The 140415-nt window shown below is 39.2% G+C and overlaps 7 protein-coding genes across 9 annotated transcripts; 1 reads left to right on the forward strand and 6 right to left on the reverse strand.

Moving 5' to 3' along the window:
• Window positions 1-12428: 12428 nt before the first annotated feature.
• On the reverse strand, window positions 12429-69836 carry LOC139118796 (sulfotransferase 1C4-like). Its single transcript, XM_070682258.1, has 7 exons — window positions 69724-69836; window positions 21382-21586; window positions 19806-20065; window positions 19046-19169; window positions 15576-15670; window positions 14737-14908; window positions 12429-13818 (listed from the first exon to the last, which is right to left on the reverse strand). Exons 2-7 carry the CDS (start codon window positions 21539-21541, stop codon window positions 13703-13705), a joined length of 927 nt encoding a protein of 308 aa, XP_070538359.1. The 5' UTR covers window positions 21542-21586; window positions 69724-69836; the 3' UTR covers window positions 12429-13702.
• On the reverse strand, window positions 57933-62000 carry LOC139118072 (uncharacterized). The gene is made up of 2 exons (XM_070681367.1): window positions 61956-62000; window positions 57933-58241 (listed from the first exon to the last, which is right to left on the reverse strand). Exons 1-2 carry the CDS (start codon window positions 61998-62000, stop codon window positions 57933-57935), a joined length of 354 nt encoding a protein of 117 aa, XP_070537468.1.
• A 4314-nt stretch (window positions 69837-74150) lies between the features above and the next one.
• On the forward strand, window positions 74151-87623 carry LOC139118797 (sulfotransferase 1B1-like). Of its 2 annotated transcripts, XM_070682261.1 has the most exons (7): window positions 74151-74294; window positions 78276-78453; window positions 81955-82214; window positions 83069-83192; window positions 83634-83728; window positions 84998-85169; window positions 86442-87623. In XM_070682261.1, exons 2-7 carry the CDS (start codon window positions 78285-78287, stop codon window positions 86549-86551), a joined length of 930 nt encoding a protein of 309 aa, XP_070538362.1. In that variant the 5' UTR covers window positions 74151-74294; window positions 78276-78284; the 3' UTR covers window positions 86552-87623. The 2 variants fall into 2 exon arrangements, with proteins under 2 accessions (XP_070538362.1, XP_070538360.1); XM_070682259.1 differs by lacking the exon at window positions 74151-74294 and having other exon boundaries at window positions 78016-78453.
• A 2089-nt stretch (window positions 87624-89712) lies between these two features.
• On the reverse strand, window positions 89713-97808 carry LOC139118798 (sulfotransferase 1C2-like). The gene is made up of 6 exons (XM_070682262.1): window positions 97557-97808; window positions 92711-92976; window positions 92403-92526; window positions 91857-91951; window positions 91348-91519; window positions 89713-90351 (listed from the first exon to the last, which is right to left on the reverse strand). The coding sequence occupies exons 1-6, from the start codon at window positions 97708-97710 to the stop codon at window positions 90242-90244; spliced, it is 921 nt and encodes a 306-aa protein (XP_070538363.1). The 5' UTR covers window positions 97711-97808; the 3' UTR covers window positions 89713-90241.
• Window positions 97809-102547: 4739 nt separating this feature from the next.
• On the reverse strand, window positions 102548-108056 carry LOC139118800 (sulfotransferase 1C2-like). Of its 2 annotated transcripts, none has more exons than XM_070682265.1 (6): window positions 107812-108056; window positions 106353-106618; window positions 105617-105740; window positions 105016-105107; window positions 103671-103842; window positions 102548-103291 (listed from the first exon to the last, which is right to left on the reverse strand). In XM_070682265.1, the coding sequence occupies exons 1-6, from the start codon at window positions 107969-107971 to the stop codon at window positions 103182-103184; spliced, it is 924 nt and encodes a 307-aa protein (XP_070538366.1). In that variant the 5' UTR covers window positions 107972-108056; the 3' UTR covers window positions 102548-103181. The 2 variants fall into 2 exon arrangements, with proteins under 2 accessions (XP_070538366.1, XP_070538365.1); XM_070682264.1 differs by having other exon boundaries at window positions 105016-105110.
• A 2481-nt stretch (window positions 108057-110537) lies between these two features.
• LOC139118799 (sulfotransferase 1C2-like) lies at window positions 110538-117906 on the reverse strand. Its single transcript, XM_070682263.1, has 6 exons — window positions 117430-117906; window positions 115489-115754; window positions 113189-113312; window positions 112685-112779; window positions 111739-111910; window positions 110538-111310 (listed from the first exon to the last, which is right to left on the reverse strand). The coding sequence occupies exons 1-6, from the start codon at window positions 117587-117589 to the stop codon at window positions 111201-111203; spliced, it is 927 nt and encodes a 308-aa protein (XP_070538364.1). The 5' UTR covers window positions 117590-117906; the 3' UTR covers window positions 110538-111200.
• A 9983-nt stretch (window positions 117907-127889) lies between these two features.
• On the reverse strand, window positions 127890-136408 carry LOC139118258 (sulfotransferase 1A1-like). Its single transcript, XM_070681533.1, has 6 exons — window positions 136153-136408; window positions 131649-131908; window positions 130624-130747; window positions 129592-129686; window positions 129077-129248; window positions 127890-128163 (listed from the first exon to the last, which is right to left on the reverse strand). The coding sequence occupies exons 1-6, from the start codon at window positions 136310-136312 to the stop codon at window positions 128054-128056; spliced, it is 921 nt and encodes a 306-aa protein (XP_070537634.1). The 5' UTR covers window positions 136313-136408; the 3' UTR covers window positions 127890-128053.
• Between the last annotated feature and the right edge of the window lie 4007 nt (window positions 136409-140415).

A 140415-nucleotide genomic window follows, 5' to 3' on the forward strand; every position in this document is an offset into this window, starting at 1 on the left:
AGCTTGTCACTTTCCCAACAAGTTCTAAGATTTTTCCAAATACTCCCCTTATTAAACTCACAATGTGTTCAAGGCCCATCATCTGACTTGCTTTCATTTAGAAGTCCCCCATCCTCACAGGAAGACCAATGTGGCCGATATAGTGCTTCGTCCAAAAATATCAAATCATAATACATGGGAGTCTATTGGGCAAACAATTATCATACTTTCCATAAAGACAAGCTATATCTCAACATTTACATGTATATGATAATTCATGTAAATGTATTTTGCTTGCAATGGCAGGTAAGCATGTACGAAAAGTTTCATTCTTGGATTTCATCAATATTGTTGAATCACTAAATTTGTAGTCTATGAGAAAACTATGAACGTGTATTTACCGATATGAAACTAGCAATATCCGTTCATATATAGACGTTTGATAACTGATATAAATGTAGTTGATTAGCATGGGGTGTTTACAAGTGCATATGTGTACAAGAAATTTAATTTTGGAATTTCGCAGAAAATGGTTATCCACCTTACATAGGACACAGACAAATAGAAAGACAGACTAGCGATGGGTATTGTTCAAGGTGAGAAGCGTTTACGTAACCCCTCCATGTACGCCTCACCCCGGGCAGCTCTCGACTCTCTTTTCTGGAGAGTACCGACCATGTGCTCTTCGGGAGTTTCCGGATTTTCGCTAATTTCTAAGTGAAAGTATGTTCGGCAAAGTTCGTATTGTTGCTGTCGTGTGGTGCTGAGCTGAATTGGCGAGCTGGCAAAAACGGGAACGTTTTGAGCTTCGGGGAGTTGAGTTTTACCATTTAAAAAAAATCCTTTCACATTTTTATGAATGAGTGTGTTCGAACTAGATTTGAAAATCTTTTATCGATACTGTCAGATTTTACTCAATGGTTTACGGTCAGTCATATCGTCTTTTACAAGTTCGTCATGGGAGTAAGTGTTTATGAAATTGCTGGCGTGTTATGTTTTGATCGGCGTGGAGCAGTGTTTCTACCCTGAGAGCACACAAAGTAAGTATGATTGCTACGCAACATGCAGCACGATGCCTCGTCCTACTTTTCGCAAAATCTCGTGCAATTACACAATTGTGCAACCACAAACGAGGTCTCCAGAACGGCTAACACATGTGAAGCTCATTTTAATATTAAAAGGCCTTAGTTTATCGACACGACCATGAATCAAACGGCGTGCTACGTTGCTAGTCTTCTTTCTATTTGTCTGCGCATAGGAGTCTATGTCAAACTGTGAATAATATTTCACAATAAAAAACTTGCAATATTTGTGCATATATGGAACCTGAATAATTGACATACTTGTACTTGATTAGAAGACGGTGGTTACATGCGTATATGTGTACAAGAAATTTGATTTTGGATTTTCGCAGAAAATGTTGACCCACCATACATCGTAGTCTATGAGGGAACTATGAATAATTATTTTACAATACAAAACTAGCTAAATATGGCATTTATAGACGTTTCATAAATGACATTAATGTTCTTGATTAGACTAAGGTGTTGCAAGTACATGTGATTGCAAGAAATTTGATTTTGGACTTTAACTTAACATGTTGATTCACTATACCTTGTAGTCTCTGAGGAAACTACGAATAACATATAAGGTTATTTTGTCTCAAATTGTTATTCAAACGTTGTTTGACCTGAAGCTTCCAGTTTTTATTGATGACACTATGCACTATTCTAGTTTGTATTCTGTCAAAGTCCTCAAAAAATAAAATGTGCATATGGCGACCTGAATGTTTGACACTGACCTAAACCCGATGTATTGTCAATTGGAGAATGTTATCAAAGAATTATCTCCCAAATTGCTATTGAAAGGTTAAGTTGAAACTTTTAGTCATTATAAAGGACTATTTTGCACAACAAAGAGTTGGGAAAGTCATTCTTGAATCATCCATGAATTGTTTAATATACCCTTAAACTTGCGCCTGAAGGGGACGCCGAAAATGGAAATGGTAGGAAATGAAAGCTAGTGCCAGAAGGTATTTCCAGCGGAATTTGATATTCAATAACTTTTCAAGTTCCCCTTTTGCAATGCCAATTTTTTCAGACCCAACTGGTATGTTGAACATTTTTCCATGCCCCCCTCCTGAAATCTCCCGCCTCTCACCCTAAAGAGGAGTTTGTGAATGCAGCCCAAATCTGCAAATAATCATTGTCGTCCTACGAAGGTACTCAAACATATTTAGGCACCTATGTGAAACCTTCATATATCTAGCCTTTTGCTATCGTTATCTATGATCCCTTCCTATGGAAATATTTCGCAAAACTGACCAAAGATGATTCCATATTTATTGTAATTTCTTTATTGTATATATATCTGTTGTCGTTAATGAAGTCGTATACTATGTGGAACACATGGTTAGTGTTAAGCCGGGTCCCTCTACTTCTGTAGATAAAGTTACAAAAAAACCCGAGCCGATGCACCTTCCTTTGCATCCATCATGTTGGAATATTTTATCGCATTTCACACTGCTAAGATCCTGTTCGATGTATTCGGTTAAAGTAAAAATCCAAAATCTCTACCAGTTCGTCCGTCCAACGAATTATTAGGTAACGATATCTATCTGAGTTGTTAATCATCAAGCAAATGGCGGCAATATGGTTGTTGTTCAGTCTCTTCCTACTCTTACGTCATCAGTTTTGGGTGTCTCAGCTCTAATCTTACCTGTCGACACATGAACGGAGCGGCACCCTTTGAAAAGCAAAGTTAACCTATGACAGGCATGGATTGCTGGTACAAAGTGGGTCGAACAAAGATAATGTAATTACAACGTACTTTGACAATGAAAGGTCTGAACAAGTGGGCTTTAGAGTGACCAGTACTTTCTCTGAGATCCTCAAAGTTAACGTAACCTTTTACTTAAGAGTTTACTTAAGAGAGCTGGTACTACTGTGACCTTTGGTGGGCAATCGATGAACTACTTCAGATGTTAATCACACCTATAGGTCCTATCGTCTCACCTTATCAGTGGGTATACTTGTGCGCGCACGGGCATACAACTGGAATTTTTGGCACATAAACCCCAGCTGTAACCCACATACCTGGGCCTCTGTTATCTCTTTATACATATGTAGGCGATAAGATATGATATGGCATATACTTGTTTCTCTTAGTACGCAAATGGATCGGGAGAGTTCGCACGGGATTTTTTTTATATCAGTCCATCATCCAACGGGCGTCAGCCAAATTACAGGATGGGGTACGCATAACCCACTATTTCCCCAATGGAGCACTGAGGAGTAAAGTGCCTTGCTTAAGGGCAAAACACCGTGCTAGAGTCGTGAACTCACCGTCCTCCGAGTAACTATATCATTGGCGTGCATATACTCTCGCTTTGTTGGTGTGAACTGGACAGAAAGAAATCAGGGGTGGGAAAATGGTAATTTGCTCGGGAGTTGCGTGTCGACAAAGTAAATGCGTCAGGCTTGTTTTGTAGAGATGAACTAGGATGTTACATTGTCAGCTTATAGTGGAGATCGTTCAGACACGTCTGTCATATGTCGTCCTCATGATAGCAAAGGATAGCATTCTAATAGAATATCCAGATGTTTTGCCTTGATCTCTGAACTGAAATATCATCCTATCGTTATTAGAAAATACACTCTCCATTTATACTAAAATAGGCTTGCTGACCAACACTTTAGCTTTATCAGATCAAAGAAAACCAGTTTAATGGCACTCATCACTAGGGTCTTCTGCAAAAAATATGTAATTTCAGTCGACCAATATGGCCACGGACTTTTCCTCACAGACTTGACCCATTCTAAAAGTGTGTCTACCTCTACATGCTCCCTTTTAGCCAATTTCCTGGCACATCCCTCAACAGAGTCCATAATGATCTTAAAATTATGCTTCCAGTTGATACTGCGAGGTTCTGTGAACTTTGGTCCTCAAAATAATATCTTGCAAAGGAGGTGATGTTCAGCCGAGTTCAGGTCATCAGAGATGAGATACCCAAGGAAAGGAGATATAGAGCAGTAACAGGATGTTGTTGTCTGAAGGAATTCATCAATTTTAAAGTGCCGCAATGCCTTATTGCAATTGAATATTTTATTAGAAATTGTCTTGGTGTACCGATATGACAAAATAGGTACAGTCTGGTTGTCACAGTATACAGGTATAGTGGATGTAACTTTTTTGTTGTGAAGTATATTGCTGATATTAATGGCATCAATGATTTTGTTTGTAAATGGAAGAATGAATTTCGACTGTGCATTTCTTCAAAACTTCTGGTATCATAGGAGAGAGAGAGAGAGAGAGAGAGAGAGAGAGAGAGAGAGAGAGAGAGAGAGAGAGAGAGAGTCGGGAAGAAGAGATAGCATATACCAACTCTAGCGACCTGTGCTGCACCTTGTGAAACCAGTCGAATGGTTATTAATTGCCAAGGAGCTAAAGTCAATATGTTTGGCAAAGCCTGATCTCTACTGTACATGATTGATGATAAAATTTAATGGATGTGACTATACTCACAAGATTTCATTGTCAATAATGCATATCTTGTGAGAAATACGCACTTGAAAGATGGCAAGGTCATATGCACTCACGCAATCTATAGTACGACCTCGAACTGGTTATAAGTAAAACATACTTTTAAATTTTGTTGTTGACCAAGCCAAACCATACATCTGTACATGTGATCGCACTCACTCAGTAGTGGCGTTTTCGAGCTATGTGGGACGTGATTTTCATTTGCATACAAACTAATCGCAAAAAATCTAAAATGCGACCCCGGGTTTACAACGAAATCCAGCTTCCTTTTCTTATATCATTCGGTCTCACGTGGGCTAGTCGTCTAACTAATCATTACATCACTGACATGAGTAAGAGCGTGTCATAGAGTCATGTTCCAGATAATATAATTCAGTAGAAAACTGGTCTTTAGCTGATATTCAGTGCAGTTAGTGTTGTCCTATGAAGGCACTTGAAAATATTGGGGCTTCTCGCAGACTTCTATTTCTTTTTTCTATCGTCAACTATGATTACTTCCCATGGCATCATTTTGCAAAACTGGCCATTGATGTATATACTTTATTGAATTTCACCCGGTTTGGTGCAAATTGACTTCATATCGGAACTGTAGAAATATGGCTTGTTCATGAACTCCATCACAACAACTACTGTAATAGTTTTTATTTTTCATTTATAGTAACTTCTTTAGACCTTTATTTGTTTTTGTTGGTGTTCATAAAGTCGTATGCTATGTTGAATGCTTGGTAAGTGTATAAGTGCAGTGATCTCAGATTAGGGGAAAAGTTACCAAAAACATGGGCAGATGCAGCTTCCATCCTTTGCGTGTATATTGAAGTATGTTATAGTGCCTGACAATGTCAGGATATTTTTAATGTGTTCGATTAAATTACAACAAAATGTGCTCTGAAATCCAAACCAGTACATGCATCATCAAACAAAACTACGATATCGATCTGGTTTGTTAATGAACAAGGCGAAAAGTGATCGCGACAATGTGCTCGCTGTTTAATCTCCTCCTCCGTTTACGTATCAAATTTTGGTATCGCTAGGGGCCTTTAATCATAGGCAGTAGAGCAGAAGACTTCGACACTCGACTGTTTATGTTGTAATCGCATTCGGACGGGAGAGCACCAAGAGATGTATACGTTCTCTGTGATGGTGATGCATAAGCAAAGCGACGTTTGTTATTGAGAGTAAAAATGACATGGCCTGCAGGAAAGTTGAGATGAAATGCTGTGATTGGTGTGTTTTTAGGACATGGAACAGATCATTTTGGGTTGTGTTTTGTTGAAAGAGACAGAGACAAATACTTTTTCACAAGGATTTGGCAAATACGTAAAGGAAAAAAAAAACCAAACGAAATGAAGATATCCCAAAGTTGATAAAACCACCGAGATAAGTACCAGCTTCTAGTCAACCAAGGTACATTACAATAATGCATTACACAGAACATTCAAGCATAAGCACTCGAGCTGGCATCGCTGGAGCAGTTCACAAGTAACCTGTCGACACACGCACGGAGCTGCACCCTTTTAAGTGAATAATTAGCATATGGCGGGAAAAGGTTACTGATACAAAGTTGGTCGTCAAATATTTAGCAGTGAAAGGTCGATCTCCTCGTTTCAATGTATTAGAGTGATGACAACTTTGCCAAATATGCGGTCTGAGATCTAAGACAGGGTGGTGTAAAATAAGACGGCACAATGAAATCTAGCTGACCAAGGCAGCATGACTGCGACAACAGAATGTATTGAAAAGAGGAATGAAAATCATCATTTCTGAAATATGGCTATCTGATAAACAATGTTAGACACTGATGGCAGATCTTGTAAATGATTAGGAAACTAACTTTTAAAAAATGACTGGAAGATGTTAATGATCTCAGATAATTAAATCAGAACACTGTTTGATATTTTTGACAATAATCCAGCAAATAAATGTGCAAACTCCCTGAGCATTGCCAGGTTATTGCCTGATATCACACAAACATGAACAATTTGTCAGATGAATCACTTAATTGTCTTAAAATGATTTATGCTCGTTAACACAGCCTGAGTATGAATATGCAGCAGTGGAATTGGCATATAATATCATATATTGACATATCATTTTATGGCTAGACTAAAATGCAATTGCCAGCAATGTAAGTATACATCACACATAAGCTTATGCAGGTTGGCTCGATAAGCTGAATACTAGATATTTCAACAGAACAGGGTGCAAAAAAAAATATTGGAGTAGATACAAAAGAGCAAAAGTACTGTACTGGTACTACAGAAAAGATATCAAAATTGCAGTTCACGTTTGTTGGCTTTAAATGTTTGGCCATACGGTAGTGGAAGATTTGAAAATTTTTGATCATATAAAGGAGGCGTTGCAATGTTTTGAGGGCATTATGCATAATGCAGCCTTATCAAATCATGTACAGACGGTAGGCCTTACTGTCTATGATTAAATCATGTACTCAGAGATGTATATGTTGACGTACTTGAACAGAGGTGTGTTCAATTGAAGTTATTAAACGCCAGACACAAATAGACGGTACACATAGAGGTTAATATTGTTGTCGATAAGTGTGGCGTGTTTGCTGTTCTCTGTAAACATCTACTTTAAATTTGTAATGCTTTGACTCTAAATATGCAGCGAGTCTTCGTGGTTTCAGCGGATGTGGTTTTCAGATGCACAGTGGAGAGTGTTTTCGCAACATTCTTTGTGCGGATAAAAAACCTAACAGTCAGTTGATATTTCTATATTCAGTCATTTATGGGTCTTAGTCAGTTGTTACCACAGACCCAAACACAACTGCATCTTTCAGTCCATTGTATTTTGCACTGTGCAGGTCATCCATTCAAGAGACTTTCGCGGAAGCAGGATAACCGACGGAGTAACTTGCACCACATTGGGCCAGTGTACTCACGAGGTAGTCCATGAAGTTGTGGTCGAAGTGGACGAAAAACCTAGGGCTGAGTGTGCAGTTTTTTGAAAACCTTTTTCATGTCAGTCTGTCGACGCACAATTAAGGGCATAATATCGCGACGGCGCCCTGTAAATCAAGCTTTAGCGCCGAAATGTTAAAAGGTCACAATTTGTCGGTAGCAGCGCTTCACGAGTGTTACACGCTATTCAACAAGTACGGTCAATTTGGTTATCTGGGATGAATTTATTGCTTTCGACCTACAGGAGGGGCGAATCATGAGTCAGACGACAGAGCGTTTGTTGCACCTTTGCTGACATGTCAATCAACTTACCAATACGAGGCAACTTTGATCTACCAGTGAACACATCACACTTTCCGACCACTAGTGGCGCACCAAGTACAGTTGTACACAGACCCTTGTCTGTGGGTTGCATTGACAAATACTGGCTGGATGTGTGTGGAGGAATTCATGGGGATTTGAAAGTTGTTGGCGATGGAGGGGGATTCGAACAGTTTACACTTGTGATAGGGGAATCTGAAAATATTTTGGTTTCCTATCCCTGCCATCAGGACCTCAGAAATAAAAATATTGGTACTAGAAAAACAAATGATATAAAATTTAGCGATATCTGAAATTCAAAATGGCTGCCATCCCTGTGTAAACTGTATGGAGAAGACAGAATTTTTTCGATTTTCGAAAAACTAATAAAACTAAGACGATGAAGATTTTCATTGCACCAAGAGCTGTAAATTGAGCCCCGTCAAGTGGTAGATCAGAAGAGAAATTGTAAAGGTTTGAGAGTCTGAATATCTGTCTCCGTGGCCCATTCTACCGTCATATAATTATGCAGTAACAAAACTGTGCAAATAGCTATGCTGAGCAAAGTAATCATTAATTACTAGCTATTATCTCAAGATCAAAATCAAGAGATGATGAACCCCAATCACTTGCAGCTACAATGAAAAGATTGGAACTAATTCGGGATAATTGGATCTTTATAATTTTCAAATTTCTCAAAAGTTTTAGGTGCCGTATAGCTGAATGTTGCAATATTACAAACTATTCATAAAACAAGTGTGTAACTCAAAAAGAAAAGCAGATGAGGTTACATTTGCAGATTATATCGACATTACTTCACCATCCAATTATCCCAAATTAGTTCCAAACGAGTTCAATATAAATATTTTATCAAAGTTACCATTAATATGCATTTGCCTATTCGGCATATGTAGCTTTTCAGCGAGGTGTATCACTATAGTGAGAAACAAATCTGCCGGTCTGATAGCTGAAGGTAATTAACTCATTTCTGAAGTGGATTGTACCCAAACTAACGATTATTTTGGCAGGAATACTTGTGTGTACATGAGATCACGTAATTAATTCACATGTTGACTGAACAGATAGCATGGCATGGTTGATATCTGAGCAAATAAAAAAGATGAAAAAATATAATGTAATTTGAAAACTGCTTTAAACATTATGTGGTACTGAAGCAGAAATAGGTAATAAGTAACACTCGATTTAATCTAAAGATATGTAATCATGCAGTAATCACGAATAGACATGTAGTATTTGTTATCAATGCTGCTACTTTGTAACTTTGTTGCTTTGTCTTGTTCCAGAGGTGGGATACTAACATGTGTCCATTAGAAATATCACTCTATTTCACACATACAAACTTTCAAAGTAAAGATAAAATTATTTTGATCGTTCTGGTGCTTAATACTAACATTTGAATTCATCGTGTTGATTACACAAAGGGACTCTAGTCACGAAAAAGGCAAAGGAAGACTTTATGGCACTACTTTGAAGTTTTTGCATCAGCGAAATTATTTCAAAAGGCCTAAGTTGTCAAAGAAAAACAAATCCTAGTTGATTGATCTAATTGATTATTTGCTAACTCTGCAGTAACTGTTTGCCTAATAATAAAACTTGGGGACAATTCTTTCACACAGCCGTGTATGATGGTCAATCAGCAGAGGTATAATGAGAATAGATGCCTCAGGTCGTTGATGAATTTCCTCCATTTGCACTTTGCAGTAAACATCCCAAAACATCACTTAGCTGAAAAATTAAATATCATGCAGTGTTTCTTGTGTTTCACTTGACTTATCTAAGAGGAAAAATTTGAACTTCATAACGCATAGACTCATCAACCTCAACCTTTATTTTCTTTATTTCGAAATTTCCAATTTTAAAACATGAGGGAAAATGCCTAGAGGATTTAACCGGTTAAGAAGGGCTTGACTACGCAGTTTCTGCGTAGTGAAGCGTCATTACGTATTCATGGTGACCCCTGGCCAGCTGTCAATATCTTTGGGGGCTTTTGTCTTTCGGCCTGCTTTGCATATGCGTCGTTGGACACGACCTGCCAATCACCCAGGTAGTCAATTAAACTATTAATTGACTGTTTACCGACCCAATTAACACTATCCAGCAGTATCAGTCATATTTTAATCGCGTGGCCCGGGTGGGCACAACGTAGGAACACGTGTATTTCTATGTGTACGTTTCACTTGTGGTGTTGTATGTACCATCGTGCGTTTGAAGTCCTTGTTTCACCTACAGCATTACCTTCAAGGTGACAGGCTTACTATTAATGTTCAGTATCATTGCACCGAGTTCTGCCCACGGTGAAAACCACCTGTTTTGCCTACTAATTACTGCCCGTAGCTGCCCGTCCTGAATGTAGCCCATCATAGCTACAGTAATCAGTCAATATATAATACCCTGCGCCTTATACTTTTTATATAAACTTGTAAAATCATAGTCCGAGCCATAAAATTGTTGACTTTCGATCCTATATACAGGTTGATCGTTGAATCGCACCGGCGCATCCATGTTTACTTGCCCCATAAGCTTACTGCTCTGCAAAGGGTGGGTTGATGGAATTCCAAGGCCAAAAATGAAAACCGGGGCGAAACTTTTTGTGAATCCATGTGAAAACATAAATCATTTATCAGTTTTGATATATACTCCTCAATTGTAAGTTTGATCAAAACCGAGACCACATTCAAGGGCTATGCAGACTGTCCATGTACGCACACACAGGCAACCACCGGTGAATATCAGCGTCAGCGGCATAACTATCGGGTCGTAAATCGATCGGCGGTTTGGGGCCCTGGACTATGATTTTATAAGTTTATATCACAAGTAAATGTTGTGGAATATTAAGATATCGACCTATTACTGTATTGAAAAGGCCAATTTCGTGACGGGCAGTGCTAGAAGAATGACGGGCAGGGACGGCAGTAATTAGTAGGACCGTTTCTTTGAATACTGTTCGATATTAAGTGACGGTCAAACTTTTGGGTGGTGCGCGTGACCGGCGGCACTGACACAAACTGGGTTGACAAGCAGATAATTTAGGTTTTTGTTCAGTGTTGTTACCATTTGTCCATGGTGGAAAACATTGACGGAAAACCAGAGAAAACGGTCCCGCTCCGAGAACAGCCCCGAGACGGGGACGGTGTCTTTTGGCACGCGTATACGCCAGTCACCTAGGCGACGGTAATCCGCACCACTTATCACCAATGGGAAGGTAATCCTCCCCTATACCACTGGCGATCCGGCCCTCAAGGCACTACGTCATTCGACCAAGCATTGTTATTGTAATTTCCTGCATAAAATTAACAGCGAGGTCAACCGGTCAAATCGTCTTGGCATTTCCTGGCATGTATATTCTCTTTCTTTACAAAGCTTAGTCCACAATACATTTTAATAGACTCCTCATGCACTTCTCAACTTAAACATTAATCATCCACCATAGATTTCACCAAGTTTCATCAGTAACCTTCAACTCAATATGTCAGTCGTATTTCAGTTTCTGGCGCTATTTTCCAAGTTGTGACTTTAACACTATTGGAACTAATTTTGGATACTGGCTCTACATATTTTTTAAATTTCTCAAAAGTGCTAGGTGCCATATAGCTGAAAGTTACAAAATTACAATTGTTATTTATAAAAGGAAAAGCAGATTAGCTTACATTTGCAGATTAAAATACCTTACTTCATCATGAATTATCCAAAATTAGTTCCAATTGTGTTCTTTGGTTTAGGCCTTAACAGAATACCAACACTACCTGGAGTGTGTAAACATTCGCATTAAGTTCGACTAATCCCCTCATGGCTCGGTGAAATTCCACTTCCACCAATTTGGAATCTTTAGTGATGTGGATAATATAACATTTTATGACCTTTAGGAACATAAAATCCACGTCATATTTGTAAATGTATGTAAATTGTCTGATCAACAGGCAAAGACGTAATAGACACATCTGTCATAAAAGTTATTTTACGTTAGATTTGTGATCATTTCTGTTAAACGTCGGCATTGTACTCCATGACAACCAAAAGCCCAAAACCAACAAACCAACCAGCAAACAAACAAACAAACATTTGTCTTGAACATTTCAGGTTGTATGTAGAGGGCGTGTGTGTAAATATGTGAAATACTCGTCCGCTCAATGATAAACAATTGATCAATGTGCCAAAAGGATTGTCTTTTGCCAAAGGGAGGGTCATCGTTTTGCTCGTCGGATGTATTAGTAAAATTGTCGGAACAAGTATATACTGTACACGTAAAATTTAAGTGGCGGCAGGGTAATTTACTTATTTGGCCGAGTATTTTACTTGTAAATTGAACATAAGGAATTTCTACCTAGTTTTTGGAATAGAATATTACGCTATGGTTTACTGACAGAACAAAAGTAATGAAAAATCCATTGAAAGCAATTGCAAAAGGAGATGTAATTCCTAGAACAGATCTTCTAACATTTTACCACTTTAAGGTTTAAATACATATTTCTTGTTGCCTCATAGTAGTGAATGGTGAAGTATAGTTAAACTACTTGGGTGGGCGTTAATGGTTGGGATACGACCAAATCTGTGTTAGATTATTAAGACAATACGTAGAATGTTCAACCATCTGAGATCGTTACAAGTTTGGTATCGGCATTTGCCAGATACCGTACAGGAGATCTGAAAGAGTTGGACGCGGAGACCGGATATTTTATAAAGATGCCGTTTTTATTAAAAGTTTACAAAGCTTATGGTGTGAACAATTCAAATATAGACAATATCATGCACACAGTATAAAATGCGTTACACTGTTGTCTCAAAAGTAGAGGGATATGTCCCGCTCTGGCACTCCTAACCAGTTTGGACCAGTTTGAACCAGTTTAAGTCAAAGATTCAAAGCAGTCGGAACCGGTTCAGACCTATTCCCAAACAGGACGTATCCTTATGATGTCAAGTTCTTTGCGAAGAACACAGGCATCAAAGATCATTTAAGTGTACATTTTTTAATATTATTCATTTTCCTATAAAGTCTCCGCATGAAAATGAAAAATAAAAATTATAAACGTAAGGAAATAAGCCGGCAAGCGTACGAGCACTGTCATATAACACAAATTTTATTCAAGAGTATGTGAAATTTGATACAAACCAGTTTCACATAATCAGCACTGCAAACGAGTCGTGACAATCTTATGCAGAGTTGCTAAAATGGATGTAGTAAATTTATATGCCAGAATTCATAAATCAGCGGTGTGCCTAGGTTCTATCGACAGCAAGACAAATGAGAAGCCGATGCGCCTGAGCCATTTTCGTCATCTTCATTGTCGGAGTTTCCAGAAACTTTCTTCCTACAGTGCATTTCACCTAAGTACCGCAACTCAGCGTTTGAGACGGACACAATCCACGTACAAAACACACGATTAGCTTGGGTATCACGGACACATTTCAAAGTCACCGACTCGTCGATTAATGAAAGTAAACCAGCATGGGGCAGCCGTTGTCTGGACTGAGAGATAAACAGTTGACTAGACTTGATCTACAATGTAACTGCTTCTTTTACAATTTCAGCTAAGAGTTTAAGAGGTGAAGGTATTCTCAACAGAAACTAACTAAAAAAGCAATACAATGTAGATCAAGTGTATCTCTCAGTCTAGACAGAGCGGCTGCCCCATGCTGGTTTACTGTAATTAATCAATGAGCCGGTGGCTTTGAAATGTGTCGTGATACCCAAGCTTATCGTTTGTTTTGTACGTGGATTGTGTCCGTCTCATACGCAGAGTTGCGGTACCTAGGTGAAACGCACTGTATCAGTTTTAGATCCAGATTTGTTAGTTCATTTAGATTGGCAGATATACAGTATTTAATTGAGATAAGTATGGACTGTAAAAATACCTACAGTCATTTGACAAAAATAAGCCTGATGCAGCTCTGTCAGCCTAACCCTAGCGCTAACAATATCCACTACCACATTTTTATCTATATGTTCAAAATTTATATTTCAGGTGTTCGAGTCCGTACTCCTTCATGCGCTCATTGTACTGTTTCTCGAACGCCTCGTTCTGAGCGACGGTGAACCAGCCTTTCCAGCCTCCTACAACGCCTGATGGGAGGAAATGCAGAATGGAGGACATAAGTTTGTCTGTGTATTATGCATGATGAAGTGGTGATTTTATGTACTGGAACTTAATCATTGCAAGCAGTCAATTCGTAAAGACCTTAAACCCCTTAAGTGTCTATGAAAAGGAGCTTACAGCTAAAAAGGTTGTGAAAACTGCTTATATTTTACTGATGGAAACTTTAGTGCTCTCTCTCATAATCACGAAGTAAAATCAAGTTCACTGTGCAAATCTTGGATTTGTATGAGCCAATTATATATAAGTTTTACCGGTATACAATAAAAATTATATAATAATATAAAATTGCTGCCTAGGCATGCAAACTCGATGTGCCAATAACGCGAAAAAGTCACAATTCTATCCCCACAAAGACAGGAGGGTGAAAAGTTTATATTTTCTCGTAAAATTTGTTCTGCGAAAGCTGACAACAATCGACGAATTTTGTGATTTCGGGAGCCAAAATATATGTACCTTACATTGTGTTAAGGTACAGTATGCGCCTCGACAGAGAAAGACTTTAACTTTTGCCCGAATCTTTATATCTTTCTCTTTCAAAATTAACGGTAAAAATTATGGGTCACCCTGAAACACTTGGTACAAGAGAAACAAATTAAGTAACATGTACCGAATTTGGCCGCCATCTTTAGAGTTGACTCAGGACGAATAAATAATTTTCGATTTTTAAAAACCTAAAACGGTGAACATTTTTCTTACCCCATGAGCTATAAAACGAGTCCTCCACAAGTGTTAGAGCAGAAAAGTATTGAAAAAATGTTCGATTCTGGATATCTGCCCCCGAGGTGCATTCTATCTGACTAGGATGTTCCACAATAATTGCACACACTTTGACACAGCCGATCGCGGGGTCACAAGTGCAATTTCTGCAACCTTGTATCACTTACCTTTCCTCTGCCAAACTCCTTCTGGGCGCAGGATGAACTCTCGTCCCTTGACGTTCTCGTTTGCTTTCTTCATGTATTCAAAGCCGGTGATGCGAACAATTTCATTCAGCTGTTCTTCTGTCAGATTCTTACCTAAGAACTCGGCAATCTTCTTTATAGAGCCTTTTGGATCCTAGATGGAAAATCAATTCGATCTGTTACCGATATATGTCGTACCTCTGACCTGATTCAAATTCTTAAAATCTTTCTAAAATTCTGTGAAATTCTTTAAATTCTTGAAAATCGGGTTCATCGTAACCACTGTGTCATTTATCAAAGGAAAAAGTTTCTAAAGTTTCTGGCAGAAAAGAAGAGTGACGTCAGCAATAAGTGCATATTTACTTATAACTAACAACCTAAACTAAACCTAACAGAGCACGGCATTAAACACCTCTTATTAATGTTACACTCTCCGTTTGACACCAAGTATGTATGTATGTATGTATGTATGTATGTATGTATGTATGTATGTATGTATGTATGTATGTATGTATGTATGTATGTATGTATGTATGTATGTACGTACGTATGTACGTATGTACGTATGTATGTATGTATGTATGTATGTATGTATGTATGTATGTATCTGTCTTTCTATCTATCTATCTATCTATCTATCTATCTATCTATCTACATATCTATCCATCTATCTATCTATCTATCTATCTGTATCTATGTACGTATGTGTGTGTAGGCAGGCAGGCAGGCAGATAGGTAGGTAGGTACTCACAAAGACATATTGACATACATCACAAATATATTGACAGTTTTCACCGTTTGAAAAAAGCTAACGATTCTACCTTTTTCAATTCCTCATATCGAGTCCACAAAAACCAAGGTTCGTCCTTGTAAGGATACCATGCTTTTATGAATTCTGGGTATGGTCCGTATTCCGCTGTAAGTACAAAGGTCTTATCTTATGATATCTTTTTAATGTATGAAACGGAGTGAAACAAAAGAAACATATATGTAGAACAAGAAGTTGGTATAAACTTTTGTTAAACTTGACAAAACTTGGTGACTTGATTTATCCATTTCCAAAATTTGCAGATATTGCGAGACAACTGTATGCATACGCATGATTTAGCACATTACGGCCAAGTTTGAATTTACGGTTAGTCTTGTCAAATGTGCAAGATTTTAACTTTAATTTTATTCATATTATTCCATCTAGAATCTAGATGATAATGATGGCTCTTTTGTTGTTAAGTTCAGCCTCAGAAAATAAGTATTTTGGAGATCAACTGAATTGACTCTCAAACTAACCCCAAAAAAACATGAGAGAAAATGCCGAGAGAGTTTGACCGGTTGACCTCGCTGTTAATTTTATGCAGGAAATTACAATAACAATGCTTGGTCGAATGACGCAGTGCCTTGAGGGTGGGATCACCAGTGGTATATGGGGAGGAGTACCTTCCCGATGGTGATAAGTGGTGCAGATTACCGTCGCCTAGGTGACTGGCGTATACGCGTGCCAAAAGACACCTATGGTTGATTTCCTGTTGACCAGTCGGATGGCAGAGTTGCAAATACCTGGACTGAACCATTTGTTTTTTGTGGGTGTCGGTGGTACTTTGACAATATAAGTAAAGATGCACATATATTGAGTTTATTGTCTTGTTTATGAGCGGCCAGTATTTCAAACAGCATAAATTATGTGCATTTGCCCTTGAAGGAATAAATAATTTTCGAATAAAACATCGCGAATGTAACTACATTCCTTAAGCTCGACGTACACTTAAGTGCCCCAAAGAACCATGAAATCGCCCGACTTTCGATTGAAGAGATGAGTTTTGCCAAACCGCGTATACAGAAAAAGTGGCCGATGACTTTATTTTAGAATCATAGACAGTATAGCGAGATGTAAAAAATGTGAAACAGGCTCCCCACCTAACTATCCTAAATGTTTTTGTGTCGAGTTTGTGTTTGATTCGTTTCGAAAATGTGTTCCTACATTCTTATCCGATTGTTTGTGTTAATGAAATGTTTGTTTCGCTTTGGATATTTGTAGAGAAGTTTGGATTAGTGTGTACGGTAATGTTTTGTTTGTGTGGGGAAAGCTTATGGCGAGACGCAGCCGGACCTATGTTGTTACAAAAGTTGATAGAGTCGCCCTTTGACGCTTGCGTTTCGAAACCCGAGTGTGGTTTCTCATCAGTCGCAGTGTAGATTCTTTCCTTAGTTTGTGTTTGTGAAAATTTATTTTAATGCATTTTAGTGGTCTTGCTTTCGGATTAGCGAGGCAAGTATATTAATTTTGGTCACGTTGTGAGTCCGTTTGGTGGTTCGGTTTGTTTGTTCTATATTTCTTTACTTCGGTAAATTTTGTTTTGACTGGTGTGTCTTTTAGATTTTTGCGGAGGTTTGTGAATTTTTAGGCAATAAGTACCACTGCGGGGTACGGATTTTATGTTTATTGGATCAAGATACTTACAAGTATCCTGGTTGATGTGCTTGTTCTCGTACATTTTAATTAATAGTTCGTTTACTTTGTTTACTGTTTGTTCTGGCTTGTTGTGTATAATACTGAGTGTTACGTAATTGCCTTTCGCATTCGAGTACGTAATCGTTTGTGTTGACAATAACGAAAAACCGACCCTTGTCGAAGGGTTATTTTCCCAAAATTTGTCCAATGTTTGCAAGCTGGTTTATCGCGATTCTTTTGGCACGCGACATGTTTGGTTTCCTTGTTTGAAAGGGTATCTCTAGAAGTGCGAGTTTAGAAGCTTCAGGTAGCTTTCAAGTTTTTGTTTTTTTGTTGTTCGTGGAGTCCAATTTGACTTTTCTTTGAATTGGTGTTGTTGCGATTGTTTGTGTCTCACGATGTAGCGTAGTCATATTATACGACTTTATTTGTTGAAATCCTGAGGTGGTTTTATTCTGTTTGGTTTTGTTGGTGTCCGAATGAATTTTAAGGCTTTTGCCTAGTACTATTTTTCGGAGTTTCATAGTTTGAGCGATGATAGGTTGTTGTGAATTTCATTTTGTTGTCGGCTTTTCTTTGGAAATAGCTGATTTATTTCCACGGCCATGTTTTCTGTTACGTTACTGTGATTATTTATTTGTATTTAATGTTCTGTTTCAGTTGTTTGTTATGTGTACGATTTTGTTATTTCTTTTAAGTGTTTGTGTGTTCTATGTCATTTTATCGTATTTTTTGGTAGTTCCCTTTTTGGAGTATTTGTGGCCCTGAAAAGGGCCGCTTGGTATGGGTTTTTGTTAGCGCTTGGCGCGTTTGTTTTGGCGATAAGCCTAGCTTTTTATGCTTCTTTTCGCCGATTCGATGTGCTTGGTGAGTGGGTGCTTGCCGCCTTCTTGTCACTGTGTGTGCGTACATGGACAGTCTGCATAGCCCTTGAATGTGGTCTCGATTTTGATCAAACTTACAATTTAGGAGTATATATCAAAACTGATAAATGATTTATGTGATTACTGTAGCTATAGATAGGCTACATTCAGGACGGGCAGCGCCCGGGGGCAGCGACGGGCAGTAATTAGTAGGCAAAACAGGTGGTTTTCACCGTGGGCAGAACTCGGTGCAGTGATACTGAACTAAGCCTGTCACCTTGAAGGTGAAACAAGGACTTCAAACACACGACGGTACAAACAACACCACAAGTGAAACGTACACATAGAAATACACGCGTTCCTACGTTGTGCCCACCCGGGCCACGCGATTAAAATATGACTGATACTGCTGGATAGTGTTAATTGGGTCGGTAAACAGTCAATTAATAGTTTAATTGACTACCTGGGTGATTGGCAGGTCGTGTCCAACGACGCATATGCAAAGCAGGCCAAAAGACAAAAGCCCCCAAAGTTATTGACAGCTGGCCAGGGGTCACCATGAATACGTAATGAAGCTTCACTACGCAGAAACTGCGTAGTCAAGCCCTTCTTAACCGGTCAAACTCTCTCGGCATTTTCCGGCATGATCTACTACTCAATCGTAGAACAGAGCAAAATGTTTTGAACGATAATGGAAGGGCCATTTGGAATCACCTATGGCAGTTACTCCCTGTATAATTCTGTTTTGACTGGCGGCAAGTTGCATGCAATACCGAATATTCCAATAGTCAACACAATCATGCTATGTGATCATTGCCAACGGTTTCACTTTGTGTCAGGTATGTGCACTAAGTTTTGACAATTTATCAGCGCCATTTTGTCGGAAAGTCTTGCCGAATATTTGATATTTCGATTTTGTTCAGGAAGCACATTCAGATATTGAACTTGAAAAAGGAAACATTGTACATCAGCGTTAACTTACTGAGCCCTTTCAGGTACGCATCGAAGAAATGGTCCCACTCAACTCGTGCCAAGAAACGTGTCGACTCGTGCCAGCCGAAGAGCGAGACTATGCAATCTTTAGGGTTTCTGTCAACAAATATTGTCTGGAATGATAAAGAAGAGCTCTGTGAGTCAAGAGATATTATAGCTAAGCGGTGTGAACCGGTGTGTGAATTCAGAATGTCGTTCGTTCTTCAAATCAAAAGTTGACCACAGTCCTGTGAGTAATGGCGAACTTGTCCCTCATGTTCTGTTTGACCAATCCTCTCATTAAAGGTGATGATTTTTTCCAATAGTTTTGTTTCCAATGTCAAGTACAGTTTATTGTTCTGCTCCCCAAAGCATGTTAAGATATTGAAGTATTTTGCTTGTCAACTCAGCGTGTACATGTGTAGACTGCAGCATGGTTATTGTCGACAAGTGAATTCTGGCCGATTTAAAGTGCGCATCTCAACATGCTTCGGGGAGTTGGTATTCATAACAAAAATAATGAAAAATCATCAAATATTTCAGCTACTAGCCCTAACAGAGAGTCATCGATGCTGTGTCCTGGTTTCCAAATAATATCTTCACCAATGCAGCCCCTAAAATAGCGCATGCGCTTGTGCAAAATGATGCAATACAAATACATATGTCATATACTTTGCTTATTTCAGTCAGGTCCTACGATGACGAACGTTGTAAGGAGAATTTTTGTGAAATCAGCCAAGGGATTGGAAGAAAGACGACGTCTGACATACCTTTGGCTTTTTTGTGAATAGCTGGGGAGGAAGGAACTTGGGCAGGAGATGTGTTGGGAGCTTCCGAGGGGACGGTGATGGAGCATGGATCGCCTCTAAAATTGACGGTACGTCAGCAACACCTTCTGCGATTATCTCGGGATGGATACTCGGACCAAGTTCCATAAGTGGGGTTTTCTCAATCAGGGATCTTGTCTTGAGCACCTCCAGATTGTCGACGTGTTGGATGGCGTCGATGATCTCACAGGTCCAGTTTGTGCCTTGTGGGGGAAACAGATCTGGTCGTCAGGCATATTGGCGCTTGCAAAGACATTAAAACTTGTAAATGCTAAAATATTCTTTTTGGATTTATTGAACTGTTTATCGTTCGATGAAGATCAACGGAAGTACAATCCACCGATGTTGTCAAATTGAATTTTAGCCGTGGCCGACCAACGAATGTCGAGCCGGTCAGTGCGCCCTCTGGGGTCGAAGTCTCAACACGCACAACTGAAATGATCTGTATTGTATTGAGTGTAAAGATACGTGCATGACAATGTTCCATAAAACACGAGACAAGACATATTCTGCCTGTGCTTCCATCATCCTTGGAATACTAAATGAAATACTATAAAATGTTATGAAGAGCTTGCAGGAGATATTTTATCTCGGATATACCAGCCGGGATATCATGAAGCCACCTGTTATTTTGGTATGGAAAATGCTGGGAAATCGTCTCTCTCTGAGTACTCATATGCAATGGAACAAGAATATAACCAGACTTCATAGCCAGACTTAAATTCAGGACCGCTCTACGTGGCGATAAGTACAGTATCAACTGTATCGACAATTGCAAACCAAGAGACCAGAAATGTTCCAAATAATAAAGCGAGACTATCTTCGACGCGGACGTCAACTGATATAACCATAAATTAACGTCGCCTGAGAGAGAGTGACCATATCTCACTCCCTGTGACCTATTTTATATCATCTGCAGACGCGTTGAGTAAGGTAATATGTCCGCCAGTTGTAAATCGCAATATTAACGTTTTTGTACGGTTAATACCGAAATGGCGGTCATTTTGAATTTCAAATTTCAAGTTCTTGTGATACAATTTTCGTCCAGTACCTAAATTTGCAAGGGGATTCTTGATTTAGAAAGAGAATGGTTGAAAGTTTGCTGGGGTTAAGTTCGAGAAAAAGTTTAAATCTCTCAAATTCGAGGTGCGAACTTTAAAGTAGTACGCGCCTCGAAAGTGAAAGACTTGGAACTTTTGCTCAAACTTTCCTCGATGAAACTCGCAACTATTCTTTCCCAAAATCAAGAATAAAAATCAAGGATGCAATATTTTGACTTGGAGAAACAAATAACCTAACATTTACCGATAAGCTTACATGTATTTGAAATCCAAAATGGCCGCCATTCCTGTTTACTTTATGAAGAAATGTTAGATTTTCGAAAAACTAAGATGGTGAAGATTTTTCTTATTCCAAGAGCTTTAAAATGAACCTCCTACAAGTGGTAGATCAGAAAAGAATTGTAAACCTTTAAGAGTCCCCCGAGGCACATTCTACCTTAACTTATTTCACAACTTACCAGCTTTTGGGTAGGTTACTAAGAATACATCGTCGTCCCTCACTTCGAATTTCTGCATGGTGTTCTTCAGGTTGTCTTCACCCATGATTACGGGCAAGAGATAGCCCGGCTCAACAAAGTAGCTCAACCTCCAAGGTAGTTCCAGTTCGCCCTCGGACATGTTTGCAGATTTCTTGCAGCTGAGAAACGTGTATATTAACTGTGGCTGGCGGAAAAATAATAGGTAGCTGTTGAACGCTTGGCTTCAATGCTGTGCTTACGCTTATATTATATAGTAAACTGCTTGCAAAAGTACGGGTCTCATTAAGGCCACCAACGAATGTTTATCTTGTGAATCATGTTTTTCGTCTTCCAAAACAAAAAATGTATTCATTCGATGGAAAGATTGTATAGTACCCAACAACGTAAGGAATGAACATGCCGGAAAATGCCGAGAGAGTTTGACCGGTTAAGAAGGGCTTGACTACGCAGTTTCTGCGTAGTGAAGCTTCATTACGTATTCATGGTGACCCCTGGCCAGCTGTCAATAACTTTGGGGGCTTTTGTCTTTTGGCCTGCTTTGCATATGCGTCGTTGGACACGACCTGCCAATCACCCAGGTAGTCAATTAAACTATTAATTGACTGTTTACCGACCCAATTAACACTATCCAGCAGTATCAGTCATATTTTAATCGCGTGGCCCGGGTGGGCACAACGTAGGAACGCGTGTATTTCTATGTGTACGTTTCACTTGTGGTGTTGTTTGTACCGTCGTGTGTTTGAAGTCCTTGTTTCACCTTCAAGGTGACAGGCTTAGTTCAGTATCATTGCACCGAGTTCTGCCCACGGTGAAAACCACCTGTTTTGCCTACTAATTACTGCCCGTCGCTACCCCCGGGCGCTGCCCGTCCTGAATGTAGCCTATCTATAGCTACAGTAATCACATAAATCATTTATCAGTTTTGATATATACTCCTAAATTGTAAGTTTGATCAAAATCGAGACCACATTCAAGGGCTATGCAGACTGTCCATGTACGCACACACAGTGACAAGAAGGCGGCAAGCACCCACTCACCAAGCACATCGAATCGGCGAAAAGAAGCATAAAAAAGCTAGGCTCATCGCCAAAACAAACGCGCCAAGCGCTAACAAAAACCCATACCAAGCGGCCCTTTTCAGGGCCACCAAATACTCCAAAAGGGAACTACCAAAAATACGATAAATGACATAGAACATACAAACACTTAAAAGAAATAACAAAATCGTACACATAACAAACAACTGAAACACAACATTAAATACAAAATAAACAATCACAGTAACGTAACAGAAAACATGGCCGTGGAAATAAATCAGCTATTTCCAAAGAAAAGCCGACAACAACATGAAATTCACAACAACCTATCATCGCTCAAACTATGAAACTCCGAAAAATAGTACTAGGCAAAAGCCTTAAAATTCATTCGGACACCAACAAAACCAAACAGAATAAAACCACCTCAGGATTTCAACAAATAAAGTCGTATAATATGACTACGCTACATCGTGAGACACAAACAATCGCAACAACACCAATTCAAAGAAAAGTCAAATTGGACTCCACGAACAACAAAAAAACAAAAACTTGAAAGCTATCTGAAGCTTCTAAACTCGCACTTCTAGAGATACCCTTTCAAACAAGGAAACAAAACATGTCGCGTGCCAAAAGAATCGCGATAAACCAGCTTGCAAACATTGGACAAATTTTGGGAAAATAACTCTTCGAAAGGGTCGGTTTTTCGTTATTGTCAACACAAACGATTACGTACTCGAATGCGAAAGGCAATTACGTAACACTCAGTATTATACACAACAAGCCAGAACAAACAGTAAACAAAGTAAACGAACTATTAATTAAAATGTACGAGAACAAGCACATCAACCAGGATACTTGTAAGTATCTTGATCCAATAAACAAAATCCGTACCCCGCAGTGGTACTTATTGCCTAAAAATTCACAAACCTCCGCAAAAATCTAAAAGACACACCAGTCAAAACAAAATTTACCGAAGTAAGAAATATAGAACAAACAAACCGAACCACCAAACGGACTCACAACGTGACCAAAATTAATATACTTGCCCCGCTAATCCGAAAGCAAGACCACTAAAATGCATTAAAATAAATTTTCACAAACACAAACTAAGGAAAGAATCTACACTGCGACTGATGAGAAACCACACTCGGGTTTCGAAACGCAAGCGTCAAAGGGCGACTCTATCAACTTTTGTAACAACATAGGTCCGGCTGCGTCTCGCCATAAGCTTTCCCCACACAAACAAAACATTACCGTACACACTAATCCAAACTTCTCTACAAATATCCAAAGCGAAACAAACATTTCATTAACACAAACAATCGGATAAGAATGTAGGAACACATTTTCGAAACGAATCAAACACAAACTCGACACAAAAACATTTAGGATAGTTAGGTGGGGAGCCTGTTTCACATTTTTTACATCTCGCTATACTGTCTATGATCCTAAAAATAAAGTCATCGGCCACTTTTCTGTATACGCGGTTTGGCAAAACTCATCTCTTCAATCGAAAGTCGGGCGATTTCATGGTTCTTTGGGGCACTTAAGTGTACGTCGAGCTTAAGGAATGTAGTTACATTCGCGATGTTTTATTCGAAAATTATTTATTCCTTCAAGGGCAAATGCACATAATTTATGCTGTTTGAAATACTGGCCGCTCATAAACAAGACAATAAACTCAATATATGTGCATCTTTACTTATATTGTCAAAGTACCACCGACACCCACAAAAAAACAAATGGTTCAGTCCAGGTATTTGCAACTCTGCCATCCGACTGGTCAACAGGAAATCAACCATAGGTGTCTTTTGGCACGCGTATACGCCAGTCACCTAGGCGACGGTAATCTGCACCACTTATCACCATCGGGAAGGTACTCCTCCCCATATACCACTGGTGATCCCATCCTCAAGGCACTGCGTCATTCGACCAAGCATTGTTATTGTAATTTCCTGCATAAAATTAACAGCGAGGTCAACCGATCAAACTCTCTCGGCATTTTCTCTCATGAAAAAAGCGTGGACAGAGAGTTCACAATGATGTTAACGTTAATTGTGCTTCACCGGGCTAGCACTCTTTCCTAGTATTTCACGTGTGATGACAACCAATTATATGATCACAGTAAAGTCTAGTTCGTTCACACATTGCAGGTGCCATAACGTTGGTTTTACAACATATCATATCATGTTTATGTTCCTATCTTTCTCTTCAAAAATATGCAAATAAAATATTATTTTCTTCTGTCGAATATTTTTTCGTCCAATACTTTAATTTATTAAATTTCATGTTTACTTTTTATAACACAGTTATTTTTTGCGGACAGTTTTCTTGGCATGTTGCTTCTCGATGGCCGTAATGAGCTTCCGTACATGACAATTTCTGAAGTGAGCATTGGCATAGCATAATACCTGACCTGTGCACAATAACCAACTGACCTATGATGACCCTTAAACTGGTCTGCAGACAAGTACAAATTTTACTGTCGCGTACTACGCTTCTAGAAGTAGTAAAGTGCGTGCTTGAGGTGGCAAACAATAGAATGCGAAAAGTCAAATCGACATTGTCGCGGCGGAGAATAATACGACACATCTTTTGGTGTAGGTGTCACTTGGCCACACTTCTTTCTAGGAATCAGATAAATAAGTTATAAAGCTTTTGAGGAAAACATCAGTTCCACATAGATTGCATAATTGGAGAAAATAAATTATCTTTCAGAACGGTTTAAAGTTACCAAGTGGAGAAATGTTGACCTGATTTATCGTTTGTTAACGTCGACATAATTGGCTAACAGTTCAACAGTTTCAATCTAATAATCAGGTGTATATGCATTAATCTCTTTACCCCTTGCAGTAAGGGATAATGTGTTTTTCATTTTTTTCCCTACTGCTTGGTACGGTACAAGGACGGCGTGCTAATTAAATGATTTAGATGTTCACATCTGCTGGGTCAGACGGTGCGCTGAACGGAGGTGCACTATGCGGATGTTCATATAAGTTCTTCCGGTTACACTTAAAATAGCGAGGAATGCGCGCTATTGACTACAGTTTTTCGCTTGCCACGGCTAGCTCATCGCATCTTTCACAAATTGGTTATGTTGCTTCACATGGCGCTATAAAAATTTACCACATTCAAACATTCAACAACAATGTCCACTGTTAATACCTCGACCCGCAGCTGTATGTAGCTTTTTACATCTTTGATATGATACGCCTATGGTTTTCTTTGGTTTATCCTGATCAAAATGATGGAGTTTTTTAAAAAACCGCATATCGTGCATATCCTCAGGCTGCCTTACCTAAGAATAAACATCCCCTGAAATCTCAAGATGTGTGCTTTGGTAGAATTTCAGTGAGCTGTTTGTCAGGTAGTTTGAACTCAAAACGGTCGTTATCTCGCAAATGTCTGCATATGGCACAAAAGATTCGGTCGTCTTTTGCAATATGCAGTTCTTTCATTGTCTACCTTTCTCTAGGGTCTATATGCTTGAACCAATGTGATAGAAGGAAGAGTTGCAAGAAGCATGACTGTGTCGTTGCTAAAAGTTTTGTGAGTGTTAAGACTGGCTCCTCGCCCTTATGAACTGTTGACATCGTCAGGAGATTGGCATATTGTGCATCACCTCAATTGGGTTGAATGACGCAAGTGGTCACTCTATTTATTCTTTGAACACGAGGTCAGCCGTGCGGTCAACGGGTTCATATCGCACTTTTGATTTATGAGGTGGGTGAGGGCACAGGTACGGGCCAAGCGTAAACACACACCATTTGCGATCAATGCGGGTCGAAAAGTGTATCATCATCCCGTATTTAGGTATGTATAGAACGTTCTAGTCTGAAGGGCGCGTTCGCCTATATCACGCGTGGCTTAGATTTTGTCTGGCCAGATGCTATCATCTAGTACGCAGAATTCGATACTGCAAAGTGAAAGGCTCTTTAGTATGCCATTCGCACCTATCAACCCCTAGATTAGGGTCTTCTCCGACCAGCTTGCCCCCTAGAAAATCCTGATACATATGATACCTGGTATACTATGATGTTCATTTCCCCCTCAGCCACAGGGCGGAGGGAATGTGGTAATGTTGCAGCCGAGACCGGACAAAATCTCGTGGCCGTTTCTCTCATGCCGGCCGTACACTCGAGTCGGTATCTCACAGCTAAAATTGCCTACATCACATCCATGGTATTGACATAAATGAAGACAGGTCGGTTCATTTAATCTAACTCATCAACGGTCAAAGGGGAATGATTTTCGAGAACTATCTAACACTGACAGGTTGACAGATATATGCCGTGACTGTGAAAATGGTATCAAATACTAGTATTACAGCTACTCACATGCGAAGACGATTTATAGGACTCATGTGATTATATGGGCAAGATTCATAAATAACACCTCTGAATTTACATATAGTTAGAATGCCCAGACGGTTGTTTTCAAATTGAGCCAACAATAGCCATTCCTTAGAGGACCGAGATAAGACCTTGTCACCGGTCATGCTAAGTAATCTTTTTATATCATCCAAGTCGACATGTACGCCTGATAAATCAAACATTACAGCAGCACATCGTATTCTGTTAGGGGCTTCAATAATGCTATCTGACAAAAACAACGCCATTCTTCAAGCCTCGCACAATACGTCAATATTTGTAAATAAAGTATCCGAGTAAAGGTTTTCACATAAGACAATGCAAAAAAACTATTTAAACATTCAAAACGCAAAGTAGTCTTACAAATTGTAACTGGCAAATTTCAAATGATGTGTCTTTTAATATGACCCGATCGACTTAAAGGTATACTATCACCTGTTTTAATTTTGCCACAGTTACCATGGAAAGAGAAAATCTAACCAATCACAGATTTTAAGCGGGTGGCCGCTTTTGAAAAACAGCGCCCTCGCGTGGTCATTTTCAATACCAAGGAACGCCCCTTTGACCATATCTGGGCATATTTAGATTACAGGTGACTGTATACCTTTAACTGGAAATGTTTTTCCCCGTAGAGCTGTTAACGTACAGAAACGCGATCGAGGCTGTAAGCTCAGTTAGTCTTAACTTTTGATATGTAATCTGGTATTTTATGTTGTGTTTGGCGAATTAAATTGCATGTAGAAAAGTGTGACGTTTAACATTTCAATATAGCTTAAACGTGCTAATTGGTCATTGGTATTGCTGACAGCTGGATTGTAGTCCGGCCTAGAAGTTTTGTAAAAGACACCCCTGCATATTATACACTTTACAATAGAAAGATTAAGTTATGTATTTCTTAGCATACCTTACGAAGATAAATGAGAAAAAAAAGGTTTTCTACAACAAATCAGCCCGGTTGGATAATGTTAATGCTACATCTCATCATGGACGCAGAATGAGACTAAGTTTTGGGGTTTTTCCTCTCATGAAACACCTCAAGATGAACCATAACATAGAGGGCGTTGTTGAAGCATGATATGTATCAAATTAAACGCCATCGTTATTGGGGCGGGGGTAACAATAAGCTTACAGGGCTATGTATGCGCCTGACTGATACTAGAAACCATTCCTACATTTTCTTTCTCTATTCCGACAGTATGCACGCTTGAGGTTTTATTTTCGGCCACTCTTTCAGCTTATTTGAATATTTATATATAAGCCTTCGACAATGTACAGCATAAAGTCAATACGCCGTCTTTGCCCCTTTAACCCTTTCACCACCATGGTTTGGCCCAATCCCATTGTTATCAAAGGTGAGTGTGGACCTGTTTACAGGGAATTGGGGTGAACAGGTTAAGACAAGATTACACTCTATATTTAATGTGCTTTGGGTAATTTTGTGCCAAAAACATTTTCATCGTCCAAGCTGGAAAGAAGTTTTACATATGATAATTTCTGAATAGATGAATGTTCAGAAAAGTCACTTTAAGATATCAAAGCTATTCAGTCGTGAAATTGAGAGTGTTTCTTCAAGCATGTATTTTAGCTGTAGCATCTTGTTTATTACCTTTGGAAAGGATGGGGTGAATTTGCTCACAATTCGGACTGAGGGAGTGGAACGTATGCCGTGTTGTATAGATGATACGTAATTTATCAATTCATTGTAGTGATAATGTGCAAAAAGTTAATTTAGCGATTTGATAAGATTTTCGCTTTTTGTAGCGCACTTGCAAGCAAATGTTTCACCCTCGAAATCAATGGTTTACTTGTACATCGACAGTTCGTGGCATTAACAAAACTCTATACGTAAAATATATACGGAATGAAGAAGTGTGTGGGCGTGTGTGCAAATTCATTCCAATTTTAAAACCAGAATAGCACGCAAATCATAATGGTCTACTTTGTCTTTCAAGTCAACGGCGACAGCAGTTATTGGATAGAGCGGCACATAAGCGAGTTTTAACGAAAGTGCATATATATGGACTTTAAGTCTTCTCCACGAGATCGATTGAGTACTTAAAACAGGCGCAAAATATGGTAGATGGGAGAGAGAAAAGTCACTTTCTGTTCCTTACCGGTCACGATTGAGGTCACTTTATTGCGTCATATATTAAAGTATCAATGCTCCTCTCCGAAAGGGAGGCCTTGTGGGAGTAAAATTCGCGGTGTTGCAAAGCTACCTAGGGCCGCCAGGGTACGGAATTCAACGGTGATTTGATGACGTATTTGCACTAGATTTCGAACATCAATGGTGTTAATAGTCGATGGTCTGCAGCCACATAACGCATGTCAGGAAGTACTGCATTCTATACGTACCGGCCGTCGGTCACCGCCAAATTAATCATTTCTGGGGGTGACGGCAAGACGGAGTGCATACGAACAAGAGGCTTGACCGTTGTCCCGGACAAGCTGTAATCTTACATTCGAGGACATGGAGTGATAACTCTCCTGGATCCAAAGTCCACTTGGGGTTATCGAATCTCCAAATTATATCGGCCGCTCACACCTTGGCCGTGAATTTCATTTTGTAATCAAACACAATCCACCGATGATGAAGGTCGAGCACCGGATTAACCTAAACACAATGCTTTTCAATAGTAATAGCGCTGCATGGTAAATAGGTTGTTTTTTTGTTTCAGATGTACTAGTAGAGTACCTTTCTAAAGATTACACACACCTAAAAATGAAAGATTAAAGATTCTCTTATACTTAAGACATTAAACTATTTTCCTTCATGGCCGTAGAAAAGAGAATAAAAATCACGGGTAACAAATTGAATGATTTGTTTTTGCTTGAAAAAGCATGTTTTATCTACCTCATATTTACTAGTATTTGAAAATCCAAACTCGGGAAAGCAAAATCTCAGTTTTTGCAAAAGTAATATTGCGAAAATTAATCAATGATAGAGATCACTCCGTTAATGAAAGGGGAGAGGCAGATGGACAGACAAACAGTAACAGAGACTGAGCCGGATGAGCAGACTGAATGGCTGACAGACAGTCAAGCAATGATAACCTCAATGGAGAATCAATGCAGGAATAGAGTACAATCTGGACATAATGATCCTGACCGTATACGTCATTAAGGTGGAGCAAGCCTCGGGGACAAATATACGGACTCTCAACTATACAATTGTTTTCTGATCTACCACTTGTGGGGACTCATTTTAAAGCTCTTGGTGTAAGAAAAATTTCCAGTGTCCTACTTTTTTCTAAAATCGAAAACTGATTTTTCTCCATAGAGAGGGATTGCGGCCATTTTGAATTTCAAATATCGGTAAATCTTAGGTAATTTGTTTCTCTAGTACCAAAATTTGCATGGTGACCCCCCAATCTTATTCTTGATTTTTAAACAGAGTGGTTGAAAGATTCCTCGAGGAAAGTTTGAGTAAAAGTTTTAGTCTTTCACTTTCGTGGCGCATACTACCTAGGGCGTAGCCAAAAATGTGTATGTCCATTAACAAGCCGTCAGCAAATAGGGTGGGTCACTTGCAATGCAAACTTTTTAGTGTTTTTTTTTATTTCTATTAGAGTGTGACCTTTTTACAAATAGCAGATTTGCCTAAAGTATGCGTGATGTTTGAAAATGCGAGAAAACAGTTTAGAGTCGGAAGGTTTTAATACATATGGCGGGATAGATAGGATTACCGGAAAAACACATTTATTTATTTCGCCAAAGGTAAACAGTATCTTTATTCAGGACATTCCATTCACACAAATAAGTTTTGTGTAACGGTTGTTAAGACGCGATCTTTTATATGATTGTTAAAGCGAGCAAACCATCCATGTCACGTGATCCATACCGACCGTACTTTTTCTTTATTATGGTAATTAAGTTAATTTGAAAATAACCTAAATTCCGCAAAAATACAGGTAACTCGGTCAGCATATTTGCGACGGTACGCAACAATTAGCCGGCCTTGTTGGATTCAATTCAAGTTAATACCATTTGATTCGATGGTACCTGGTACAGTGCAGAGGCAATACCGGGGAACTTGTACTCTGTACTTGCTGAGCATGCGGTCAGAATTTTCGGCGGGAAAACAAAATTTTGAAACGGGCTTGGAAGATGTAGCCATACGCTTAAAGAATCAAGAACATGTCGCAGTCCAATTTATTTGAAAAGTAAAAAAGAAGTTTAAGAAACTCATATTCGTATCGGGAGCACTCCTTTGGGGAGCACGCAGCCTATGTGCTACCTCAATAACCTTAGAGTCCGTTTTTGCACGCTCTGATTCAACATCTTGTCGTTTTCTCAGTTTTGGCGGGAACTGATTCCAGTTCTTGGTTCCTGGTATGGATAGAATTTAAATGTCCTGAGTCCTTATCGTAATTTCAGAAGTGAAATTCTAAGAAGTGAAAAAGGTCACGACATTAACAGTACTCTTGTAAATATTTTATGATAATCATTTTTCAGCGGCAAATGCTATATACAGCAGCGTACAGTTTGGCCAACAACGCTAAGAAGAAATTAAATGTGTAGTAACGCCTAGATATTGCACCTGTCTTTATAATATTCACCGCCAAGGTTGAAATTTATAGCGTCACCCGTGAATACAGCAGAGAAACTAAAGCACAAGAGGATTTTTACTTTTTATGGAGCAGTCTGTACTTTGATACAGACTATTCGCTCAAAGCCATTAGAATTCTGTCCGATGTTTGTGAGCTGCAGTGACCAACTTTACTTCAAAAAGAAAATCATATAACGCTGATCGCAAATGACGTCATTTTTTCTCAATAATATGCATAAATAATTATTTGTCCGCATTTTCCGCATAAACGACGAAAATAAAACCTGCTAGTGTCACAATGGTTACTAAAAGTCACACTAATTCGTATGAATTATGGCTCAGACCACAAGCTGCAACAACAGCCACGCATGCAGCAATAAACTTTGTCGGAATTTTAGTAGGCAGCGTTGTCCGATGTCGCGCGCGTTCAGCGATATTTATTAACAAACCTTAAATCGCGATCAACGCAATTGCAGATACTGCTACAAGACTTTCCATGTCTCGGCTTATGGAAGATAGCCCGCCGGCGAAAGTCGCACGTGACCTTGCCAAAAGCTCTCTCGCTGCTCGGAGATTAGTCGAAGGCGAATATATGAATACTTTAACGTCATATTTTTCTGAATATAACAAATGGAGTTTTACGTCATCTTTTTTATCGAAGAAATTAGCTGAACGTTTGACAAGTAAATATTTATCATTAACTCCAGGGCGAGAACTCTGATAAACAGAAGTTTTACGAATGCAAAATAAATTGTCCCTGAAATGCTTATCAACATGTCACGTAGTAACACCAAAAAGGCAATATTTAGTACCCTGCCTCCCGACAGGTACTTTTTAGTATTATCACTCAAATGTCAAGCGAGCATGTCATCTTGGCTCGGACATTGCATCTCAGTGGGTACCCCGATGTTTTCGCGCAAAGTGTACGGTGTCCGATAGGTTCGGACACGGTGTCCGGGTAATCCAATGGGCTCAGCTGCACCCCAGTAAGCACTGACACAAATACAGACATGTCTCATTGCTAGTTTTGCGCTGCACGGACTTATGCGGAAGTACTACAGAAAGCAAACAGCCTCTGAAAAATGTGGACATACTGTGAGCCTGATGAAGATGCTGCAAATTTAATTTGGACACGATGCCAGATGTCACTGGGTACGAAAGAGTGACAGGTAAGGTTCTCAAATTGAAAGTCCCTGTTACATAATTTTTACACGACACCACCGTTTTGGCCGTGGAAAAAAATCGGATCGTACAGGATGTCGAATTCACTGCAACGAGTGTAATCCCCCCTCCCACTGAAGCTAGGAATAAGGTCGAAAATTTGTAAAGGGAACTATACCAATTAAAAAATCATTGTCTTATTTTTCTATCTATCTATCTGTCTATCTCTATCTAGAAAATTTGTATAGCGCCTAATATCCAAAGTTAAACAATGCTCAGTGGTGCTTAGAGTTACAATGAAAATGCTCTCTGGAAGATTGTCTCCTCGGTTGCTCTTGAAGTTAGCCGAGTGCAATTCACAATCCTAAAACTTTACTGATGCGTGACAGAAGAATGGTTTTTACATCAAAGGAAACCTCTTCTTTAATTTTTTGTTATGTGTTTTGTTATCTGTTCCGGCTTATTGAATTGATTTGTATGCAGTTGGTACAAATCAGCGGTTTACTTCAAATGCACTCATAAACACGGACGGATTTAATCGTCGACACAGTAAATGGCACACAAACCCGCCGCTTCCATTTAGTGAAGCATACGCAATGTACCATCTGGGACAAGACCAATTATGCCATGTCAATTACAACAAAACTGTGGTTTAACAGAAACAGTCATCATTTGGTGTAAACGAAGCCGTGAGAAACTCAACATTTAGCAAGGACAGAAGGTGGATATAACTTGTGGGCGGGTTCCGGTGCAAGAGTTTTGATGCAAAATGATGATTTCGTCTCGAAGTGAAGCAAAACGTATTGTATTAAGCAGAAACGGGGCACTGTAGTCTACAAAAACGGGAAAGTAAGGTTTGTTCTCAGAATTTTATCAAAGGTGTGGGGGCGATCCTGGCGACACACTTTCGGTGCCCTGCGCGCGGCTTAGTGTCACTCTATCCCCGTTTTAAGAGTTCACCATTACATGTGCGACTAACCAGGGCATTACACCACAGTTGCTTCTTTCCGTTTTGCCAATGTCAGAACAACATTCATCACGTATTCAGTTAATATTTCAATAAAAGGTGTAACCTTACGTCGTTCAAAAGTAGTTGATATCTGATCTTTCGACACGCACGATTCATAGTGACCCTTGGAGATATTTTTGTTACGGGTCAAAAGTTCTTCTTAAGTAGGTTTCTAGTTTTCCATATGCTAATTGTGTCAGTATCATTCGTACTTTTTAACAAATTTAAATATCTTATATATCATTTAAATATCTTATATATCATATATAATGTTCACTTCTTTTAAGTCGAGCAATTTTTATGTGAAGTAATGGAATCTAGAAGATCCGTTGAAGGGACAGGTAAATTTCCGTTTCACCTTTCATCAGAGTGGCCTCGATGACCTGCACCTTTCACGGGACGACATCGATGTCTCTCAGCTGAAGGAAGGTCAGTATTCAGACCTTGTTGATGCCGTGTCTTAAATTGCACGGGGGTTTAAATCCGATTCCGTCCCTTGCTACGATATACAGAACAAGTGGCAATAATCTGTCATTTTTCCAGCGATATACGTACGACTCGAATCGTGGCTCTCCGATCGCCGGCAACGCATTCCGACCGCCTCGCTGGAAACCGAGTGACAAAAATCGCGCTCTGATGAACGTACTCAAGACGGAATTATACATGTCCAAATTCTCATTATGTATGCCCTTGAAAAAAAAATCCCAAGTTGATCAAAAGGAGAACCCATTAGTGTATCCATAGTGTGATTGGATTGGCCTAGTTTTCACACCTAATCCGGTTTATCAACCGTAAACGGTGGCGGCGAGGTCAATGCTAATTTACACACTTTTGCGGGTGCGAAACAGCATTCCAGAAAATTCTAAATGCACGCCTGTCTGTCTGTCTGTCTTTTTTACTCATATTTGTTGACATATACACATACATGTATTTAAGGAATGGTACTTGAAAAATCTACGCAGGCACGTGCTGTTGACAAGTTGTCAATATTGCACAGTGCTCTGTCAAATAAAGAAGATCGGGAGAAGCAACCACTCTGAGATGAGATGGTTTTCGGACTAATTACACATTGCCTAAGGGGACTATACCATTTTTAGATGTCATTATATAATCAATGTGGTGAAAAAGTAGTCCGTTAACGTAAACTGAATGTCCATTTCTTCATCAATTAACTATTCGACGCCAGTAGTGTATAGATTCTTCGCTCGCTCTACTGCTGTGGTCACAGCTAAACCAGGAATTGAAATGATTCTAAACTCAATGTTGCGAGTTGGCGGGAATCGAACGACTATCATCCAATCGTCTGAGAAAGAAGCCAATATTGGACTCGATACTTTTTTACCGCTTCGATTGTTCGACCCCGCCGCCGGGCCAAATACCCTTAGGAGCAGACGACATCATGAGAACATGCATACAGCTAAGACCGCGCATTAAAGAAATCCGCATAACATACAAAGTAAGCAGGCACCTATGAAACGACACGTTTGCATCGTGCAAATTCAAATAGTGTCCGCTTTACTGGGACAACAAGTATTGACAAAGATAACACCTTTGAACGGGACGAGAACAAACTGTTTGCAATGACAGTTCTATTGTCCCAATAGCTAATGGTGTACTTCTGCGATCGTCTGCTACATATAGTGCTACAATTTTAACCTTACACTTTTCAAGATATTTAAAAGAAAGTAATAAAGTTTTACATATTGGTTACCGTTTGACAGTTAGTAATCTTTCGGGTTCCTTTTAGTCTTTCATATAGTTATTATTGTGAAATAATCTCAGTTAAACCAGTTGAACTAAACTAATACCGCACCTAGTACGCGTAGTGAATGATTTGAATCTTTATTTTTAGTCCCCACGGACACCGTCCGGGGGGACTTATAGGTTTGGTCATGTCCGTGCGTCCGTCCGTTCACGCAGATATCTCAGAGACGCCTGGAGCGATTTCGTTCAAACTTGGTACAAGGATAGTACCCTACCTCATACAGATGCACGTCGATTTGTTTCACAATGCGATCAAATTTGGCCGTGTTAGAGGACTTTTTAGTTTTCACCTCCATAGACTCCCATGTATAAGGCAGTCCATAGACTCCCATGTATAAGGCAGTCCATAGACTCCCATGTATAAGGCAGTCCATAGACTCCCATGTATAAGGAAATCCATAGACTCCCATGTATAAGGCAGTCCATAGACTCCCATGTATAAGGCAGTCCATAGACTCCCATGTATAAGGCCAAGAAAAATAAAAATTTTGTTTCTCATCGTATTCATATTGCAAAAAGGCGGCTGACTCGCAGCGTGTTTGCAAGGTTATATCTGATTGGTCGATTGTCACTATTCACAGCCACTTAGGGAGTCTATTTGTATTGTTTTCATTATATTGGTAAGATTCAGCCACCCAATTGGATAACAGCTTCGAAATCGCTGCGAGTCGGCCCCAAAAAGGATGCAGTGACACAGTTTTTAGTCCCCACAGATAAAGTCCAGGGCGCTTGTAGATTGGGTCATGCCCATCCGTGAGTCCATCCATGAGTCCATCCGTTCACGCAGATATCTCAGACACTTTGACAAAACGTCACGTGACCTTGGTGACCTTTGACCTCGAATATACATATTTGTCCATAACTCAGTAACCACAAGTCCTAAACCTTTCATATATGGTATGATGGGACACCCTATGATACCACATATTGTACCTCATTAATTATGCGCATATCTAATTTTGAGCTAGCCAATAGAGCTAGAGGTCTGATTTTTGGTATATATGGATAACTTAGCAATACAATTTTTTTGACAAAATGTCACGTGACCTCGGTGACCTTTGACCTCAAATATACATATTTGTCCATAACTCAGTAACCACAAGTGCTACAGCCTTCATATTTGGTATGATGGGACACCTTATGACGCCACACCTTGTACCTCATTAATTATGTGCATATCTAATTTTGAGCGAGCCAATAGAGCTAGAGGTCTGATTTTTGGTATGTAGGGATAACTTAGCAATACATTTTTTTGACAAAACGTCACATGACCTCAATGACCTTTGACCTCAAATATACATATTTGTGCATAGCTCAGTAACCACAAGTGCTACACCCTTCATATTTGGTATGATGGGACACCTTATGTCGCCACATATTGTACCTCATTAATTATGCGCATATCTAATTTTGAGTAAGCCAATAGAGCTAGAGGTCTGATTTTTGGTATATAGGGATAACTTATCAAAACAATATTTTTGACAAAATGTCATGCGACCTCGGTGACCTTTGACCTCAAATATACATATTTGTCCATAACTCAGGAACCACAAGTGCCACACCATTCATATTTGGTATGATGGTACACCTTATCACGCCACATATTTTACCTCATTAATTATGTGCATATCTAATTTTGAGCGAGCCAATAGAGCTAGATGTATGATTGGTATATAGGGATAGACTATAGGATAGAAATTTTTTGACAAAATGTCATGTGACCTTGATAACCTTTTACCTAAAATACACGATTATGTCAATAAATAAGTAACCACAAGTGCTATGTCCTTTATATTTAGTAGGATGGGAGACCTTATGACAGCACATGCTTTACCTCTATTAATTATGCACATATATAATTGTGGGCAAGCCAATAGAGCTAGAGGTCTGAATTTTGGCATATATGAATTAATTAGCATTACAATTTTTTTTCAAAATGTCACGTGACCTTGATGACCTTTGACCTTGATTAAGCGTATATATGCATAACTCAGTAACCACAAGTTCTATACGCTTTAATTTTGATAGAATAATAGACCTTAAGATGTCACATCTTGTACCTCATTTATTATGCCCATATGTTTTTCTTGGCTGGCCAATACAGCTAGAGGTCTGATCTTTTTTCCCGATTTAGAACCATAACTTAGACATGCCTCTTGTTGCAAATTGGGAACAATGACATAGACCTATGTGTCCATAGATTTGAACATATACACTCCAGTGATACTTCTTAATGACCACATTTCCCTGCCCCATCAAGACTAATACTCCTATTACAAGTGGGGACTATGTCATTGTCAATGACTTGTTATTCAAAATTTTCGGTTTTGAAAACACTGACTCCGACTTACACTAAGGAATCCCTTGCAACATTAAATATAGGCCACCAAGTTACCTTAATGTTATGGTTTGCTGCATGGGATTCTGATATGTCGAATCAAAGCGCAAGGGAAATTGTGTAGGAGCATTCTAGATCATCTGCAGATGTCATGTTTCGCTGATTTGAAACTAAACTCATCGATACAGCTCATAGGCACCCAATTTAGACCGTCTACAGTCACGACCACTTTATACGTTGTGCGTCCTCGAGACCTTGACATGCTCACCTTTTATCGAACGACCAAAAAGAGCTTTTACAAGTATAGAATACACATGCGCGCGCGACAATGGTGGATCAAATTTAACACGTTATTAGAATGCGTAATGATATCTGCCAACTCCACCGAGCTGTTTATGCCAAGACAAACATGGAAAACTCGCTAAGGTCAGAACCCCGAGATGTAAGACATTAAAATGCTACTAATACCCCCACAATTTCTGTTGTATGAGAGTCTAAAATGGGGTCACGTTTCCGACTGGTCCCAGTTACCCGTTCTCTTGATCTACAAAGATAGAAAATCGCTCCGTTACTCACAGTGTCCTGAGGTACTTTGTATTTTGCCAGGGAACAAGACGAACTTATATATGCTCGGCGACTCGGGGCTTGAAACTGTGTTCGACGAGGAGTGTTCCGGCCTCGTGATGCGGGGTGAGTTGTCGTGGTGTAAGTCGAGGTGCAGTGCAGTTTAAGGGAAGTGTCTCCCCTCGTTTACCATAGTAAAACTTTACGACCGAAAAAGTTGGAACCAGACAACAGTTATTGCCTTAGGCCTTTCGAGATATTTTGAATGGTCACATGATCCGGCATGATTGCTGTCAAACCGACGACCGATGTCGTGGTCAGGCTAAATATATGTTTCATCATTTGCTGGTTTCTCCGTTCTGACAGCCATTCTGGGATATTTTGAAGATTTGGGATGATGGCTTGCTCGAACAAGACACGTGTCAAAGTTTCGATGTGAACGAAATTCACCTCTGACAGCCTATATGTGTGTCCTGCATAGGCGAATACTCATGATGGTTATCACTTGAAATGTCCGAGCTAAGTCGAAATTTGGTGGCGTACCTGACCTTTGCAGGTGGTTCCATATTCTAAGTATCATGGCCGATTTTCATCTTACTTTGGTATTGATAAGCGTTTACGAACCAACCACTGTGCTCTCCTCCTTCAGACAAAATTATGAAAACGATTCTATACGAGTACTTGCAATGGATTGGGAGAACCTGACATCACCCACGGTTTTATTCACGACGGACCGACATTCAATTAAACTCGAAGACAACTGTTCAATAATTGACGTTTAATTTTGTCACAAAATCTTAAAGGAACTATCATTCGATTGATTTTGGCTCGTTGTTCAGAGTTTACGACAGTTCTCCTTTGTGCCTTGGATTTTCTAGTTTTGTATGTGGCACTGAGTTTGAAGTCGTACAGAATCAAAATTTACACTCGTATATCAGCTGTATATATCGGTAGTGTCCCTGGAACGGTGTCACTAAGTGTCGAGTGGCCTAAATGTGTCCACGGAGCGCTGCTTGGATAGTCGATAGAAGGCCCGGGATCGAAGTGTGAGACCGAAAGCCGAACCTCGACACTATTCTTTAAACTACTACCGAGGTTCGGCCTTCTGCCTCACACTTCGATCTCGGGCCTCCGATCGACTATCCAAGCAACGCTGCGCGTACCTGTGTCCGAGGAGGACCCCATTGACGTGCCTTAAAACTCTCGGAACGAAACAGCTAGCACAAACTATACCGCTTCCTTTGACGAGCAGCATGTCAGCTTCACACCATGAGACATTTAATGTACCAAACGTTTTGATCAGCGATGTCTGCAAATCGTGTGCCATGAAAATCAGCTGCTCACATGTATACATGTACCTACCTACTTATGCGAATTTGACCTTATGGGGCGGCGAGCACCTCTGCGTCGTCACAAGTTCGGACTCGATTCGGCAAACAACACTAGTACCACTTTTGGTCCTATTTTGGATCGAACTGATTGTTTTCCCTATCCACTAGTCTTATATAGCTACTCACGACCCGAAGGTGTATCTAGTGCCCCGGATGTTCGACCCTTGAAGTTCGTATATTTGATGAAGCCAACGCGCATTACGATAAGACACAAAGGCAATTGTTTGTACCTGTGAAAAGTACGCGTGTATAGCATGTTATATTAAAAGACTTCACTTTGTTTTAAATTGGTGCGTATGGTGCGACATGGATTTGGAAGCAGAAGAAAACTTACCTCACAGACAGAACAACTAATACTTGAAAATACATCAAAACTCACAGATAGTCATAGTAGGGATGTCACCCGAAATATTTGCCTTCCATATTTCGCCCACAAATCGTAAATTTATTCCACAATAATAATATGCTACATCTTGCTAGTTATTTCACTTTTATTTTATACCGTTATTCTGTATTTTTATTGAATTTAGATTTTCATTTATTTAATGTCTTTCTCTTCTTACTTCCACCCCCAAAAATTGTTTTAATCGGGTAAGACGGACATTTTCATTTCAAGCCATCGGTGCGTATTTCAGATAATGCCCCTTACACGTTTTAAATCGAAGGTTAAAACTACCGTGGGAGTGAAAGAGGGAAAAACTGGTGGTATGATAGGGGAAATTTTCTAAAAAGAAGTAGGACAGATGAGAGCAGTTTTGATTTTTCGCTCTTAATTTTTTAACTTGTTAGAGATGACTTATTTGAAAATTATCTCTTAATAAAAATAAGCTCAAACCGGCTATAGATTGGTGCGTCTACATACACTTCCTAAAAAACAATTAGAATGGACTGCAGTATGAACATGAATGAGAGAAGCATGTGAACTCGTAACTCTTGGTTACGATAAGCATCAAGATGCAACCTTTGACGATAATGAATCCGAGCTGAGCTTGTCAAACTTAAGTTTGCATAAGAAACTCCCTGTCGTCGAATATGACAGTCAAAAATGCGCATTCTCTTTTAGATGTCGTCTGGTTATAAAATCGATTTGTCAGACAAAATCTATTCCGGGTCAGAACTCCTACCCAAAATTAAATTACAGGAATTATTATGCTTTTACCCGAAACTGAACTTTTGACTTTGTCACTAAAATCGTTTTACAATAATACAGTATCAAACCTTTGTTAAGATTTATATGATCGCCTGAAATGCGATTGTCGATCAGCTTTCAGCCAATCACAGTGTACGAGTCCTTCGTTAGTGCGGTGATACAACTTCGCGTGTGGTCGCTACCCTTTATATAACAGAGATCTTCATACTTTGGACCAATGGTATTTTTATTGGTTCTTATGTTAGAATTGGCTGGGCTACTTAGACGTCATGGGGGCCTAAATAGTTCGGGGTTAGGGACATTCGCGATCCTGGCAACTTCAGCAGGGGTATGTTACACGGCAATCAATCTTTCGTAAGATTTAACGAGTGAGTTGTCACATTATCTATGCAAAATTAAGCGTGCTGAGCTGAAACTTTTAGATTGCATAGTTTGCAAGAATTTTTTTTCTTCTACGTTTCCAGTGATATAGATCGGCCAAGACTATAGAGCCAGTCGGGCCTATTCCATGTTTCTTAGCAAACATTTCATGTAGTATCAAAGTTGAAAATATATGCGTCATCTCAGTCGTTGTAAACGCGAGGTACCAGGAGGGTTACCCTCCGTCTATTCATCACCCAGGAATATTTGAACAACAGTTTGGGGGGTCAGTGATAAAGTTTGGCTAGGTCTCCACTGGGTCCATGGGTATATGGTTGCCAGGGCCGAGAGGAAACGGGAAAAAGTGTACATTCACTACGACGCGCTGTTGTTTTTTCGAAAACGCGGGAAAACCTGTGAGAATTGGGATGTACAGTACATATGGTATGTCAGGTTACTGGTAATAACGCAATCATTACCAAGCTTCTAGGAGTTTGTTCTAATTATACACTTTTCTGTTACACTTTAGCGATAACAATGACAGGGACAAGTGTCTGACAAACAACAGAGTGGTGCAAAAAACTAGTATGATTTCCTTCAAGCTTGCATAAGTCGAGATGTCTGGCAAAAGGACTTGTGTCCAATGGCGACGCGAACAAAGCACGGGGTTCTCAGATTCGAAATTAAATTGCCCTTCAAAAGTTGGCCTAGGCCTGTAGTATGGACATTTTTGCTCAAAGGACAGTGACTCTTAATCTGTAAGTATGCATCTTTGTCCTCAGCTAATCTAATCATTTGTTGGCATTACCTGACACTAAGGTCAACGATATAATCGCCTGTGTACAGTTTAAACGGCGTGGGTGCTAACGACGGAGCACAAGGGTTTTAGGTGTACATTCATCGTTTTTCGGAATTTCCAAGTCGAAGGGTGCACTTACAGGCTACATGAAAGGTAAACAAATAACTCTGGTCGATTTGATTTGTCGCCTGGGTTTAAAGGTCATTACCTTGCGTTCCCCAAGTGATCGATATGATAACAGATCAGAGTGACCAGAAATTAATATATGTAGGTTAGGTTTCGGAAATATCTAGGCAATGGGGTTCTAAATGTGGCTACGTCATCCCTGTGTACATAAAAGAATGGCGATGATATCAGATATGAACGATGAACTGCTCATTTTCTTTAATTACTGATACATCTTTCATAAATTTGGAGGGAAATGGTATTTTGAGCGAGATACGTAAGTCTCGAAGTAACATTTTGCAAGAGGTTGGAGTGTTCCCGATTAAATATTAAGAGAGGGAGCGGAGAGCTTTACGGACATCGGACAATTTGCTCCATTGAAGCAGACTGGAGGCGTCCACATATTTTCCACTATCAGTGAGTTTCTGTCTGTAAGGGGCTCGAGATACTTTATAACATATCTCTTTGTACTACATGGCTAACCTTCGGGGTCGATGGCCAGGTACAGTACTGTAAGGTACTTTAATGCAAAATCGGCAAAGGCTGTAAACGGTTAGTTGTACCAATAAGGTATTGTCCGGCTTGGGATGACTGCGGCAGGCTTGTTAAGCTGAGTAGATGGAATACGATGATTGAGGGCGCACCTCAGGCTGCTTACTAATTTAGTTTTTTTGCTATTTTTGTATGTGATAAAAATGTACGCAACTAACCATTGAAGCCTTGATGTGCTTTTTCCGTCATTTTTTGGAAATGAAAAACATAATATGAGGTTATTACGAAAATACTGCAAAGGATGCAGTCGGACATCATTGGCGCCGCCCATCGCCCTCCGCTTCGCGTCGGGCGATACGCGGCGCCAATGTCCTCGTGCATCTTTTGCGGTATTTTCGTAATAACCTTATTATTATACATCATTACATTCGTGACTTGGGCATCAAAATGTCAGGGTAGTTACCGTTTTCGTGCAATGTCAACAATTTTTCTTCCGATTTTATCGCGCCAGTGTGGAACGCTATCTCGGACGCGCTTCTGCAAGTTTTGGAGTCTGTGCACTACCCGTTCAACAGTGTACGCGCAGAAAACCGTACGTATTACGGAACGGGCGTTCCGTACGCCTTTTTAGCGCACGAAAAATTCTATTGTTCTCGATGGTAGATGTATAACAATGTTAAATATCGTCGTATGTACAAATCCACGATATGTATCAGCCTGCTATGACTCAACTAACATCAACACACTTTTGGTAAGCCTGCGTCTAACAACTGCTCAGAAGATTTAGGAAATTGCATTTAAGACTATCTTACTTTTTGCTCCTTTTTAGCAAATGCCTGAAACGACATTTATTTAATTTTTCCCAACCAAAATTTTAGTGTAACATTTTACCTCTTGTTATGAATTTTTCTGTATTATTTTGATAGTTTTTGACCAAATGGACACCACATTTCATTGGCGACAATTTTTTATCAAAATTTTGCCAAAAGTCTGAAAAACATTATTGGAGTAATTGACTTTGGCGTTCAAGGGGTTAAGGAGGGGAGAGAGTTGGATGCCCAGTATGATACATCGCAGAAAATTTTCAGAATTTTCACCGTGAGAACAGATCAGCTTGACCGGTTATTGGCCTATGACCTGACCAACCGACTGATTGGTTGTATGCAAATGACTTGTGCTACAGATATTTAAGTTTTGATAAAATTACAAAGTTACTAATCAAGAACGGACGATGACTGCTTGGGAATGAATCACATGTACAGTCGTTCCCCCCAGCAAGAGGTTAGACGTATAAAGATTGCCCACTCTGTATAACCTTGGAGTGTAATGTGATATTTATTACATGCCTTGATGTGAGTGCATATCATTACATTGATTTGAATAGGAACATCCGGGAAGGTAGCGGGCCGGTGAACGATGTACTGACCGGTTTCCATGGTTACCCGGTCCAGTGAAGCCTTGTCGACGTTTTCGACGTCAAAGTAGACGCTTAACGCTAGACGTAAAATATCCATGCGCGCACTGTATTTTGACTTTCGTTAAAATCTGTTTGATGCTGGTCGATAATGGTAAAATTGTTTGAAAATGCCCTGCATGTAACTAAATGTCATATAGCATTAACTGTGAAGAGGCATTCAATAAAAATATTATTGCCTGAATACATGGGTTTATGTGCCCTCGCAGTAGGAGACAATTTGCCCTCCTGGCGTTGGGCAAATTGTCACCTGCTCTTGGGCACATTAACCCATGTATTCAGGCAATAATATATAATCCCGTAACATTATTGCACGGAGTTGTGCCAGAGTAGGGCCGATTTTAATCTACATTTTCGATCTAGTGGTGCATGGTGTCGTTGTGCGAAATTTACTGTGCCCACGCACTCGCTGGACTTCGAGCCAAGAGGTCAAAAGTTGCCCATTGTCGTTTACAAAAAACCGCTATTTAATGGAATGCATGCCGCATAATGTTGTAATTTAATCAAGATTTAATATTCATCTTAAATCAGTCAAGAGGCGTTATTTTCATTAATAATGGTATTAATGCAGTAGGGTGACAAATATGATATACAACGGGTCGTACCTGTACTAGCTGTGTTCAGGTGGCGTGAGTTCGCATGACATGTATTGAACACCGTCATAAGCCCGTCGTTTAACTAGGTCGAGTATATTAAGGTAGAATGCGCCTCGGGGACAGATATTCGGACTTTCAAACTTTTACTGTTTTTTTCTTATTTACCATTTGCTGGGGTTCATTTTAAAGCTCTTGGTGTAAGCAAACTTTTCACCGGCTTAGTTTTTCGGAAATTTTAATTTTCTCCAACACAGGGATGGCGGCCATTTTGAATTTCAAACATTGATATAGATATTAGGTAATTTGTTCCAAAATTTGCACGTAGGTGACTCCCGATTTCTATTCTTGATTTTGGAAAAAAGAATGGTTGAAATATTATTTGAGGGAAGTTTGAGCAAAAGTTTAAGTCCTTCATTTTCGAGGTACATGCTACCTTATATCAGCCTCCAATAGAAGAGGTTGTCGTCGGGTTCAACTGAGTAATCATGGCGGCATCCCCGTACGAGGTGCGGAGTTCCCGCGACTCCACCGGTACCTCAACCTTTCTTATTAAGAGGGCGTGAAGTACCGTGACTTTAGAGCTGATATCTAGTAAATCATACCTAATTTGCAGACATTTTAAGAGGCAAATATTAATCATTGCCAACACTCTTAAAGAATTACAACCTTTTTATAAGTACGGTCAAGTGGGTTACCTATTCAAAATAGAGCAACATTCCTTGAGACACGAGTTTGACTTATTAACTTTTCTCTTCAAGGACATGATATTCATGTTCGTGATATTCATGGCTTTAACTGTTTGGATTTTTTTCACTGTTTTTATCTCTTATGTCAATCGCCAGTTCTTGTTCTACTCCAGCTATTTACCTAGTCGACGCAGTATCTATACGTGTAAAATGCACTGCTGTTGTTGACGTTTTAACTCTAGCCAGGACCAGAATTCGCTCGTCAACAAAATGAATGCAGTCTACACAGGTACAGGCTGAGTTTGCAAGCTGAATACTATGTGTCTCAACATGATTTGGGGTGTAGAACAAGAAACTTTGGAGATGAATTAAATAATACAAGACACAAATATTGAAAAGAGTTTTGGCGAGTTACAGCTACCGGCCCCGGTAACTTTGACTGCGAATGAAAGCAGGCATAAACATGTCCGAGTCGGTACGTGTATCCCACTTCGCCAAATTAAAAAGCTGTGATGTTTGTGATATTCATTAGCTTGTGATATTCATTATTCTGAACCCATAAAGGTCGTTCTAGATCTGTTTCGAAAAATGTTATAATATACTTACATGTACTATCAGGGTCACAAATTACACAATTCACGATACAAAGTTCGTCATTTCCCGTCAAATAATGACATTGTATAATGTCAGTGTGTCAGGTACGCCAATGCGTCGTCATGATCAGATGTTGGCTGTACAAAAAAGGTAATATGCTAAAAGGGGCCCCTCAGCTAGCATAGACTGCTGAAACGGAAGGTGTTCGGACAACAGGACTGAAAAAATGGGTCAGGAAAAATAATCAAGTAAAAACATGGAGTTTATTAAAAAGCTCTGTAACCTGTTGAAAATGTGTTCTTAAAAGTTCCCTTCTTGCAATATTTGCCATTCATTCGTCGCTATGTTGTAGCTTTCATTCCATCGCCTGCTTCACGTTTCTGTCGTAGCCAAGGATAGTAACTATTCCACGAGTTTGTCAACTCCAACATGTTACAATGCTCGGTGCCGGGCTCCGTATTTTAGTTCAACGACGTCGACGCTTTTTCAATTTCGTAATCTGTTTTTCTCTTTTCAGGACTGGTGCTTAAACTACGGAGAGAACTACTTCACAATGTGATAAATGCATGTGTTGTTGTCATGTTGTTATTGCAGTTACCCTCAGACCGCCATGGGAGTGCCGTGTGGTACCCATTTCGACATGGGTACGTATACACTGAATTGGCTCGGCGCAGCGCTCCCATTGCGGCCCGTGCATCATGTCTCGCATTGTACCAAAACTTCGTTTACCCGCCTTGCAACGACGAGAGTTATTGCTGAATTCGAACATGACCAACACCGTAAATTTCGGCAATTTGACTTCTCGTAAAATCCGATGGCCACTGAAGGTCTACAACCGTAGGCACAGCTACAGATGGAGTCGCCTTTCTGAACACGATTCCCTGAACTTCAACTTGCCGGGTCACATGACATGGCTTTGTGACTGTGCAGTCTCAAAATTCACTCATTATGAAGCTTTCTATCAACGTCTAAGGCCATCTCGGTTTACCGTCTTTGTCGTCTGCTCTTCTGTACTCTGGACTCAAACCGCACATTTTGGTGGTAGTAAAAAGATGCGTTTTCCTCCATAATATTTCACTTGCAGTACGACGATATCAAACACATCTCCACAAAGTTGATAAAATAATAAAGGTTGTTATTGCTGACCCTTTGCGTCATAGGCGTTTCAAGAGTACATTTTCAATAAGGCTGCTTACAAGATACTCAATGTGCAAGTTTGTGATTCATTTCCTAAAGGGGACATGATAACGTTGAGCTGAACATTCCCTATTCGAATCAGAACTTTAAGAGATTTTAACGCCGTTGACAAGAACCAAGATTTCTCGCGGGCAAATTTTTGAGCTATCAAGCGCCCTCAACGTTAATTTTGAAAAAAAAATCAAATCTGAAACAAATAGAATTGACGTTGCAACTCAGCGGAGTCAAAAAGAATTACATTATATTCTGCTATACTATTAAAATTATACTGTTGTAAAGTCTTTAAAAAAGTAATTTGCGTTCCAACAAATAAACTTATGACTGACTTAATCATTAGCTGTCTCAAACCATCACCATTACTATTCGTTTCCAACAGCCAAACATGGCACTATTCAGAAAAAAGTCATACTGTGTGCTTCGACTTTCCAAACCCGGCTGACTGGTTGTCTAATTAAACCAACTACTGCTTGAGTAACAATCAATACTTCACGATGGAAAACCCATCAAACCAGCATGCAGCTAAAGAGGTAAAAAGCCAGTACATGATTCTACGGTCAAATGATGTGCGTAGACCTGGAAGATCCATGCGTCTGCTGACGTTGGGTGAAAAAACACACCATTATTGTAGTTTGATCGAGGCAAACTCAATCATGAGGGGCAGTGCTGAGACACTTAAGACTTTATATTTTTCAGATCGATTTGACATTGTATTTAGCTTGACTTCCATAGACGTACAGGATGTACGAACTTCCCCCTCTCTTGTGCAGCCCACACAACAGATAAAGCTTTTTTACTTGTTTGATGTCTGGAGGTAAATTGAAACTTATTCGAAAAAAAACAGGGAAAGTGGTCCCATCCTAGACGGATATGAGAGAGAGAGAGAGAGAGAGAGAGAGAGAGAGAGAGAGAGAGAGAGAGAGAGAGAGAGAGAGAGAGAGAGAGAGAGAGAGAGAGAGAGAGAGAGAGAGAGAGAGAGAGAGAGAGAGAGGCTGCCCTCTATGGTCATTTGCATGATTGTTGGTGATTATAATTTATCCATATATTTGATATTTTATGACCAACTGGTCAACGAATCGAGCAGGATTGGTTTTCATTCGTTTTCTTGTATACTTCACATCACTTAGTATAATTTCCGTCCGGACAAAAGTTCAATTGTCTTCGATACGAAGGGCAACTCGAACTCATACAGGTGTATTTCGAGATGCGTCGGGGCGTGTATCACGAGCGGGAAACGAAACAAATATCCAATAAATGTCAATACTGCTGTTACTGAACATTTTTAAAGAAATTATCACTGTTTTTAAAAGTTTACGAAAACACCACCTGTTGACATGATTATCGAGACAGCCTTTAGTGTCGTCTGTATCAGGCTGTCACTGAGTAGTCCCTGACAACTTAGACGTGTTGGCTTCTTATTAAACTGCTGTTGAAATAACTGCGATTCTTGTGTAACTGCGAGAGACAAGCACATGTATGTTTGTGCTTTGAAGGTAAATGCACAACTATAGTTTGGTATTGATGGGCACATTAACTGTCATGAGGACCTTTGACACGGAAATTACACGGATCGAAGCATCCTCGGTATTTGTTGGACCCGAAGAGGTCGTGTAGTAGCAGTATTGGGCGATCGTGGCATGTCAAGAGATAGCGACACAGGAGATATAATCGAGGCCTAAATACATATAAGCGACGCCGGTCAACGCGTACGTAGTTCCAGTCAATAAAATTCCATTCACCGAAGCTATGTTAGCGGTGGCAAATTGGCAAGTTACCAATACACGGTCCTAACCTAAGCTTCTTTGACCGTACTCGGACTCATAAATACCGAGGACACCTGAGCTGGGCCTCACGCACAAAGTGGGTCAGCAGGTACCTACGTCGGAAAGCGATAAGAAAGTTGGACTTTTCTCGCACTGTCGAACTATTGTCGTTTGTTGTGTCTCGATTATGATACCGGGTAATAGTTTTCCTCTAAAATAAGAAACATTGACGGGATGTTCGCTTATCTTGGCTGTACCTAAAAACCGTGCCTGCATTTATGCCGCCCCCTCGACCAGCCATACCAGAGCTTTATGAATGAACAATAAAAATGCATGTCAAAGTTTAGACCAGGGATGAACTATCTGAAGATTAGGGGTCCCGGAATGCGCTCTGATACATGATGTTCTGAGGTAGTAAAATGTCTACTAATTATGGGCACCTTTGTCTTCTACCTATTAAGTCTCCCTGTAACACTTATCGATGTCATCGTCAGTGTGTCAGGTGATTCCTTATCAAGGAAGAGACTTCGTCCTTGTGTACTATTTGTCAGTATGTGTGTTCCTCAGTGATTTCACATTTGTTATGTAGTTTTATTTTTGACTGGCGTAACTGGATAAAAAAGGTATAAAATAATAATTCAATTCCCGTGTTTTTAGTCCAAATCGATGTAAAATGTAAGAACAGGGGTACCATTGCGTCGCCATTGCGCACAATGATGATCAATTTGATAACAGGAGATGACAGAGAACTGATAATACAACAAGGTGCCTAGAATACCCTGTTTTTCATACTAGAATCATTCGTACATGAAATAGAAACATATTCAAAATTGAGAGGCGGGGGCGCAAAACGACACCTATATTGGCGTGTAAGAAGGAAAAGAAAGACATACAAAAATCTCAGTAACCTTCGAGAAATCCACTTCCCCGTCAGCGCTCGCCTCGCCGATGAATACCGATGAATCTGCCCTGTGAAATAATGCTATCGTTTAACCTTTCGCACGCTAACCTTCACAGCGAGTAATATCCGTGACGGTTTAATTTAAAACGATGTGTTGTCGCCAAAGTAGTGCGATTCCATCGAGACATCGTACCAAACGTTATACAATAACAGGTAGCCGGTTCGGGGAGGGCCGTGTTGATTGCGGCCCAGTTTCCGACGCCGCCTCCTGCCCCATGTCAATCGATCGACCGATCACAAAAACTTTACTCCACAGTTATATTTTGAAGAGGACACTACCATAGACAGTGCTATTTGTTCTGGGTTTGAAAACGCTATGCTCTGTGCACTTTTCTGAAGAGTCTCAGTAAATCTCCGTGTACTCATTAAAGTTACTACCACCTGACACCTGTTGACATATGCCGACGGTAGAAGGGCATGATGAATAGATTAAAAAAGCACTCGGTCGCTTGAAAAACCACATGATTAGTTCACATAATACACACACACACACACACACATAGATATGTATGTATATACATATATACATATACATGAATGTATATGTATGTATGTATGTATGTATGTATGTATGTATGTATGTATGTATGTATGTATGTATGTATGTATGTATGTATGTATGTATGTATGTATGTATGTATGTATGTATGTATGTATGTATGTATGTATGTATGTATGTATGTATGTATGTATGTATGTATGTATGTATGTATGTATGTATGTATGTATGTATGTATGTATGTATGTATGTATGTATGTCTTTCAAGTTGAATAGGGTCACTATTATAACTGGCACCATATTTGCAAAGTGTCCCACCTGCTTTGTGTTACAGGCAGAGCAGCGGTCCTGAGCAAAGTACGAATTTTGTTGGTCAACGATTTTGCGTTATTTTCAGTAAACGTTATAAGTCGGTCTGTACTTGGTATATTTAAGTAAACACACCTCACCTAATACCCGCAACAATGTTAAAAATTAACTTTCATGAAAATGCGACGAAAATGCGAATTCGATGCACATGAAGGGCGCCCTCATCAGACTCGCCACCAGCCTATGGATTTTCTTTGTCATCAGCAAACGACACAGGGAGAGGCATGAGATTACTTAGTTTTCACATTCATTGAAATGTGGTGTACATGTTCATTTTGCAGACTATCAAAGGTCGAGACTTTGGCTCAAGAATAACTCACAGCAAACCCCTTTTTGCTTGATTTCTTTTCTCGAGATCTCATTTGGAAATAGATACCGCAATGCCTGTGTGTACTTCTTCCACACGTGCAGGCTTGGTTCCCAGGTCTGATCGACGTCCTGACCTCCGTGATTAGAGAGCTTAGGCGGGTTGTGTGGTGCGCATGTACCAGTTTTCCGTCCACAATCAATTAGTTCAGTCAAGGCTATCAATGGTTTCTATGCAAAATTAGCATGGTAGCAAAATTTGACCTCGGCGAAATTGAACTTGCCCTATACTGACTGTTGATCACCATGTCGAACAGTCAACTTCAAGTTCCTTCAATGATAAGGGAGTTTGTGTGAACAGAATACATGCCTATACATGTACATGTACTAAATCTGTCGAACGTGTAAGGAAACGCCTTTCAGCATATTTTAATCTATATTAATTTTTAATAATAAAATGTTGTTGGCCAACACTACATCATGCAAGGATATGTGTATCAAAGACTTAAATCTCGCAAAAGTTAAAGCCCATCAGTGATTTGTGTAATTGGCCATCCTTGTACTGGTCTCACGAGATCATCTATCATATAGCGTTGTCTAACAATCTTAGCATTTTGTTTATTTATGTTTTGAAATGGAATAATATTGTGCTTTGCTCGTCAACAGGAGCACTTTCATCGGTCAATCAGGGCCACATCGCCGTTGACCATCGCCGTTGACCATTGATACTCGATGTATTTAAAGTCCGTAAACGTGACAATGCATGGTCGGAACGTCGCCCTTTATTCCTTTGTCGGTAGTTACATCAATCATCGATGCATCAGTGTACTTCGGCGTATTATAAAATGACACAAGATCGTCACAAATTTCAGTGACATTACCAAAAAAGATCAACTTCAACATTCTCTCTCCTCCCTGTGATACTAAAGACCAATGCACTTTTGCTGTCGAATGTCTTCATTTGTTGTGCCGAATATATTGTTCCAGACTAAATGCAACATGCGAATACCAAAGGATAACTTGGCAGGATATTAAATGGAAGCAATCTGCAAGGAGATCTTTGGTTTTGGCACGGCTTCATTCATTCATTTGCCTAGCCACCCACGCAAGTTTGTGCATTTGACTCGTGAGGTATTTTTTAAAGTTTGAAGGCCTTGAAAACATAGTGGCGTCTTTATGTTTTACCGTTTGCAGACTTCGTGTACATCAGTCTGTTTCGACACTCTAAGGCATACGGTGTGGTATAGGAATTCGGGGTCATATTTTTGCGAAGCATCGGCGAAAGTACATGTACAATGCGCAGTTTACGATTGTAGTACCTGAGGCTCGCAAACAATACTGTACGATTTAAAAGTGTCGACCAGCAAACAGAGAATTTAATAGGAAAACGGGCCAGGTACGCGGACAATAATGAAAGAAGGGTGTACTTTACACACCTACGAGCTATTCACTTTTCCGATACAACACAGACGACGAAAATTCTCACTTGTCAGCTCCTGTGGTCCGTAAAACTTGCTTGTCTTTGTGTTCGGTGTATGGGTCAGTAGTGGGTGAAAATGTGTTCCAGAAATAGTCCTAGGGTCAAGGCTTGCTAGCTCTTAACAGAATATCCTTCTTTAAGACTTGCACTGCAAAGTAACTCTGCCTTAGCAGCGGCAGAAGAGGCACTGGTGTCTTGCGCCTTAAATGTGCAACGTGAAACCATCAAAAAGAATTACCCCGGGCGCGCGCGCGCTCTCTCTCTCTCTCTCTCTCTCTCTCTCTCTCTCTCTCTCTCTCTCTCTCTCTCTCTCTCTCTCTCTCTCTCTCTCTCTCTCTCTCTGTTGTCTTAATGTGTCTGCGTGTAGCCAAAGACAGCAGAGGTGGGGAGAGACCACTCTGTTGTCTATTTATTGTGTAGCGTGACTCGACGTGACCTTGAAGCTGTTCTTTGTCAGTGCCGACCAAGACTAATACATGTAGTATTGTCACGGGGCAAATGCCATCGGATCCGAGCACGTTAATGCTAGAGAAGTTGTCACTGAGAATTAGCAATGCTTTGAGAGGACTAACACTCGTTTCGTCAATTCGAATGTAGAAATCTAGGATTCCAGTGAACATATTGTGGCCTATAGACCTGTATTTACGTTATTTTGCGGACAGCACAGGAAGCGGGACAAAACTTTCAACCCGCGATTGATATGGTGAATCAGATATGGAGTTTGTATTGCAAAGGTTCAGTGTCGTAAAGCTACTTTTAACCTTCGAGCCAACTTCGCTGCAGAAAACAATCGTGTGACGACGCGGCGAGTCGACATTTGACATGGTCGTGGTACAAGTATCAATCATTACATTTGCTTCGTCCGCAGAATGGGCAATTAACTCATCAACACCGTGGCTTTAATCACGCTCTTCACCGGTGCCTTTGACAAATCCCCCTGCGCTGTCCCACGCCTTTTTGACCGTACCTGTCTCCCCTTAATCAAAACAATCATCCCCCGGTGTCAGAACAAGTAGAATGACCCTAACGCCAACTTGAAAACGAAAATATTTGTTCGTGAATTTTGCCTACTGAGGCAAGAAAAATATGCCATCCTAGCTTTTTTCTGTTTTCTCAATATCCCAAAAGCTGACCCACACCCTCCTCTAGAATCGTGAAATTGGGGACGGAATACGGTGTTCGGACAATGGCATGGTTTTTTACAACTCATGAAATCGACGCATTGATGGTCTGCATTTTTATGATTACATTTTCAAGGAGACCAATAACTATCATTTATATTTCAATAAATCCGATATTATGATCGTACCGCGGTCCCGACAGAACGGACAGCTGTCTCTCTATCGAAATTTCTTGTGTCTATATCAGGGCCACTCTGTGATTGATCATATTGTGCCCTTTTTCGATCATAATAAGTTTATGACTCACCTAATAGATGATATTCTCAAGGATTTTGCCTTCTTTCAAGCCTGCACAATTGGAGTTTTTTGGCTTCATTACCGTATGTCATCGATCGTTTGCATGTCAAGGCGAGCACGTTCCCGGACTGTCCCATGTATATTTCATGCGTGTAACTGCGCGTGTTCGCGACGAATTTTTCTTTTTGAAAACGTTTAGCGATAAACATGACTCGTTATGAAGTTTTGAATTTTTAATTGCAATTTCAGCCAACCCTATCCTTCAAAGAATATACGGAAGGTCATCATAAATCGACTGTTACCCATCACCAGAGTCATAACACGACAGATCGGATGCAGGGAGGCCTATTTGGGTTCAAAATAACTGTATATACATGTCTTTAAACTTTCGCAAGGTAACCTCCTCCCCAACTTTCCTGAAAGTATATCACTAGCGTGCAAGTCATCACAACTCTGCTTTTGTATTAGGGTTCAAAATAACTTGAATATACATGTCTTTCACCTTTTGCAAGGTAACCGCCTCCCAAACTTTCCTGAAAGTATTATGCAAGTCATCTCCTGATCCGACCCATATACGACTCGTGACAGACCGTATCCAGGACGACGGTCGCTCTTATAGAGTGTTTGATCTAGACCTACAAAAACCGACCACTGTACTATTTGAATTCAACGCAGGTGTGTCACAGAGGTTAGATGTGCATGTTCGTTATCATTACGGCATTAGATATTTGCTTGCTCAGATCGTTCTACAACAACGCTTACACGCATGCCTGATAAGATAGGCGAATGTCCAAAATTATAGTCCGTCTTCACGTTCACATGAATGACCCCAAAGTCACACATACAAAAGTTCTTCAAAAGTTTTGCTAGTCGCTCGCTGCTGAAGCAGAGCTTTCACTTTGACATCAATCCCAGGAGAAAACCAGGTCAGCAGAACCCACAAGTGAAATCTGACGTGTAGGTATGCAGTCAAAATTGTGCGCTCCTTGACGAACTTTGCACCGGTTCTGCTTATCCATCACCGTAATGGGTCCCAACTTATTCGTCCATTTATTTATCCATGTGTGACACTGCGGTTTGGCAGGCAGTTTTGATAATTTCTAAATCAAGTCCTGTTCTAAAGAAAAAACATTATGTCTATTTTGATTTCCTTTGCCTTTATATCAGTCGACTATCAGCAGCCTTGTGTCTGCAAATATTAAAAACACGTATGTCCACTCAGACCGTTAAACACGCGGATAGATCTCGAGATAACCCTTGACCTCGCGATGTCGCGTGACAGTTCGTTGCATGCATGGCCTGCATGTCACTGAGAAGAAACTCCAGTAGTCTGAGTAGTCTAACTTGCTAGGCACACCATCCAGATACAAACAAAAAGTGCAAACACTCTATCTATACAGTGCAGTAACTCGTGCTGAAAAGAAGGGTGTCAACCAGTATGTGCCTTTGCGTTCAACGTTGTTGCCGGTCAGGTTTCGGAATAAGTTAACTTGGCGTACAGAGTAAATCGAAAAAAAACAACAACAGACGATGAAGATAGTGGTTGCCAGTTCTCTTGAATATATAGTTGAACCGACCGAATCAGACTATAACGACAATCGCCTTACAATTGCATATTATTTTCAAATGAAGTTAGTCTACACCTTCAAATTTAAGTTGATCTAAATCACCTGCTTGGTATTTTTGAAATGAATTGCCAAGCTGGATTAGAGGGATTAGACTGTGATAGTTATATCCGTTGCGATCAACGATTTTCCACTCTCAGAGCGGTCATCGACACTTTTTGAGCATTAACGAAAATATGATATAATACAGCATCTTGAATTCACTATATTCACTATATCTGTATTCACAGTATCTTAAGAAAACTATGATTTCAAAAAACTTCATGATCGAATTGGTGTGATGCATCTCATCTCATTCAAATGCCCACAATTACATTAATTTCAATTATTTGTATGTGGGGTATGCAGATGAATAAGTATGCGACTAATTAACATAATGTGATACTATGGAGGATGGTCGAGGATCATTATTCTGAAATTTCAAAAGGCAACGTCATTTTTGCATATAAATCGTAAATATATCAGGGTTATGATATGTACCGTGATGGGCAACATTAAAATGTGGTTTTAAATGTGGTTTCCAATATGAAAGAAGGTTTTCGATCAAAAATAGACAAATCTAGGCACGATTATTGAGATTGTACACGGAGGTAAGCTCCATGGGCAGTCCATCGATTGGGAGAGTCTATCGATCGACGCTACAGGCACAACGTCATTCCGGGCAGGGTCGCAGAACACGTCTGTCGACCACAAAATGAATGATTGAATCGTTGGTTAAACTAGAAACAAACTCTCCGATTCTTAGTTTCTTGCTCTTTGCTCCTGGTCGATAAATAATGCAGCGAACGGATTTTAATCTCCCAAATTGCCCGAGCATGTTGTTAGAACGGATAACCCAATTGACCGTACTTGTTGAACACTTTAGAACTTTAGAACACTTTAGAAACGTTACTGATAACGACCGGCCTCCTCGCGTTTCGACGCTTTCTTGTTGATTTACAACGAACACCGATTCGCTTTGTTAGTCACATCAAAAGGTGGTGAGAGACGGATCAGCTGGGTAATCCAACCCCCGCACTCAGCTGCGTCCTTTTGCCGAACTCGAACAACCACTACGGCCGCCCCGAGTGAAAAATGTATGGCGCTTACTTTCAAAACTGGGCCACGCCGAACAATTTACTCAGTGTAGGACTTCAGATTATCAGAACACGCTAAAACGAAGCGTTATCAACCGTGTGTATTTAGCGTGCCCTCCCTCTTCGGCTGAGCAGCGTTTGATACATGTGCACGTATCTCTTGACATCGGTGAGATACATGTAACTTGGCAAATAAAACGCCTCAATATCAGTCAGCTAAGAGGAAAATGACAACAAGGCAAAACAATCAACCTCCCCCACACAAGCCATGCACTGCTTGAGTCAAACTTTTTTCAAAATGAAGTATTTATGGCTGTGAATCTTCTTGATGAACAGCGTACGAATGAGTAGGTGCCTTCGGAGAGGATTGTACTTCTTCTCTCTCTCTCTCTCTCTCTCTCTCTCTCTCTCTCTCTCTCTCTCTCTCTCTCTCTCTCTCTTTCTCTCTCTCTCTCTCTGCGCATGCGTCAGTGATCTTTAGAGGCCCGGTAGCTGTAACATTACTTTTAATTATTTTTTAAATCATTTTTGTTCTGAATGTCAATGGCAAGTTCTTGTTCTCCTCCCCAGAGCATGTTGGAACACCAGCTGTAGCCTGTCAGCATATTATATAATAATCGCAATCATACCAATCCATAATCCAATAACACTAGGTCAGAATTCGTAAGACAATAGTTGTAAACATTGACACAAAACAGCACAGAATAGACAGTAAATAGACGGTACACAAACAAAGTCAAATTCATGAAAGAAAGATATATGGACCTCTGGCCACAAGACTAAGAAGTGATGTCAGGTGTTTCGAAAATAGTAAGCGCATCCTGCCCCACATGTGGCACCCGCCATATATCAATCTATAAGTCAGATAGGTAGTGGTCACTAACTAAGGCCCCATGTCACCGATGCCAACAGCGATCATTTGTCGGAGAGAGATATTGTAGTTATCTACCAGCTTGCGATACCTGCCAAAAAAGCGTTTGAATGTAGAGACAAGTCTTGCTCTGGTGTAATAACCTTGATTTAACAGTTTCTAAGAGAGATGGCCATGTCTCTCTACAAAATCACCATATGAACTGCATGCTCTTGCATATCGAATAAGCTGGGAAATGTATACCCCATAAGCTGGTGAGAGTGGAACATTACCAATGAGCTGTGGAAAATTGATTATACTAAGTTGAAATCATCTGTCTTGTCATATAGCCTAGTAGAAAGGTGACCATTAGAGTCAAATTCTAGTAAAATGTCCAGATATGAAGCAGAAAAGGCCGTTTCTGTAGTTTCTTTAATCTCCAATTCTGGAGGATAAATCATAGCGAGATAGTCAATGAATTCAGAGTTATTCATTGAAAAGCTACATCGTCGTCGTCGTCATCATCATCATCATCATCATCATCATCTTCATCTTCATCATAACCATGATCACCACCACAACCACCACCATCCTCCTGCTCCTGCTCATGCTCCTCATGCTCCTCCTCCTCCTGCTCCTCCTCCTCGTCGTCATCATCATCATCATCATCATCATCATCATCATCATCATCATCATCGTCGTCATCATCGTCGTCTTCTTTATCACCACCACCACCACCACCATCATCATGCTCCTCCTCCTCTTCATCACCATCATTACTACCACCACTACCATAATCCTCATTAAAAGGGTGTATATTCGTTGATTTTGTTGCAGAATATTGCCTTCGGTGCCCATGATAAACAGACTACACACACTCGCAATATTATACGTACTGGTATCGTTCATAAAATATATGGTCAGGTATCCTCGTTCGATGTTGTTATTTTCCTGAATAACTTAATAACAACAACACCACCAAGTTATGCAATCTCCATACCTTGGCTGTTCCCTTGTTCGGAAAATTTACATAAATTTACATATTTACAGTCTAGAAAATTCCTTGGAGGGCACCGTGCCCCTTCCTCGAAACCAGCAGGCTACGGCCTTGGTAACTCTTAAAACGCTATAACAGCTGAGTTAATATCCATCTTTTCTGACAAGTTCAGTGGAATGTAAAGTAATCGCTGGAAAGAAATACAATGATGCCCTGGTCACCAAATGAGATGGAACGGTCATGATCTAGACAGTCTGATCCCAAAAACTTTAAAATAGATATACTCTGTGATTTATCTCATAACTACATCTTGCAAACGTTTTTGACGATCGCAATTGTAAGGGACTGGTCAGTTTTTTTCAGCCTAGGGGGCGGGCGGTGGATTCATGGGGGTCACCTTGTTTTTGACTTTGGTGATAGGGGGGTCACCATGTTTTTGAAATGCCCATAGGGGGGGGGGGTCAGTGTGTTTTTGAATTTTGACACAGGCTCATCATTGCCTAAAATGCTAGTGTCAGCCACAAATTTCGTAATTCAGTTGTATCTTTCAGCGCGCCCTTCGGGCGAGTAACTAACGTTAATAATTAGTCATATTTTTAGCCGCCCAACTTTAACATATCAAGCATACATACATCAGAGATATCTGTATGTTCAATATTTTTCAGCGTGCTCTTCAAGCTCATTACTTTAATATATCAGACATTTTTCAGCATGCCCTTCTGGTGCATGACTTTAATATACAAGGCATATATATCAGAGATATCAGGATGTTTCATATTTTTCGGCGCGCCCTTCGGGCGCCATACTTTAATAAATCAGAGATATCTTGATGTTTGCTAAGTGAAAGTGAACCATTATGAAATCTGCATTTCATATGAAAAGGATGACAAATTCCTGATACTGTTCTGTTCTCTCTATGAGAATTCAGTATGAGAAAGCAACATGCACAAATATTTCACAATATATATTTGATACAGTGACTTATTTTAGAGATAGAAAAATGACAAGATATCTTTCCTTCTCATTGATGCAATTATGTTCCTTTGTTTCACAGGTTTTCTGTAGAAAGATGCTTTTTATGAACAAAATAACAGTTAAAAAGGCAGTTTTTGTCATTATTAGCTGTGCTTTTATGGTTTCAATGTTACAAGAAAAGGTCCTCTCAGACACTGTACACATCAGATTTGGCTAAAAAAGCTCTCTATGGCTCCTCAGGAGATTTAATTGGATGGTTGGCAAGTCTTAGGTACCGTTCAGTTTTTACGGCCGGGGGGGCCCGGCAAAATCCAGGGGGGGGGTCATCAAAATTTTGGAAATCCGCAAAGGGGGGGGTCATCGCTTTTTCACTGGTAGGAAAGGGGGGGGTCACCACCATTTTCAAAAACATAATACCAACAATAAAGTTCACTTTATGCCATTGCCATGATCGACCCTCTTTACCGGCGGGCCGCCTTCGGCGGCCCACTACACTAAATATACATTATGTATTACCCATGACCCTCTTAACGGGCAGACGCCTTTGGCGGCCCACTCCAATAAGGTTTACTTCATGCAATGGCCATGATCGACCCTCTTTACCGGCGGGCCGCCTTGCGGCGGCCCACTCCAATAAATTGACTTTATGTAATACCCCACGGCAATCTTAATGGCCGTGCGCCTTCAGCGGCCCTGTCCAGTAAAGTCTACTTTATGCAATAGCCATGATCGACCCTCTTTACCGGCGGGCCACCTTTGGTGGCCCACTAGAATAAAGTTGACTTTACGTAATGGCCGATGACCCTCTTAACCGGAGGGCTGCCTTTGGCGAACCACTCCAATAAAGTTCACTTTATACAATGTCCATGGACATGAGTTGTCTATGGAAATGAAGTTAAAAATTGCCTTACAGTCATCCTAATTAACAGACGTTTCAATGGATGTGGCTGAGAAGTTTGTGCACTGGCATCTCTGCTACACGAATAAAGTGCGCCGCGTACCGGAGTTCAAATCCAAACCATGCGGGTAAATTTGACATATGGGTTTTAGTTATTTTTAAGCGGGGGGGGGGGGGGGGGTCATCAATTTTTTTAGTCTGACAAAGGGGGGGGGTCATCTTTTTTTCACGAAAAATGCAGGGGGGTCTATATTTTTTTTGAAAACCGGCGACAAGATTTTGCCGGCCCCCCCAGCCGTAAAAACTGAACGGTCCCTTAACACCCATCAAAGTTTTTGATTCACTGCTTTTTCCTCTTTGATACTCAGGACATCTGGTTAAGCATAGAAAGTGTGAAATACATTCACAGCTCATTCAAAATACAGCTCATTCAAAATGTACTGTATTCAAACTTTAAGATTGACACTTTGAAATTCCTATCTTACAACTGACATGTCAACAATTTCATTAAAACATAGAATGACTATTTAAAATATGAATATATGTAAAATGTAAAATATAATATATATATACGTATATATATATATATATATATATATATATATATATATATATATATATATATATATATATATATAAAAATTTATGTCCACCTTTTGTTTTACCTATGTCGCGCCCCCTGGGGGGTCACCCTGTTTTCGAAATTTGGAATGGGGGGGGGGGAGGTCACCCTGTTTTCGAAATTAGGAATAGGGGGGAGGTCACCCTGTTTTCAAAATTTGGAATAGGGGGGGGGTCAGCCACTTTGGACGTCGGCAAAAAATAATCCACCGCCCCCCCCCCCAGGCCGAAGTAACTGACCAGTCCCTATGCGATCCGACGGGGTAGGCTTTGATATTTGTTCGTTTTGACTAAACAGGTGCGTGAGCTTTATAGTTATAAAAATGTCCAATAAAATGTTTTTTGACTTTGCACATTTGAAAGGGGAGACCTCCTGGCAGAGTCAGCAACGAAACATCCAAACATGTGATAATGGAAGACATACATAGTAAACATGAGCGTAACTATATCCCAGTTCCTTCATGTCCCTTAATTTGGGTCAGCTTAAGCAAAAAGTTTTCAGCTTTTACCTTCATTAATTCACTGACCGTTGAGAAAAGCCAGAATATGCTGACCTTCAACCTGTACTTTTGACCCCAACAATGGAACACTGATGAATTCCATCGAGAGAATGATCGACACAACAACGAACTGCAGATCTTATTAAAATACCTAATATCAAAACAATCTGCATGTTTTGGCTTGACGGGTTTCTGCTTCTTCAACTTCCCAGGGGAAAGTCTTTTGTTTGTGTGATCTCAGTGATCTAGTATACGCAGGGAGTAATCGGGAGACGTAGACCAAGATCCACGGCTGTTTTAAGACGCCTTTCACAAGTTTACATGGTCCATACACGTGATGTCATCAGCAAACATGTAAGAGCGCCCTCAGGACGTACTATAGGTTTGAGAGATCTGCCACCAACTCACGGCTCTTTCGAGTCTTTCGCACCAAGGTAATCGGCAAAATTGGACCAATCTGGGTCGTGTCCACATCTCAGACAAAGCGTCAGCAGAAAAAAAAAAATCAACCGATCAAGTTACGGTTGACAGCGGACACTCCCTGAGTTCCAGATAAAGGTCCCCCATGTTTATTTTACAAAACTTAACGGGGTGAGCTTTCTCGGTTTCATCAATCAATGACAGCAGAGAAACTGGTCGAGATTTGCCGCAAAAGATCGACCTAAATCCTTTCAAAGTCTTCCAACAGTTCAATTCATCAAGGGTCAGACTGAGGTGGCTATCCAAGTAAAAATGTGGGAACCGAAAATTTTATGCGTAAAGCGCCCTTACTAGCCTTCTGCTTCAATGTAATGTCGAATTATTTGGGTCAATATATATACGTCTTAAACGAGCAACAGGATATTTGCCTTAAGGCAATATCAGAATTTCAATATCGTGGGGGGGGGGGTTATCTTTAGGTGCTGTCAGTCTGAGCTTCTGCGTTTAATCTTTAATTTTGTTAGACAAGACACCAAAACATTCCCATGAGTTCGAAGCATTGCAATCGTACAACATGGTCAAGGTGGTCAAACATAATTACTCTTTATTAGACTGTTTTGAAGAAAAAATAAGAGCAGCAACTCTGTTATCGGAACATCATTACATATCTGACCTTTTGACCAATTATGCATCCTTGAGAGGTCATAGGGCGGTTTAGTAATGACCGCAGGGAGAGGACAGGTCATTTAATACATCATGTGAAATGCTTTATCTGAAATTCTCTTTACTTGATTTCAGCTCAGCATATATTTAAACTCTTCCACCAAGAAAGAAAAGATAAAAGCGGGAAGACCTGTTATCTGAAAATGTGCAAGAGTGACAATGCATAATGGCGGTTTCACCATTCTGTTATACACTGTGACCTACAAATAACTGTTTCTGCGGACACTGTGGAGTGAAAGGGCATGTTTTTTAATAAAAGATGTTTTTCTCGAAACCATAAGTTGTTGGAATAGATGGTTTCTCATCCAGGATCTGTCAACAGCCTCCTAGACAAGTCCATCAAGACATATGGGTTTGTTTGTGTGCTCAAGCTCGATCTCAAAACACGGGTTATATTCTCCGGCGGTTCCTGGGTCAGGGGTCAGATTTGACCGACAGCAGATGTCAGAGAAAAACCTTGCCAAGACAACATTAAATCAATTCTGACTGAAACCAAGTGGCGGTCAGCCACAACCGTTGCCAAAACGGACGAAATCCACACAACGTCGTTATCGCCCCAAGGTAAATAAATAAAATCCGAAATAAGTCAAATCTTTCATTGTCATGGACGTTGAATTGTACTTGCAAGGTTACAATTGAATGTTTGGGCTAGGAACTACTTGAATGTGACAAGTGCCTTTGCAATTTCAAAGATTCTGGGCTACATATTAAAATATCCAATGCTCTCATAAGTTGAGGGTATGTGCTGGTGTGTAGTCAAGGTGTGCTCTGAGAGTAATTGCTCGCCATCTGTTGCATTAGATCATCAGCATAGACTGATGACAGTCCGTTGACTGGGATCATCGCTTTGATAAAATTTGTGAGCGAGCGCTTGTGTGTGCTTCATGAACTCTACAGCGTGTGTGTGTGCGGGGGGGGGGGGGAGAGTTGTTATTAAAATATTTTAATAACAACTCTAATTCGGTTATTGGACCACTGTCTTTAAGGGTCGAGATATAGCCAAGTGGTTTTGACAGTGGTATCTTCGCTAGGTGACCGGGCGCTGTACGTTGTGAGTTCGAATCCAATCGAGAATTTACTGAATGGGTAAAATCATTCAGAATAGACAATGTAGTCAGACGGTAAACATACTTGTAACTGACGAACGTGCCGAATGACAAGATATAAACCACTAGTATTTTTCCGACAAACCTCAGCAGGATGTTTACCTTGGTGTTGTCTAAATCCATTCATGATGAAGCAAGACTACACGATGACGATTGTACGAATAAGCTTCTCAAGAGAAAGTGCGTGGTTTTTTTTTAAAATTCAGTATGTTTTCACCAAAAGTAAAAGTTAACGTCCACGGAAGCAATAAATGCCAACAGAAGGTTCTATCCACACCAAGGCGACAACTATGCATTCGCTAAGCGCACCGACTTGCTCCAGTTAGCCCGACCTCTTGTTCGCATGTCCTAATTGTGAGTCAGTCAACCAGAGCCATCGACCAGGGACTTTGCCCCAGAATGACCTGACCGGGTCATACTGTTTGAAAAAGTAAACCTACACTGCCCTGCGACCTACGTGAAACCCATTCGAATTATGTCTTTTTACAGGCGACGCTGTCATTATTTTTTGATGTTTACATTGTACTTTGCCGGGCCCTACCTTCTCAGATTGGCCATGAACTCGAACAGCGGCGACCATACATTGCGTAGGGGTTAACTGAACCCTGGGGCTTTCTTAGAGCTGACGTTTCTCATTAGCATACAATTCTGATGGATCTAAAGAAAGAGTCGTAGTTTCTTTTGTATCTGTTCTGTTTGTAAGCTGGTCTTAAAGTTATGTACTCTATTTGCCCATCTACAGCTATCACCATTTTCCAAGGTTCTCACAAGCTGGTCAAACGGTAATATATAAAAAGAACACCCTCAGGACGGCGAATTTGTTTCAATAGTCTAAGGCGCATTTATAAAAACGTCTCGCGATATGTCTGAGAATTTCCAGAAACCAGACACCTTTGTGCTTTTTATTCCTACCTACTGCGTCCCTTTAACTGGGTTCCTGTATAGATCAGTGACACTGACCCGAATATAATGTAATGGCGATAGTATTATGTCTGTACCGATGATGGCGATGGTATTATGTCTGTACCGATGACGGCGATAGTATTGTGTCTGTACCGATGATTCTGATATGTTGAATCACGAAGAAGTACTGTGTCAGGATATTTCACGTTACCACAAGTAATTCATTACTGTGGTGAGTCGTGCAGAATGTATTTTTACATCGACGTCTTCAGAAACATGTTGAGTATCGTTTTGATTCGTGCGACTGAGTTCTAACTGTAGGGTTGTTTAACATAACTGAGAGGTTGAAGCTACCTGTTTTCAGTCGTTTGTTGGACTCTTGCCATACTGTAACCGCTAGGCCGTAGCCAGTATGTCATTGAAATGACATTGCGAACGGGGAAAACTTTTTATGTGCAAGTGACAGTAGTATAGCGGCAGGTACAGTCAACCCTTCGTTGTTGTACAGGTTGTTCGTTGTTGTGCATGCATGCATGCATGCATGTATGCATGCATACATACATACATACATACATACATACATACATACATACATACATACATACATACATACATACATACATACATACATACATACATACATACTATATTATTTTTCCTTTCGACTTTCCCAATACATTTTGTTATAAAGAGTCACGCTTCAATGGTTACTCGACTTTATGACTAAAAGCAATTTTATGATTAAACCGCTCTGCGCTTTAAATCAAACTTCTCGTTAAGACACCTGAAAGTTTGTACATGGGGTTACGCTGCGGGTGGTTGACTTTGATAAATAGTTTGCTATATAACTTAAGACGTTACAAAAGCTACAAAAGATATTCCCCCGAAAATCTCGTGAGAAACCTTCCCGCTGTGCATCATGGGTGAGAGGCACCAGCTTTCAGTCTGCCAACATGATAAGACACCTTTAAACAATTTGGTGGGGGATGATCAATGTAAAAGTCACCAGTCAGACCAAACAAGCCATAAACATGTCGGAGATGAAGAATTCCCTAAACGAAGATGAATCTTCGACCTCTAACCACAAGATAACTGGTATAAATATACTGTTTTTCACACTCTCGGTGTTTTAGATTGGACATATACATTCACAGTACAACCGATTTCCTTTCTAGTTAGCCGTTAACATTTTCGATAAACGAATTAGAAAAAAAAGAGATTTGTTTGTATTCTGCACTTACCTCGGTGAAAAACAAAAAAGTGAAGACCTGATAAGGAGTTTATCTTAACGATGTAAAAAGATGACTTTTCGATGAAAATTAATATCAAACGGGAAAATACCGGCGCATCTATCTAAACATTCAGATGATTATGTCAGACAATACTCTTTTTCAGCTATATAAGTCACAAAAGGCATGGAAATATTTCTCCTGGATCCCAGACAAAACAAAATGCTTTTTATTATAATGTTTTCTTTACACCACTGCATGCAGGAAGCGTAAGGTGACACAGCTTGGTGTATAGATGCATCTGGAGTGATTTCCCAAGGCCCCAGATAACCCCATGACATGTATACGAACTAGGCGAGCCAGTGTGTAGTTTATGATCCTATCGACGTTCAGCGGTAGGAGCGTTGAAAAGGGAATGGTCCATGTTAAACATGGACCATTCCCTTTCGTAAGGAAAAAATAAAAGCAGAAGTCAGTTTACAACGTTTTGGTCTGAAAACGTTACCAATACCTCTATAGGGAAAATAGATCATCGATTTTCACAAATACAAAAAGTGAAAGCTTTAATCATTCTACAGGCACCAAAATTAGCCCACACGACAGCAGACAAACAAAGAATAATAAAAAGTTGAGAGCCCGTGTTCCCTTTCGCTTAGGCGAATTCTACCTTCGGCCTCAATACCAAAATGGTGTTTCTAATTTCGGATGAACAATTGTTGACCCTTGGGCGATGTAGACCACACCTGAAGTCATTCTCGAGTGCTGAATTGCTTGAAGCGTACTAAGAGTGGTCGTAAAAAAGATTATTCACCCTGCTATTCGAATTATTTTGTGCTACTCGGCTAAATTCTTTGAACATCTGTACGCATTTTATTTCTGATTTAATGGCCCCCTTCTGTGAGGAGGCCAGAAATGGTCAGCATTTGGTCTGTTGCCCTTTGAACCAGGATATTTAAGTTCGAGGCCGATGCGCTTGTCCGAATCTGTTCTTGTTCCTGCAAACAGATTAAGCCAAGGTTTACAAAGTCCAGAGATATCTTTAAAGAAATTTAATGACACTATGAAAATACTGCAAATATTACATACAGGTGATACATGTGACTGTATAGAAACTAAACAACTCGTTAACGTTTCAGGCGTGCCTTACCTTCATTCTGTGTTTTATTTATAAAATTAATAAAATTAGGCTTTTTATCCACTTGTATACACTGTGTTAATGAATATGAATAAGGAAAACGAATTCAAAACAATGCGCAAATGTTACGACAATTTCCTTTGAAATGGTATAACTTTTGCGATGGGTGAACGCATTAAGGTAGAACGCACCTTGGGGACAGATATTCGGACTCTCAAATTTCTACTTATTTTTCTGATCTACTACTTGTGGGGGCTCATTTTAAAGCTCTTGCAGAGAGAAAATCTTTCATCGTCTTAGTTTTTCGAAAATACAATATTTAATTTTTACCCCATAGAGTTAACACAGGAATGGCGGCCATTTTGAATTTCAAGTATCGGTAAATCTTAATGTTATTTGTTTCTCTTGTTCAAAAAATTGCATGGTGACCCTTGATTTTTTTTCTTGATTTTGAAAGAGAATGGAAGATTCCTTGAGGAAAGTTTGAGCAAAAGTTTCAGTCTTTCACTTTCGAGGTGCATACTACCTTAAGGTAGAATGCGCCTCGAGGACAGATATTCGGACTCTCAAATGTTTCCAATACTTTTTATTGCCTCCCGCTCGTAGGGGCTGACTTTAAAACTTTTGGAGTAAAAAAAAAATCACCTCATTTTTTTTGAAAATAAAAAAAATTCTCTTCGTAGAGTTAATACAGGGATAGCGGCCATTTTGAATTTCAAAAACCGGTATGTCAGGTATTTTCTCCAGTACAGAACTTTGCTCAGCGACCCCTGTATTTTAATTCTTGTTTTTAAAGGTATGATTGACAGCTTTATTGGGGAAAGTTTGGCAAAGGGTTACGTCTTGCACCTTCGAGGCGCATACTACATAATACTCTTTGTTCCTAGGCAGTGTGATCACAGCCAGTTTTTGACCGGCTGAATAACGCGGGCGCCGTTTTTCTTCAAATTTTGTCTTTTCTTTGAGCATAGACCCTTTTGAGAGTGGCTGCATGGGCTATTCTTCTTGTATTATTGGTACATGAAAACCTGGTCTATACCCAGGCCATACATGTGTCGTCATTCGGTGCACTCTCTTCACAGCGAGGCATTGTCTTCTAGTTGAAAATGTTATCTCAGGCCAGACAATGGCGTTACTAAACAACCCTAACAGCACTTTGATATTTCATTCTGACCCCCTTCGCCCACAGACACCCATTCAGACCCATCCGACTGGGCTGATTGTAAATTCGTGATAACATTTAAATTTATTAGAGTGGCTTGGGACAGGCGTTTGAACAAATAATTTAAGAGTCTAAAGAATCTGAACCGGTAGCCAAAGGCACTTGTATTTTAATCTGTCGAATTTCCGAAGAGAACTACACTCACGTCCTTTCAACATATTCTCCATCTTAGCACATTAGGCGATACACCATGGACAATAATCAGAGTGTACATGTATACCATGGAACATATCAAAATGACCACATTCCTAGTACACCGTTCATTCCTAATACACCGCTATCTGATCAACATTAAAACGCCTATATATCACATCCAGGGCACTTAATCCATTGAAGTATACGATACCATGCGTTCCGATGAAGATTACACGAAGGGTGTATCGTTTGCGTGTATTGTGTGCTGACTTCTAGCTACCGGCGACACAAGAAGACAGTTTCCGAAGTATTTATCTTTTGGAATTCACCATTGTCGACTGAATGTGGCTTTACCATTTGTAAAAGATGAACATATATGCACAGAATATGAGCTAATGTAGTTTACCTGAACGCACAGTGAATGTAAATAGTCGAATAAATAGTTAGCCCATATATTTCAATGCTGGACACTGGACACTCTTAGAAAATCGGAAACGGGAATTCCTGCACAAATAACGATTCTTCGATCGCTACACTGAAGCTTGAAATGGCCATCTCTGCTCAGAGGGTGGACATTGAGCGTGTCATTATCTAACAAAATCAAAATGTTTATGCGGAATAGAAGTAGGGGAGAGATATGTTTGTTTTGTAACATCACTCGGGATGGGATAAAACAAACAAAAGTTGTTAGCATGTGGCAGCGGCAGTTTAGGAAGACCACGCGCCCTAAAAGTAGTGTATTTGTGAGGTGTATGGTCTTATTAGGAAATCATGTGGGGTAAACAATGGAAAAATACCTTGATAATCACGCCAGGTACAAGTACGACGTACGTAATTGTCAATTTACAATGGAAAAAAGTGTGTCAGCTATTGTGTCAAGAAGAGAGTGGGATAAACCAATGCACATGACAATCAGCCTCACAACGAAGACCCTGATAAAAACAAAACCATTATGATTCGCATTCGGTTGAACGGAAACGAATTAATGGCAATTTGTGACGCCATACCCGGTTAAAGTGTAAGGTTTATGTCGCGTGCTGATTTCGAGAGAGGTCGCGACATCAAATGACAGATACAAAAATATTTCAGTGTTCACAACTTGCAAAACTTAGCAAACTTCCAACGAATTGGTAACAATAAACACCACCATTGTGTGTACACGTTCAAGGTTTCATAACATGATATGTATTACAGCACTCTCTACGTCGCGCGAGTTCGAATGATGTTTGCTTTCGCGCCATGGCAGAGGACAGGCTGGACTCTCAGAACGTCCCACTCGTGAACTGACGACAGTTTTAAAAAGGCCAGGTGATGAGTCCTCATTCAGAAAATTTACGAGCGTCCAGTAACCCGTTTCTGTGATGCCTCGGGGGACTGGAAAATAAGAAAATGTCACCAGGACTTTTCGTGCACTTACCCCAACCGGACAGTGAACGTAGCTACCCTTATGCGACGTCGAAGCGGAACACAGTTGTGCAACGCTTTTTGGTGAACAGCGTAAGATGTGCGTTCCTAAAGTGGAGGAGCCCGAACCCTATATTTTCAACGCACGTCGGCGTGATTTCATACACAATACGTGATTGTATCTCGATGTGTATCAGAAGGAAAACATGTCGTCCGTATGTTTGTCAAAATATGAAAGTTTTGTCAGTCATATATAGTAGGGCAGAAGTTGTCTACAGTAATGTTATGTGCATAGCGAGATCGCAGAAAAAACCAGAACAAAATCGACTAAAACATTGACCCAAGGTCCAGTTGAGAGAGAGAGAGAGAGAGAGAGAGAGAGAGAGAGAGAGAGAGAGAGAGAGAGAGAGGGAGAGAGAGAGAGCTATGTTACACGATTTCACATCTCTGCCAATCGTTAAGTATGCCAAGACCGATGCAAAAAGATAATACTAACACACAAAGATACCTCAACACAAATCGATAGAAAATTGTCAGTTAGCGGAACAACATTATCTCATACAGTATACAACGGATGTTATGTAAAAATTTGCTAACTGCCCGATAGCACACCGACTGGCACGACTGAGCTACAGGTTGATTAGCTGTAACCTGAGCACATGTTGATCCCGGAGACCTTGAAATCGTCCGACACAGCGATATGAACTGGCACACGGTATGCAATTACAGAAAGAATGTACGATCGTTACGCGCCAATCTCTTTATCGTGCTTTGGTTGAAAGAACGTGACTCGCAGGTTGAACTAAATCACGAAATATCGAAAATTATTTATCAAGACTAATAGCGACTGTAATAGGAAGATGTCAGCTTTGGTTCAATCCTCTGTCTTGTGTCTACTTTCTCTATTGTGCTGAACATTTTCTATGTCTACGTCAGGATTTTGATGAAAACTCGGGCATCAGCATGACACTTTGGTCAACGTGTACAACATTGAATTTTATAAGGGAGCCTACAGGGGGGTGGGCCGGGGGAATTTCGCGAACTCCTGTACCGTAAAATGTGACCCTCCCCCTTATCCTCCTGTCTAAAATGTGATTCTCCCCCTTGCCCGACATTCTAAAACTTGACCCTCCCCCCACCACTGCGGTATTCTCCCGGGAATAACTAAAACAGAATCAGCTAATTTACATAACAATTGGTTCAATTGTTATGTTTGGGACAAATTACAGAGGGGAGGGCTGGTGTTTTTGGAGGGACAGTCGCAATTTATCACGCAAGAATTTTTGAAGAGATATGGTATTTCATTCAGTTTAGGGAGGGTCACCATATTTTGTGCAACTATAAGAAGGCAAGATGTAGCTGATTTAGTGCTTCATCCAAAAATATCAAATCATAATACATGGAGTCTATCAGGCAAATTATTGACAATTTGCCCCCACAAAACATGCTATATCTGTATTTTATATATGTTTGATAATGTATTTAAATGTACTTTGCTTGAATAGGGAAGTAAAATGAACATTTGTGTACAAGAAATTGATTTCTGAATTTCATCTAAAAAGTTGGTTCACTATCCATGGTGTTTATGATGAAATTATGAATAGTTTTTTTCCAATACAAAAATAGGTAAATCTTTGCATTTGTGTACTCTTGATTATTGATATTAATTTTCTTGATTAGACTAGAGTGGTTACAAGTCTATGGTTGTGCAAGAAATATGATTTCGGAATTTCACCAAAATGTCCATACACTATGCATTGGGGTCTGTGATGAAACTATGAATAATTTATTTTCAGTACAAAATTAGATAAATCTGTGCATTTATGTATGCTTGATTATTCACATTATTGTTCTTGATAAGACTAGAGTGGTTGCAAGTCCATGGTTGTGCAAGAAATTTGATTTTGAAATTTCACCAAAATGTCGATTCACTATGCATTGGGGTCTATGATGAAACAATGAGTAATTTTTTTTCAGTACAAAATTAGATAAATCTGTGCATTTATGTATGCTTGATTATTCACATTATTGTTCTTGATTAGACTAGAGTGGTTACAAGTCTATGGTTGTGTAAGAAATTTGATTTTGGAATTTCACCAAATGTCAATTCACTATGCATGGCGGTTTATAAGTGTGTGCGTATTTTGTTGGTGATTTCTTATTCAGGAAATATCACACGGACAATCAAAGTTTTGGCCGTAATATTAGCTTCTGTCTAAACTGACCCTCCCCCCAAGATAGGTTTATAAAAAGTGACCCTCCCCCTTGAACTGTTTTCTAAAAAGTGACCCTCCCCCCAATTCCCCCGGCCCACCCCAACCTGTAATTACTGAAAGCTCCCTAATACATTTAACAGGAAAAGCACACCCAGCAATGGGTGAAAGCAAGTCTCTCTCTCTCTCTCTCTCTCTCTCTCTCTCTCTCTCTCTCTCTCTCTCACTCTCCTCTCTCTCTCTCTCTCTCTCTCTCCTCTCTCTCTCTCTCTCTTCTCTCTCTCTCTCTCTCTCTCTCTCTCTCTCTCTCTCTCTCTCTCTCTCTCTCAGAGACAAACAAAGACAGAGCTGGCAACCTGAAATCAAATGGAATATTTATGACAAACACAGGATTTGAAATGCAACTGACGCTTTCTAAGTTTGATATAATGGCTTTTGATGAACATTTCTGTGAAAGACGTTGCCTTCAAATACACGTGATGAGCAAAATCTAAAACGTTTCGTTTCCATACTATAATACCTTAGGATAGAGTGAGAAATGTTGGAGATTCTCTATCGTTCTCGGACATGAACTTCGACTTCTTAGCATTTAAAATACCATTCTCAACAGCCAAACTGTTCCTCCACTCTACAAGTGTTGAAGACTTTAGCAGAAACACACACGGTATTGTATGCATGCATTACAATATCTGACAATAAAACACACAAACTAAACGGTGTCCTGTCGATTACTTGCGTTGTAAAGTCTACATTTAAAAGGGTGCTAATGTGCCTAACCACAATTACAAGTATAAGTGTCAGTTGGAAATCCTTGATGCCTGTGAAAGTTGAGTGAAAGCCCATCAACGCATTTTTTTAAAAAGACGGACTGTTTACAGAATAAGTTACAACACTCAAACTATCGTTGTTTGTAGCACTTGACTTGCAAAAGCGCTCGAGTTTGGTCACAGTAATGGTCTGCAGATCACGCAAAGTATCGTACAGGGAAGAATTGTGTACTCCAAGCACAGTAACTGAAGACTAATCAATATTTCAAGTATCTACCCAAAGGCCAAGGAAAGGCAAAACGATACTTTCACATATGGCAGACAGACAGACACTGATAGACAGACAGATAGACAGATAGACAGGCAATAAAATAGACATGTGGCGACAGAGGATGGCTGTACATGTATGTACGGAAGTGATTGTAATATACGTAGGCATAGACCAGACCATTGTTGTTTACAACACACCATGTACGACCTGACATTATAACAAGCACCATTTACAATCCAATGATCGATGAAAAGTGTTTACTTTATCCCGGCCAGCAGAATGTCAAGGCTATTTGATAGCATGGGCCAGACAGCCGCACAATTACCCCAAAAAACTAATGGAAGACAATTAGGTTGACTCGACAGAGACACATGATTCCATTGAAGGGGAATTCCAATTTCATTCTATTTACAATCAGAGTTTGTCGTCTTAGTGTGCTATGTCAAGATCAACTTGTCCACTGTAAACTAAATTTGAGTCTTTTTGACGTGTCTTTGTATACATTTTTTTCATCCCCTACATCGTTTTTGCTCCCTAGTGTTGTGACGTCATCTTTGGAAATCGAGGTAACCCGCCTCTTTTATCTAGATGTGGACCAGAGACTACGTAAAAAAAATTGATGGGCCACTGACTGAGTCAAGGGTCTAAAAGTAGGGCAGTCTGGGGTTAACTTGATATGTTGATGCGTTTCAGCTGTTAAGAGCATTTCAATTGTGTTCAACTATAACAAACATCTCAGTGAGACGAAAACTTTTGGGGAGTAAGTGGCATTCAAACTTACTGTCGTTATCTGAGGTCACTACAAAGGTGTAAACCAACTCTCTCTCTCTCTCTCTCTCTCTCTCTCTCTCTCTCTCTCTCTCTCTCTCTCTCTCTCTCTCTCTCTCTCTCTCTCTCTAAATATATATATATGTGTGTGTGTGTGTGTGTGTGTGTATATCCCTCTCTCTCTCTCTCTCTCTCTCTCTCTCTCTCTCTCTCTCTCTCTCTCTCTCTCTCTCTCTCTCTCTCTCTTTCTCTCTCTTATTTTTTTTTTAAAGCCGACTCTATATTTTAAGAACCCTGCACCATAGTTACTTGCAAAGTCGAGCTAACCGGGAACCCATAAACTATATAAAGGGAAACTAACGTGTGTATAGCGCATGCGTTAATACTTGTTAAAGGTGGACAATAAAAAGATCACAGACTAATACTAGTATAACAGTCGACTGCATCGCTATTGCGTGTCTCAGTGTTGCTACTTCTCTTGTCCTTTTTTTGCGTTCCACGGTGTTTATTTGTCAAGTCGTGAAACCACAGCTTTTAACTATCATCGCTGATTAAAGCTATTCAGGTGAGTTAAACGTGACTTTGAAATTTCCACGCCCTGCTGTTGACACGTCTCTTACTGAAATTAGAGACCCGCTGTAAATTTTACGAAAAATTGTTGACATTATTGACTATCAAGAGCAGAACATCTCAATTTCCACAAAATTGCATTGCATTTAACCAACTTTCGTTCGCCAAACAGCCATTTTCACCTTTAAAAATGCATACTTGACGACAACATAATCGTTACAAGAGCATCTTAATTCTGTTTTTTCGCCTATCTCAATAATTTGAAAGCCAAGCATAGGAAGACGCTGTTAAGATTTATGTAGGTCAGTAGTAGGCGTTGTTGCTCGATCAAAGTCTGAGAGGCAAGAGGTTTTAATTGACCATAAGAGGTTCAAAATCTGTGCCTGTTCGTTACCTAGACACACATTTTGACATTCGATTTACTTTGCCCTAGAAAAAAGGACTGACGTGTCATTACGTGACTTCGTCCTCTCCACCACGTCATGATAATTATCATGGTCGGGAATCTAGGATCAGTCAGCGATTTTTTGCGAGCTATTTTCTTACAAGATTGTTTATACTTGTCAATAACCCCATTAAGTCGAAACGAAATGTTCATCATGAGTCAGGCACGCAATGCCATTACTGAGCTCGGTAATATTTAGAAATGGACTGAGTAGACGAAAATACCTGAAATTGTACCCTATCTCTCTCTGTATGGTCTTGAAAGGGATACAACATGTTTGTCTCAGCGCCCTCATTACAGATTATGAGGTCACGTTTCAAGTTTCCAACCACCAGTGAAATCGGAACCAGAACAAGTCAAAAGAAATCAAGTCCCTTCAAACGGGTCCATAGAAATGTGGCGTTTTATGACTGGTTCAATAATCGTTGTTTTCGGCATGTTGTTAGGTTTCATAACTCGAATGCACACCTTACAAGTGCAGTAATCGACTGTTTGACATTGAAAACCCGCAAACGCAAACCTATGCGGTCGAAAGGCACTTGAGGGGTAATTACGCGTGTTTTTGTATTCAGCCTGTCAAAATACATTACCACTAGTCTTCAATCACCTGACTCTGTCAAAGTGTCCAAAACAACCTAACCCTCTGAGCGCCAAAGTCAATTTTGGTCACTTTTATAAAATATACCCTAGTCAATTTTTTTTCTAGTTTTTGCCAAAATTTTGATTAAAAACTGTAGCCAAAGAAATGTGATGTTCATTAGGTCCAAAGTTATCAAAAAAAATTCACTAAAGTTCATAAAAATTAGCAAAATGTTGCATTTAAATTTTGGTGGGAAAATCACAGCACTCATGGGGTTAATTTCGTGCAAGAGGGGATAAGAAGACTTTCTTAGGTACTGAATTTGTAGATATGAATGGTCACATGATTTCGCACTACCTAACAGAAATGATCATACCAACAAAGTTTACCAAAACAGCCGTCCTATTGCCAAGATTCACCAACATACCAACCAGCATGATCGCCATTTAAGATCAATTCATCGATTGATTAATGACGCGAAAATGCCTTTACATATGTGTGTACCCTCCGTTTGCTGAAAAAAGACGTATAGAGAACGGGACAGACACGACCGATGTCAACAGCTCGACTCAAAGTGCCTCGGTAAAATGCGTTAGGTTGTCGTAAGAGCGATAATTGTTGCATCACAGATAATCGGTGACTTCACAAACATTGCAACAGCCGTCATCGGCGTTAACCACCAGACAAGTTGGTTATACTATTACTTTACGACAAATCGCCACTGTATGCATACATGGATATCATTCGCCACCACCATCATCATCATCAGCAGCAGCAGCAGCCTACAAAATTTTATTAAAACAAAGCCAGCGCATCGACTCTGTCGCAACTAACGGCCATTATTGCTACCATTGTCACTATCGGATACAGCAACCGCCACAAATCACAACGCCGCATAACTACAGATTGTTAATTGTCTGATATACTACATTCTGAACTGTTCAGGACTTATTGTACTTAAGAAATTAGCTTTGTTAGCTTTGGAGACTAGGGCGGCGTGTTAGTCCCTTAGTGCCCTGCTTTTTTTTTAAACCCACGTGAATTCGGACCTTTTACGATGACTTGTGAATGGGACAGATTCAATCCCCCGATGCCATTGCCAATGATCGATTTTTGGACCGTACCTCCTCGTACCTTGGTGGGAAGACTGATTATTTTGGTAACAATGCATCGCTTTCCGCCCAATTAATGCCTTGATTAATAGTACTATATCAATCATTGAAATCAGATCAATCATTCTGTACCAAGACTTGCCTGGCGTTCACACAAAATATCTCAAACGTCTGAACAGAAGCGATCACAATCAGAAGCGTTTTGACGACCAGGTGCATGTATAGATGTATATAATCCGTATTTTACAATGTCTCATAAAACGGAGCGACGTTGACTTGGATACTAGGCACCAGCCCTGATAACGGTCCTATTAACACGGCAACTTTAAAGGGCTATATTAACGAGGCCGAACACCAATATTGTGCGTAAAATTTCGTACGCTTGAAATTTTAGAAAAGGTGGAGAATGCTATATGGAAAAAATTGCGTTTTTAACGCAAATCCTATGCCGTCAGACCGGCATGTGCTTACCTGTTACACGTATTTGAACAAGGGCTGTAGATTGATTTAGAGCGCACGACATTTTAATAACCGACCAACATTGAGCTCCCGTTCTAACTTCTTAGGCAAAGAAAGAGTCAAGGAGATTACATGGGTCGCCAATTTGACATTGTTATCGGTCCAAGTGACACCTTCTATAAGTCACAAGATAAAAACAGAGGTATTTTTAGTAGTTTGACAGGAATAAGCTTGAGTGGCTATCGCTAATGCACTCTTCATGTGTCGTTAGAACCGCCATCTTTAATAGCAACATGATGCATCAAGTTTGTAAAGCAAATAATGTTTGTATAGGAAGTGTTAAAGGGATGACTGTAATGATTTGTGTAGGCACAAAATATTATATTTCAAAAAAATTCTTTGTATATTTTGGTCAGTATAGAAAAGGCGAAATTCCTAAGTGTAGACAGCCAAGTTCCGAAATTTGTTAAAGTTAACTTGTCGTCTACGTAGCAAATACAGACGGCAAGTAAAAGTGAAATTTCTGAACGCAACTTTCTAATTTGAATAGATATGGTCAGTGTATTCATTCCTTGTGTTTCATTCACAACAGTGGTAAACACTTTATTTCGGCATGCTTTGTCATCGGATATGCCTGCACCATTGCCTTCGGTTACCCACAGTACGTCCCAGAAAAAAGTACATTCTGTGTTTTTCTCTCGTGACGTCACACAAGCTGATCATGGACTTCGTTGTCTGAAATCAGACATTTATTTTAACGTTGCGCGAATAGCGGAGACAACAGCATTACAGGTGTGCTATGAAAAAATATTTTGTTGCACCAAGTGGAGTTTTTGTTTAACACTCGTCGCGAAGTTCGAAATAGGCACAAATTCGTTTAAGGAGATAATAAGAGTTACCGTGTCAGAGAAAGAAAGACTTTATCTTTTTAATGGCGCTGCTCGACTACCCAACATGAAGTGCTCAAAAAATAAATTATCGTCCTACCTCATCATATTCATTTTTGGATGCATTTAGTGTATTGACGAGTGACACTTTGCATTATCAGTAACGTTACAATTGCTCAGCTGTCGCGTTGCAGGTTTCCTCAAAAAACGGGCGTGAAAACTTCTAGCTAGTCAGTCAATGCTAATGAGGCACACTGGCCAACAGCCAGACAACATGCACTTTCTACTTGCCTCTTCTGAGATTAAACCAGCGAGACGATCAGCTGAATAGGCTTTCACAAAGCAAGCGAAAGTGGGTCATGGTACGGCACTCTATTCTTTGGCCATATAAGAGAGTGTTTTACAGGTAGCCTGCCCATTATATCGACTTACAACGCCGCTGCACTGACCTCTGAGCGCAGGCTACCCTGTTAATTTTTTAAACGACTTTCAGCTGACAAAGATGGACAAACTGGACGAAGAAACAATGGCTAGGGTGATGAAGAAGTGCTATTTCATGAGGCCTGACCTGGTGATGCCCGGAATCATGGAGAAGAACAACGTCCTGACGAACGTGAAGACTATGAAAGTTCGCGACGATGACGTGTATCTAGTCACGTATCCAAAGGCAGGTAAGTTAAGGGTTCTCTGTCAAAGTTACCGCAGAGGGTCATTGTGCACTTTGTAACACTGCATTCCTTCAGAATCTGGAAATGCGGGAAGTGGTTTCAGAGTGAGTCCTGAAAAATTTTACAGGTAGTATGTGTCTGATGTGACAAAGGTTCATCAATCTCAAGCACCCTTCAAAACTTTCATGAGACATGCGTTTACTATACTTAAAACAATTTAATTAAAATTTACGGTCGCCACTTCTGAACAAATGACCAGCTCCCTGTCGTTAGGGTACTATCAGTAAGTTTATTCATTATTGTGACCGGCAAGTTTTTTCACTTGCACTGCCAAAACGATTTATAAGACACCACTTCTGATAACTTGAATAAACACAGCAGATGAAAAGCGCATTTCGCACTGACATTTTGAAAAGTCAGGCATGCCAGAGCCGCAGGGAATTTAGCTTAGGAAAGCCTTCTGTAGTTACGGTGAGGGTGGGGTTGGAAAGGCAGGGGGGAATGAAAGCGAGGGTCACATTTAAAAAAAACTCCAGGCGGAGAGTAAAGTTTTAGAAAACTGCCTTGGGGTCACAGTTTAAAGAAGCTAGTTTAATGGTTATAAACCTGTGAAAAATTACCGAGAAAATACAATTGAAAATAAAATTATATTCTTCAATCCAGACTAAATGATTTACAAAATCCTGTAACACCCATGACTGACTAACTATATTATTTTTGTGATAATAATTTCTTTGATAAGTTTGACTGTTTGCGAAAGGCGAAGAATAGAAATCGATCATGCCAAAATGCTCATTCTAGTGTCAATAGCTGGTGTTGTGTACAGGCCTTTATGTTCTTCCATTGTACCGGTAACCATAGTGTATGACTAGACGCAGATCATATGTCTGCCCCTCGCACCTAGCTGCCCGTCAAAATGGTTGCACTGAATTCACTTATTGTCAAATCCATTCCTTGCCTTAGGCTTGTGAGCACCTTTGACCTATGAAGGCAACTTTGACCTCAGCAGTCAAATTTGACCTTATAAGAATCACGCATACGGAGCCCGTGTAATGCTGGGTCACAGGGACTTACACGCAGAAATCGAAGCATAACTTTAGTTCTAGAATCTTGTGGCAGAGCATACAAAAAAACAAACAAACTTCTGTAATATAACAAATCGGTGCCTCTTTTCAATTTGATTGAATTCAGCAACAGATGACCGGCAGACGAGCCTTATCTTTATGGTCATCGCGCATGTACATAATTCCATGTTCTTTAGACATTACAAAATTAACGAGACATCAACGTATAAACAGGAACAGCAAGATCTCTTTAAATCCAAAACAACACTTTCGCTTAAAATATTAGTCATTCAAATTCTGCCTAATTTTGTCACCCAAAGCCACCAAACACTACTTAATCTCAGGTTTCTACCAATAAAATCTCCTACGCATAATCTGCATTGGGCAAATCAGTTTGGTTTGGTTACTATACAAACAAATTCGTCTTCAGACGCAAGCCGCACACTTGATACACGGAAAAACACAAGTGAGTCGAGTTGTCCTAAAAGACAGCATTTGTACTTCTGGTGGACTTTGTTAAAAAATATCATCTGCCCAATCAAAATGGATCTTTTCAATTCTGTGAGAAATAAATTTAAATTGAATTACGTGTATCCAGTGATACACAAACGCACAAGTGCAAGTATACCCCTTAAAACTCCCCAAGAGCAGTCATAAAAGTGTCAACAGTTTGGAAATGTGTCCAGCCAGACGACAAGATAGTAAGTGTGGAAATCGTTCATTCGTCGCGTCGTGCCTCCCATGGCGGGTCTCCCGTGTATCGCCCTAGTATCTGTATTTAGTCAGAATGGTGCAGATTTCTTATGCAGTGTGATACCACTCAAATATTTTTGAAGTAACTAAATTACACGATCTGTTTTCCTTCTCGTCACAGTAAATTTCGGTCCGCTGCCGAAGTATAATGGTCTGACCCCAGAGTCATCGTAGCGCTGGCGCCCTTTTAAACCTCAGATGTGATTGCTGTCAGTTGTTTTCTTGTTGTGGTCAGCCCAAGAGAGTCAAACACTTTTCAGCTTTAAGTTATTTCGAACTCTACTGCTTGTTTTCTTTGTCTGTCACCAGTTTTGACGAAAGTGCTGATTGAAATTGAGCTTTAAAATTTGCGATCCACAAAAGGAAGTAAGAGCTGTTAAACATTAAAATGTTATTACAGACGTTTCGAAAGGGTTATTTCAGGGCATAAAACAGAATCTTGTACAAATACAATTGCTTGAACGTCGTCCGAGTTGGTAAAGCTCGGCTATATACGCACGTGCTCGGGAGGGTATAACTGACTTGGCCGAACGTCGATCATAATCCGCGAACCATTTGACTTCTACCTTTCAAGATGTTTCGCATAATTAGCCTTTATGCTGTTTTAAACTTCGGCCATTGAAATAAAATTCTTTGTTTGCTGTCCTCGGATTTTTTGAAAAACCTACCAACCAGCAAGGGTAAAAACAAACACAGACAAAAGCACAAAGTGCATTAATATAAGTTCATTTTTTTTGGTTTCTTTTGAAAAAATAATATTTTTATTTGCAATAGTGTTAACATTGTGTTTGGTTTTTTTTCAAATTTTCTCTGAAACCTACCGGTACGCGGACGGCAAACAAACAATTTTACTTAAAGCGCCTTAGACATTAAACCACATTGATGAAAAGGCAAGCCCGAGGCAATAAAACTGACCAGTACTTATATGCGAGTTGATAACATTTTACTTGATTCGGAAATGTCGGGTTTATGATTTTAGTTGTAACAGTTGTGTTCAAGTTTATACAGTAACTTCTGAATGCGCCTTTGGGGCAGATATTTGGACTCTTTAAAGGTATACAGTCACCAGTAATCTAAATATGCCCATATATGGTCAAAGGGGCGTTCCTTGGTATTCAAAATGCCCTGTGAGGGCGCTGTTTTTAAAAAGCGGCCACCCGATTAAATCTGTGATTGGTTAGATTTTCTCTTTCCATGGTAACCCTGGCAAAGTTATAACAGGTGACAGTATACCTTTAACTTTTACATTGCCAATACTTATTTGGCCCAGAATTTGAATAGGGTCATTTTGAAGTTCCTGGAGTAAGTTTCACCTAGGGGATTTGTTTTTTGTAAAAAAATGAATATTAATTTTTCTCCTGGTGTAACACAGGGTTGGCGGACATTTTGAATTTCAAATATCGATAAATATTGGGCAAGTTGCTTTTGTAGTGCCAAAGTTTGCATTTTGACTCTTTATTTTTATTCTTGATCTCGACAAGAAATGGTTTCAAGTTTCGTTTCGAAAAGTACAAGCAAAAGTTTATACATTAAGTCTTTCAATATCGAGGTACATACTACATATTAAAAAGTTGCATAAAGAGGTACATAAAGAAAAAGACCTAAAGTGGTGAGGGTGCGCCTTTGTGAATCGCCAGACCACTTGCCAAAAGTGAAAACCCAATGGATGTTTTTCTCCACATTTCAGGTACAAACTGGGCATGTGAAATTCTGGATGCCATGCTGAACATCGACAACCTGGAAGTCCTGAAGACGAGGTCGCTGTTCGAGAAGATACCGATCCTGGAATTCGGCCCCTCCATCCATCCGGATCTGGTGGAGGATGGCATAGAGCATCTTCCTTCCAATGTGAAAGCCGTAATCGATCCAATGCCTTCTCCGAGAAGGATACCGACTCATCTGCTACCCGAGTACATGCCCGAGGAGTGGCATCAGAAGAAACCAAAAGTAAGTTCTGTGATGTCGGGCACAAATATAACAGCGATATACATTGTAAGAACATGGCGGCAATATATGTAACCTTTGATAAGATTTTCAATATCGTTGATGTAGTAAACAAACGCTCTGTCTTTGTCCTTTCCCTAAAATGTGTTGAAATACTAAGTATTTGCCATGTCAACACAATGCGTTGCGTATAGGATGAAAAAGGTTTGTTGAAAAATGAGTTCATGCCTGGACTGAAATTCAGTTTTCAACAGCGAGACTGGACTTTGCGCAGGTTATTTGTACTACAGTTGTACACCAAGCGTTTCGACAGGTTTTTGGAGTGAGACAAGAAAGTATATTCAGAACAACAAAGATACTGAAGTATACATCAAAATTGCAGCAAATAGAACCTCAGACAGTTACTACTACCCGTGGTACAGTGATACTCTAACAATATAACAAAGTGTTCTGTGCTGTAACGACTGTACTAGGTTCGCAAGACAGTATGTTCGTGAACATTCTTACAAGTTTTTACACTGGTAGTCGGATGATAATTATTGATATACCCACTGTCTAATTGATTTGCTGACTGATAACTATAGATGGACGGTTGGTTGATTGATTGGTTGGTTGGACGAATGGTAGGGCGGATTGATCTATGGATTTATGTATTGGTATGTCGTGTCATACATCGGGTGTTCATCATGAGTTTATAGGTATCTCTACTATGGGTACTCGGATAAACATATTCCATTTTTTTTCTCTTTTCTGTCACTTTCTCTTTTCTGCCTGTAATAATTGTCTTCTTTCACTCTTTCTGTCTCTCTGTCTGTCCATCTAAATTTTTTCCATCATCCGTCGTTTTGCCTGTGAAGACTATCGTCTGTGACAGGAACCCAAAGGACTGTCTAATTTCTCTGCTTGGATGGCATAGATCAACACGCTTCCTTTCTCCCTTGGAATGGAACGAACTCTTTGAGGCCTACATGCAAGGATTGAGTAAGTCTATCCATTTACCATTTACTAAGTTTCCTCATTTAGTTTTCTCATTGACAAGTTTTTATCATATGGACGTATCCAATATATACAGGAGTCGTGACGTCTCATCTTGTCCACGTTAGTTGCCACATCATGTCTTTTAGGCTCAAATGATACCTACCTACCTACCTACCTACCTACCTACCTACCTACCTACCTACCTACCTACCTACATTTTGTACATGTTGACTTTCTCAACACGTTACAATATAAGATTCACGCTTCAATTGTCATACATTCGTATATGGATGGATTAATTTGAATGTATTGCACTTTTTGAGAATACATAATATTTATGTGTACATAACTGTACCATTTCATGTCATCTTAATCATTATTAGCTTGATATTTGTAACATGACTGTGGATTCAAATTCTGCTATTTTTTGTTTCTAAAATCCAGCGGTATACGGTCCATACCCTGATTTCACTAAAGCCTGGGCCAAGTACGAGAACGAACCATGGTTGATGTGGATACGGTACGAGGACCTCAGACTGGTAAGATGAAAGTTTCATATCGATAAAAAAACAAACCAGCAGATGTAAATCATTTGAAAGAAAACTTATCTGTTATGAATAGATCGACGATATTTTTCATGAGACGGCCGTCATATTGGTTAATAGTACAAGCCATCAAGACACAAATGCGAACAACTATTTATCATATCATATCATATCATATCATATCATATCATATCATATCATATCATATCATATCTTATCATATCATATCATATCATATCATATCATATCATATCATATCATATCAAAGCATATCTTATCACATCATATCATGTCATATCATACATGTCATATCATATCATATCATATCATATCATATCATATCATATCTTATCATATCATATCATATCAAAGCATATCTTATCACATCATATCATGTCATATCATATCATGTCATATCATGTCATGTCATATCATATCATATCATATTGGTTTGTGTCATATCATTTCGTATCATATGTCATATCATATCTCATGTCATATCCCATGATACTATGTCATATCAAGCCATACAATACCACTCTTTGCCATTCGTCAGACTGCATCACACTACAACACACCACACCGCATCACATCACATCACATCACATCACATCACATCACATCACATCACACCACCCCACCCCACCCCAGACCACACCTAACCACACCACATCTCATCACATCACATCACATCACATCACATCACATCACATCACATCACATCACATCACATCACATCACATCACATCACATCACATCACATCACATCACATCACATCACATCACATCACATCACATCACATCACATAAAACACATCACAGCACAACATACCAAACCACATAACATCTCTTATCACATTACGTCATTTCACGTAATGTCACATCATTTCATCACACGTCATAGCATATTACATCATCCCATCGCATCAGGTCGACAAGGTCATATGTCGTTCTTTTGATTTCAACCTTCCTAAATCTCTGATAAGATAATTTATGATTGTCAACAACAAATATTTTTATTCATGTGAGTCAGTTTCCTTATCTCAGAAAGAGAAGAGATTATACTACATGTAAAAGGGCCTAGGTCCAGTTTCTGTCCTTAAAAATTACATGCATTAATTATACAGTCAATATGATAAGATTCAGATATATTCACGTCATGATCTGATAATTTGAAGTGCGCCGGCCATGTTCAAGTATACATATAGACTCATCTTGACTGACAATGACGACATATTTCTTTCCAATTGCAACTTTCCATAGAATCCAAAGGAGTCGTTTCGAAAGGTAGCGGAGTTTCTTGGTAAAGATCTGACCGCTGAGCAGATTGATCAAGTCATTCACGTTACAAGTTTTGACTACATGAAGAAAGCAATGGAGACTGTGAAAGACAGGGATATCTTCTTGAATAAAAAAGGAGTTTGGCAAAGAAAAGGTAAGGTTGCAGTCGAAAAATAACCAGTCTTCTAAAAGTTGAACTAGTCACTGTTGGGTGAAAATAATATTTCTACAGAACAGAGGGGCGAGACTGGTCATCTTGCATAATGTAGCTGGAAGGATTTTTTGATCAGGAGATGTCCGACCTAAAAATATACTGGTAACATGTTCTGTTTGATCAAAGCAGCGATTACCGATAAGTATTATGAAATGATAATTTTACTGAGATTTTGAGGCTTCATGTTCGTGGATGGAAAATACAGTCAGTTCTTCGACTTTAGATATCTTATATTATTTTGCCGTCCGTAGCTCATGAATTTTTCGTATGTATGTATGTATGTATGTATGTATGTATGTATGTATGTATGTATGTATGTATGTATGTATGTATGTATGTATGTATGTATGTATGTATGTATGTATGTATGTATGTATGTGTATGTATGTATGTATGTATGTATGTATGTATGTATGTATGTATGTATGTATGTATGTATGTATGTATGTATGTATGTATGTATGTATGTATGTATGTATGTATGTATGTATGTATGTATGTATGTATGTATGTATGTATGTATGTATGTATGTATGTATGTATGTATGTATGTATGTATGTATGTATGTAAGTATGTATGTATGTATGTATGTATGTATGTATGTATGTATGTATGTATGTATGTAAACTATGTATGTATGTATGTATGTATGTATGTATGTATGTATGTATGTATGTATGTATGTATGTATGTATGTATGTATGTATGTATGTATGTATGTATGTATGTATGTATGTATGTATGTATGTATGTATGTATGTATGTATGTATGTATGTATGTATGTATGTATGTATGTATGTATGTATGTATGTATGTATGTATGTATGTATGTATGTATGTATGTATGTATGTATGTATGTATGTATGTATGTATGTATGTATGTATGTATGTATGTATGTATGTATGTATGTATGTATACGTTCTTCGATTATTTATTTGTTACTTTACATTCATTGCTGCAAATACCATCCTTAAATGAACAGAACGTTTGCCACGTTAGGTGTGTTGAAACAGAACATGTCGACATGATTTGTGGATGAGAAAAAAGAGCTGTATTTTACAAACGGGTTAAAAAAAAACTGGAAAATTCATTAAAAGTTACATCGATTAGAATTTGAAGCGTCGGCTTGTGACGGTATATAAAGACTCATAAATGATTTTAAGAAATAATTTAAAATGACGTCATCTATTCCTCCTCTCTGTTGCTAGGTGTCGTTGGAAACTGGAAGGAAGCCTTCACCATCAGCCAAAACGAGACTTTCAACAAACATTACAAAGAAGGGATGAAGGGTTATGAACACCTTATGTACGACTGTTGAACTCTGACAAGCCTCGTCTACGCATATTTCTTTTATGCTACATTATCTTATTGTTCTAACAATATGTAATATTTCGGAGAAAACCATATTAGCTCTACAGAGATTGAGAATTCGCTGTCTATGGTCTAGTAGAATCAATCTGGCACACTAACTCACACTCTGACCAACTTTCGTCACGACGTATGCGAAAAATCTACTCTTTCCTAAGGAGGGGAAATGTAAATCTAATATGGCGTAATCACGCGTGTTCCAACAGGGTCGACAACATTATAGGCTTGCAGTGGTTCAAGTCGTATTTCTCATTGGGTTGAATAAGATGATAAATGCCCATAGTTGGAAAGGTATAACCGAACAAGCTTAGATTACATCATTAGCATAATTTTGGCGGCAAATCATAAGTAATAAATTTCAGCGTCTTGACTTGTACACAGTAATTGTAAGAAGAAATTGTGTGCCATATTCCGTAATGGAAGATGCACCTGTATCGACCAATGAAAGATCGATAAGCGAACGAAACCTTAGGTTCGTGGAAAATTTGAAATTGTACAACCTACGACAGCAAAAACTTGCAGATTGGTAACTTTTGGCTGGGAAACATGTCAGATTTTGTTTGCAAAAAATAGATTTTTCGACATCACCAACATAATCATGTACGCAATTTTTTGTAAATCACGTGACGCATGTCTTACCAAGGCTGCTTGACATAGCACTCTACTCTGGAATAATCTCATCTGTTTGTTTGTATTTAACCTAGATAACTTCGATATATATTTTCTTGTGTGATAATAAATACAGACGGATCGAAATAAATATCAGCACTATCAGCCTCTACATCAGGTCCATGGAAATATGACTCATCTCAATTAATTGAAAATAAGCCGGCTTAAATCTCATTTTTTCTGTGTCATTCAAAACAACATTACAATTCTGATACCGTGCAGTAGCGCTGATGGATTGACCAATATCTCAATGTATCGTCTGCCAACTTTTATCTCTTTTGTAATGAACGGAGTTACTATCATTATTTGTTTAAAATTCACTTCAATAAATTAATAAAATATAAAGAAACTAACGTGGCATGTCACTTGTCTTTTGTCCTACGTTTTTAATTTCTCCAGTTTTCGAGTCATTTTGGCCTCTTGTCTATGGTCTGTTCACTATTTAGTCTTTCTATCGTCTCAGCCACGAGCACAAGTACTTACTCACATTTGATCAGCTATTTATGAATACCCTTGAAAGCCTATAGCTTGTGCTTTTCTCCATAAACCTATCAGGTTCATGCTGTTGATATCAATCCATGTTCTATTGAATTTGACATAACGGCAGGGCTCGAAATTAGCGGTAGTCCCGCGTCCAAAGACTACCAACTCTTCCTTGGGGCTACCAAAATCTGGGAAATGGTAGCCCAAACGGACTACCAAAGCCTGGGACATGAAATTACTTAGTAGGTGACATGATGTTGAGCTCTGTGAGATGACCGACGCTCATACAGTCAACGCAGCAGGACACAGAAAGGACAGACTATGACCTTGTTATGCAAATTGAAAGGCGACAGTGCAGTCGAATTTTTTGCGACAAACTTTCAATAAAATATCATTATCTGAACTGATGTACTTGGATGACAGGCTCGGAAAATGATGGCCAATGTAAATTCATTTTCATAGTAGGCTAATTTAATCACAATGTATCAATCACAATAAAACACAAAATTATTCAAACTGCAAGAAAAAGCTGTCGGGCAATCCACAAATTACGCTTTCCGAAGTGTACGAGATCATCCAATGATAGTGTACTATGGTGGAGAAATATAGCCAAAATGATACAGTCATGTTCCTATTACGAAAGTATAAGGAGCATGACTGAATCATCCTGAAATTCATAGCCAATCTATTTTAGCTATGTTCTGTTTACGCTTGCTGAGTGGAAAGTCGTTGTCTAGCCGAACATCAAAATTTGCATATAAGCTCTGCGTAATGTGTGAATAGGTAGTCAAACTTTGAGGAGTTACCGTTGTCCACTACACATGCTACTAGAATACCCTTCTCCTAAGGCTATGATCTGCGGGTATCGATGTCAAATGAGTAGAAAATTCATTTCCTGGATAGAATAATGAAAAATAAATCTTTCAATGTCTAGATATAAATAAAATATCCTTTACAAAAAAATTCTTCATCCATGCATGGGGTACCAGACCTTGTCGTCGCTGGGCTACCAACTTCAGAAAATGGTAGTCCAATGGGACTACCAGGGAAAACAGTTAATTTCGACCCTGTAACGAATGCGTACAATACGCCACAGTAACAACCATGACATCTCTCCCTTTACTCCCTGTCTTCCCGTATCCACTCGAATTCAAAGTTCGTTAGCGAAATCCGAAAACTCTATGTATAAACTAAAACGATGGACAAATTTTACCTAGTAAAGATATTGTATTTGGACTCGAATATTGCAGAACCCCTACTGTCTACCGTGATTAACACTGTCTTTGAGGAACGGCTTGTTCATGTTCGGACATAATTTTGTTTTGATCTATTTCCCGCTCATGGCGAGACCTCGCAAGACTTCGGTATTCAATATACCAGCAGGTCGTGAACCAAATAAAGGACACACGTTTTGCGTGACATTTAGAAATCTGCATACTGTACATTATTGACTATTTGCCCTGTTCTCACGAGCTTCCATGTTATGAAGCAGCGTAACCCAGTGTCGAAAGACGATGCCCTGTCACAAATCATCACAGGGTTTCGTAAAATCTCGCGCTGCATCAAACATGGTCGAAAATGCATAGATAGATTTCTGTCTGACGTGTTGACTCTTGATGCAGCGACATCAATTTATCAGAGTTGGTTCTCAAAACACCACGCACTTCAAATTACTTTCAGCTTCGTTATAGGATGCTGTCACACTACTCTGAAATTTGCCGCATGACATTTTGCATGTCGGCCAATAGAGAATTTACATCACTTTGGTTTTTTTAACATTCTGCCTCTACACTTGTCAGTTTGAATCTCGATAACTGACCTTAGAAGTAGTTCAATACGATCATTCGTTTTCTTTATTCTACACTAATTAAAGTTATATTCACGCAAATCAAAGAACACAAATAATCGCTTTTGGAAGATTTGACTATCAATTTAAAAAAAAATAATCAGAGTCAGTGGTAGTATTACAGTTCATTTTTATTCAAAATAATTACAAAATTAAGTGCTATTTTCAAGTTTATCAGAGAAAGTTTAGTTTCATTTTTCTTAAAAACTGTTTAAAACGAGTCCATCAACTCTTTTTACATACTTCCTTTTGTCAATGAAAAGACGCATGCGCAGTGATACAATAACACTCATATCCTGATATAGCGCTAACAGAATGGTCACTCCTTTACCTACAAAAAATGAAAGTTTTGTATATTAAGTTTGGTATATTCTTCAACAACGTCATAAATGCATTGAATATAAATTCCTTATATCTTTAATCTGTTACAAAATATTTCAGGGTGTAGAAAGTATCTTAGCCGATACAGATATTGCTTTGTATTGGCAATTCATCGACCTGGTCCCTATTTGACATTTTGATATTACAGTTTCACACGGTGAAACAACATTTTTTCTAGACAAGCGGGAACGCTCGCTGGAGGAGTATATCTGAAGTCGCATTTTTCGATATTTCATAATAATATTGTCGCTCTTTCTGGCTTTAGAAGGAATATTTATGGCCCGGATAATCCTTCATCTCTTCATTGTAAATCTTGTCGAACGCCTCGCTCTGTGCCACAGTGAACGTGTTCTTCCAGCCACCGGATACACCTGAGGGGAAAACAATAGAAAAATGTGCCCCGGAGTTTATTAAGGGTAATCTCATAAATGAGATATAATGTATTGCTTTCTCGCGTATCGTAGGACAAAACTGAGAATTCTAGAAAACCTATTCCCATCGTATGCGTCGTCATTATCATAAAACTTTGCTCACAAGGTAGATTTGGATAAAGCAGTCAACGACCTCACGAAATTTCACCTTTCATATACACTACAGTCAATGTTTTCGCCAATACTAAAAACACCGTGAAAAAGTAACGTGGTGTTCCTTCATTTAACGTGCACGGTGATTCTCATGCTCCCCTGAGGATTTCGGTAACACTTCGAACAGAAATTTAGCATTATACATTGCGAGGAAACGACGTTTTTTGTCAACTTTACCACTCAGTCTGAGTGATAGTGTTAAAGATCTAGAGGTGAAAACCAAACTTCTATTTTCCTACAATGTGTCAAATCGATATATACCACGTTCACTAAGTTTATTGTCTTTGTTGAGAATGTAAAAAATCAGTCTTGATATGTTAGCGGGAAGGAGACAAATCGCATAAAATGGGTACAAATCCACAAGCAACAAGTCATGTAACTATTTCCAAACTTGTTTTATCATGTCATTTAGCACTTTATACTGCTATGTCATGTCTCACTTTAACCCTTTGAGCGCCAATGTCAATTTTGCCGCCTTTACAAATGTAAGCCGGGTAATTTTTTCAGACTTTTTTTCCAAAATTTTGATCAAAAACGGTAGCAAATGAAAATTGATGCCCAGTTGTTCCAAAGTGGCAAAAAGATCACAAAAATTATGAAAATGTTTAAAGTTTTGCACTAAGATTTGTGCGGGAACATTTCCAGCACTCAAAAGGTTAATTGACTCGGATAACATGTCAGAAATAGTTTATTTTCTATTTATTTGTTTATTTGTTTACTTGTTTGTTTCAATGATTTTGGTTACAAGGACAAAGGCACAATGGCAAGGTCAACGTTAATCACCTTTCCTCTGCCATACTCCCTCTGGTCTGAGTATGAATTCACGACCTTTGATTGTCTCATTGGCCTTCTTCATGTACAGGAAGTGCGTCACGCGGCATACTTCATCGAGTTGTGCGTCTGTCAATGACTTGCCCATGAACTCGGCGATTTTCTTGACAGAGCCTTTGTGGTCCTGAAACGAACAACGGGCAAAGACGACACTGAACTTCACTGTGTTTCGTTGTCTTTTTGCATAAATTAGCTCTCCTTTGTAAATGTACTTTCTTTTCTATAAATTTCTCTCATTCGGATACGTTTTACTCATTTTCTTCTGGGCATCGAATCGTTTGAAAAGTGACTGGATACTAAATTGAGATGCATTAATAACTTATAACACATTCTCTATAACCACCGTGACTGCAAGTTCAACGATAGAAAAATACGATGCCTAAGTTTGCAGATACATCGACAATCATCAGTCAAACACCTCTATCACATTATTAACGTGGTTTTCAGACTTCCGATCTTACCTTCTTCATGTCTTCGTATGTTATGTACAGCACCCAGGGCTCGTTTATGTATTTGCCCCACGCTTTCATGAACTTGCAGTAGTCACCGTATATGGCTGTAGAGAGATTGCAGAAACGGGTAAACTCCTTTTTTTGTACACTTATACAGATTAATGTAATGAGTTATAGGTGTTTTTGATCTTGACTCATAAGAAAGTTGTGGTTTTGACAGCACACTGAGATCAATTTACTGAAATTTTACCACACTCTCCTTCATTATACACTATCCAGATGTTGTCTTTGATACCTGATGCCGAATTTGTGCTACCAAAACTTCTGAAATGATTGTTTTTTCATGTCCCCCTTTCCTAGCCCCAGCTTTCATAGTTTAGTACCAGAGACTGGTTTCATTGCAGGACCTGCGTATTTCAAACAGCGGCAGTTGCCACAGTAGCATGCTATCTCCAAAGAGTTACATATGCCTTCTTGTGGAAAATGGACAAGTTGGGGACAAAAGCAGAGCATTGTACAAGTGAAGTGGGTCTACAAAAGATTGACTACACTTACTGTGACCCTTCAGGTAGGCTTCAAACATTTCGTCCCAGGTGCAGGGATCCAAGAAACGCACGGACTGATGCCAGTTGAACAGGGATATGAGACAATCCTTCGGGTTCCTGTCTACCATGACAGTCTACGGAGGGATGAGAATGAAAAACGTAAAGAATACCCATCAAAAGTAGGAGTGGCACATCAGACAAACAGTGCATCACAGTTCCTCTATCCACAGAGGGACTGTGAGTGTATACATCGAAAAAAAATCGCCGAGGCAATTCGTTCATTTTTAATTTGACCGCAAAGTTATATACCAAGCTCACCTTTGGCTTCTTTGTGAACAGCTGTGTTGGAGATATGTCTGGCAGCAGATGGGTCGGTATCCTTCTCGGGGTACCCTCAGGAACTGATCCTAAAACGGCTTTGCAAATCGGCGGGACGTCTTTGATACCTTCCTCGACCATTTCAGGGTGGGTGGATGGACCTAGTTCTATCAAGGGGACTTTTTCCATGAGAGACCTCTCCTTGAGTATGTCGATGTTGTCAATGTTTTGGATCGCGTCGATGATTTCCATCGTCCAGTTCGTTCCTGTGAAAACGAAAAAAGTAAGAGACACGGATTTCCTTTAGGACGAAAAAATAACCACTGGAAATAGAAAAGGCGGAATGAAACATTGCCTACGAAATGTCGTAGCTTGTCCAAATATGATTCCACTTTATTCGCTTTTTCTTGAACTTGATGTATATCCTATAATTTTTTTCAAATGTGAGTAATATAGTATATAAACCCTTCATTTTGACCTAAACTCTGATTTTCAGTATGTGAGAAGTGGCCGTGTCAATGGTTGGGCAGACACCTACATGTAGGACATAGCAACAATAACCGGTGATCGCTAGGGGTCAGAGGTCAACAATGTGTACACGAGAGTTTAGTTCATATACTTCGCAAGCTTTCGGTGTCGCGATAATATGCCAGATGAAGACCAAATATTCACGGTATATATGTTTCCGGTTTGATGTTTGCGAGGAGAATTCAATAGACGAAGTTTGATCAAGGTGTTTCCTCCTACCATACACCACTTCAAAAGCATAAATTGCTCGCGAGTGTATTTGGCTTGCCTTCTAGGTCGACTTCCCTCACGTATTGGCGATTGCAGACGATGTCCGGGCGTAGGTCATAGTTTACCTCTCGGGCAGAGGGGAGCTTATACGAGACCATTCCCGGGGTTTTACACTTGAACAAGAGAGTGGTTTTGTTCATGAAATGAGATACATGAACACTTGTGGTCGACACCCAATCACCGACTCACGTTCATGGTTTAAATCGTCTTCAATTGAATTTTTTGGCCTCTAACGTAACGCAATTCTGGATCATTCTTCACCAATCATGACACAGTGACAATTCATCGTCCTAGCCCTATCACAAGGTATACAGTCACCTTTATGTATTAGCCTCTTTTACCACCTATTCAGGTTTGCATCTTATAAATTTAAACATTGACATGCACATTCTCTCGTTATATCATCATAATACTCTCAAAACAAATAAATTTACACAAACAAGTTTGAATGCTAATCTTTACTATCTTTCAATCATGAAAATAAAGGCGTAATGCAACGACACCCCCCCCCTTCATTCACTGAAAATTCCACCAAAATTCAATAGTTTCGTTGGTTGAATAAATAAGACTCGATATAAGTCAATGTCTTTACCCAGAAACTGTCTCAATCTAACGTCTGAGAAGGAACGTCTGAGACCTTTGACACTCTTGACACACGGGTCAGGTAGCTGTAATTCTCGCTACGTTAAAGTGTATGTCTCGCATAAATTCAAAGTTAATTTTGCTTAAAATGAGCCATACTATATGATTTTGCCACCCCTACTTTATCAAATAAATGCATCACCCCAATGAAACGACGCGGTTAAATATTATTAAAATGCAATATGTTGTGCGACTTTGAAGTTAGCTGCCATTCGGGTCGTTTCGGAATTCGCGGACATTGCCACCGGAAATGACGTAACTAATAGAATGTACGAGTGATAGTGTTCACCTCCGCCATAGCGAATGCTTACCGCTGTGGCTTCAACATGGTGAGAAGTTACGCCTTTGGTGGCTGAAGTAACTGCAGCCATTGTCAGTTTATTGCATTGTAGGATGATGTATTAGCCGCATTTGACAAAATTACAAGAAAGGGTCGGAAAAGAGGCATTCAGACAAGCGTTTTCTGCGGTGCACATTTTCGAGTGCCGTGAATTAGAATACAAACGGTCCGGAAGCCAGATGTACGGTAAGATAGACTTTAATTCCTGGAGTTACTACATCGATTATGTAATCGCAATGCCGTACCAGTACGACCATTGTCACCAGAAAGCTTCGCGTGTATCATCATCAACTGTGGACAAGAGCGAGAACAGCAGCAAGACTGCGACAGGTTGCCCAAAACATGTCAAGGATGCGGGGGCCGCGGAGAAGTATGGCCGTGTTTACATCCCCCAAGACTGATCGCTGATTCAGATGCTTTACGAAAGTGATTGTAAATAAATAAATGAATACAGGTACTAGATCTCATGCATGTGTGACTCTATAATTAGTAACGTTAGGAGATATCTAATTTTATATTCCTAAAAAGTTTACCTAGTGATTGACTGACTCTTTGCGAGACTGAACGATAGGTTGTGTATAATATACAGCACGGCGCTGCCAGTAACAGTGACACAACGTGTAGCATGCAAAGAAGTTTATACTGTTGACGAAGCAGTCGCGTTGTCGTCATCTGTTCCCTTCTGCTCGACTAAGTCTCCCCTAAAATATTAGCTTCTTTGAGAATTTCGCAGTCATGAAACAATGAACACTGTGCTTTATATCGCTGACACTTAATCAAGAAAAACTGCATAAGCGTAGCTGATCACCCCGTCACAGAAATGGCCGGCTGAGCCGCCCGGCCTCGGGTGCCAGTGTGCCCGATATTTACATCATGTCAATTTTAATTTATCTCTTCCCGAGAATTTGGCTAGACATGTCTTTACGGTCACATAGTGCCCATGTTCATGTGAGGTTTTATAACGCCAAACTGAAGATTTTGCGGCGAGAATACTACCTTTGGTGTTTATGCTAACATGACACTCAGCCTGTTCCACTTCCACTTGATAGGAAAGATGTGTGTTATGAACGGTGGACAATTTTCAACTTGATCTCTACTACATTTATCTACAAACGTCATGGTGTAATTCAATTTTTTATATACAGATTTTGAACGAGGCAATTTGTGTTGAGAAGTAATAATAAGGTGGGATGGCAACTCCAGACTTTATTTTGTTAGCTTGCGGTTGTGTGTACGGTAGTGCACTGGTGTGTTTGACTGTGGTCACGGTGGGCTTGTCACTGACGCGACGGTCAACAAGAGTTCCGCTCTTGTTCTCGTTTAGGTTAAGGTTCCGACTGTTAAAATTTGCAGGCCTGTAAATTCTGAACAGCTTTGTCATATCTTCTGTGACGATGACATTCTCAGTTGCACTACTTTCACTCATGAAATTATCACTATCTCCATAGTCAATGCACGAAGTCACCATCACCCATTCTATTAGTGACGTCACAGCTACTTGCGCCAAAACGGGGCGAGCTCGGCAATTTCCGGAAAATGTCGCCATGATGGAAATCGAAAAGTGCAACTTTTCCCGTGTTTTCGTCGAAATAACATAATACAACCGTCTAAAAACCGCTCAAATAAGCTTCAGTTTGTGTGTAAATGTTTGTTTTATTAATACCAATTTCATTGACAACCAGAACTATAGTATATGCCCCAAGTCAAACGAAAAAGTCTCAAAATGTGGCAGGACTCACACTTTAAATACTTTTTGTCTCGTGCTTGGGGGCAAACTTCATGTATTGAAATGCATTGTTGGTAAAATGTGGACTTCTCACCACAGCAATAGTTTGAGATAGTGATCTCGTAAATACTTTGGACACAAACGTAATCACTGTCTAGGCAAGAAGTTCTGATTTTTCATGAAACTAGCGAAATTCATTCATCTTTTCGTCTTTTTAGGCATTTCTGGAGTTAAATTCCTGTACAACCTAAAACTTTACTTTTGCTTCTGTAGTATTATGTGTTTTACCTGAAAAAAGCAGCCATACTGAAGATATTGTTGACCGCATGAGACTTTTATACTCACTTTGGTGGCTAATCGTAATTGAGGTACCGAGAATTCAGGGGCCAGAGAGCAAGCTCCACCCCAAACCAATTTGTCTGCCTCTCAAATTCGTTTGCAGCGCTCTCATTGGCTCATTTTTTTTCTCGAGCAATCGCTTCTGCGAGCAACAGGTTCACAGCACCCCTTGTAAAAAGTGAGACAACTGCATACAATACTAGAGTAAAAGAGGTCACCTACGAGCAAAAGGACCCCTGGGAAAGTCATCAATCACGTGATTTATAGCGTGAACTTGCTGAGATCAGCGACGTTACGTCAGAATCATTTTAACGACACTAATGTAAACAGAACAGTTATGAAAAAATATATTCACGTCATTTATATGGAAAGGTAGAGAATGCCGTACAAGATACACTTGATCGTGTACGTCTTTAATCATCTTTGAACAAAGGGCTGTTAAAACATTTTGGCAATTGGTCAAAGTTCTTGAGGTTCCAGTTTTTCCTTTCTTTTGAGGCAGGCTTTCAGAGGAGGCGAGTTTCTTAAAACAATAATCATTTGCATATCGGACATATGTCATGATTAAGAGCACGAAGTGTGCGTAAACTTGCACTTCAAAACTTCAAATCTGATCACGGTGACTGTTGGTGGTATCACAACATTTTTGAAAAAAAGCGTGCCCCGCAGCATTAGAATGGACCAAATGAAAAGGCAAAGAGTGGTTTATGTGTACGAACTTATGGAAAGTCTCAGTTGATATAGTGGTCAGCGTGTCGTCGTCGCCGCCCAGGGTGAAAAGTGTACAATGCTAAATGCACCATGCAAAACCATTTCCTGCCAGCTCGATAGTGGCCGTTGGTTATTTTATCCGAAACTTGTGAAAAAACGTAGTTTATGTAATCCATAATTTGTCTGTAAAGTGACAACATACGGAACACAAAGTCAGGGCCGCTAAGACTTGTACGGGTATCCGGGCAGATTTTAAACACCCCAGGTCGAAAGCCGTGCATTAAACTTACCGGCTTTTGCGAAAGTCACCAAAAACACATCGTCGTCTCGCACTTCAAAGTTCTTCACGTTGGTCTCGATGTTGTTCTTCTCCATGATGACCGGCAAGACATATCCAGGGCGGAAGAAGTAAGTCTTCTTCAATGAAACTTGTTCCTCCGTCATATTGTTGGGCGGTGCGCGTGACTACAATACCTTAGTGACAAGTACCTGAACACGAACTACCTCAAACTGACCTGGGCGCGAGCTATTTATACCAGAGTTCCTGCGCCGTAACACAGGAACTAATTGCCCATCCGCGGTCGATATTTATGGAAATGGGCCAGGTACGAAAACAATTTAATTAAAGATATTTCAAGGTTTATTTGACACCTATTTGGGCAATAAAATCTTTATATTGCTCAGAAATGCAAAGTAATGGCACAAGATGTGCATTTGCTGTACTGGCCGATATATGACTCATTGAAGTCAGCGTAAACAACGACCGGGTCAGACATGAATTACCTTAGGGCCTACACTAAACAGTAGACTAAAGCCTACAACAGCTGGATGGCGTCTTTGGTGATCTTCATATTTAGCATGAACAAAATTCAATGTATTTTTTTATATATATTCTATCGTTATTTGCAAACAAGTGTGTAAATTGCAGGGTGTACAGCTTGAAAAAATGACGAAGAACTACTTTATTGATACTGTATTAAACGTTCACAGCCACACTGACGTCCTTGCCAACTAATTTACATTGGACGAGATGATCTCTACGAGGGAACGGTCAACAAGAGGCTGTCATCAGTCGCTGTAAGTCTGTTTTTACTGACATAGTTGTTCGATAAGTTGCAAAGTTTGCATGTATGTAGTGTACAGTTCTTTCGCTCTCTGCCAGTGCTCAGTCACCACTTTTTACTGACTCTGACCATATTATCCACTCTAGATGAACCTAAATCGTTCATTACCTCAATAGGACGGATTAAGAAGGGGGTCGTGTCGTTCTGAAGAACACCTATGCGTTTCAATAATGCGCTAATGACGACAAAATCACATAATATCCAGATTCGCATAACATTTTCTTTCTGTGTATTTAGAAGTCATCGTACATCCCTTGCAAATTTGTTAATGTACTCAAAAAAACACCCGTCTCTTAAACTTTGCGTACGTCGATTGCATACCTCAGGTCAACACAATACGTTGACATGTCTCTTTATCTGGGGCATTAGCCCAAGCAAACCAGGCCCCTGTACCTGTCCTTTTCGTGAGTCTGCGCCAAGCTGGCAATTCTTAATTTCGACCTTGCTCCACACTTTTCACCAGGTTACCGGGCAATTGAACACTTTCCATAACTATTAAAGCGGTTCGCCGACAGTTTTTGACGTAGCTGGCGCTAGACCGTTACGATGTATCAGACAGCGACAGTTCTCGCACAGGTCACGTCCTCGAGATGACGTTATCGTAATTTCGATAATTTGGCTTGTTGAAAAATTCGTCATGGTGAAAAAATTTTTTCTAATTCTTGTTCAGGAAATCTCAGTTATCGGTGGTCCAAAATTGTAAGAATGCAGTTTATTTGTTCCAAAAAATCAATCAATTCCTTAAAGTCGTCAAGTAACGTTTATTACAGAAAGTCATTTATTACCCCGTCGATATTCTATTTATCATTCAAAAGTCAACAACCAAGACCATCGGAATGTTTTTATATGTTTTGCTCTATTTGAATAGGAGTAAGAGCACTTCTTTCAAAAAAATTAATAAACAAATTATCGTCATTATCATAATGACACATTCGGAACGTGACTCGTTCGAGATCACTTGTTGTCCGATCGTATCTGTTGAGCGCCAGCAACGTCAACAACTGTAGTACAATTTGCATTGATGTTGAAAAATGTTCAATTACTTCACGTGAAAAGGGAGAGAATATAGCTGAGTTGAAACGGAGGCTTGTCCCCACGGCGAAAGACGTGCGAAAGGCGCATGGAAAGGCTACTGCCCCAGATAGAGAGACACGGCCACACATTTCTTGGACTTGTGATAGTCTGCACCGAGTAATTATTGGAACACAAAGCTATTGTTCGTTTCTAAAGATATTAACAAATGCATTTTGGATATACGGTGAATTCTTATAGATTACATAATTTTGCAAACAGGGAAAAAGGTTTTTTGAATCCTGTAACTACGCTTTTGATGATGTACATATTTGTTGACAGTCGACTCATACCAATAAATTTAGAATAACACCTACTAAACTTCATTTTTCTAAGAACTCATATTTATATTTTGTAGATTTTCGTTAAGAATTCACCGAAAAACCTTATTTACCGACGTTCCAACCGCATGTATGTAAACCGTATGGATGTGATGTTATACAACCGTTTTCTGAAGACAAGGATGTTGCTTCTCACATTGACACTTTTAAGGCCGGACATAGTACAAAAAATCCCTTCAAAACACATTTTATTAAATGCGGCTGCTTTTTGATCACTCAAAATCAAAAACCAATAAATTGACAATGTTTTCTCACCTCTAGGAAACACTTGCACTGGGTATCGTGTACGAGGCGCCAAATGTGAAAAAAATAATTTACACAATCGCGCTTATCATAGGGATAGAACAGATGGAAAATGTATATAAAGAGGATTATTTAATATATATATATATATATATATATATATATATATATATATATATGTGTGTGTGTGTGTGTATTAAATATTCCTCCCTATATACATTTCCCAGCTGTTCTATCTCTGAAATAAAGGTAATTGTGTAAATAAATTTAGTGACATTTGGCGCCGCCTCGTAATTGTTGAAGATCATGACGACATCCAACGCTCACTCACTTGAAGAAATCGCGTAAGTAAATGAATACTACCTATCCTATTTAAGTGCTCTAAAAGAAGAAGTACTTTCAAGAGTCCACGACTACTATTATGAGGACTCATCAATCGGCTATTTTGGATTCCTTTTGAAGTTTTGCTTGGCAAAGAAACTGTATCACGCATTTAAAGACCTACCTCTAGAGTTCAAGGATAAAATGCTCTTCGAAATTACTGACATAAAATGTTAATTTCAGGAAGTCAAACTCTTCAAAGTTTTTTAAATCCACTGTTGTTAGGGCAACGCTTCGCGCACAAGACACATGACCTTTCGACACAATACTAAACCTATGGGACGGTGGATAATTGAAACACGCGCATCATGGCAAACGAAGTCCATCACGTTTAACTTCGAACTTTATGCCTTCTCCCTCTAACGAAAGTTTGGACATCTGAAAATCTGGCATCGAAATTATGATTTGAAATTCCCCGTTACAGGACAACATTGCTGAATTAGGTCGTTGAAAGCTTAAATAGTGACTGATTTAAAAAAATAAAAATAAAAATTGAATCGCGATTTGGTATCATGCACACATACATTGTGCAGTTTCCATTCGTAACGTTGGCATATATTTTGTGCAAATTTGCCCGAGCAGAGTCCCCGAACAATTATTTTCGTTTTGTCATGCGCGGATCATCTCAGTATACCCACGGCACGTTCAAGCTTATAGAGACACATTTCGAGATTGAGATATTTCAGACCAACGTCTACATTATCAATTATAAGGGACGCTATTTTGACCATAGTTTTCTAACGCAAAATCTGTCACATAGCCTATAAATCGCCATTGTGATGTCAGTGGGTATACCAATGAAAGCACCGGCAATCCTATTTTATTAGTGAAATGTTTAAGGGTAATTGGTATAAATGACTGTGAATACAAATAAGCCTTTGAATTATTCCTACACCCTCTGCAATAGAAATACACTCCAAGCCGCTAAATTTTGCATTTCTGCATGAAAGAAATTTTTGCTCATTGTCGTATATATGTTTGCTCTGAAGGATATTGGTTGTGTTGTAGTATTACCGTATTAGTAAAACCAAAGTATAATTTTGTTCATCTTCAAACCGATCAGAAGTGTTTACTTTACTGCGTAAGTTTCCCTAAAAATATCCAGAACCCCAAAGCCCCAACAAAAATGATTTACAACTTGGGAAATAGGAAAGAGACTTCTAATTCATTGTAGCACATTGTGGTGGCATCATTAGTTAACGGTATACAAAATATATTTGTCCAAAATACATATGGTTGGTATGCATTCTATCATACGATATTCTTTCGAGAGACTATCTTTTTATTATTTGTCGGAAAAGTCTTTATTTGTTTACAAATGTTTGCATAGTGCGTCTAATTTGTTGGTATTGTCTATCCGTATTACGGTGATGGACACGTGTATAAACGCAAATACTCCATGTGTTATTTAAGGTGGCCATTGCTCATAACACAGCGTATTTTGATCAAAATCACTTTTCTGCAGGGATTTGTTTAATTTTAATTAATATGTCAACCCAAGATTAAAATATTCTATGGGTCCAACTTTCAACAGGAGAAGTAGTCGTAATTTGATGTATGCAAATCGTCCGATTTCCTTGCTTCTTTTTCGTCCTCTTTTCAATATTTCAAAAAATTTCAGAAATTTTCACATTATCTCTCCTTAAAATGACTATATAACAAAACGATAATTGTATTTGGCAATAAAGCTTCTACATTTGGAATAAGAGTCACGTCAATTTTGCTTATAATGATTTGAATCACCTTTTTAAAGTCGTTCAACCCCGTCCTATTTAAGAATGAGAATAGACAACGCAAAACAAAATTGTCGTTTTTTTAAATAAACTCTAGTTCCAAATATCAAAATTTTATAAATTAGTGTTCACTTATTGACGTAAATTAATTTATATCATTAATACCAAAACTTAGATGTTCTACTCAAATATGTACCCTTTTCATCCTTCGAGTAAACCATTGCTAGTATACTAAGCTTTAGATTCTCTGCTTTTTAAAAAATCTATAAGGGCTTTTCATGTCACTTTGATGAGAAATATGGCTTTGAAAAAAGTGTTTGGTAAGTGCAACGCCACCTTAAAGTATTACGAAACTCAAGGAATATTATGAGAATTGTCCGGTAGTACATAAATTACATCCAATCTGTTTATTAAACTTTCACAGTTCCAAAGTTTCACACTCACAAATCACCCTCCAAATGAATGTCTTTTGGCTTTTAACCAGTCTAAATGCAGTGTCCGAAAGTATTTATAACAAAGGCAGCATTTCTACCAAAGTCAAAGAAGCATTTCAAATCTCTGAATGGAGTAGGGGTACGGTCATATTTTGCGATTCGAAAAGGAAGAGTCACATTTTAGAAAGGGGACTGGGGTGTGTCATTTTCTATGATTGACCTACTCCCATTTCCTGAGGGTCAATCGGACCCCTCACCATAACTGATAGCTCCATGAGTTCCATAGGTAAGACAACTAAGACGGACTTGCAGCTATTCCGACCCATTGGATCGCTTCTTGAATCGAAGAGAAATAAATGTTTTCTTACTCGTGACAAGAAACTAAATCTAACCTTTCTAATCATCACCTCACACGTATTTGAGTAAAGAGGAATTAAAATGTCATTGATCTATGCATGAAATTTGGTTTCAGTCTTCAAATATTGAAAGCTACCCTATCTTCAATAAGACAAACACATCAAAAAATATTTGAAGAAAACATGTTGTGTCACTCATTGCGCCTTTTTTGGAAATAACGGTAGGTACGCATTAAAATTCATATTTCAAGTCTTCATAACCCTTCATTTTTTCGTCATAATATTTGTCGAAAGCCTCGTTCTGGAACACGGTGAATGTGTTCTTCCAACCGCCGGACACACCTAGAGAAATGAATATACGAACAAACAAAAGGTAATATGAATATCGAGAGTTGCTTGAACAATTAGTTCTGAATCTCAGAGGGGTTATGAATTGATATGTATAAATAAAAAAACCTAACAGAAATATCCGTTTTGGCATCTATTTATTCACTCTATTCCAAGAACCTTGACACTGACGATTCCCTAGGTAATCAGTAATTAAACGCTAACTGTGCTCACTAATATCCATCCCTCCTAAACCTGATACTATTCCTCCATGTGTTTCTAAAATATTATATTGCCGTTAAAATATTTTTTTGAACGATGTGATATTGAACATCAGTAAAATTGTTTTGGTTGTCGTGGCGTAAGTTAAAAGAATTTTCGAATTTTTAATTACCTTTCCTCTGCCATACTCCCTCCGGTCTGAGTATGAAGTCACGACCTTTGATGGTCTCGTTGGCCTTCTTCATGTATTGGAAGCCAGTGACCCGAACTACTTCATCGACTTGTGCGTCAGTCAGAGACTTGCCCATAAACTCGGCAATTCTCTTGACGGAGCCTTTGTGATCCTGACGAAGAAGGAAGGGAGAACAAAACGATCTAAATGCATATGTAACCTTTATCACATGCCTCATGTATCGAACGTCATACGGCCCTTAGAATTTAATGGGTGAAACTGGCCTGGAGCTATTTCGAACTTGTGACGGGGAAATTCGAGAATTACCGATGACCGAATTACTCAATGTTGCATGAAAGACAGTCATTGCACAACGTCACCGGTCATGACTGACATAGGAAATCCGGTGTTTGTAAAATTATATGGAAGACAGCCCATAAACTGCATAACCTTGATTAAGATGTATTCATGGAAATCGATGATTGTAAGTTGCAAAACGGACCAAAATGTTTGGTACAACATTTAAAAATTGTGGGAGAGGCATTGATTAAAAAACTGATAGTCCTAGCGTAATCTAACTATATATATATATATATATATATATATATATATATATATATATATATATATAAACATATAATATTATCGCGTAATGGCAATTTTATTCTCTCTCTCTAAAAGCATTTGTTGTCGTGATACTGACATTAGCTGTGAACTTTAAATCGTTTTGATGATTTTGTTGACGAAAACAGGGACATGTGTCCTTAGAGTGTTAAAGCGAAATTTATTATTTACCAATATTTTATTATTGACCATTTATTTGTACAAATGCAGTTTTACTGTTGATAAATGATGCCACGATCTGATTAGAATTCAGGAGTAATCAGACGCCACACATAGAGTTTATGTGGCCAAGTTAAATACTAGGCGTTCTGAGATGGAAATCTGTGTGCAACAACGAACTGCATTTTACAGAACAAAATAATGGACAATATATCCAGAGTTAAGTTAAAGGGTCCTTATAAATATGAACAGTATTAGATATAGTAACCACATTTAGTAATTTTTCATATGTTTAAAGACTCTTTAAAGTTTACTTTGAACACGTGGAAAGACTAAAAGCTGCGAACATTAAAGATCAAATGATGACGATTCATCACCCATGGTTAATATTCTTAAAATTGCGAATCGCGCACTGTACAATCTATAAACCAAATTAAATAATATATACAGCCCTAGACATTACAGGCGAGCTACGCTGTTCAAAAGCTTGCATCTGCGCAGGTGTTAAACGTCATGTTCAGGAGAAGTTGAAATTGTTATCAAGCGCATGTTACCAGCCTACCTTCTTTATGTCTTCATAGCGTATCCAAAATATCCACGGTTCATTCTTGTATTTGGCCCATGCTTTAGTGAACTCACAATAGTCGCCATATACTGCTGCAATGGAAATGGCCAAAATATTGACATATATTATAACATGAGGGCGTCCTCTTTGAGACTATTTCAAACGTACAGTTTCGGAGTGTAAGAGTGAACTTGAACGTCTGACAAAACGAAGTCTCCTTGGTGTTTATGTACCAATCAAATTTATACGGTCTAATTCAACTGCGAACATTTCCAGCCTCTGTCTCGGAAAGTTCTGCCACATATCAATAAGGCTCATTCGTTATGTTATGATCCGAACGAACTAGCTTCGTGATAGTTTGTCTTCAAATTTCAATTAGCATATGTGTATTTCAAATGTCATCAGCAGTCCTGCTAACTTACAGAGCCCTTCCATGTAAGTGTTGAACATTTCTTCCTACCCTAACCGCTAATATATGTTACATTTGTCATTGAAAATTCTGCTACATGTAAAGACGTCTCATGATTTGATCCACAGTTTGTCTGCAGAACTTGATCAAACGGTGTGTGTCAAAGAATAAGCGGTTTAGCTTACTTACTGAGTCCTTTCATGTACGCGTCGAACATTTCTTCCCAGGTTAAGGGGTCCAGAAAACGCACGGATAGATGCCAGTTATAGAGAGAAATGAGGCAGTCCTTCGGGTTTCTGTCCACGACGATAGTCTACAGGAAGGATGGAGATACAACGCAAATAGGTAGGTAAACACAAAGATATCGACATGCGGTAGAGCAATCAAACCGACGAACTGAGAAAAAGTAGTTTGAGTGAAGAGGGAGAAAAGAATTTACGATTCCATTATACTACTAAGCGGGGATGTATTTCGGTATGGTCTTGGGAGGAGAACAAGAACTGTGCTTTACAACATAAAACAATTATACCACAATCAACACGATTGGAACTAATTTGGGATAATTGGATCTTTACATTTTTCAAAAATATTTTCTCAAAAGTGTTAGGTGCCCTATAGCTGAATGTTGCGATATTACAAATCACCCATTAAAACAAGTGTGTAACTTGAAAAGAAAAGCTGATGATGTTACATTTGCAGATTATATCGGGATCAATTCACCATCCAGTGATCCAAAATTAGTTCCAATCGTGTTAATCATAATAATAGTAGCAAAATGGAGCTTTACATGGAACTGTCAGGAGAGGAGTCGCAAGTCTCTGAAAATGTTATGCGACAGGATCACAAACCTTTTCCTTAATGTCTGCTCAGAGTATAGAACCATCCCTGTGTCCACCATGACATTGCGAGTCATTGCTCAACTTACTTTTGGTTTCTTTTTGAACAGCTCGGCTGGAGCTTGCTCCGGAAACAGATGTGTCGGTATTCCTCTCGGGGAGCCCTTGGGGATTGTCTCTAACATGACTTTTGCCAGTGATGGTACATCTGTGATACCTTCCTCAACCAGGTCAGGGTGAGTAGATGGACCAAGCTCTAATAAGGGAACTTTTTCATTAAGTGCTTTCTCTTTAAGTATGTCGATGTTATCAATATTTTGGATTGCGCTGATAATTTCCATCGTCCAGTTAGTTCCTGTGAAATAACAATATATATATATATATATATATATATATATATATATATATATATATATATATATATATATATATATATATATATATATATATATATAATATATATATAAATAATTTTGATAGGTCTTCAAATCGGAGATTTCCAGGGGACGTATACGAATTGTTAACAACAGACGGTACTGAATGCAATTAACTTATGGACTTTGAACATTTGCTGACGTAGTAGAGGTAATATACGATAGAGGGCGCTCTAATTCGGTAAGTCGATATCCATCATGATGAAAACGGCTATGAACAACTGTGCTTCAAATGCCAGTTGCGCTGATTTTGATGGGAGATTCGGGCGAGTTTGACGGTCATCTGAACCACGTTGAGTCCATTTCCAATAACTAACATTCTGAAAACCACGCCAAAACTAATTTCCGGAGACGCACCAAACACTTCATGCAACAGGTAGCTGTGAATATAGATGTGATGTGATATGATTTGGCAGTCAATAGTGAAGATACGTCTACGAATGATATAGCAGCCTGAAAAAATGCATTTATACTCCGCCATGACGGCAGACCATTGGTCCTGCTATGTAGCACAGAGTCACCTTCTCGTTGTACAACGAGAGGCATGGGCGGGACTACAAGATAAAAGGTTGCATGGTGTCTTAAAAAATGACAAATGCAGAACGCCGCACCCTGATATAATCGGCATTAAACATTGGATCATGGCGGAAAAACAAACTTGAAATGGTTCTCATGAAACTGCTGCGCTTGGAGTCATTGCGCCGTGCAACAATATACCAACGAAACGTGGCAAAATGTATTATTTGACATCCAAACACAAACTAACCTCCGAGCAAACTTGAGATGTCACCATAAAATTGTGGATCAACTCGATAATATTCAGACATTACGGTACCAAGAAACAGTAAAATTAATTCTTGTTTTGAACTAGGATGTTTAGATATTAATAATGACTGGGAGACCGCGTCACTGGTTATGCTGCTTCAAGCAACATCGCATTAGGTTAATGCAAATTGTTTGCTATCATTTGTCATCTTTTGTATAATTCGTCTCCAACTGCCGACCAAACACTAAATCCAAGTTTAATTCTGTTGACACTTACACATGCAAACACGGTCTGCCATCATCAGAGTGACTGGCAAACGATCTGTCTCATGATTGTGGAAAGACTTACCGGCCTTTGGATAGGTCACCAGAAACACGTCCTCGTCTCGGACCTCAAAGTTCTTCACGGTCGTCTCGATGTTGTTCTTTTCCATGATGGCTGGCAAGACATATCCAGGGCTGAACAAGTAAGTCTTCTTGAAGAGCTTTGGTTCCTGCTTGGCTGTCATTTTTACCTTCGACGTTAAACAATGTATAGCGCGGGAGCAAAAGGGCTGTATCGGGCAACGCACCTGACTTTGGAGTACCCTAGAGAGACCAATATCTCCCTATTTATACCCGGCTCTATCAGTCATTGCGCCCATTGGCCAACTGGGTCGGGTACGAGCCTCTTGAACTCAAGGAAGTGCACGCAAGAGTTTTGGCGAGCTCGTGAATTTTCCAATCTTCCTATCTTGAGTCTCAGTGCAAGTAATATAAATGATAACAGTACATGAATTACAACTGCATTACTTCATATGATCACCAATTGACTAAAATTTTTATTCACACAAATGTTAACCAGTTACAACACGACGGCGATCCTACTCTTCATTTAACTGTGTTAATCTTTCAGTATCAGGCTTTTGTAAAATCTTCACTGTTGTGTATATGGAGGCCAGGCCTGTTAAAGGGCCAGTAGCTGTAAATTTGATGAATTTTAACGCTACTTTTGTTATGTATATCAATTGCAAGATCTTGTTCTACTCAAACAAGCATGCTGAAACATCTAACATTTAGCTTGTCAAGTGTCGATACTTGCAAAAGAGTTATTGTTTACGTTTGAATTCTAGTCCGGATCAGAATTCACTTGTCAACAATAACAGTGCAGTCTAAATATGTACAAGCTGAGTTGACGAGATGAATAATGTGCATCTCAACAAACTTCGGGGAGTAGACTAAGAAATAACTAGTGAAAAAACATCAAATGTTCTAGGTACTGGCCCTTTAACGAGCAGTAATGGGCAGTGGAGGATGTAACATATTCACTAAACTGCAAGGATCAAAATCAGTCTTTGGTGATAAGCGTTTCCAATTTATTTCAACCATTGCATTGGGCACAGAGTTCACCTTGTGATTGGTTAACAGCTTCACCATCTTTTTTTCAAAAGCCGGCTGCTGTGCCAGAATAAAATGGTTAATCGCCACCCAACGCTGAAATTAAAGGTAACTTTTGTTTATATACGCCGTCCAATGAAACAAATGAGATATCATTATATGATATCATAATGTTTTCATATGCAGTATCCAAAGTGTCGGAGGATTGCCTCGGACACACATGTGGGCTTGCATCGCCAATTACTTGTGTTATATACACAGGACACCTTTTTATGGCATTGTCATGAAGCATCTCAAGATCATAGTTTTTTTTTCCAAAATCAGCAGTTTACAACAATAATTCTCAAAGCACATTAAAGAATAAGGTAGCCTTTTGAGGATCAGTTCTTAAGAGATAGAGGGAAGTGAAAATATTTTACGTTTGAAAACAACTATTTATGTGACTTAAGGCCATACAACCAGGCGATTTCTGTTCACTAAGATATGAATCCAGGCAGGTCTCATGTAAAATTCTTGAGTGATGCCTAGGAAATTTGCATGGGCAGAGAGTATCATGGTTATTAAGTTATTAAAACAATATGGTCAATTTTAAAAATACTTGAGCGTGTGATGGTCTGTTGTTTGTTTAAACATGTTGAACATGATTCGTTCTGACTCATACAAACGAATCACGTGATGACGTTCGTCGACAACTGTGTTAATACGCTTAACAAAGACACTATGTTGACATTCTGTAAAACGGTTTTCTGACGGCCTTTAACTCTGTCAACTATATCAAAGACAAATAGAAACAGTTTCTTCTATTTGTCTGTGACTATATATAGAAAGAGGGATCGACATAAATGCACTAAACGGTCGTAGGGCCCCATACGACAAATTCAAATGCTGTATCCAAGCTACGTTGGTGATATTGATGAGAGTTAAAACATGTTTGTCATAATGTACATCGTAAAATTTAAATGTTGCAGCAATGTTGACATGATGCATCTAGATATCATGCATGAAATACATGTATTTGTCGATAAGAAAGTCGCACAGGCGCATTTCCGACGATCTCCTTTTTATGGCCATTGCGTTGCAGCTTATTCTTGAATACGATGACGTCGCCATTGGAGTCAGGTATGCATGGACGTGTATCCTAAACTGTTACCTTTTTCCGCTTGAATTGTTGCATGATGACGTAATAAAAATGAAAACAAAAATCGGCTTGTGAAATAAACTGACTTTTGCATTGTGAGAGAGATCTTTCCTGTGTACAATTCTCGTATATATGTTGCTTCTGAGGAACGTCGGTTGTGTTGCAGAATTACCGTGTAAAACCGAAGCCTCGTATGTATAGTGACAATTTTCACTTGTCATGTAGTGTTGTGGTATGTACAATTATTGTTAATCTTCACATTTAATTAAAAAATTTTCCTTTTACTGCGGTATCTTCAATGAACATGTTCAGAAGACACTGTTTGAACATTAACACGAGAGGGGTTTCTTGACAGATGTCTTCTGCTAACCAAAACGATAAATACATTTAAAACGAGATTTCCGTTTATTGTAGCACATTGTCGCTGTGGCATCATAAACAAAGAACAAATTATAATTGTCCAAATACAATGAATGCCATGTTTGGTATGTGCTATTATGATACAATACTCAGTCGAGAGACCGGTGTTTTGACCATTCTAATAAATGAAAGCACTAGTCTTTTATCTTTTATCAACGCACTTTTTATTCACAAAGTATTACAAACTGTGTCCGATCCATTGAGCATAGTTATCCCTTCCACGTAGCGATTCAAGTGTAGCATTACTAAAAGTTGATCTCAATTAGCTTGTTGAAGTCACACAGGTTTAGTCTATAAGTAAGAGGGATTTGTGTGCTATTCCTACCCATTGAATCACTTCTTCCATCGAAGAGAAATGCCTGCTTTGTTAACCTTTTGAGCGCCAAAGTCAATTTTTGTCAGCCTTATAAAATATACCTAAGCCAATTTTTGTCTGATTTTTGCCAAAATTTTGATAAAAAACTGTGGCCAATGAAATGTTGTGTTCATTTTGTCCAAAATTATCAGAAAAATTACAGAAAAGTTCATAAAAATTGGTAAAATGTTGCTCTGAAATTGTGGTGGGAAAAATATAGCACTCAAAGGGTTAATGATGAAAGACACTAACCTTTCCAAGTATCACTTCGCACATATTCTACTGAATAGACATTATATTTCGTTGATCCATGAATGAAATTTGTTTTCGACCTTCAAATACTGAAAACTTAATCTTCCATAAGACAAGCGCTTAGAAAATATTTGGAGCGAGCATTTTGTACCAAACGATGCACTTTTTGGGAAATAGTGCTAGTGAAACGTCGACATTAAAAATCATATTTCAAGTCTTCGTAACCGTTCATTTTCTCATTGTAATCTTTATCAAAAATCTCGCTCTGGGCCACACTGAATGTGTTTTTCCAACCACCAGAAACGCCTACAGAAATGAAAAGACGAACAAATTACGAATAAGTCAGGCGCCACCAAGCCATTCCTGTATCTCAGTAGGGTAATAGGTGATGTATGCTTATGAAAACTGGAGGTCGTGCTAAAATACTTGACACAAAAATCTTTGATACACACTTGAAGGTTTTCCACCGAGCGCCTCGTTATTTACTGTGTTCTAAAGGGCTCAACAGTTACGACTGCCTAGGTTACTAGTAATTGATGCGTGGTTGTGCCCACATACATCCACTCCTGCTAAAATCTGATAGTACTCTCCATCAATGCAATTCGAAAATATTATTGTTGTGTTATTGAAAATTTCTTTATTTATCAAGTTTCTTTGCAGTGGGAGACGCATTTAATTTCACTTGAGTTGATCAAGTTTGTCGCTACGAAAGGGAGTTTGTTGGCACTAATTACCTTTCCTCTGCCATGTGCCCCCTGGCCTGAGAACGAGTTCACGACCTTTGATTGTCTCACTGGCCTTCTTCATGTACTGAAAGTCAGTGACCCGAACCACTTCATCGAGTTGTGAGTCTGTCAGAGACTTGCCCATGAAATCAGCAATTCTCTTGACAGAACCTTTGTGATCCTAAGAGAAAGGCAGTGAGAAGAAAACGACTTAAACAAGTTTATTTCGTCTGATCTGTTTGCTGTGTAACCTTTATACGCACCCGTTCACTCAACGGCCATCCATTGGTTAACGTTCAAGAGGTAATTTGATTGCTGTGACTTTGTATATTTATTTTCATTGTATTTGTTCAAAGAAAGAGTACTTCTTCCTTCTGTGTGTTGAAATAAACTTGTATAATAAACTTCGAAACATAATGTGTACAAAATGTAATGCTAATAGGGTTGAAAATGAATTCTAGCGGGGACTAGCTTTTGCGTGTAAAGAATAAGCTTATTATCAGACACTACACACAAATGTACGGGTACATACTCAGGTGATAATTATATGAACATATTTGCGACTCGGTGTAAAATATAAAAATTACAAAATATATTTTGTGTAGGGCAATTACTGGAAACATGCAACGTTACAACTGCCATGATCCACGAAGACATAGCATGCTGGACACGTTTTGAGACGTTTTAAGCACATCCTCAATTAATGTCAAGTGATATTATATAAGTATACAGATCGGACGCAAGCGATTCGTCATTCATGGCTAATATTCATGGACGGCGCATTGGTATTGTACCGTCTGTGAACCAAATTAGATAATGTGCACACGGTGCAACACATTTTAAGGCAGGCTGGTGCTGTTCACAAAATTGCCGAATGGACAAGCGTTAAACTTCATTTGCACTGGAAGTTGCGATCATGCATTGTTATATCGAATACTTGTATTACTAGCCTCACCTTCTTGATGTCTTCATAGCGTATCCAAAACATCCAAGGTTCGTTCTTGTACTCCGCCCATGATTTAATGAACTCACAATAGTCGCCAAATATTGCTGCAACGGAATGAATCAAAATTGAAATATTCACAGACAGTAAACTGTGAGGGCGTCCTAAGTGGGATCACTTCTGTCCATGCATACTTCCACAGACAGTATCGGTGCGCATGTGTACTAACATTTACCCAATATGTATACTACCTCGACCATTGAATTTGCGTTTCCTGACAAGTCGAAGCTTTCAAATGATTTACCTTTTTGCACGAACCCATGCTATGCCATTTCTCGCTCTACATCCAAGCGTTGGCAAATGTTACTCACAGACTACCCTAACCGCTAATATATGTTACATTTGTCATTGAAAATTCTGCTACATGTAAAGACGCCTCCTGATTTGATCCACAGTTTGTCTGCAGAACTTGATCAAACGGTGTGTGTCAAAGAATAAGCGGTTTAGCTTACTTACTGAGTCCTTTCATGTACGCGTCGAACATTTCTTCCCAGGTTAAGGGGTCCAGAAAGCCCACGGTCAGATGCCAGTTATAGAGAGAAGTGAGGCAGTCCTTTGGGTTTCTGTCCACCACGATCGTCTACAGAATGGAATAGCATACAGAAACGACGCAGGTAAACACACAGATATCGAGATGATCGCGTGCGGTAGACGACGCAAAAGCAAAGAACTGCGGAAAAGCCAAACAGGAAAGGCAAACTAAAAAAGTCTTGCAAAAATAAATGGAAAAGCACTGACGCATGTGTAAGTGTAAGGCAAAAGAAGGGCAAGAACACTGAATTTCAGAAAGTAATCAAGTAATCTTTTATTGTATGAATTTTTGACAAAGTAAGCTGCCATTAAAATACGACTGATGGATAGATGGCACTCCTGTGAGTGAAAATTATGTCTGTCTGTCCTCGGTCTTTTCCGCCATGAAAGTATAAATAATACCGTGGGGTGAAACCTCGAGGCAGAATTGGAGATGCTCTCATGTTTCAGTATATGTTGCAGTTGTATCTAGATTGACAATTTTCTTTGATGTTATTGCAATGAGTTTGCAAGGTGCTTATAAAAATTGACATTGGTCCTCGCATCCTTTAACAAATCATGAAGCAAACTTTCGACCGTAACTAATAGCTTCAAATATTCAATAGCTATATCCTTTATTATAAAAAAAAAACCAAATTTGTGTTTTCATTCGTCTCCCTAATATGCTGAAAGTTAAGGTGTTATTTCCCCTTTTGAACACAACACAACACTGTTTATATCCGGTGTTCTTGTTCACACATGAATTCTGGTCCGGACCAATATTGATTAGTCAAGATAATATTGGATATTATATCATACCAGTATATTGATGGTGCAAATACAGCGATCTGATTGGTCGGGACGCGAAAAGAACCGTGGTATATTGGCGATATACCACGGCTGGCATACGCGCGAGCTCTCAGCCTGAGCAAATATCTATTTATGACGTTCCACGCCAGAATTTCAATATACTGTTATGATATAATAGCAATAAATCACACCCAACGACGGTATACCACTAGATTTTGACCAGCTCACTTCATATATGCCCTCGCTATTGCTCTTGCATATATGTCGTGAACTGGTCAAAATATCGTGGTATACCATCGCTGGGTGTGCTTTATTGCTTAATTAAGTACACTTGTTTAGACCGTGGTATTGAGTTTAATGGTGCACGGTATTGGTATTTCGACACAGTTTCGAGAGTAGAACGAGTTTCGAGAGTAGAACGAGAATGTGATTTACAGACACAACAAAAATATTTGAATCATAATAACGACCAGGTGTCACCTAAACACGCTCCCGTGCTTCAGTATATGTTACAGACGTCGAAACTTTTCTTTGATATTCTTGTTATGAGTTTACAACTTTATTAAAATTGTTATGATCAACATCTCGAGCAATATCCATCGTATAATGCTTCAATCCAAAATACAGAAATTAGTATCTACCTGAAATGATAATGCTAAATTTCTTTCATGGCCGTTAGATCATCGTATAACAACTTTATGAAGCAAATTTTAAAAAAGGACTTTCGTCAATGTTATATCTTAGTATCTTCAGTGTACATGACAAGTTTCATAAACTTTGGTCCAGTCGATCTGGACGTATATCCAGCATTAGAAACGTTCGTTAAATACTCAAATCAGAAATAACTGATGTAATGTGGCTAATTGACTTGCATTAAAACATGTTTCATCAAATTTGGTTCAATCAATGTATCCCTAATTAGGAAAGTTCAATAAATATGCGAATGAGCAGTGTCATTATCGTAAAACCTCTACATTAGCTTTAAATCTGCTTACGTTTTTTTATTAACATCTGCAACAAGATTCGTCTGATATGATGATGAATTTCTGAGAACGTCTGATTTCTGAACAAATACTAATACAAATCATTATTAATTACGCAAACCTTCCCCGGCAAAAAGTGATCAGTTCTTGCCATTCAAAGTCCAAAACAGAACATATGTACCAAATTTGATTTAAATCTGGTTTCTCGAAATATAGCGCTCACAGACAGACAGACAGACAGACAGACAGACAGACAGACTGAAGTACGAAAAAAACTCACACATGATGAACATGTGAGCTTACAATGGAACCTTAAGGCATGTAAAGGGTGCTGTCAGGAAAGCTCCAATCATACAAACTGTCTCTTGACAAAGTGCTCAGCTTTTCAGTACGACCGCAAAACACGCAGTATCAATTTTTTATCGCAACTTTGTGAATCGCAGTTGAACTTACTTTCGGTTTCTTTTCAAACAGCTGTACTGGAGCTATGTCAGGACGAAGGTGCGTGGCTATTCTTCTCGGTGAGCCCTTGGGCATTGTCTCTAGTATGACTTTTGCAAATGACGGTACTTGCGTGATACCATCTTCCACCAAATCGGGATGAGTAGATGGGCCGAGCTCTAACAGGGGAACTTTTTCCATGAGAGATCTTTCCTTGAGTATATCGATGTTGTCAATGTTTTGGATTGCATCGATGATTTCCGCTGTCCAATTTGTACCTGAGGATTTATTGACACATAAATTATATATATATATATATATATATATATATATATATATATATATATATATATATATATATATATATATATATATATATATATATATCGAATTATTATAAAGTTGGCCATTCATCAAAATTCCGTACTCCAAAGACAGCTCAGAAGTATGTTGGTCACACTTATTATGTCCATTTATGCTGAAAGTTTGATGAGCGTCACATATTAGTAATTTGCTCATTCGCATATATAATAAATATCTTTTTAACTCTATATCAATACTGAATGCATTGGTTTTGACCGAACCACTAGATTCATTAATTATGCTTAAGTTACCTAATTTGCATATTTAGCTACCTAATTTTCATATTTAATATATCAATACTAGATATAATTATTTTGAGTGGGCCTCTTGCATATATTGATGGCAATGATGTGCAGTTATGCCGCAATTCTGAAGATCGTCACATTGTTTGCTCATGTTTGCATATTTACTGAACCTTTTTGATATTACTTCATACACCAAACTGAATATATTGATTTTGACCCTTCACATTCCTCCGACCCCTAAGTAATGACGGCTCCCTAATTTAACATGTGCATATTTGGCCGTTATCATGAAAATGCCCAGGAGTGGTACACAGGGCCCGGTAGCTTCAAATAACGTTACATTCATTTTAATGGACGCGTCTGATAACCCGCAGCGATGGAAAAATAGTAATTACAATTTCGAGAATGCTTTAAACAGCTCTTGCAAGTAAGTTGTGAACAAATATATGATGTGATATTATGTGGTCGTCCGAAATGAATATTAATGAATGAATGAGTGAATGATTGATTGATTTATGGTCCCTTGGGGCGGGAAACCATTGGTCCTGCTATGTTGGGCATGCAGATAAACCTGCTGAGTCACCGTGCAAGTTCCAGTGGCTGGGTTAGGTACGACAGGGGCACGCGAGACTGCAGACAGGGGTGCATGAAAGTACAGACAAGATTAATTAAACAGCACAAGACTACAAACAGAGGTGCACGAGACTACAGGGATACCTCGTGTCAATAGAGATGTCTTATATTTGACGGTCAAATTTGATAAACCCATGACAATGTTGGACATAGTGCAGAATGGATGCAGTTACTGTCATAAAAGTACATTGAACCGATGCCAATGAAAGATTGTACAATGAATGTAATAGGTGACATTAGACTCAAACTAAGCCAGCGACCAAACTTGGAGATGGTACTGTGAAACTGTAGAACTATCAAATAGTACTCAAAGAAGATGAAGGAACCAAACATGGTAAAACAAAGGGGGGGTCCTTATTCTTTTTTTGTGTTCAGTAGTAATTCATTATTGATTATGTCTATAGCCCGCGTCACCTGTGACACTGTTGCAACAAACAACGTTGGCTTAACCTGATGCGATGACTAAGCAAAACCTCTGAGCAATGATGTCGAGGTTTTATCATCGAAATGGAGATAGTGTCGAAGCTTGTCCGCTTCTGTTATTTAACGGTATTTTTTTATGTTTATTTCGTCACTACCTAATGACTGAAAGGAACCCAAGTTCAATTCTGCTGAAGCGTTCACAGGCAAACATACTCTGCCTGCAGCGGGTTACCCAAAAATATACGAAATGAATTCAAAGCTCTGCCCTGGTGATGCATGGGAGACTTACCGGCCTTTGGATAGGTCACCAAAAACACGTCCTCGTCTCTGACTTCAAAGTTCTTCACGACCGTCTCGATGTTGTTCTTTTCCATGATGACCGGCAGGACATATCCAGGGCGGAAGAAGTAAGTCTTCCTGAAGAGCTTTTGCTCCTGTGAGGATGCCATTATGTAGCGCGACAGTAAGCTGTCTCGGGCAAGGTATCTGAATATGGAGTAAGTGTGACCCGCATCTTCCAATTTATACCCAGCACTACCGAAAAAGATATCCTAATCGCCTATTGGCCAACTGTCCCGATATGGGTGTCATAAACTTACGGTCGTACTTGCAAAACTTTTTCACGTGCTCCTGAATTTTGCACGTGCTCCCGAATTTGCTAATTTTTTCAACCGCTCCGATATTATGGCCATACTGATAGCTTGGACCAAGTGCAAGTTATGCAGATTATGATATTTACTCAGAAGATTATTTCATAATTCATATAGCCACAATCAGACTTTGAATTTTCCGCAAATGTTAATCATTTGCCACACGACGTTGATTCCATTCTACATGGAACTGATGGAGTGTACTAACCCTTTGGATACTGTATCAAGCTTCGGTCGAGTCCCCACTGTTTTCTGAGGTGAACAATCAAACTTCGAATATTAGGATTGAATGTATACAGTAAACTACATGACTCGACAGTCAGTGTTTACATGTGCTTGTCCTTTAAAATACAAACATTGCTTTGTAAAGAGAGGAAGGTTTGTGACTGTCTTATTTACCAACTGTGTCTGCCTTAGAAAGGGACCCATATAGTCCCAAATTGGGTGCAGTGGGTACAATAGGTAGGGTATAACTGGACTGTTCAAACTTCATAGCACAAACTCTACAATATTCCGTAAAGTGGAGGGTGCTGACAGTTGACACTATTGAACAAATATTTACATCAAACTTTAATTTTTCTTCAAATGGTAGGTTAAGAATGCTTATTTGGGGTCAAAAGAAATGCTAGAATCAAAGCCAGGGGTCAAAAGTCAACACTTTATCATGCGGCGAAAACGGGGCTCGAAACGTAAAGCGCGGTACATATGTGTATAACTTTCCTATTGCAGTGCCCCCTGGGTATGTGCCCCCTGGGTATATGCCCCCTGGGTATGTTCGCCAGAGTCAAGATGCAGAATCCGCTTCGGTGATTAAGTAAAAGGCTTAGTCAGCAGCCCCCCCGCTGCAAATAAAGGGATTTTAAACAGTGTTCCTTGAAACGAATGAGAAAAATACCATACTCATTTCATATTCAGTCTGTGTTTTGCTTTCAGCATTCGAAGTACCCTAGGCCTAAGACTACCAAGAATACTTACGCAAGCATGAATTCTCCGAAAAGCTTACTCATCACGCCTTCGATGACATATTTTAACTTACTGCAGAGCAGAAAGTCTCAGTTTGGTGTATAAACGTGCTAATGTTGTTTCAAAGAACAATAAAATACGAGATCTACCGGTCTGTTTCACTGTATACATATATAGTGGGTTTTCCTTACTCATATCAGCTGTTGTCGATGATTTCGAGACCGCGATACCGGTGACACGGTTTCAACAATCAACACTGCGTGTAGCCATTGGTGCGATGACTAAGCAAAACGTGTAAGCGATGATGGCGAGATTTTATGTCTTGCGCGTTTTATGAGGACACTGTCAAAGTTTGTCTGTTATTGTTAGTTATTTATTTATGTTTATTTCGTCACTATCTACCAACTAAAAGGTAACCCAAGTTCAACTCTTTTGAAGCGTTAACAGGCAAGGCATACTCTGCCGCCAGCTCGGTACCGTTTTACTGACTGAATTCAAAGCCATGTTCTTATGGTGCACGGGGGACTTACCGACTTTTGGATAGGTCACCAATAACACGCCCTCGTCTCGGACTTCAAAGTACTGTTCTTCACGATCGTCTAAATGTTGTTCTTTTCCATGATGACCGGCAGGACTACGGCGCGCCAAATGTTTCAAAAATATTTATCGTCATAGAGTAAAAATAAACTGTCAAATTTTCTTTCTAAAAAAAAGTCTTAAACGTGTATGGATAATAAAGAAAAAAATTCTTTCGTCTATATCATTGCATGTTATTAATGTACCTTTTCATAAAAATATCATTCATTTGAAAATACGTGTCATTAAATATTTGAATGTGTCTGTACAGATAAAGATGACGTGCAACCGTCTTTCTCGATTGAAATAAAAATTCGATGGAATTACGGAAGAAAATAAACGAGAAAAGTATTATTGCAAAAAAGGGCAGAATGTTGTGTAATGCTTAATTGTAAAATATTCTTTAAACCGCAATGAGAAGATAAACTGTTTGCAAAAATTTAGAAATACCACACTCCCATACTTATTGACGTACACATACACGTGTATTTGATATAAAGGTGCAATGAATGCTGATTATAAGGGAAAAAAGAAAAAAAAATCAAGCACACACACAAAAAAATATTGAAATGATTAAAAACAAAACCACAAATAGTACTTGCACTACTACCAAAAAACAAAATGATTCACCATCAGGTCTGACTAAAAAAAGAAAGAGAATCACAACTGAAAAGTCGACCGAGATCGCGCCGGCGTTGAGGCTGAAAAGAAACCAAAACGAGGTTACAAAAAAAAAAAAAAAAAAAAAACAATCCCCCTCAAAAAACCAACAAACGAGGTTACAAAAACAAAAACCAAACGAGGGTCTCCTCAAATCAAATCAACAAAAAAACTGTAGGAAAAAAAGAGGCCCGTTCGAGAAAAGAAAACAGAGAGGGACACCCCGCAGAAAAAGCCCAACATGAAATTTTCAACGTCATGATTGTTACAGTTTAATGCCAGAGGGTTTTGGATCATCACACTCGGATGTTGGACAAGATATTTTGGGTATTTCAGCGATAACTCTCAGCTTCTAGTCTTCAATATCATCTCATGGACGTCCAAGTTACCGACACGTTCCATTCTATATTAAACAGTTACAGGTGGACAAAACACTCGTGGTGGTTAGTCGGCTGCCAGCGGTCCCCTCATGGCGTGCCTCAATATACACTCGAGGTGGTAAGCCAGCGGCCGGCGGTCCCGTCGCTAGTACAGTAGGCCTACACGCCGGCAGCCAGCGATCCCCTCACTGTACAGTGTAGGACCGCCTCTTCCAAACCATAGACATTCTAGGCCCAAACCATGGAGTCCTACCCCAACAAAACGATGGCTAGCCACTAGCCCACGGTTACGTGTGGTTCCGATACATAGTGGCCTCCGTGTTTGGTATGCTTAGTAAAATTGCATACCACGCAGCGGCCGCTATGCATCGAAACACACGTAACCGTGGGTTTAGCCTCTGAACGGAGTGTGACAAAGGCAAAAATACTCAGGCTAAAACACTCTGTCTAGATTCTAGGCAACGTTTTCACTAGTGCATGTAGAACGCGAACGCGCCCAACTTGACAAACACTGATCATGGAGGTAGTCTCTACTACCTCCATGCACTGATCAAGCAGCCGCTACTTCTCTGTATACTGTAGCTCCGGGTGGCAGGGCTGTGAGTTACAGGAGTTATACGGCCAGGCAGTATAACGCCGTTAGCGCACAGCCTAGTCCTGCGTAAATGTCTGTGTGTTCCCTGCGTTATACGGCCTCCACTACTGTGGTGGAGGCCGTATATAATGCCGGGAACACACAAACCTGTACGCAGGGCTACTCACAGCCCTGCCACCCAGAGCTATGTATATAGGCTACTGCAGAAATATCGTAGCTCCATATATTGGACTGTGTGAATATAAAGTTTTCAGCAATGGGGATCGACATGTCTTGTATGTGCCGGTCGAGCCCTGCGAGTATAGTGAGAGTGTCTGGCGTTGCGAAGGCCGGACACTCTCGCCATACTCGTAAGGCTTGTGCCGATCCTGAGGGATCGCGGTTGCATTGCGTCGCTCGTCATGTCGCGACCATGGAAAACGATGGACATTCTCTCTACACGCGGCAGATTTCTTCAAAACTATTTATCATGATTTAGGTGATCTTTGAGGATAGACGAGGAATTATACCAAACAACGAAGTGGTTTATTATAATGGTATTTGAACGCGATGTATCGAATCACACGTAACTGTGTAGAAATCATGTAACGGTGATGACAGAGCGGCTCGGTGGAAGGCCTGCAGTGCCCCCCTTGTCATACCGCGCCTAAGGCATCCATATGTTCGTAGTGTTGCTATGAAGGGTCATGGGTTGTACGTCTCGCTCGTGACCTGACATGTGGACTGCCTGAAATTGGCTCAGTTAACTTGACTCTCTTGAACTATTCAGTGTTAACCTGGACGTTCTTCAGGTGATATTGACCACTTCACTTCATCAAGTACGGTTTCAAGTAGCTCTGCTTGGCAGGGCCCAGCCAAACAGAGCTAGGTTTCAAGATGTCAAAGTTATCACTGAAATGCTCAATTAATATTTCGTCAAACATTGTAGTATGTGGTGATCTGATTCCCAGCTGTTGGGGATTCGTCAATCGAAGGAAACGTGAACCATGAGTTTTTTGAATAAATTAATTGTAATTTCGCGCGTTTTTTTTTCTGTGGCGAGTGCTCATTTTTTCTTTTTTTTCTTTTTTTCTTTTTTTTTTGCTGTGACGAGTGCTCATTTGTTTTATCTTTCCACAGGCCCACGCTTTTTTTTTGTATTTGCTGTGTTCATGGCATTTTTTATTTTTTTTATTTTATTTTATTTTATTCTATTTTTTTTTTTTTTTTTTGGTTGATGATGTCCACTTTTGTCTAGAGCCATCACTGCCGAATTTTTTCTCTGTTTTGCTCTCTTTACTGTCAAAGCGGCTGGTGGTTCATATTATTTTTTTGATTATCTATAATACGTTTTTTATGAGACGTACTGCTTTTTAATTTTCTTAAGTACATAAATAACTTTATGTATGCATGGCTTTTTTTTGTCTGATTCTTTTATAATGAGATTCTGTATGTGGTTCACATTTTAATTTTTTGTAATTTTTTTCCGAGTGGTAGTAGTGGTTTTTAGTGATTTTCTTGTGATTTTTGTGTACGTACCACTGTATAACATATTTTACTTTTTTGTTTGTAAAATCAGCACTCATTGCACCTTTTACGCGAACTATTATATGTGTATGTATGTCGATAAGTATGAATGTATGACTTTTTCAAATCGTTGAAAATTGTTTATTTCCTAATTACGCTTTAAAGACTATTCTCAAGTTAAAATGAAGTATTAAATGACATTTCTGTCTTTCGATTTTTAATTATACTTTTCTTATTTATTTCCTTCCTAATGACACCGAATTTTTATTTCGATAGAGAAAGACAGTTTATTTTTGCACTGAATCGATAAATATTTGTGAAACATTTGGCGCGCCGTAGCAGGACATATCAAGGGCGGAAGTAATAAGTCTTCCCGAAGAGTTATTTGCTCCAGTGTGTGGATGCTATTTTATGTTGTCGTATATGGCTTGATGTAGCGCGACAATATAGGCTGTATCAGGCAACGTACCTGAATATGGTACCCAATTTATACCCAGCGCTACTGAAACAGAAGTCCAAAACTAAAGATAAGCTTAATTTTAGTGTATGCTAGTTTGTTTGTTTACTCAGTTAAACATTTACCACTGGATCAGATAAGACCAAAAGAAGTGAGAATTGTTTCTCACGTCCCAAGTGCGCTTGGAGTGTGAGAACACCAGTGTGAGATCAATTTGTTCTCACACTCTGTATTGTTGCGCAAACGAACACCTCGTATGTGAAACGTATATTGATTGGTGGATTTTGCACAGCGCCCAGTTCTCTGCACGAATTATTTGACGAATAAAACGTCGCGTAATGTACAACTGGCACTATAGCTGACAGACGACTGAACCGCAGAGTGAACAGGTTGTTCTAGATTTGAGTACGGTCAGCGTCGGCAACAAATACACGGAGGATGACCGCTTTTATGTTGTAACGGGAGAATTCAGGCCATTACAAACCTTTCGGCTGTGTACGCTCGTCGACATATTTTCTGGAGAAGAACTGACTTGACAGCGATACAGTTAGCGAAAGACTTCGATGAGCGAGCCATCTGCACACGAGGCTGTAGCAGACGACAGCATTCACGCAATGTCATCAACTGATGGCCACTAGAACTGTTTCGCAACATTTTCCTCGGATGACCTGGAGAATTTGTGGCTGACCAACAAAACAAAATTGCCATATCGGTAATATACATGTTAACGTGTTTGATATGCACATCAATGAAAGGAACTTCATTTTTCTGTGCGGAATGATACAAATGAAACAAGAGCAATCGGGTGCTGTTTTTTGATAGTATAAAACTACCACAATAAAGTGCATTTTTCTAAAGATATTGGAGGGACGTGAGAAAAATAATCCCACACCCCAATGGGTTGGGATGGAATGTCTCACACTCGTTGGGGAATTCTGTCTCACACTCGCCTTCGGCTCGTGTGAGACAGAATTCCCCAACTCGTGTGAGACATTCCATCCCAACCCGTTGGGGTGTGGGATTCTATTATTCTGTTGGGCTACAACTAACACGTTTTTACTTTACTATTTTATTTTATTTTATTTTAAGTTTCAGTCTGGCTACTTTCCAAATATATAGTCTAGTTGACGGTTAAGTTTATTTGTTTATAGTATCAAATTTATGGTTATATGAACGATGGGAGAATAGATTGTTAGTACAAAGCACACCAGCTTGTGACGTTAACACTGATGACTTCTGTAAAAACATTGCATTGTAGAACTAGGGAACGATCTCGTGGAGGGATGTACATGTGGGAAAAGATATGGCATTTTCAGATGAAGGTGATGTATATTAAGAAAGTTGCCCAGTTTAATTATTTTATGTTACATGATAAGTTACCGCATAGGTATAACTTATGGAAATGGAAAATAGAAGACCATTTTGAGTGTAAGACATGCCATAAGAAAGACGATTGTGGGCATTTCCTCTTTGAGTGCATCACTACAATCCGTTTCTTGCAAAAAGTCAATGAGATTAGTAATATGGTGGGGAAAACGAACTTTAAAATACTGTGGAAACATATAGTTTATGGTTTTATGTTAGATTTTGATAGGTTTCATGAGATGACTATAGTTATAAATATTGCTACTTTTGCAGTATACAAGACAAAGATTTTCAATAATGAACAATGTACTGAACGTTTTCTAAAGGAAGAATTAATGTACTTAAAATTACAAAAAAGAGTGAATACACTGTGATAAAATATTTTTAGTGGAATACTTTTGTGAATGTATTATTTTTGTGGTAGATTGTTTTTGCATTGTTGTAGTCTTCCTTTCTATTCCAAATAGACTTGACTTATGAAAGTCATGTAGAGTTTGAAAGTCCGAAAATAGTAGAAATTTATTCTAAAGTGTTAAAGTTAAGAATATTGAGAGACGAACAAAAGTGGTTTTACCAAAAAAAAAACACCCCAAAAAACATTGCTCTGCTAATGACAAACCACTCTCCTGAAATATGTCGTCATCTGAATATGTGTAAATACGTTTAACAAGGACAAAATGCCTTGACAATGTGACACTGATTTACTGACCGCTTTCGATTCTGTCAAGTTCAGGGTTCTTACTTCAGAAATGAAGCACCCCGGAAACTGCAGTTCTTGCATTTTTATTCGTAAGAAACGAATGATTGTAGATAATCATTGTGCCGACTAGGTGCTTGTATTGTCTGATGTTGTCCGGAGTCATTGCACGAGACTGTATTATTCTTATAGTATTACCAAGTAATTATCCAGGTATCCGTATTAATTTCAAAATGTCTTAAGAATTGTTAAGATGGGGAACTTTGTAAAATCCGTCGATAATGTTTCAGGGTGTTTTCAGCTGCAACACGATTTACACAGAGTGACATCGTGGCCTGGTGCTTCATCGTTCTAAATGCAAAAAAGTTCATCAAAAGTTATTCTTACTTTTAATTATTTGTATGCATGGGCATTGTCGACAACTCACTTGAGAGTAAATTGAGTATATTTGCAATTCAGGTCAAATTTCTTGTGGTATGAATGAGTATTTTAGGATTATGGTTCTATCGAGAGAAATGCACAATTTTAGAAAGTTAATATTCATTTAAGTTTCTATATTTTCTCATCCTCGCCACTATTTTGGATATGCGCCTATTGTACTGTCAACTAACCATGAACATGTAAACTCTAGGCAATGCATGTAAACTTAAGACGTATACATGTAAAGTTAAGGAAAGTTTTAAACAAATTTGCAAAATTACTCGATTTGAAAAAATCATACAACTTGTCTTGAACATTATACTACAGTTGCTGTACATTTGATAAGGTCCTCTCTTGGCGTAACTCATCCAAATTTAGCAAATTTTAGCAGGTTCACTATCTTGACAAATTTTTAACGGACTTTTGTTTTTTACATTTCAAAAGAATGTAACACATATGTGGCTCGGTCAAATTGTTTGAAATTTTCACCGTGCCATCTTGAAATGCCACACAACAAGATAGCAACTTTATTTAGCAATACGGTCGAAGTGTTGGAATAAGAATCATTTTATTTTCATTTATCATCAATTAGTCACTTTTTACTGTCAATCTTTCGATTCCTGACATTTAAGAATGAATATAGATTATAAATAAATTTATCCGGATTTTTGTTCTCTACAACCTGTAGTGAGTTTCAAATTTCATAAAGTAAAATATTTGACATAATTAATTTTTATTATTGAGAAAAATTTGGAGTTTTTACCCCATTGTGTATCCCTTTATCCTTCAAGTAACCTGTTGCTGACATATTACACTTAGGTTTCTCTCCTTTTAAAAGAAAAAATAGCATGAGAGGTATTTAATGCCATTTTTGATATGCCGTTTGTTTCAACAATATATAAGCTGGTGCTAATATCCACCAATGGTACAATGTATACCCTCGCTGGCGGACAGTTATACACACAATATTTTATAATGCATTTCTAGATGATCTGCTTCTTCTCTGGAGTTGATTTCAAGCAGGTGGCGTAAACTAAATTTAATCGTCTTGTTTTAATTTTGTTTTGTTTTCTTGTTTTGTTTTGTTTGGGCACAGACAAATATAGGCAGACTGGAAACGCGGCATGCCTTTTGTTCCATGGTCGTCTCGGTAGACTATTGGCTTTTCATATTAAATTGAGCTACAAAGGTGTTAAACTTTTTGGAGGCTGTGTTTCTGGTTGATAATTGCACGAGATTATGCGAAAAATACAACGACATGGCATCGTACTGCCAGTCGCGTAGGAAACACACTTACTTTGTGAGCTCTCAGGGCAGAAACACTGTTTCACGCCAATCCAAACATAACACGCCAGCAGTTTCATAAACATGTCCTTCCTTGACGCATGTGTAAAAGACGGTATGACTGATCGTAAACCATTGAGTGAAACCAGACAGTATCGATAAAAGACTTTCAAATTTGGTTCAAACACACTCATTATATATTCATAAAAATATGAGAGGAATTTTTAAAACGGTAAAACTCACTTTCCTGAAGCTCAAAACACTCCACACGACAACAACAACACAAACTTTGCCGAACATACTTTCGCTTAACAATTGGCGAAAATCCGAAAATTACCGAAGGATGCATGGTCGGCACTCTTCGGAAAAGAGAGGCGAGAGCAACCTGAGGCGAGGATGGATGGGTCACGTAACCGCTTCATGCCTTAAACAATACCCGTTGCAAGTCTGTCCATGTTTGTCTGTGGTTTGGGGAGGTGCGAAAATCCAAACATTGAAATTTCTCCATAGAGTTAACGTAGGGTGTTACAGCATTTTGAATTTAAAATATCTGTAAATATGTTTCGTAAGCTATTTTGCAACCAACGAAATTGCACGGTATCGCATAATATTATTCCTGCTCGTGGTGTAAAACTTTCTGTTAAAGGGGCACTAGTGGCTTTAAAGCAGAAAGCACCTCAAGGACAGATATTAGGGCACAAAGACAACACATAAACATAAGCAGTGTTCGGAAGCTAGTAGTGTTTTTTCTCCTATCAGCATTCGGGGAACGGGACGATGAAATTTCTTTGTCGTCAGAGGTCAGGGAATTTTCAGACTTTCGCTTAGAGGACAACTTAGAAATACTGAAGGACGGGGAGTAGAATTCGCTAGTTTGTTATGTAACTAACTGGAGTTGCTGATGAAAAGGGCAAACTTCATCATGTGATGGAGGGAGGAAAATTGGCAAAGGTCAAAGGGGAGTCTCTCTACTAAAGAGAGAGACTTAAGGGTGACCTCTTGTTGGGGAGATGGGAGAAGGAAAACCTACAAGGAGGGCGTATAGTTCAAATCTTGAGCGTAGGGCAATTCCGAAGAGCTTATAACTTTCCCTTCCAAATTTTAATTTTGTTCAAAACACCAAAGAATATTATGTTTATTTGGTAAATTACAATGTCTCAACAATATTAACACCGTTATTCTTTCACCAGAATTAATTGTGTTTGTTTAAAAACATTTATTTATTACCATATTTTATCTTTTCTCTGTCTTACATGATATAGTCACACTTGATAGACTTTTCACAGGGTTTCACAATAATTATACTCGAAGCAACCTTTAAACGATGTAATATCTTCTTTTGATGGTGGTTATGAAGATTTTAAAATTTATATTTCAAATGTTCATAACCCTTCATTTTTTCATCGTAATCTCGGTCGAACATCTCGCTCTGAGCCACGGTGAAGGTGTTCTTCCAGCCACCAGACACACCTGAGGGAAACAAAATAAATCAACGCTTCAAAATGTTCCAGTAGCTTATTGATTACACGATAGAATTTGAAGCTAATCACCTGAAGCATGTTTATCTATTCGTTTGTTTGTTATTTGTTCATTTGTTTTTGTTTGTTTGTTTGTTCGTATGTTGGGTTTACATTACTCCGAGTTTAAATGACTGAATTGTTGTTTCAACAAACAACCCTTACCTCACATGGTCAGCAAAACGAGAACATGGATATTCGAGGGTTGGATGAAAAGTTTTAAGGCTCACTATGAAGTCCTACTGGAATGATTTTCTATGCTATTTATTTTTCAACATAGTCCTCCTTGCGATCCACACACTTCTGCCAGCGGTGATGCAGCGCTTGGATCCTGCTATTGAGACAGTTATGGGAGGCTGTCAATCAGGACAATGCTCCACCCCTTATATCAGCCATTGCCATGGCAACAGTGCGTGACTGCGACTTCAAACTCGTTATACACCCTCCATACTCTCCTGACCTAACACCGTCAGACTTTCATCTCTTCCCCAACATTAAGAAACTGTTAGCTGGAGAGCATTTTGACAATGATGATGACGTCATATCCTCCGTTCAGGACTTTTTGACGACCAATATGAAACCTCCTACAAAGCAGGGACCCAAGCGCTGCAGCACCGCTGGTAGAAGTGTGTGGACTGCAAGGGGACTATGTTGAAAATAAATAGCATAGAAACTCACTCCATTCGGACTTCATAGTTAGGCTCAAAACTTTTCATCCCAGCCTCATATAAAACGGTTATTGCTCACAATTCTGATTAGTTCACTCATGGAGTTAGAAACTAGCTACATGGTTCACATGAACAACTTAAAAAAACGCTGTAGTGGACTACATGTACGCCACGCATCTCGTCAACACCTGCCATTACCTTTTCTCTGCCATACGCCCTCAGGCCTGAGTAGAGTCTCGCGACCTTTGATCGTCTCGTTGGCCTTCTTCATGTACAGAAAGTGAGTCACGCGACACACTTCATCGAGTTGCGCGTCTGTCAGCGATTTACCCATGAACTCAGCAATTTTCCTCACGGAGCCTTTGTGATCCTGAAAAAAGGCGGCGAGTACTCTGTCAGTTTTTTCTTAACACCCTTTTCTTCTAAAATTATCTACTCTTGGTATTTTCTGACAATTGCTGTCAGCTCACATCCTTGATAATTCACAGATGTTATTTGCATCGTAAGGCAAATACCTCATTTGGTTACCAAGGTAACTCTTTATTTTCTGGAGTTTATCCTTCGGAACTGTTCGTGCTGGTGGTTTTAGCAGGTCTATATTTCTATCAATTTTTTTTAAATATGATGCATTAAGTAAGTGAACTTAAATGAACTTGCAAGCAATAGCTCTTCTACAAACATTGCAAGAAAAGTTTGCAATGGTTTCCGATTACCTTCTTCATATCTTCGTATCGTATCCACAGTAACCAGGGTTCGTTCTTGTATTTTGACCATTTTTTAGTGAATTCACAATAATCGCCGTAAATCGCTGTGGTGGAAGTGTACAAAGATGGAAGTTATTCGACAGTGAGGTTGTGCCCTTGAACTACAGAAAAGATACAATTATTGATGTTTATCCCAGGTTCACGTGTCTGTGTATAAAAGCTGTGAGAAAAAGCGCCCTCACATCTGTGCATTTTCTTTACGTATCATACCCCGGCTCTGTGCCTGTGTGATGAACGGGTCAAGTTCCGGATCAACTTTCGTATTTAGAAAGTTTTACTGAAAAGAACAGTGCACGGGATTTAAAGAAAAGAGAGATAGCCCAATTTAGTTACAGTCCGACAAATTTACACTTTTTTGTCACTTGTTCTGACTGTTCACATATTGGTGAGATTTCATCCTTTTTCTTAGTATAATTTTCACGGCCCCATATTATGTATATGTCTCTTTTTCAGCTGCGTGATTTCGTGGGATAAGACTCTAATATGCAATACCGCCCAAATTAAATTCGCTCTGTCATATTTAGCTTCGACTCTTGACGTCAAAAAATCTTAGCGAACGAACAGAATTAACGGAAGTGGATTCTGGAAAATAAGGATATGATGTATTTTTCATGTCCTGGGATTTCGTATTGCAGTTGCCAGGGATAAATCCTCATTTTCAGTGATCTGATTTGCCTAATCGGAGATTAACTGTTCATCCTCAATTCCCCGTAAACGAGTCAATAATCACTATTGGTAACAATTGGTTCGGGCCAAACAATTATGCTGACGGGGTTAAAAGCAGCTTTAGACAACCAATTGTGATGAATTCTATGTCACGCACGACAGTGTCTAAACGATCGAAGGACAACCCCGACGACCTTCTCGGCTGTGAAGATTGTACACTGATCCTATTCCCGCAAACCCACTGTCGTTAATTCTGCTCGTTCGCGAGAGGCAATTTAACGAGTGGCACCATCGGTACTAAATCGGGGAACATACTGTGTCCTTTCATGTACTTTGCAAAGATGTCTTCCCATGTAGTTGGTTCCAGTAGAGCTACGGATAAATGCCAGTTGTAAAGAGAAATGAGGCAGTCCTTCGGGTTTCTGTCTACCAAGATAGTCTACAGGATATGATATGACAGACATATTATGCACACATCGACAGCTGATCACGATAATTGCAAACGCGTACTGCACAGAAAAATATATAGTGAGCGATAGAAGTAGACGCTAGGGACATTCGATCAGTATGTATGTATGTATGTATGTATGTATGTATGTATGTATGTATGTATGTATGTATGTATGTATGTATGTATGTATGTATGTATGTATGTATGTATGTATGTATGTATGTATGTATGTATGTATGTATGTATGTATGTATGTATGTATGTATGTATGTATGTATGTATGTATGTATGTATGTATTTATGTATGTATGTATGCATGTATGTATGTATTCATGTATTCATGTATTCATGTATGTATTCATGTATGTATGTATTCATGTATTCATGTATGTATTCATGTATGTATGTATTCATGTATTCATGTATGTATTCATGTATTCATGTATGCATTCATGTATCTATGTTTCTATGTATGTATCTATGTATCTGTGAAGTAAAATATGAAAAAGAGGAACAGATTGCTATAATACTGAAGACCGTAAAGCCCGGGAAGGGTGAATGGTCATAAGAGTAGTTTTAACAAGCCTGTTGTGAGAGGGCGTATCGCTAAATCACAATGCAAGGTAAATGACCAACTCTGCTGAAAGACACCATAATTGACCATCCCTTGGGTAAAATAACTCTTGTACAAAACGCTGTAAGAAAGTTTGCACAGATAAACCATTAAAAAGTTTTTCGTTTCATGCTTTAACATCAAACGCTACCTTATAGGCTCAAGCCTATCTACAGCACTGCATCCGCTTTTAAACTGCATGACGATACGATATAGCACACTGCCACTCAAAGCACGTTATTTGAAAACATCCTTGACTTGTCATCCTTGACTTACTTTAGGTTTCTTCACGAGCATCTGTGTTGGACAATCTTCCGGTAACAGGTGGGTGGGTATCCTTCTTGGAGAAGAAGTTACATTTAAATAGGCGTCTACGTTTGACGGGATACCTGTAAACCCTTCTGATGTTAGGTCAGGGTGAGTAGATGGACCAAGCTCTATCAAGGGAACCTTTTCCATGAGCGATCTTTCCTTGAGTATGTCAATGTTCTCAATGTGTTGGATTGCGTCGATGATTTCCAGTGTCCAGTTCGTCCCTGTCAAATGCAATAGCAGTGACATATTTAACATCTCTCTCTCTCTCTCTCTCTCTCTCTCTCTCTCTCTCTCTCTCTCTCTCTCTCTCTCTCTCTCTCTCTCTCTCTCTCTCTCTGACTTCATGGGACTCTTACTAAGAGTATCACGAAAAGCTTATGAACGACCACATTCTCATCATTTGCGCAAGAATTCTTCGAAAATACGATGTAGATAAACTCATTATCAGCACTAATCTCTCCTGAGTTCTCTGAGAGAGTAATACCCCGTAAACCCTGGATCACTTGGCTCTGACTTTAGTATATGGAAACTTCAAACTACAAAGGCCAAAAATTACGTGTTTCCTTAAACATGCCTTAAGGAAATGAATAATAGAAATGGCCGAGCGGTAACTTTTTCATTTTTTATTTATCATGGGCGAGACCCATAAAATAGCAAAGTTTGGTAAAAAATCATACGTGATTTAAAAAAAAATGTTGTGAAAAGATTCAGGGTCGGAGACTTTTCAATGAAGTAAATAGGATTAACGGAACTCATATTTTAATTTGAAGAAATTAAAAGTCTACAATTTTTCTACATATGAAGGGTAAAAGCTCTATATTTTTGCAACACAAGGGTCACGGGGTCAAAGGTCACGAGAGAATAAAAACTTGGGTAAAACTTCCGCATTTCATCAAAAGTCCCTTGTTTGAAGAAGTATGAACTATGAAAAAGTATGAAAAGTGGAAAGTGTGTGCGGGTGTACAGGACGATGAATTTTAAAAACCTTTCATTGAAATGGCGCATGGCATTCTTTACATGTAAGTGTACTTCAAGTATTGTTCTGAAGGATCCCGAAAACGGAGTTCGTCTGTTCGCGTCCGTTCATTGTTTTTTCAGGTATTCCTTAATGGGATGCAAAAGATTGACATTTGCTTTCTTAAACGTCCATCTCTATCCACTTTTTTCATCAGCGCATGTTTCTATTCTCGTTGGTGTCTCCCATATCGCTGAATTGATGTCTTCACGAGTCAGAGTTACCTCGACAAATATACGCGTTTAGGACTTTGTTTTGCGAGACGATCCAATATGACTTCTTGGCTGCCACCCTGTTTATCTGCAACATCTTGGCATGCAGTGTGCTATATCTAGAGCGGACGGATGCTGAAATCGTCGCACTAGCACGAAAACCACAGCATGGGTAACAATTTACATTGTTTCGTTTCTTGATATGATCAAATTTACAAACTGCCACTTTGTTGTGATTTATCAGCCTGAGCCTATATGCAAAAGTTTAATGCGAACATGTTCAGACAATGGCTGGTGTCAATTACTATAGTATTACGTGCAATGATCGGGAACATTGTTTACTTTGGACAAAGTTGATTTCATATTTATAGACTTGCCATTGACAACGGACGCAACGAGACTTGCACGATTTTCAAGACACCACGGCCAATGTCGATTTTTTCGAACGGTGAGATCTTCATCAGATTTGACAGTTCAAAATGAAATTCAAAATCATGACCAACCGTAAATAAAATTGTGGTCAGACAGGTGTAACATCACATCGCATCAAAAAGACACGTCACATATCAGAAATAGCATCTCAGATGGTCTCTCCTCAATGTCCATAACAATAACAATAAAAGCTAATTAAACATGAACTTTACGATGCAGCGCAACCTCGGATATCCGGTACGGTATCTTTCTTGTGAAAAATGAAAAAAGTTGCAGATTATAGGGGCATTTTAACCCAACATGAGATTACTCGCGAAATAAAAATGGTGGAATGGGCTATTTTTAGTTGAACTGTTTTGTAAACGAGTTTTATCCTGTAGAATGCAGGGGTTAACAAAGCACGAGTACACTGTGTGTTCTCTTATTCCACATTGGTTTGATAAAAGTCACTACGTCAGGACATAGTCAGGACACTATATAGAATACGCCGACATTTTGCTCCTGGTACACTATACTGTCGCTGCCTGCACGCCCTAGGTGCCAGTGTCCACGGCAAGCTTAAGTTATCGTCTTACCAACCTATAGTCGGGGTACAATAGTTTTGCGGCGGCGTGCATCAGATGCCGCTACGCTGTAACCCTGAACCAGTATTAGAGACATCACGTGCGCAGCTAGGAAGATATACATATATTATGTCAACAGCAAAACACAGTATCAACTCAAAGAACGTCACATTTTGTGATTTATTATAGCCAGTCACGTGCTTGGTGATGCTGTATATCATATAGAGAGATGTGTAATAAGAATATCGACGCTAAAGGTTTGAGGCTCAAGCGGTATTGACATACACGGTTCAAAGTCGACGGCAAACATTTGCGCGCTCAGTTTGATTGTTTAATTTCAAAGGTTCATGTATCAGATATGTAACTGCTGTCAAAATATTGGATGAGCCTTTAGATCTAAAGACGTTCGGCAAAAAGCTTCTTTGCCCTAAATAAGGATGTCGTAGAAATATCTTAAAAGATTTAGAAAAATGATGTGAAATGGATGTGAAAGTCGTGTATCATCCAACGTATAGACGAGACTTGAACTTCGGGGGCGGGCGAGTAATAGAAATATTAAACATAATATATTGTTGTAGCGTAGATAAATATTTTATATTTTTATACGCCGTCGATGTGTCAAGCTCACTTACGTGTGTACATGTATTATTCCGAAAAGAATCAGTCCGACAACAGCTTTTGAAATTGTCAATGGAGCACGGCAGATTTAAGGTAATATGCGCCTCGAAAGTGAAAGACCAAAACTTTCGCTCAAACTTTCCTGAATTAAAATTTCAACCATTCTCTTGCAAATCAACAATAAAAATCGGGGGTCGCCGTGCAAAGTTTGGAACTAATGAAACAAATTACCCAACATTTTTGCGATACTTGAAATTCAGAATGGCCGCCATGCCTGTATTAACTCTATGGAGGAAAATTAAATTTGGGACTTTTTAAAAATCTAAGAATGTGAAAGTTTTTCTTTCACCAAGAGCTTTAAAATGAGCCCCCACATGTAGTAGATCAGAAAAGAATTGTAGAAATTTGAGATTCTACCTTAGCAGCGGAAAAATTCATCAATCATATAACACTGAGTGGGTTAAAACCGTCTGGTCAGGTGGTAACCGTGGGAGTAAAGTTTTGAAGCTTCCGCTTGCAGCCGCCTTTTCACTCCGGCAACTGTTCTATTAATGTTGAGTACAGATATTACAACATTCAATCTCACTATGATCACGTGGGACTCGAGAGAAGCCCACACACCGATTAACAGCAGGTGTATACTACTCTTATGTATTTTGAACGAATTCAAAATTATGAGTGGAAAACACACAGTTGTCTTTGTAACTTCTCTTCCGTACGATGTGAAAAAAATCCTCTCCGGCCCAGCAGCTCTCTCCTTTCCCCATCCTAATAAAGAATTTCCCGTTTCCAGTCTCCTCATCGAAAAACACTCCCAAAGTCCCTCTTCCCACTACAAAAGTCGCTACCAGATGTTTACATGTATCTCATGCTGCTCCCTTCATTCATCGGAAAAAATCTCGAAAGCACCCCGAATATACTTTCTGTCTGTGTACGTTACTTCCAAACATATGCAAATAATTATACGAACCCTGTCAGATATCAACGTCGGGCACTGCCGTTCAGGCTGTTTGGTATATTTCTCTTAAACTTTCGAAAAAATGTCTGGATTTTAAAAGTAGGCCCCTATGAATTGTCATTACGCAAAATCTGTTCGGGGCGCAACACATTTTCGCAGGACAATTATATCCAAAAATCTATCAGCGTGTTTGAGAGAAAATGCAAGTGCAATTGTTGAGAACAGCAATATCAGAGATATATGTGAATTTCAGTATCATGTAAGTAAGGACAAAGTAGTTGGAATGGACGGCGAAATCTACAAATGAGCGTGTTTCTTTGCCAACATTTTTACGGGTACGATGTGGTATATTGATCTTCGAAATATTTTTGTGATTTTTGGAGGAGAGTAATTGCAAAAAGTAGCTTTAGGCCTATATTTTTTTTTCAATAATATGGGCAAGCATGCTGTATAAATACTTGTGATACTTCTGGTTCTCTTTTCCGATTTCTCAGGATTGATAATATTACCTTACACTCGGGAAATGTAATTTTAGTGTTGTATTGAGATTTTTATAGCTTTAGTTACTCATATTCGCGTCACTGAGCACAAGATGTTACAGTATCATCCTTCGCTGATATACAGACTAAGATTTTTCTTTCCAACATCAGTCACCATTCACGCTTACCAGCTTTTGGGAAGGTCACTAAAAACACGTCGTCGTCTCTAACCTCAAAATTCTTCACTTTGGTTTCAATGTTGTGCTTTTCCATGATAACCGGCAGGACATAGTTGGGTTTGAAAAAGTAGGTCTTCTTCCACGGGGGCTGCTCCTGTTCTCCGGCCATATTTTATTCTCGATCGGCGCACGACGATAGTTCCTCGCCCGTAGCTATCTGGATACTGAACACGACTGAATTCTGTCGGACTTGACTATAAATATATATCCCACCGCACAGAATTAAATAGCAAAGACTATCTTGTATAGTCCCTATAGAGACACGAATCACGTGGGCCAGGTACGAAAGGGACGCTTTTCAGATATTGGTCCAAACTTTCGCAGACGTGGTGCATTGTCCAGCCGTAAGTAACACCAGCACGTGATCTAACGATGAAAAACATATCTACAGTTTATCAAAAACTCTCCAATCATCCATGAAGGTATCATTCGGTAGACTCTTGTAATCATAATATCCTTTTTTGGCAAAAAAGCCCCTGCTAACTTTCGCATCGGATTTTTAAAATTGAAATCACAGCGTCCCGAGGCAACATCATTGATTGCGGAGACTAAACTGATAATGTGAAGTTCACTGTTTGCGAGAATTTGTGTAAATTGTCAACGATCTCGTGGTGATATTGAATATCACATCATATGAGAGGTAGGGTACGGTCAAGGAGCCATGAAGGAGATTCTAGACGGTCAGTGGACCCTCCAATAAGGGCCAATGTACTTGTCATTCAATTTTTCTATTTTTTTTTTGATGGATCTAATTTTTACGAAGCAAACTCGATAACCACAGGAATCTATCTGAACAAACACATAATATCATCTGAAAGAAATATACGTCAGAAATTGACAATATGTAGTTTCACAGGGCAAGTTTTACGACGTTGGTCACAAGGCACTCACGGGACAAAATGGCGAACAAATAGATTATTTGCACTTTGACATGATAGTGAACAGGCGCAAAATATCATAGAACATGGCACAGGAGTCGACTTTGAGAAGTGAATGAAGAATACTAATTCATCCCTGCTTAATCTACGGCACACATGCATTAAGTAATCCCAAATTGACTAAATTATAAGAGGCCCCAATGTGTGTAATATCAATACAAGGTGCCAAGCGTGAGTTGTTTAACAGCTGAGAAGTACCTTAAATTACGTTTATCGCTAGTAACAGGTGCGCCATGGACAGTGAAATTTTATCCAGAGCTATGTCTTAGCACACGTTTAACCATGCATCTTTCAATTTCTTAGAAAAAGTTTGACTTTTTAAAACAAAAACCTCTCTTTGTTTTAAGATAAATTAGTCATGTGTCTATGTAATAATGGACTATGTCGTGTATGCGTCATGACTGTTTTATGAGTTTTCGCACATGAAAGTCAAACATCGTTGATATGATTGAAGTTTACTTTTTGTTGATGTTGCTTGTGCTTTTCTAGACTAGTTGATTTATACTAGCTATTGGTGTTGTAGCTGCCAGCATGTGAACAATTTTGATTTTAGTAACAGTGCGGTCGAGTCCGTGGACCTGAATGCCGTGACTTTCTGCGCATGCGCGTTAATACTTTTTATGTTAGTTAGGACTAGTGTTTTCTTTCAGAAACCAAGGACAGGATTTGATTTTTTTTTCACATCCTCTTTGAACAGTCAGCTAGATATGATGGTTTCTTTCGATTTAAAGGTTAAATTTAAAGCTAACAAAGAATGCAATTTTAGAAGAGGGATCAAACCTTTAGTGCACTGTTATTGGTTGCATTTTAATAGTCCTGACTACATGGAATTCACTGATACAATACAGTCTGCACGTACATGTGTAGCGGAGTTGACAAGCTGAATATTGTGTATAACGACAATGCGTTTGGGGGTAGGACAAGAAACTGTAATTGGCATTCAAACCAAAAATAGTGAAAAAAATTCGCCAAGAGTTACAGCTGCTAGACCCTCTACAGGTAGTTGCCGACGAGTCTCTTAAACTGGGTCGCTGTATGACCGCTAGCTCAACCTGACAGTAGGGCCTCATGTTTCGCCGGTGACTACGCATGTCTGTCGCTCTTGTTAGATAAGTCTTCAAGTTGGCGTATTTCTTTCCTCTGGGTCATCGACATCAGATCTTGAGAGGGATGGTCAAAACACGGCGCGGGGGAGGAGGGAAGTCAGCTTGCAAGTGCAAACAATGCAACATTGCCGCTTTTGCAAATGAACAGTTCACATTTCTGCAAACTGAACAGCGTGGAATTCTGGGAAATATTACATATACACAGTGGATGTCGGAAAATAAACGGGGTCCACTCGCGGATCGAGAAAAAAAAATATGTCCTCATTTTGAACACCCCCCTCTAAAGATGTAATGATCCTGTCATCATTTAACTTATGGACAAATAGAGACTTCAATGCATATCAATTTAATTCTAAAAATATCATGCCTATTAAAAAACAGTGATTTTGTTTGACACTGGTTCGGTGAGTTTTTTAGTTCGGGAATTATCAGTTTGAGATATCGATGATTGAACAATGCTTGATTTATTTCGACCTCGAGGCGTCATATAGATTTAAAAACTGACAACATCGACACGGTGAAACAAAGCATTGTCCTACATCTGGCTCAGTCTTCATCAAAAACAAATTTCTGCCATGGTCTTCTGTGGATCAAGAAAGAAGTGGCCCGTCATTTTATGATTCTCAATGACCCATGGTCAAAACATTGTCTTCATTGCATTATTTGAGTTAAAAATTTAAGCACATGCCAATTGTTCTAGAACATGACGAAGAAAATGCACATGCATGGTTAAATATGTCCGAACACATAGTATTTGAAGTGACAAGGCCAAGGACAAATCATAATTCTTCATCTGGCTACAAGAGACGTAACATTGGTATGTTTTCGCAGCGAAAGATTTTGAGCGGTTCGTCTAGTGTGATCTCAATGATCTATCGCAACAATTGGTGATGCCTCTCGCTCTGTAGATGGAATTCCAACTTGAGAGGACGGATGAAAACAAGACAGGTCCTTCGATGCCTCGTCCAGTACAAACACCAGCGGTGTATGCAGACATCACCCTGGGTGAACAAGCGAAATTAACCAACTTTGTTCAGTTGAAACAGCGACATGTTTACTCTGCAACAACAGTGTCAGCAAAATCTCTTGTCTCTGTCTCCGAGAAAACAACGTCGTTCTGTGGCTTCTTTTAGCAGAAAAGAGGAAACTCTCCACTTGCCAATAGTTGCTGAACATGGTGCCCAACTAAGGGTGGACTTGTATCTGATTCACCAAGTTTACACGGTATTTTCACCAGAATTCCGAGACTAAGGTTTACAAAATAACTGTTGCTTTACAATACAAATAATTGGTATATGTGTCTGGTTTGCACGGAGTGAAAAAGATATAATTGAACCCTTCTTGGTTCGAAATAATTATCATGGACACTAAGTTAAACAATTATACATTTTTTCGAATTTTCCCGCCTAAAATCATTCTAGACACTGTGAGTCGATTGATGCATTCATTCCACGCCAGGCGTGGCGCGTGTCATACACCTTAATCTAGGTTTTGATAACCTCACAAAACTTCGTCAAGTCTGCGCATGCCTGATTCAAATCGGTGTTAAAGGCGGGAGATTGTTTATCCGTATCAATGTGTATCTGAAAAGAAATTTATGTATTTATTTCAAAAAAGAAATATATTAATTAATGAAAATGGAAGAGGAACAATGTACCGTTACGAGTACTTAGCTGTTACATAGTGAAAGTCTTCAAGAGATCTTGCGAGAACCGGAGGTTTTTATGACTGCAGGCTTACAGTACTTTTACCTGGAACGTGTGCGCTGCTGATTTGATTAAATACGTACTGTATGATTCATCAACACCACAGAACAAAAAAATATTAGAATAAAAAGTAATTCTTTTACTAAAAGATCGAACCGACAAAACATTTACTAGTATTTGAATAACAAAACGACCGCTATCTTCTTTGATCGTGTCACTTGCCCCTGAAAAATACATGCAAAGAAACAGATTTTACTGATAAGAAAATCCGTTCCTGCGTTACACTCTAATTCTGAATATGTGCTCTGCTCGGTGCAACACGATTCTTAGTGAACTCAGTGTACAAATTTGATGTGGACTGAACTTCGATCCCCACGGACATATACAAACAGCACATTTAATATCTCTGGGTATACAAATTGCATTTTACCATGGCGATAAGGGTGTCCCTTCAACCAATGG

The sequence above is a fragment of the Ptychodera flava genome, chromosome 19 (assembly GCF_041260155.1).
Source record: "Ptychodera flava strain L36383 chromosome 19, AS_Pfla_20210202, whole genome shotgun sequence".
Lineage (NCBI taxonomy): Eukaryota > Metazoa > Hemichordata > Enteropneusta > Ptychoderidae > Ptychodera > Ptychodera flava.

Coding starts and splice junctions, on each gene's coding strand:
- LOC139118072 (XM_070681367.1), bottom strand. CDS start 62,000: ATGGGGGACCTTTATCTGGAACTCAGGGAGTGTCCGCTGTCAACC. Junction 58,242..61,955: donor GGGAGTGTCCGCTGTCAACC/GTAACTTGATCG, acceptor CCTTTTAATGAG/GATTATGGTAGTGGTGGTAG.
- LOC139118796 (XM_070682258.1), bottom strand. CDS start 21,541: ATGTCCGAGGGCGAACTGGAACTACCTTGGAGGTTGAGCTACTTTGTT. Junction 19,170..19,805: donor TATTCACAAAAAAGCCAAAG/GTATGTCAGACG, acceptor TTATCATTCCAG/ACAATATTTGTTGACAGAAA. Junction 14,909..15,575: donor GATATGAGGAATTGAAAAAG/GTAGAATCGTTA, acceptor TTTTCCATCTAG/GATCCAAAAGGCTCTATAAA.
- LOC139118800 (XM_070682264.1), bottom strand. CDS start 107,971: ATGACAGCCAAGCAGGAACCAAAGCTCTTCAAGAAGACTTACTTGTTC. Junction 105,741..106,352: donor TGTTCAAAAAGAAACCAAAA/GTAAGTTGAGCA, acceptor TCCTTCCTGTAG/ACTATCGTCGTGGACAGAAA. Junction 103,292..103,670: donor GGGAGTATGGCAGAGGAAAG/GTAATTAAAAAT, acceptor TCATTTCTCTAG/GTGTGTCCGGCGGTTGGAAG.
- LOC139118799 (XM_070682263.1), bottom strand. CDS start 117,589: ATGGCATCCTCACAGGAGCAAAAGCTCTTCAGGAAGACTTACTTCTTC. Junction 112,780..113,188: donor CGCGTACATGAAAGGACTCA/GTAAGTAAGCTA, acceptor ATTCCGTTGCAG/CAATATTTGGCGACTATTGT. Junction 111,911..112,684: donor GCTATGAAGACATCAAGAAG/GTGAGGCTAGTA, acceptor CCTTTCTCTTAG/GATCACAAAGGTTCTGTCAA.
- LOC139118798 (XM_070682262.1), bottom strand. CDS start 97,710: ATGACGGAGGAACAAGTTTCATTGAAGAAGACTTACTTCTTCCGCCCT. Junction 92,527..92,710: donor TGTTCACAAAGAAGCCAAAG/GTGAGCTTGGTA, acceptor ATCCCTCCGTAG/ACTGTCATGGTAGACAGGAA. Junction 91,952..92,402: donor AGCCTACCTGAAGGGTCACA/GTAAGTGTAGTC, acceptor ATCTCTCTACAG/CCATATACGGTGACTACTGC.
- LOC139118258 (XM_070681533.1), bottom strand. CDS start 136,312: ATGGCCGGAGAACAGGAGCAGCCCCCGTGGAAGAAGACCTACTTTTTC. Junction 129,249..129,591: donor GATACGAAGATATGAAGAAG/GTAATCGGAAAC, acceptor GCCTTTTTTCAG/GATCACAAAGGCTCCGTGAG. Junction 128,164..129,076: donor GGGCGTATGGCAGAGAAAAG/GTAATGGCAGGT, acceptor TGTTTCCCTCAG/GTGTGTCTGGTGGCTGGAAG.
- LOC139118797 (XM_070682261.1), top strand. CDS start 78,285: ATGGACAAACTGGACGAAGAAACAATGGCTAGGGTGATGAAGAAGTGC. Junction 78,454..81,954: donor AGTCACGTATCCAAAGGCAG/GTAAGTTAAGGG, acceptor TCCACATTTCAG/GTACAAACTGGGCATGTGAA. Junction 82,215..83,068: donor GGCATCAGAAGAAACCAAAA/GTAAGTTCTGTG, acceptor TTGCCTGTGAAG/ACTATCGTCTGTGACAGGAA.